This window comes from Phyllostomus discolor, chromosome 3 (genome assembly GCF_004126475.2).
Source record: "Phyllostomus discolor isolate MPI-MPIP mPhyDis1 chromosome 3, mPhyDis1.pri.v3, whole genome shotgun sequence".
NCBI lineage: Eukaryota > Metazoa > Chordata > Mammalia > Chiroptera > Phyllostomidae > Phyllostomus > Phyllostomus discolor.
In genome coordinates, this window is record NC_040905.2 from 133451516 (window position 1) to 133584926 (window position 133411).

General features: G+C 40.0%; 2 protein-coding genes and 1 pseudogene across 3 annotated transcripts; 1 reads left to right on the forward strand and 2 right to left on the reverse strand.

The window, feature by feature from the left end:
• Positions 1-9443: 9443 nt before the first annotated feature.
• On the forward strand, positions 9444-22679 carry LOC114512568 (cathepsin L1-like). Of its 2 annotated transcripts, XM_028531498.2 has the most exons (8): positions 9444-9801; positions 10018-10154; positions 10470-10592; positions 10692-10838; positions 11011-11235; positions 18358-18520; positions 19776-19893; positions 22294-22679. In XM_028531498.2, the coding sequence occupies exons 2-8, from the start codon at positions 10029-10031 to the stop codon at positions 22391-22393; spliced, it is 1002 nt and encodes a 333-aa protein (XP_028387299.1). In that variant the 5' UTR covers positions 9444-9801; positions 10018-10028; the 3' UTR covers positions 22394-22679. The 2 variants fall into 2 exon arrangements, with proteins under 2 accessions (XP_028387299.1, XP_035877360.1); XM_036021467.1 differs by lacking the exons at positions 9444-9801; positions 10018-10154 and adding an exon at positions 10172-10357.
• Positions 22680-33236: 10557 nt separating this feature from the next.
• Positions 33237-89422, reverse strand: FBP2 (fructose-bisphosphatase 2). Its single transcript, XM_028531513.2, has 7 exons — positions 89152-89422; positions 84943-85105; positions 82724-82816; positions 64128-64268; positions 48832-48969; positions 37569-37688; positions 33237-33578 (listed from the first exon to the last, which is right to left on the reverse strand). Exons 1-7 carry the CDS (start codon positions 89319-89321, stop codon positions 33384-33386), a joined length of 1020 nt encoding a protein of 339 aa, XP_028387314.1. The 5' UTR covers positions 89322-89422; the 3' UTR covers positions 33237-33383.
• Positions 89423-105033: 15611 nt separating this feature from the next.
• LOC114512521 lies at positions 105034-106934 on the reverse strand (annotated as a pseudogene).
• Between the last annotated feature and the right edge of the window lie 26477 nt (positions 106935-133411).

The window sequence follows — 133411 nt, forward strand, 5'->3', positions numbered from 1 at the left end:
ATTTAGGAGTAAGGAGACATTGGAGGAGGAAATAGACTGCAAAGGGGCAGGAGAGAACTGTGTGAAGTGATGGAAATGTTTCATACCCTTAGTGTGCTGGTGGTGGTGGCACAGAACTATTGACCTGTACACTTAGTGAATTTTATTTTATCTAAATAATACTTTAATAAAGTTGACAATTAAAAAGATTTTAAATCCTAATTGCAGCTTTAAACAAACTAATAATTTATAAATGGTTTAACCCTGAAAAGGTTGAGCCCCATCTGGTCCAACTTTTCCCTTTTATATTTGCATTTTTAGAAATGAAGAAAAAGGGCCCAAAGAGAGATTATGTGACTTACTTAAAATCACATAGCTTGCAGTCAAACTGCATCCAAGCACCCATGCCTTGTGTCTTTTTAGTTTTCTTTCTTTCCTTTTATCTTCCCAGAATATTTCAAATGTAAATGCATCATGTCCCATGTTATCACTCAAATAATTAATAGGCATCCTAAAATATCTTGCAGATATATGGTATTTTAATTTTTGGCACATCCCTATGTAGATAAGGGAGACATTCATTTTTCTATTGCAATCTGTCTTTCTTTTCTTTATTGAGATATAACTCACATATCAGAAAGTTTACCATATTAAAATGTACAATTCAGTGGTTGTTATTATATTCACAGAAACTAGAATAATCCTTGCCAGTAGCTGGGGGCAGAGAGGAATGAAGGTATTATTTAAGGGATACAAAGTTTCAATTTGGCAAGATGAGAATAATTCTAAAGATGGATGGTGATAATGGGTGCACAAAACATTAGTGTAATTAATGACACTGAACTGTACATTTAAAATGGTTAAAATGGTCAATTTTATATTATGCATATTTCAACATGATTTATAAAATAACACTACCAAGAGAGTAAAAAATCCAATCGAGTGGGGAAAAATGCAAATCATATATCTCATAAATATAAAACACCCAGAATATATAAAGAACTCTTACAACTCAACAATAAAAGGACAAATAACCCAATTGACAAATATTGGCAAATGATTTGAATAGTTATGTCTCCAAAGAATATGTACACATAGCCAATAAACCCATTAAAATTTAGTCGAAAATCACCACTCATTAGGAAAACCCAAATAAAATCCACAATGAGGTGTCACTTTTGCCTGCTGGCATGGAGGTAATTTAAAAATGGAAAATAAGATGTATTAGAGAGGATGTGCAGAAATCAGAACCCTCATAGTGTGCTGATGGGAATGTAAAATGTTGTAGCCATTTTGGAAAATGGTCTGGCACTTCCTCAAAAAGTGCTGCATACCAATTCCTATGTCTGTACCCAAGGAAAAGAAAGCATTCTTTCATGCAAAAACTTGTACACAGATGTTCATTGCAACATTATTCATAATAACAAAAAAGTGAAAGCAACGCAAATGTCCATTCATTAATGAATGAATAAAAAATGGTGATTCATGCATTGAAATATTATTCAGAAATAAAGAGGAATGAAATATTAGTATATGCTATAAGAATAAACCTTGAGGAGATTATGCAAAGTCAGAAGTCAGACAGAAAAGGTCACATATATTTTATGACTTCATTTATATGAAATATCAGAATAGACAAATCCATAGAGACAGAAAGTAGATTATGGGAATGGGGGCAGGATAAAACTAAGACTAATGGAAACTAAGGGATAGAAGTTTTCTTTTGAAGACCAAAGCTCTGTACCTTACCTATGGACATGTTCTGGAATTAGATAGTGCTGGTGGTTGCATAAAATACAGAAAAAAATGCCACTGAAATATATGTTTAAAGTGGTGAATTTCATGTTTTGTAAAGCATATATCTATAAAAATAATTCCATATCTATAAATATGTAAGAAACATCATATAAGTAAAATTAGTCTCTGTAACATGATGGTAGGTGGTCAGGACAGAGAAGCTCTTTGTGTTGATTCAGAGAGTCAGCTTGCTCATGGATGTGCCAGGAATTTGTTCTATAGAAAAGGCATCTCCATCTGTGGGTACCTGGTGCTACTGGAAATTACGGCTTTATTAGAAGGAATTCTGTGATGACATGAAAATGATGATGTTAATAGCTAAATAATACTTGGGTGCCTTAGGCACCCAGCACTGTTCCGAGCAGGGTACACATACTTCTTCATTTACTCTTTGTAACAATTCGATGACCACAGTTTTCTCACTTGAGCATGTATCAGAATCACCTGGAGAGTTTGTGAAAGAGATTGCTGACCTCTGCCTTCAGAATGTCTGGTTCAGTGTGTCTGGGATAGGGTTCCTGAACTGGCTTTTCTAACAAGTTTCCAAGAGTTTCTAATGCTACTGGGGGACCCACTTTGAGAACCACAGCTCTAGGAGATGGGTACTTTTGTATACCAATTTTACAAATGAGGATGGTCCCAGCTGTGGGGCATAAAAATATCAAGAGTGGTGCCAGGTTCCTCTCTCCAGTGAAAAAGTCACTGAAATGTGCTTTAAGCCAGCAGGGCTTAATTGGCAAATTGGACTCTGGGTGCCAGGGGCACCAGCGAGAATGCAATGTGGACACTGATGCTGTTGTGAGATACAGCACCAAAAACTCCCCAGAGCCAGGCTCTTGACTTCGGTACTGGCTTACCTGGCAGCATGCTGAAAGGAGGAAAAGACAGGTGAGCCACACAGAAGGCAAACTGCTGGACACAGGGATTGTGCCTCTGCCTCTCCTCCTACCAGCTTCCAGGAGGGCTGTTTGCTCTGGGCCTCCTGGGTGTTTTCTTCCTTGATAATTTTTCACAGGTAAAGTCTTTACACCTTACCTGTGATAATTAAATGTCTCTTTTGTAAGCCTAACACCAATGATTTTGCTTCAGTGACAATGCCAGGTATTTAAAAATGAGGTTCCCTTTTTCACCAATTCTAAAGACACAGATAAAACATTCTTTTAAAAAATCTGAGACCACAAAAAAGGAAATAGAACTATATCATCAAGCATCTCTAGTCACTACATGATCACCTCAAAAACTAAAACAAGGAAATCCTCTCAATACAAACTTTAGAATTTTACTGATTCTGGTGGTTTATGTTTATTTGTTTTTTTCATGTCCTCTGTGTCCCGACAACCCCAGTGGTCGCTGCCTCCCTATTCTGGTTTCATTGTCCTCAGAGCAGACCTGTAGCTGTGGGTCAAGCAGAACTAAACTTTACTCTCAAATCCATAGGATCCACTGAGGATCCCAGCTTCCCCTTTTGAGAACTAACCTACTCTCTGAATAAGGAATCTGACCTTTCTTTTTTGGGGGGAGGGGACTCAAATTTGTATTTAATTTTAATTTAATTTTATTTTAATCGTTGTTCAAGTACAGCTTTCTGTCCTTTACTCCCATCCCAGCCCACCCACCCATCCCTCTCCACTTCCCTCCCATTTCCACCCCCTCCAGTTTTTGTCCATGTGTCCTTTATATTTGTTCCTGTGAACCCTTCCCATTCTCCCCTGAAATTCCCTCTTCTTTCCCCTTTGGTCACTGTCAGCCTGTTCTCTGTTTCAGTGTCTTTGGCTATATTATGCTTGTTTCTTTGTTTTGTTGTTTAGGTTCCAGTTAAAGGTGAGATCATATGGTATTTGTCTTTCACTGCCTGGCTTATTTCACTTAACATAATGCTTTCCATCCTCATTCATGCTGTCACAAAGGCTAGGAGCTCCTTCTTTCTCTCTCCTGTGTAGAATTCCATTGTATAGATGTACCATCATTTTTTGATCCATTCATTTACTGATGGGCACCTAGGTTGTTTCCAGCACTTGGCTATTGTAAATTGTGCTGCTATGAACATTGGGGTGCATAGGTTCTTTTGTATTGATGTTTTAGTGTTCTTAGGATATAATCCCAGCAGTGGGATTGCTGGGTCAAAAGGCAGATCCATTTTAGTTTTCTAAAGAAATTTAAAGGACACGTGGACAAAAACTGGGGGGAGGGTGGTAATGGGAGGGAAGTGGGGAAGGTTGGGAGGGGGAGCTGGATTGGGAGTAAAAGGGAGAAAACTGTACTTGAACAATGATTAAAATAAAATTAAAGAAAGAAAAAAAAAGAAATTCCATAGTGTTTTCCATAGCGGTTGTACCAGTCTGAAATCCCACCAACAGTACACTAGGGTTCCCTTTTCTCCACAATCTCTCCAACACTTGTTGTTTGTTGCTTTGTTTATTTTATGATGGCCATTCTGACTGGTGTGAAGTGATATCTCATTGTGGTTTTAATTTGCATCTCTCTAATAGCTATTGATATTGAGCATCTATTCATGTGTCTCTGGATCCTCTGTATGTCCTCCTTGAAGAAGTGTCTGTTAAGTCCTTTTCCCATTTTTAAATTGAGTTGCTTATCTTCTTAGAGTGGAGTCATGAAAGTTCTTTGTATATTTTGGAGATTAAGCCCTTGTCTGAGGTATCATTGGCAAATATGTTTTTCCATACAATTGGTTCTCTTTTTATTTTAATACTGTTTTCTTTAGCCATGCAGAAGCTTTTTATTTTGATGAGATCCCATTTGTTTATTATTTCCTTTATGTCCCTTGCTCTAGGGGACATATCAGTAAAAATGTGGCTGCATAAAATATCTGAGATTTTCCTGCCTATCTTTCTTTGGGATCCTTGCTAACATAGCCAGATGAAATAGCAGTGAGAGCTCAGCACAGAACTGTTCTGACCCAAGACAGTTCTGATCCAAGAAAGCAGCAAACACTTCACTTAAATGATTTCTTTAGTAACAACATCCAGTGCCCAGCTGGTGGTTAGAGACATCATTGGATGGCAGAGCACACAGGTCAGATTTGCAGAAGACATGCTCTGGCCTCCAAAGGAGAGTTTATGGATTACAGAGGTGGGTGTGGGGATGAGGCATGTGGGGTAAAGTGCCACAGGTCATCTCCTTAATTATCCTGCTCTAAGATGCGTGCCATCATTTTAATGCAGAAATCTATAATGTTATGACTGACTTTCAGTCAAGATGCAGGTGTAGATAGACACATGGTGCCTCCTTGAACAACCAAAAGAAAGACAACAACAATTTAAAAACAAAAAACAACCAGTACTGACAGAAAATTGAACTGTATGGAAGTCAAACAACCAAGGAGTTAAAGCAGACATATTTATCCAGGCCAGTAGGAGGGGTGGAGTTGGGCAGCCAGGACAGAGAGGACTTGCAGCAAAGCCTTGGCTGGTGGACCCCAGGTGCAAGATGGCAGCTGTAAGACCCCAGGTGCACCAGTCAGCGGATTGTGGAGGGCACGGCATGCAGGCGGCTGGCGGATCCAGTAGCCCCACATTCTTGTGCAAATAAGCCAGGTGAAACTGGGGAGCAAGACAGACCCCACAACCCATGGCCTCAGCACAGGGAAACAAAGCCTCAAAACACTGATCGAAAACACCTGTGGGGGTTGAGGTGGCAATGGGAAAAACTCCCAGCCTCACAGGAGAGTTTGTTGGAGAGACCCACAGGGTCCTAGAATGTATGCAAACCCACCAACATGGGAATCAGCACCAGAAGGGCCCAGTTTGCTTGTGGGAAGTGGGGGAAGTGGCTGAAATTCAGCATAGAGTGGAGCAAACACCATTATTCCCTCTCCAACACCTGCCCTGCATACATTGTCACAACCCAGCGACGTGAGTTTCCCTGCCCAGGTGAACACCTAAGACTCCACCCCTTACTACAAAACAGGCCCATCAAGACAAAAAAAAAAGTCCCAAATGAAAGAATAGATCAAAGGTCCAGGAAAAATACAACTTAGTGATGAAGAGGTAGCCCACCTATCAGATGGATAGTTCAAAACACTGGTAATCAGGATGCTCACAGAATTGGTTGAATTTGGTCACAAATTAGATGAAAAAATGAAGGCTATACTAAGTGAAATAAAGGAAAATGTACAAGGAACCAATAGTGATGGGAAGGAAACTGGGACTCAAATCAATGGAGTGGACCAGAAGGAAGAAAAAAACATGCAATCAGAAAAGAATGAAGAAACAAGAATTCAAAAAAATGAAGAGAGGCTTAGGAACTTGCAGGACATCTTTAAATGTTCCAACATCTGAATTATAGGGGTACCAGAAGGAGAAGAAGAAGAGTCAGATATTGAAAAATTTATTTTAACAAATAATGAAGGAGAACTTCCCCAATCTGGCAAAAGAAATAGACTTCCAGGAAGTCCAGGAAGCTCAGAGAGTCCCAAAGAAGTTGGACCCAAGGAGGAACACACCAAGGCACATCATCATTACATTAGCCAAGGTGAAAGATAAGGAGAGAATTTTAAAATCAGCAAGAGAAAAGGAGAGAGTTACCTACCAAGGAGTGCCCATTAGACTGTCAGCTGATTTCTCAAAAGAGACCTTACAGGCAAGAAGGGGCTGGAAAGAAGTATTCCAAGTCATGAAAGGCAAGGACCTACATCCCAGATTGCTCTATCCGGCAAAACTTTCATGTAGAATGGAAGGGCAGATAAAGTGCTTCTCAGATATGGTCAAGTTAAAGGAGTTCATCATCACCAAGTCCTTATTATATGAAATGTTAAAGGGACTTATCTAAGAAAAAGAAGATAAAAAACATGTACAGTAAAATGACAGCAAACTCATATTTATTAACAACCACACCTCAAACAAAAACAAAAACAAACTAAGCAAACAACTAGAACAGGAACAGAACCACAGAAATGGAGATCACATGGAGGGTTAGCAACAGGGAAGTGGGAGGAGAAGGAGGGGGAAGGTACAGAGAATAAGTAGCATAGATGGTAGGTAGAAAATAGACGAGAAGGGTAAGAATAGTATGGGAAATGTAGAAGCCAAAGAACTTATATGTATGACACATGGACATGACTAAAGGAGGGGAATATGGATGGGAGGGGGCGTGCATGGTGGAGGGGAGAGAAGGGGGGAAGTGGGACAACTATAATGGCATAATCAATAAAATATATTTTTAAAAATCTGTAATGTTCTATACCCACTGCCATAAAGCCAAAATTGGATTTGCTGGATGTCGTAATTCTGTTTAATTTTTTCTGTGTTTTCCACAGTAGCTGCACCATTTTACATTTCTACCACAATGGTACAAGGAGGATCCCAATCTGATACTATTTGCAAACATTTTCTGAATTCTGTGAGTTATTTTTTATTAAGCTGAGAGTGTCCTTTGGTAAAGTTTTTAATTTTGATGAAGTTTGATTTATCTATTTTTTCTTTGGTTGCCTGTTCTTCTGGTGTTATAACCAAAAAGTTGTTACTAATTTCAATACCATAATACTATTCTTTTGTGTTTTCACCTAAAGTTTTATAGTTTTAGTTCTTATGATTGGGTCTTTGATTTATTTTTGTGTTAACATTTGCATATAGTATAAGGTAAGGGTCCAACTTCATTCTTTTTCATGTGGATATCTCATTTCTCCAACATTATTTGTTGAAATCAACATCCTTTCCTTTTGAATGGTCCTGGGAATCCCATGCAATTTTAAAGTTCAATTCACTAAAATTTTTATTTTAAGGTCTTTGAGGAAACAGAAGTTCAAACATATCTGGAGGCTGAAGCTCTTAGATGATTACAAAATTATGTTGTACTGTAAATGACTGAAGCTTACAATTTTTTTATTATACCATGGAGTTCAACACAATCAATCATTCAAGAAATATAAGTACATATTCTAATATATGGTTCTACAGTTTCCCTTGGGTCACAGCTAGAGAAGATGGCTGGAGTAGTAGGAAAATCTGACTTGCACCTTAGCCTCACAGCAGGCTGCGTGACAGGTAGTGCTCCAAAGAATGCCATCCCTTTAGTTTCTGGAATGTGATGCAATGCACTGGAGAAAGCATGGATTCTTTTTATGCCAAATGTGTCCCAAATCTAGAAGGAAACCAAGAAATACCTAAATGTCAGAGAAATATGGGAGAATGTTATTTAAGCAAGAAATTATATCATCTAATTATACAAAATCTGTTAAGTAATACATTACAGAAAGATGCATCATACTAACCATTTTGTTCTTATTCCTACTCTTCTATCTCCATTTCTTTGTTAGATAACTTAAATGAGTACTATTATTAAAATGGTCACATTTTAGTCACATGACCAATCCTTAGCTCTGCCTTTGATAAAATGCAGTTGATAGGCTGTCCTGATTCCTATTTAAAATGCAGCATCTGTGAAAGCATATTTTTGCATGCATATATCTAGATTTCTTTAGCTCACTAGGAAAATGAGACATAATTCTTTACCCTAACTTTAGAAGTTTTAAACTATAGGGGAATGAACAAATCTGGTGTGATGGTATTTGAGAGCCCAAGGCCACTTAATACCTTTTCCCAATATAATAACCCCAATTTGTTTAAGTTCAATGAACCAAGAATTACTTTTAAAAGTTACCTATTTATGAAGTGGTTTACTACCAGTTACAGTTTCATGGAAAAGAGTTTTGATATTTGTATGAAGACACTTATAAAATAGTGGACTTTTCTGAGTTATTTACAGAAACATATGGTTTAATAAAAGAAGGAAAGTAGAAACTGTTTACCTCCCTACTCTCTATGTTTTGGATTTATCATCTTACTCAATAAGCTTTTCTTGAGATTTAATGTAAGAAATTTGCTTTAGTAACTTTTGCTTCAATGATTTCTACTTTACGCAATGTCAGGATTTAAGTGACAGTTTGTGAAAATATTTTAAATGGAGGAAAATACACTTACATATTAAATATTAAAGTACATAATTAAGAATTTAAGGAACAAAAATCAGAAACATGGTATGTTTGTCCTTTTTTATTTACAGAAATAAAACAGTGCTTTTCCTGTAGAGTTGAACAGTCAACCCATTCATTAAGTAAATCAATCAACAAGATTGATTTTGTGCTTATTATCCCCTGCATGATGTTCTTTCGGCATTTTTTAAGAAACAATCTACATGTCCCTTTTCTAACAGTTTCTTAGTCTCAGCCTTTCCATTTAATATTTAAACCTACCACAGTAATCTTGCAGCCTGCCCCACAGTTTGCTGCGGAATAAACAGGAACCACTAGACTAGATTTTACTGTCCTCCGCGCTCGGGAGATTTTAACCAGAACTCTAAAGGACGCAGGGCTACACTGAAAATCCACTTGGAGCGTCCTGTACACATTTTTTCCGTAAACGGCTCGCTGAGAGCGTAAATTCGGAGTGTTTGGTTGATCCAGGTCCCTAGGGAGGAGCGAGACCCTCCTTAGCGCGGTCCCAAGGCCCACAGCTCCTAGCCCTGAGTTGTCCACTGTGGTAGGTGCGTACCTCTGCCCTGGGGCTTGTTGGGACCAAGCCTTGTCACGCAACCCGAGTCCCGGCACCTGAAGGCTCCGCCCACATACCAGCTCAGCCAATCTTAGCGCGGGCTGGCGCGGGGGAGGGGCTGGGGCGGGATGGAATCCCGGGCCTTAAATGGAAAGCCTGAGGGCCACAGTCTAGCCAGGAAGATCCCTGGACCAGCCTTTGCTGGTGTGTTTTGGCAGCCCCTGCCTCCGCAGATGAGCACCCCCCTGACCTGGGCCTGGTGCGGCTGGGCCACTCCGGGAATTGGGGCGGCCGCCAGCCTTTGGGGTCGAGGGTTCAGGATTCCAGAAGTGGATGTCCGTAGGTCTGACGCAGCGGACCTCTGGGCAGTGGGAGCTGCCACTCCCTGCACCGCTTCAACATCCTCTGGAAGCGGCTGGCGGACGCGAAGGGCTGGGAGCGGGGCGGCACGCCTCTTGCAGTGTTTGGCCCGCAGCAAACTGTGTTTCGGGATCCTGAACTGTTTTTCAGACCCCTGGTGACCCTTACCCTGTCTGGTCGTGGGAATGGGAGTCTCCGGGCTGCTTTTTTCCTCTCATGTCTTTAGCCTTCCTCCACAGACCTTGTGTAAATACTTGCGAGGATAAATGAAATGTTTTCACTCCATTGTAGAGGCTGTAACATCTCAGAAGAAAATAGGGTAGCTTTTTAGAAGATGGGACTAATCAGAGACTCATTTCTTTTTCCTTCTTAGGTTTCTGAAACATGAATCCTTCACTCTTCCTGGCTGCCCTTTGCTTGGGAATAGCCTCGGCTGCTCCAAAACTTGATCACAGATTAGCTGTACGATGGAACCAGTGGAAGACAACACACAAGAAACTATATGACGAGGTTGATAATATCTGTAACTGTTCGTAGGGAACCCGCAGAAAATGGCCCTTGCTGTGGAGAGTTTAAAGCAGAGTAGTTGAGACCAGCCCTTACCGAGGCCATAACTTCATAACACCCCATCACTGACACAACACAGACATACATCCTTGCTGTGTGGGTGCTGGAGAACAGCTCCCAGAAGTATAAAACCTTCCCTGACAGTGGTTTGTCTTCCTCTCTGCTGTAAATCCATTTGATGAATAAACAGGAACCACTAGTGGAGGTGAGTTGGTTTAAATAAAAATAAATGTCATAGCCTATTTGTTTTGTCTCTAGAATGAAGAAGGATGGAGGAGAGCAGTGTGGGAGAAGAATATGAAAATGATCGAAATGCACAATCAGGAACACAGCCAAGGGAAACATAGCTTCACCATGGCAATGAATGCCTTTGGTGACATGGTGAGTGTGGCACGGGAGACTTCAGTTTTTGTGCTCCCTGTCCTAGTACTTTTCCAAATGATCTCTTCTTTATAACATTCTATTATCTTTCCCTTGAAGACTAATGAAGAATTTAGGCAGGTGATGAATGGTTTTCAATACCAAAAGTACAGGAAGAGGAAAGTGTTTCAGGAATCTCCCTCTGCTGAGATCCCCCCATCTTTGGATTGGAGAGAGAAAGGCTATGTCACTCCTGTGAAGGATCAGGTATGACAGCATTCACCAGGTCTCTCTCTAAGAGTCGAGTCATAAAGGAGTTGCTTTCCATGAAATGTAGACCATGGAACAGTGTGCAGTTTCTATTTTTTAAATATACCAGATGTTGCCAAAGTCTTGCTATTTGTTTTGTAGACTAAGCACTTTTGAATTTTGTTTTCAGGGTCAGTGTGGTTCTTGTTGGGCTTTCAGTGCAACTGGTACCCTTGAAGGACAGATGTTCCGGAAAACTGGCAAACTTATTTCCCTGAGTGAGCAGAACCTGGTGGACTGCTCTCAGCCTCAAGGCAATTATGGCTGTAATGGAGGCCTAGTACATAATGCCTTCCAGTATGTCAAGGACAACAAAGGCTTGGACTCAGAAGAATCTTATCCATATCATGCAAGGGTAAAATACACTTCTTATATTTTAAAAAATTACAGTTATTCTATTATAGTTTTCCCAATTTTCCCCTCTTTGTCCCCCTCTGCCCAGCCCATCACCTGCTCCCTCAGTCATTCCCTACACTATTGTCCATGTCCATCAGTCACCCATACATGTTCTTTGACTAGTCCCATCCCCTTCTTTCCACCATTATCCTCCTCTCCTCTGGCCACTGTCAGCCCATTCCATGTTTCTATGTCTCTGGTTCTATTTTGCTTGTTGGTTTATTTTGTTCTTCACATCCCTCTTAAAAGTGAGATCATATGGTATTTGTCTTTCGCTGCCTGGCTTATTTCAGTTAGAATATTCTCCAGTCCCATCCATGCTGTCGTGAAAGGTAGGAGCTCCTTCTTTCTTTCTGCTGCGACATAGTATTCCATTGTGTAAATATACCAGTTTTTTGATCCACTCATCTACTCATGGGCATTTATGCTGTTTCCAGCACATGGTTATTGTAAATAGTGCTGCTACGAACATAGAGATGCATAAGTTCCTTTGAATTGGTGTTTTGGGATTCTTAGGGTATATTCCCAGCAATTCCATTGCTGGGTCAAAAGGCAGTTCCATTTTTAATTTTTTGAGGAAGCTCCATACTGTTTTCCACAGTGGCTGTACCAATTTGCATTCCCACCAACAGTACACTAAGGTTCCCCTTTCCCTACATCCTCACCAGCACTTGTTAGTTGATTTATTAATGATAGCCATTCTAACAGGTGTGAGGTGATATCTCATTGTGGTTTTAATTTTCATCTCTTTGATAGCTAGTGATATTGAGCATCTTTTCATATGTTTATATGTCCTCCTTGGAGAAGTGTCTATTCAGGTCCTTTGCCTATTTTTTAAATGGATTGTTTGTCTTCCTGGTGAGAGTCATATGAGTTCTTTTTAAAAAATTGTTGTTCAAGTACAATTGTCTCCATTTGCACCCCCCTATGCCCCCCATTCCACCTATTCCTGCCTCCTACACTCAAACCTACCCCCTTTGGCTTTGTCCATGTGTCCTTTATACATGTTCCTTGATGGCCCTTGCCCTGTTTTCCCCCATTATCCCTCTTCCTCCTCCACTCTGGTTACTGTCAGCTTATTCTTTATTTCAATGTCTCTGGTTATATTTTGCATGCTTGTTTGTTTTTTTTATTAGATTCCACTTATAGATGAGATTATACAGTATTTGATTTTCACCACCTGGCATATGAATTCTTTATATATTTTGGAGATCAACCCTTGTCCAATATATCATTAGTAGATATATTTTTCCATAGAATCAGGTCCTTTTTCATTTTGATGATGGTTTCTTTTGCTATGTGGAAACTTTTTAATTTTATGTAGTCCCATTTATTTATTTTTTCCTTTATTTCCCTTGCCCTAGGAGATATAGCAGCAAAAATATTGCTATGTGGCATATCTGAAATTTTACTGCCTATGTTTTTCAGTAAGACTTTTATGGTACCATAGCTTATATTTAAGTCTTTTATCCATTTTGAGTTTATTCTGGTGTATGGTATAAGTTGGTGGTTGAGTTTCATTGTTTTGCATGGACATGTCCAGTTCTCCCAACACCATTTATTGAAAAGACTATTTTTACTCCATTGTGTGCTTGTGCCTTTTTTGGCAAATATTAATTGACCATAGAGACATGGGATTATTTCAGGGTTCTCTATTCTGTTCCATTGATCTATGTGTCTATTCTCATACCAGGACCAGGCTATTTTGATCTGTTAGTTTTATGAGATATTATAATCCCTCCAACTTTATTCTTCTCTCTCAAGGTTGCTGAGGCTATTTGGGGTCTTTTTGGATTCCATATAAATTCCATGTACACTATCATGTTGCCTGCAAATAATGACAGTGTTACTTCCTCCTTCCCAACTGAGATGCTTTTTATTTCTTTTTATTGTCTGATCACTGTGGCTAGTATTTCCAGTACTATGTTGAATATGAATGGTGAGAGTGGACAGCTTTGTCATTTTCCTGATCATAAAAGAAAAGCTTTTAGTTTTTGCCCTTGGAGTATGATGTTGGCAGTAGATTTCTCATATGTGGCCTTTATTATGTGGAGGAATGCTCCCCATACTCCCACTTTTCTGAATGTTTTTTACCATAAATGGGTGCTGTACTTTATCAAATGCTTTTTCAGCATTTATTGATATGATCGTGTGGTTTTGTCTTTCCTTTTGTTTAGGTGATGTATTATGTTTATTGATTTGCTAATACTGTAGCATCCTTGCATCCCTGGGATGAATCCCACATGATCATGATGTATGATACTTTTAATATATGGTTGGATGAGGTTTGCCAATATTTTCTTGAGGATTTTAGCATCTATGTTCATCAGCAATATTGGCCTGTAGCTTTCTTTCTTTGATGTGCATTTATCTGGTTTTGATATTAGGATGATGCTGGCCTCATAAAAAAGTTTGGGAGTCTTTCCTCTTCTTGAATTTTTTGAAATAGTTTGAGACAAAGAGGAGTTAGTTCTCTTTTGAATGTTTGATAAAATTCACCTGTGAAGTCATCCAGCCAGGGCTTTTGTATGCTGAGAGGTTTTTGATCACTGCTTCAATTTTGCTAGTTTTTATCAGTCTACTCAGGGTTTCTGCTTCTTGATACAGTTTTGGATGATTGTATGTTTCTAGAAATATATTCATTTGCCCAGGTTTTCTAATTTCCGGGCATATAGTTGTTCATAGTAATTTCTTACAATCCTTTGTTTTTCTGTGGTATTAATTATTACCTCTCTTTCATTTCAGATTTTATTTATTTGGGTCCTCTCTCTTTTTTTCTTGATGATTCTGGTTAAAGGTTTGTCAATTTTGTTTATCTTTTCAAAGAATCAGCTCCTAGATTTATCGATCCTTTGAATTGTCCTTTTAGTTTCTATGTTATTTTATTTTGCTCTGATCTTGATTATTTCCTTCTTTCTACACACTCTTGGCTTTGTTTGTTGTTGTTCCTCTAGACATTAGATGTAGGGTTAGGTTGTTTATTTGAGATTTTTCTATCTCTTTAGTTAGGAGTATATTGCTATGAATTTCCCTCTCAGGACTGCCTTTGCTGTGACCCATAGGTTTTGGGTTGTTGTGTGTTCATTTTCATTTGTTTTTATGTAATTTTTATTTCTTCCTTGATTTCTGTGCCTATGTTTATCTATCTATCTATCTATCTTAAAGAAGTCCTTCATCTTCTTAAAGCAATCCTTTTAGCATCTCTTGCAATGCTGATTTCATAGAAATGTATTCTTTTAGCCCTTTTTTTTTTTTTGTCTGGGAAGCTCCTTATTTCACCTTTCATGTTAAATGTGAGCCTTGCTGGGTAGAGTAGTATTGGTTGTAGGCCTTTGCTTTTCATTACTTGGAATATTTCATTCCATTCCCTTCTGGCTTGTAATGTTTCTGTTGAGAAATCTGATAGCCTTATCAGAGCTCACATGTATGTTACTAGCTGTTTCTCTATTCTTGCCTTTAAGATTCTCTCTTTGTCTTTGAATTTTGACATTTTAATTATGATGTGTCTTGGTGTAGGCATCTTAAATTCGACTTGATTGGGATCCTCTGTGCTTCCTGAACCTGTATGACTTTTTCCCCTCAACTAGTTAGGGAAGCTTTCTGTCATTATGTTTTCAAACAGGTTTTCTATCTCTTGCTCTTTTTCTTCTCCTTCTGGAATCTCTATGATGTGAATAGTTATGTTTCATATTGTCCTGCTGTTCCCCTAAATCTCTGTGGTAGTAATCCTGTGGTACTCAGTGGTATGATCTCCCAAACTCCTGAGCTGGATACTCTAGTGATGTCCTTTATGCACTTTATGTGGGCTCTTTTTTGTAATTGGGTTTTGGTTGGCTTATTCATTGTTGGGCTCTCCCCCCTGACTGGCTGACTGAGAGTGACAACCCCCACAACATCTGCTGTATGCTGTTGTACAGGAGCTGCCAGAACATAACAAAACACCCCAGCAAACAAAACCCACAGTAGTAAAAATATCCCCCAACCACTACCATGATATCAACAACAAATGAGCTAATATTTATGAAGATGGAAAGAGAATAAGAATATTATATGAAAGGAGAAAAGAATATAAAGTAAGCAATGGAAAGAAAAATGATTTTGAGACAGTAGAGGGAGGAAAAATAATAAGAGTAAGGAATAGAAATAAGGTGAAGAAAAGGAGAAAATACAATTTACCACATAAATAAAATAGGAAGGGAATAGGGCAAACTGGAATAAGACAAGGAAAAAGTACAATATGAAGATTTGTAGAAAAAAATCATGAAAAAATAAGAACCAAATTGAAGAAAAACAACCATAGCAGTGATATCCACCACAAAGGAGCAAAGATTGATAAAGGTGGAAAGATAATATTATAAGAAGGAAAAAAAGAAATAAAAGGGAAAAAAGATTGTGAGATATCTAAAGTAAAGAAAACTGATTTTGAGAGGATGGGCAGGAGAAGTAATAAGCATAAGCATTAGAAACAAGGCTAAGAAAGAGAGAAAATAAAGTTTAAAATGAAAATAAGACAGGGCAGGAAGAAAGTGAAATAAAGTAGGATGGGAAACAGTAAAATATAAGATTTAAAATAAAAAATAGCGAACACCTAGGGATAGAATTGAAGAATGTAACAACAACCCCAACATCAATGACAACTGAACAAATATTAATAAATGTAGAATGACAATAAGGATTTTATAAAAAAGGGAAAAATAATGTGAGATCACTAATGAAAGCAAAGATGATTTTGAGAGGATGAAGGAAGAAGAAATAGTAAGAGTGAGGAATAGAAACAAGGAGTAGAAAGGGAAAAAATATTTAATACAAAAATAAGAAAGAGAAGGATGAAAGCAAAATGGAGTAAGAGAAAAGAAGAGTATAATTTGAGTTTGGAATTAAAACTCAAATAATAAAATTAAGAAATATGTAAAAATAAAATACAAAATAGTGAGATAATAAGAACAAATTGAAAACAAAGAAACAATGTCAAAAAGCTATGCAGAAGAACAAAATAGCACCAATAATGAAAACTAATAAGGTGGAATTTTTTCAGCAGAGTCTAGTATTTGTTCATTGTCTTCTCCTTCAGGATCTGTCCCTGATGTCAGTTGCAGTCCCAGTCTAGCTTTAGGCAGCCTGTTCAAAGATAGTGATCCATAATCTGTGGCTGTCTCCTTCAGGCTTGGCCGGTCTCCACTGTTCTGCCCTGCTCACTTTTTATCAGCACAAGGCCAAGGGGTGGTTCATTTAATGTCCAACAGCACCACATGTACCATCTCCACCTGCCTCCTGTGGGGGCCTCTGGTGCAATCAGGAGGGTGAGATCCCTGGATCATTCCCCAGGAGGTACTGTTCAGCCTTCAGGGAAGATGGTGGGTTTGTTCTTTGCCCCTGTGCCACACATCTTGGTCTGTCCCAGATTATTTTTACTAATCTATAGCTTCTGATGAATTATTTGTCTGTTTCATGTGAGGGACCAATCTGTGTAAAAGGGTCCACTCTTTCTTGCTTGGTGCTGATGATAGTTCTGTGTGAGAGCCAAAGCTGGGTGGGGCCCTGAGTAACTCTTGCTGTGCCAATTTCTAATCTCTCTGCTTTGCTGTTCAATGGATAGGTCCTGAGGAGGAACCAGCACAGTGTCTGATAAAAGTTCATAAAGGGCCCCTTTAGAGATTCTTTTTCTTACCCCTGAGGATACACACCAGGCACAGGACTCTTGAGCCTGGTCTTACAGAGATTGCAATCCTGCAGGTGGGGGATGGGCATTTTCCCCCTTTCCATAGGTTTATATTCTGAGGTTTGGGTGTCCCTGCCTGACTGCAAAGAATCTCAGGTACTCAGCTCCAGCCCATCCAGTTCCTAGCTCATTGCTCCTGCAGGAGACTCAGACCCCAAGCCTTTGTTCTACATACAGCCCCCTGCATATCAGTTGGACTTGGGGCTCCACAATCCCTTTGCTGTTCAGCCTTCTGCTCTTCCTGCCCAGCTAGGTTCAGTGGACATGAACTGTGCTTTGAATCTGGCCTCTTTGCTGGCAGGACAGCTGCGTGTGTGTGCGGGTTCCCTGCTCAGCCATACCTCCACTCCCCTCTTTAAAAAAGTCCCGGTGTAGCACCCACACTGAAGCTCTGAGCCACTGTGAGGCTCTCCACACACTTCACTACCCCAAAGGCAAAAGGTCTTTCTTGGTCAGGGCTGGCCACAGCCTGTCAGTACCTCTGATAGCCAGAATTTGTCACCTGGACTCTTCCAGTTGGTGCTGCAGCCATGGATATTCTGCTTGCTGTGTGTGCAGCCCAAGTCTCCCAGACTCCATATATTCTCCCAAGTCTCTCCCAATTAGGGTTGGGAGTTCCCTGTGCAGGACCAAGCCCCCCCCCACTCTGAGAGAGATGGGAACCCCCGAGCTGCATTGTGTCTCCTCTGCTCTCTCCTTTGCTTCAGTCACTTCATGCAGGATATTTCCCCTTCAACTTGTAAAATCTTTTACTGGGTGGAACAAAGCCTCCTTTGCACTCCTTGGCTTCAAAAATTCCTATCACTAAGATTTTGTTGATTGTTCAGGTCACTTTTTAGAAGATCAGTTGAAAATCAGTTGAAGATTAGCTGGGGACACAAGCAAATGGGCTCAGCTTCCACCTACTTGGCCACATCTTCCAAACTCCACACTTCTTATCTTACTATTTTATCTCTGTTTTTTGAGAGTTGAACCCCTCAGAGACAGCAAATGCCATATTTAGAATTCACATTTTTGTCTGTAGAACCTACATCTGCAAACTGTCAGAACTACCCAATTCTCCATTTAGATGGTTACCATATAGCTGTTCCTACTTCTATGCTACATGGAGATTTATACACTATTTTGTATATAGTACAGATTTCTCCAGAGGAAAAATTTCTCATGGACAGGTAGACCAAAAGTATCTCATTGAATAGACACACCAGTTAGTTCTTCGATTTCAAAGCAACCAATAGCACTTCACCTCCTGGGATGCTTTACTACAAACTTGATTTGGAAATCATTAAACTGTACACTGTCTTGAACTCATTCTCTAGGAAGTAGGTTGTAATCAGGTCCCTCCCCTTTTGCCTTTAAAAGGATGAATCTTGCAAATACAAACCTGAGTTTTCTGTTGCCAATGACACTGGTTATGTGAACATCCATAAGCAAGAGACATCTCTTATGAAAGCAGTGGCAAGTGTGGGGCCCATTTCTGTTGGTATAGATGCAAGCCTTATATCCTTCCAGTTCTATAAAAGAGGTAAGCATTTGTCTTTATATAAATTTAGGCATAAAATTATAAAACCACCCTGACATACCAGAAGACTCTCTCTTCTTTATGTAGAATTCGATATAGAATTTCTGAGTGTGTGGATTTAACATAGGTGGGCATCCTATATATGTAATATTTGTGCCAGATGTTGTCCATTTGACAATACTTAAACCATATCCCCATGATTTTAAGTGCTTTGTAAATATATCAAGTGACTACATATTTGATCAATACAGCTTAATTTACTTTATTTTTTTAAATTGGTAGACCTTTAAAATGTTCAAAGAATTTGCCCTGGATAGTGTGGCTCAGTTGGTGGGAGCATCAACCCACAAATCACATGGTGACAGGTTCAATCCCTGGTCAGGGTACATGTCCAGGTTGTGGGTTCAATCCCCAGTTGGGGCATGTACAAGAAAGCAACCAATCGATGTTTCTCACATCTATGTTTCTCTCTCTTTTTTTTCTCTTCCTTCCTTTCTAAAGGCAACAAAAAAATGTCCTTGGGTGAGGATAAAAAGTTTTTTTAATTTTCAAAGAATTTTACTACTGAAATTAAAACTGGAAAAACCCTTGGTTCAACTAATTTTGTGTTCTGTGCTGTTTTCTTAGACTGACATCCTAAAACTAGAATAAAGTTTCAATGAGTGGTCTTTTATGTCTTTTGACAAGTTGTTTTTAAAAGTGATAGTGGTTGTCCTGGCCAGGTGGCTCAATTGGTTGGAACATTGTCCCATATATGAAAATGTTGTGGATTTGGTCCCTGGTCAGGGCACATACAATACCTAGTGGCAATTTGCATTTCTATTAATATTACAGAAGGGCCTAGCACCCTAGCCTAGATTTTTTTAAATCTTTTTTTTAATACTCACCCGAGGGTATGTCTATTGGCTTCAGAGAGAGGAAGTTCGGGGTAGGGGGAGAAAGAAACATCAATGTGAGAGAGAAACAGAAAAACACTGATCAGTTGCCTCCAGTACATACCCTGACCAGGGATCAAACCCACAACCTAAGTTTGCGTCCTAACTGGGAATTGAGTCTGCAAACTTTTGGTGTATGGAACAATGTTCCAATTAACTGAACCAACTGGCAAGGGCAAAAAAAACCTTGTTTTTAAATCTTACCTAGATTTATGTTATTTGAGTGAATTTGGGGATGCTTCCCTTATGGTGGTTGATAGGCTGAATTACTATCATGTCTCACTAGGAGGTTCTCACCCCAACATTGACTTTTACTTTCTCAGGTATTTATTATGACCCAAAATGCAGCCCCAAGAACCTGAATCATGGTGTTCTGGTTGTTGGCTATGGCTTTGAAGGAGCACTACTGGATAACAATAAATATTGGATTGTCAAGAACAGGTAAAAAATGCCACAAATAATTATGTTTGATATTGGGAAGGGAATCCTTTTTGGAAACAGTATTTGGATATAGGTACTCAACCTTGAACACACTTCTGAAATCCCAGAAGTCTTTATCCCACATAGGGTGAACACAGACATGAATATTTACATATAACATGAAGATATTATCTCAAGCATGCCAAAGCATTTTTTAAAACATATTTTATGGATTATGCTATTACAGTTATCCCATTTCCCCCCTTTATTCTCCTTCACCCTGAACCCTCTCTCCCACCCGCATCCCCTCCACCCCGCACCCTTAGTTCATGTCCATAGGTCATACATAAAAGTTCTTTTGCTTCTACATTTCCTATGCTATTCTTAATCTCCTCCTGTCTATTTTTCTACCTACCATTTATGTTACTTATTCACTGTATCTTTTCCCCCATCTTCCCTCATCCCCCTTCACACTGATAACCCTGCATGTGATCTCCATTTCTATGGTTCTGTTCCTGTTCTAGTTGCTTGCTTAGTTTTTTTTAGGTTTGGTTGTTAATAGTTGTGAGTCTGTTGTCATTTTACTGTTCATATTTTGCTTCTTCTTTTCCTTAGATAAATCCCTTTAACATTTTATATAATAAGGGCTTGGTGATGATGAACTCCTTGAACTTGACCTTGTCTGGGAAGCACTTTATCTGCCCTTCCATTCTAAATGATAGCTTTCCTGGATAAAGGAATCTTGGATGTAGGTCCTTGCCTTTCATGACTTGGAATACTTATTTCCAGTGACTTCTTGCCTGTAAGGTCACTTTTGAGAAATCAACTGACAGTCATAGGGGAACTCCTTTGTAGGTAACTGTCACCTTTTCTCTTGCTGCTTTTAAGATTCTTTCCTTATCTGGAATCTTGGGTAATGTCATTATAATGTTCCTTGGTGTGTGCTTCTTTGGGTCCAAATTCTTTGGGACTTTCTGAGCTTCTTAGACTTCCTGGAAGTCTATTTCCTTTGCCAGATTGAGGAAGTTCTCCATTATGTTTTCGAATAAGTTTTCCATTTCTTACTCTTCCTTTGCTACCTCTGGCCCCCATGTGATTTGGATGCTGGAATGTTTAAGGTTGTCCCAGATGTCCCTAAACCTGCCTTCATGTTTTTTAATTCTTGTTTCTTCATTCTGTTCTGGTTGAATGTTTATTTCTTCCTTCTGTTCCAAGTTGTTGATTTGAGTCCTGGTTTCCTTCTCTTCACTGTTGATTCCCTGTACATTTTCATTTATTTCACTTTTCATAGCCTTCACTCTTTCCTCTGTGTTGTGACTATACTCATCCAATTCTGTGAACATCCTGATCACCAGTGTTTTGAAGTGTGTATCTGATAGGTTGGCTATCTTTTCATCATTTAGTTGTATTTTTTCTGGAGCTTCATTCTGTTCTTTCATTTGGGCTTTTTTTTTTTTTGTCTCAGCATACCTACTATGTAGTAAGGGGCAGAGCCTTAGATATTCACCACAGCAGGGCCACCCACATTGCCACATTGTGGCTCTGTATCTGGGGGAGGGGTCCAAGAGGGAATAATTTCACTTGCTGGGCTCTCAGCTGGCTTTCAGTAACTTCCTCCACTACCCACAAACAAATTGGGCCCTTCTGGTGCTAATTCCCAGGTGGTGGTTTTGTGTACATTCTAGGACTCTGTAGGTCTTTCCAACAAATGTTCCTGTGAGGCTGGGAGTTTCTCCTGCTGCCACAACTCCCACAGGTTTTTTCAGTCATAGGTTTTGAGGCTTTCTTTCCCCTCACTGGAAGCCTGGATTGTGGGGTCTGTCTCATTTTCCAGTTATTCCTCCTGGTTTATCCACATGCAAACGTTGGAGCCCCCAGTCTGCCAGCTGCCACCAGCTGCTACTACTCTCCATCTCAGCTGCCCATCTCTGCCCCTCCTACTGGTCTGGATGAATGTTTCTTCTTTAACTCTTTGGTTGTCAGACTTTCATGTAGTTCAATTTGCAGGCAGTTCTGGTTGTATTTTGTTTTTAAATTTGTTGTCCTTCTTTTGGTTGTGTGATGAGGCATAGTGTGTGTGCATATGCCTCCATTTTGGCCAGAAGTCCTCAAGCTTGCCAGTGCATTGATACAGTTTTATTACCATTGCATTTCTAAATTTGAATTTTTTTTAAAATTATGAAACACATCTTGCTCCAAGAATTTTCTTTCTCAATCTAATTTTGTACTTCTGTGAAAAGTTTTTGGATAGAAGTCATGTGTAGGTTTTGAACTCAGCCATGAAAAAGAACAGCTGACTCTCTTGCTACTTTCTGAATCTGTGTGGGCTTCAGGTGCACTGTTTAAGTGTCAGGCATTATTGTTGACAAGATAAATGTGTCTGATTCTTTGTATAAGATGGAAAACCCTCTCTACTTTCAGCTGGGGTACAGTTTGGGGTATGAATGGCTACATAAAGATGGCCAGAGACCGGGACAACCACTGTGGAATCGCCACTGAGGCCAGCTATCCTACAGTGTGAGATGCTGGTGGTAAAGAGAAACTTAATTGAGCCAGAATGTCCAAAGGAGGAATTTTATCTGAAAACTGACCAGACCATATTGTGTGGGATAAAACCCTTGAGTCTTGAAGATCTAAGCTGTGATCTGAATTGTGTGACATTTTATACTGCTAAAATGTTACCACTTCTTTAATTATTGTATAAAGAGTTTGGTATGATTGACTTGCCTAATAACTTTTGCACTTTTATGTTTTAAAAGGATGTATACATTTTTATCTTTTAAAATAAAACTCAATTTCAAAGGAAAGTTGGGGCTTCTTTTTGTTTTTAAAACATTAACTTTTGTATGGTAAAACGTGTAATTAGGCTCTAGAGACATAACTAAAGGTGCCAGTGGCCCATTGGAAGGGGTGCAAGGGGCCTTCTGGCTCTTCTAGTGATAAATATGCAGCTCTTAAGTCAGCTGCCCATTAGTTGTGCCTGACCCAACCCTTAGATGAAACAAAATTTGACAAGTGATCCATAAGACAAAGGTAAATTATTTTAATAAGGAAAAATTCACATATTAAATAAGTGGCTACACATATATAAGATTTCCAGACTAGAAAGAGGCCTAAGAGGTCATGGTCATTTGACTAAAGATGGTTACAATCCAGCTGAATTACAAGACAAATTTCACAGTGTCAGTTTCTGAGACATCTTCTCCAACTGCTTGTAAAAATCATGTGGCTACTTTGCAGTGGAAGAAGCACCAAAGAGTGGAGTGCTGAAAATGTGTGTTTTGGGGGCTGAAAGGAATGAAGAATAAGCTCCTGGATTTAGAGCTGAAATCGAATAGTGCTGTGGCTTCAGGGGTAGGAGATAAGTGAGGGCATCAGAAGTGAGAGTCTGAGGCCTGATTTCCATCTAGCTACCTCATTCCTGAATTTATTTATTTATTTATTTTTATTTCTTTCTTTTCAGAGAGAGGGAAAGGGAAGGAAAAAGAGAGGGAGGAAAAAATCAATTGTTTGCCTCCTACACACCCCAACCTGCCACATGCCTTGACCAGGAATCAAACTGGCAACTCCTTGGTTTTTACAATGACACCCAACCCACTGAGCCACACCAGCCAGGGCCAGGATTTACTTTTTAAAAAGAAAAATTTCCTATTTTCTACAGTCTAAAGAAGTATATAGTTCCGTTTGTTGTCTTTGTGTTTAAAGTTCTCATGTTGCCACTCAAAGAAATGTAAATAGATGAAAGTATTTATTTAATGGATCCCATAAATCCTTATGAGGACATGAAGTGGAGGACAGCTAGGGTCTTAGATCCCAAGACCTCCAGCAGCCACTGTTCAAGTGTATCTGTACTGGACCATGTGCCCAGCTGGACCCTCGCTGTGGGCTTCCCTCATAGGTCCTTCAATTTATAACTTTTTTACCTAAAATGGCAAAAGTGTTTAGAGTGAAAGTCTACAGGTTCTGTGATAATACTAACAAGTGTGGTCACAAAAAGATTTGAGGGTTTTCGAACTGAATCCCTTTTGCTGATTGGAACCTATATTAAAACATCTGGATTGATGTAACCCCCAACTGTATCCCAGTCATTGCCTTGTGGAAGAGACATTCCCAACCTCAAATAGGAGCAGGTGTAATTAAGGAGGTCCTGGGAACACCAGGAGGAAGAGAAATCTGATGTGAACCCAGAGGAGCCAGTCAATCAGACAGGATAAAAAGGTGAGTCTCTGAGCAGAGATTTACCATCAGAATCCTTAAGAAAAGAGAAACCAAATTTAGAGAAAGTGGGAAGTGAGTGAGCCAAGGTGTAGAAGATGAGGCTGGGTTCACATGTGGGATTTTAGGATACAGGGGAACCACTGGAGAGTGCAGAGTAAAAACTGTTCTGCTTATCTCTTACTGTAAAACAAACACCTGGAACTATACCAACTTGGAAAAAACAGTCTTTCCCATTTCCTAACTGGGCTTACCTATGTGGTTTTCCACTGGAAGTCTCTAATGCATGCTGCAATCTGTGAGTTTTACTGGGCTCATATATGCAAGCAAACTCATTCACATGACTCTCCTAGATGCTGGTGTGGGCTGGGCATTCAGCCTGGGCTGCTGACCAGAGCACCTACATGGGCCTCTCCCTGGCTTGGGATCCCACAGCATGAAGATCCACTCTGAGAAGAATGTACCTAGAGACAGTGTGCCCAATGAGGACCTGCAAGGCATCTTATGACTTTGTCTCAGTCCCAAGTGAAGTCTCTGCTGCTGTGTCATATTTAGAGGATGTCACTGGAGGGCCCAGGTTCTAGGGAAGGGGGCTGAGATGTGACTACCTGATTGGAAGAGGTAAGGTCACTTAGCAGAAGAGCATGTGACATGGAAGATATGGTTGTGACCATCTTTGGAAAATATAAACTTTTACATTTTGTCTTTGAAAATCCACTAGAAAGGATTTCTTTGTGACTGTCATCCTGCTTCACAATAACAGGCCAGCTCAGGTGCTGTCCATGGAATCCTGGAATCCAGACTCAGACTGAGAAATTGCCTAGGTGCTGATATGAACAAAAGAAAGAGTGAAGACCTCTCAGATGTCTAAATGATTAAACACATAAGTTTTTGTACTTTTAAAAGACATGTTTAAACTTGGAAATAGTTTCAAACTAAATGATGTCTAAATAATTAAACACATATTAGAAGTTTCTGTAACTTTCAAACACATAGTATTAACTTAAACTTGTGAAAAGTTCCAGGCTATACCTATAATATTTTTAAAATAAGCCAATGAGCATAAATTGAATAAGCTGAAAACAGTTCAATTACATGAAAGTCTTATCTGAAACATAAATTTAATATCCAAAGCTGGAAGAGGCAACAAAAGATTCAGGCCTGGCAGCCCTCAGAGGGAATATTGCCTAGCAGGCACTCTGGTTTGGAATTCTAGCCTCTAGACTATCATAATTAAGCATACAAGTTTGTGGTAATATGGAATGTCAGCCCTGGGATAGTAATGTACCTATTTCTTTTCTTTTTTTTTATTTTTAGAGAGGGAAGGGAGGGAGGGAGAGAGAGAGAGAGAGAAACATCAATGTGTGGTTGCTGGGGGTTATGGCTTGCAACCCAGGCATGTACCCTGGCTGGGAATCGAACCTGCGACAGCTTGGTTCACAGCCCATGCTCAATCCACTGAGCTACGCCAGCCAGGGCTCATGTACCTATTTCTATACAGCTAGCCTCATGTTCTACTCAGCAAACCAGAGGGCACAACTGGACTCATCTGGTCAAGACCAGATGGACAAATCAGACTTGGTGAACACTCACGCAGGACAAGAAATCTGTCATCTATAAATGGTTTTCAGCCACTCATTACATGCATCAAGACCTACTTTTATTGTCACAAGTTTGCTTTTAGTTTCTTAGAATTCATTGAGCTCAACAAAATGCTGTAGTCCACAAGGGAATCAACTGAGATAGAAGAAATCTAAGTGATAGGAGAACTCAACATGGCTTAGCTTGGGTATCATTGGTAGCAGTGAGTTTAGAAATGTGCCAAATAGAAAAAGTCACAAGAAGGTTTGGGAATCTTTTGCCTCCTCACATGTCCTCTCTCGTCTAAGTCTAGCACAGCTGGGGTCAGTACCAGAAATCATACCTTACAGAAAGGCATTTTCACACATCAAAATGCACTTAAAACATGTGTTGCTTCTTTCTGTTTTAACTTGGTGATAATTAATGTGTTCTTTACTCTCGGGTACCACTTTCATGGGATGACATCAATCATTTTCTGTTTTTCTTTGTGAAGGAGAAAAAATCATAAGAAAGATATGAAGGAAACATAGGGAATAATGTAAATAAGACTGAATATTACACATGCTCCTCAAAAAGTAGTTATGACCCAAGATGGCCTACCTCGCAACAGGGAATATTGCTGCTCTTTTGGACACTGAATTTCTGATCTCTGACAATAAGTCCTCTGCTGAGATCACTGCCTCTGAGGTTTTGTGCTCATTCCCCTGGGCTTCTTTTGGTTTGTTTTTTTTTTTTTTTGGAGCTCAGCTGCACTGAGGTAGTAATGCCAGTCCGCACTTCCTCCCATACCACCATCATTCTCTCTGGAAGTCTTGGGAGCCTTTGTCACATGGTTATCATGCTGTCCTGGGTTTCAGTCTAACTTCCAAAAGTAGCTGCCTGGGATGAGCTTCATTTCCCAACAGAAATCTCCTGTGCCTGAGAATTCCCTTTGTTAAGGAATAGACCCAAAAAACACAGTCTCTGGTAGAGTTCACCATTTCCCTGCTGGGAACCTTCCTTTATCTTCTTCCCATTCACTTTCTGAGCTATCAAATACAGACCAGGTCATTCCTGAGAGGTGGTGAGAGTGACATTATGGAGGAAGGATGCCAAAACCCTTGAATACAGTGCTTTTTTAATGTTTGAAATACTATTTTACTTATATAGTCTTTCTATGTGTTTTCTGTCCCCTTCCCTATAAGCTTTCCCCCAGGTGTGTACAAGGCTCATCCCCTCCATTTAAAGTGGCTGAAATGCCACCCTCTCCATGAACTAAAATTAGAATAACTTCCCCCAGCATTGTTATCCCATCTCCTGATTTATTTTTACCATAGTATTCATACCATCTGACATACTATTTCATTTTATTTTTTGGTTTTGTTTATTGTGTCTCTGTACACATCAGCATCGAATCTATACAGAGATCAAGGAGTTTTGTTTTGTTCACCTTTCCATCCTCAGCACTAAGAACAGTGCTAAGGACCTGGCAAACAGTAGATACACAATAAAATCTGCTGTCCAAATGAAATGACACACCTGAGTTAAATATGAATATATTTCATAGTTTTGAGTCAAGCATAGAGGTAAAGCAAAAAGACCCCTTTCAGTACTCTACCTCCCCAAAACATCCCCCTTTCTCAGGGGAATAACCATAACTATTAACTCAGAATGTTAATAGTCCTCTTTAATTTGTCTTTACCCAAAAAACACATGTAGTTTTGTTGTGTGCTTTTAAAATTTTTTACAAAGATGGCATTCTATCATATCTATTTACAAAATGCCCTTTTCACCTACCATGATAGCTTGGTCATCATCCTTGTTTGTACTTCAGAGTAGGCTATGGTGCCTAGTTCTTTGGTCAGACACTATTCTAGAGGTTGCTGTGAAGTTATTGTGTAGAAATTATCAACATTTATAATCAGTTGAATTTAAGTAAAGAAGGAAACTGGATACCCAAATGAAAAAGAATGAAACTTCACCTCTATTTTTCACCACACACAAAAATTAACTCAAATGAATAACCAAGGAGGATACCATCTTTTCAGATGTTTATTGACTCTTTGTGTTTTCTCTTCTGCAAGTTTCAGTCTTCTATCTTTAGTGTATTTCTCTACAGATAGTTCATCTTTTCCCTCTTAATATATGATTGTTGATATTGATTTTTTGTTATATATGTTACAAATATTTCTCCTAAGCTATCAGCTGTCTTTTAACTTTGTGGAGTGTTGTTTTTATTTTGGTGTAACCACATCTGTCTTTCTTTTATACCCTTTGCTTTGTGTCTTTTGGTCCAATTTAAGGTCATAAATATAGCCCCCATTATATTTCTGTAATACCTTTATATTTTTATGCTTTATATTCAATTCTGGAATTCATCTGCAGTTAATCTTTGGGGATCTAATCTTATTTTTTCTCAAATGACTAGGTAATTATTCATACACCAGACATTCTTTCCCCACTACTTTGAAAGAGCATGTTTCCTTCTTATTTTTTCAAGTAATCTACTAAAATTATGACATGGTTTTTATTTTTTGAAGTGTTAATGAGTCTGCCTTCCAGTTACTAAATCCTATCTGCCCAAAATATAATGGAAACCAGTGAATAGTCCCATCTTCCCCAAGTGAGAATGTATACCTGTACAGTGTACATTTGCAAAATGATTGAAATGGAAAGAACAATGGGTTCTTTACACACTGAGAAGCTGATCAGGAGGAAATGAGAAACCTAGAGAAAAAGGATTCTCAGCTCACGTTGGCCAGAGAGCACAATCACCGGTCTTTCTGAACCCTGCCTGTGGAAGCACTGGTCCCTTAGGCACCATTGCCCCCCATCTGTTGGCATGTTTGATATGTAGCCTTTGAAAATGGAATGAGAGTCCCATGCTCTTCCCTAGTTCCCTGTTCTTGAATTTGATGTGAAGAAACCCAGAGTCTCAGCTTGAAGAAGAATGCATATGAATGGTGAATAGATCTTTCTTGAGCATCCACTACCATTCTTCAAAGCAACATACGCCATGATTGAAAGTTCTGTCTCTCAGCTCCAAGAAAACCTCCTCCTGGCTCTGTAGTCTTTAAACTATGTGCTGTAAACTCAGCAAATCAAGGTATTCATAAGAGATCTTGAACTGAAGATTTCAGTTTGAATCTTTGAGATATACATTTCAAATGGAGTATCTAATAAAGTATCTAATCAATATCCCATTGATTAGAATAAGAATTCTGCACTGGCTGGTGTGGCTCAGTAGATTGAGCATGGGTCTGAGAACCAAAGGGTCACCAGTTCAATTCCCAGTCAGGGCACATGCCTGGGTTGTGGGCCAGGTCTCCAATAGGGGGCACATGAGAAGCAACCACACATTGAAGTCTCTCCCTCTCTTTCTCCCACCTTCCTCTCTGTCTAAAAAATAAATAAAATATTTTTTAAAAAAGAATAAGAATTCTTTCTATGAAAAGAAATTCTTTTTTTAAGACTTTATTTTTTTATTTTTAGAGAGAGAGGGAGGGAGGGAAGGAGAAGGAGAGGAAGAGAAACATCAACATGTGGTTGCCTCTCCTATGCCCCCCACCAGGGACCTGGCCTGCAACCCAGGCATGTGCCTTGACTGGGAGTCAAACCAGTGACCCTTTGATTCACAGGCCTGTGCTCAATCCACTGAGCTACACCAGCCAGAGCTGGGGAAAAAAATTCTTTGTTCCTTTTTGCAAACATAAAAATTTTTTTGATTTATGTATTTTTTATTTATGTATTAAAAGTTGGCTACCTCTGTTACTGCAGCCAAGCCATAGTGGACTGAAGAACAATGTTGAGTCCTGAATTAGAATCAAGTGGAATCTCCTTTAGGTTGTATGAACTACCCTGCCCAAAGCTAAAATGGAAAAGGAGAGCCTTACTTTCTCCCATAGCTTCTCCTAGCTCTCCACCTCCACACTGCTGCCTTTTGCCTTAACCTAATGCATTATTTTAAAGGATTTTCTAATGTGAATCATTTTTAACTCTAAGTTATATTTTATTGTTTGTACTATTACCGTTGTTCCAATTTTTTCCCCCTTTGACCCTGTCCACCCAGACCATCCCCATGCTCTTAAGTAATCTCCACACAGTTGTCCATGCCCATGGGTCTTGCATATATATTCTTTGGCTGCTAAATTTTCTATACTGTACTTTACATCCCCATGACTATCCTGTGTCAACCAACTTATATTTCTTAATCCCAACACATTTTTTGCCCCTCCTTCTGGCCCCCCTCCCCTCTGGCAACCATTAACATATCCTCTGTATCTATAAGTCTGTTTCTGTTCTGCATGTCCCTTTATTCCTTTATTTTGGTTTTAGATTCAACTATTGATAGATATGTTTTTATTGTCATTTTATTGTTCATATTTTTTGTCTTCTTAAAGAAGACCCTTTAACATTTCATATAATACTGGTTTAGTGGTGATAAACTCCCTTAGCTTTTTCTTGTCTAAGAAGCTCTTTATCTGTCCTTACTCTAAATGGTAGCCTTGCTGGGTAATCTTGGTTGTAGGTCCTTGCTTTTCATCACTTTGAATATTTCATACCAATCTCTTCTGGCCTGCAAAGTTTCTGTTGAGAAATAAGCTGAAAGTCTTAGGGGAGCTCCTTGTAGGTAACTAACTACTTTTTCTTGCTGCTTTTAAGATTCTCTCTTTGTCTTTAAGTTTTGGCATTTTAATTATGAGGTGTCATTGTGTGGATGTCTTTGGATTCATCTTGTTTGGGACTCTCTGCATTTCCTGGACTTGTATGTGTATTTCCTCTGCCAAGATAAGGAAGTTTTCTGTTATTATTTTTTCAAACAGATTTTCAAGTTCTTGCTCTCTTTTATCCTTCTGGCACTCCCACATTGTGGTGAATGTTTGTACATTTGAAGTTATTCGGGAGGCTCCTTACACTATCCTCATTTTTGGACTCTTTCTCCTTCTTACTGTTCTGATTGGGTGTTTTTTACTTTCTTGTATTCCAAATCACTGATTTGATCCTGGGCTTCATCTGCTCTACTGTTGATTCCCTGTAAATTGTTCTTCATTTCAGTTAGTGTATTTTTCATTTTTGACTAATTCTTTTTTATGGTTTCCATGTCCCTTTTAATGCTGTTGAAGTTCTGAGTTCATCTACTCTTCTCCTAAGTTCATTGAGTATCTTTATAACCAGTATTTTGAACTTTGTATCTAACAGATTGCTTGTCTCCATTTTGTTTAGTTGTTTTTCCTGGAGGGTTTTTTTTCTGTTCTTTCATTTGAGCTATGTTTCTTTGTCTCCTCATTTTGGCAGACTCCCTATGTTTGTTTCTATGTATTTTATTGAGCTGCTACAACTCCCTAGCATGGTAGAGTGGCCTAATGTAGTAGATGTTCTGTAGGATCCAGTGGCACAGACTCCCCTATCATCCAAGCTGGGTACTTGAGGTGTGCTCATTGTGTGGGCTGTATACATGCTCCTCTTGTAGTTGACCTTTGACTGCTGTTGACAGGTCAATGGGAGGGATTTACCCAGGCTGATCAGCTGCAAGGACTGTCTGTGACCACTGACCACCAACCTCTGACCACCGTGGAAGATCAGTTACACAAGGGCCACTTCACAGAGCAGAATTTATTTCAGCATAACTTTGGTGCTCACTGAGTCTGTCCTTTGAGTGTGTTGCTTGTAGAGGTAGTTGGATGGTGGTGCTCTGACATGGTCTGTAGCTGTCCATGGGGTGTGCAGGCTCTGGGTCCACCAGGGAGGTGCAGGCCAAGGTCAGCCAATACCTGTGAGCCCCTGGCATAAGCTACAAAGTGATCTGCAGTTGGCTGCTACTTATGCTGGGCCTGGAATACCTAAGTGAGGCCACACTGTGAACCAAAGTCAACTGCTGCTAGTGCTGGGCTTGTGGCCACTTACAGAGAGTTATTGGTCTCCCTGAGGCCAGATGTTGCTTGTTTGAGACAATTTAGGAAAATCTGAAGATGAGGCAAGATAAGACTTTCATATAGAAAAAACACTGAAAACAGCTTGAGTGGACCCAAAAGATGGGTGGAGAAGATCGTCAGGGAATCACCGGGATGGGGCAAACTGTGTCATCCAGGTTGATGGAGTCTCAGCTATGGTGCCTGCCTACTGACTCTGTGGATCTGTGAGGGGAGGACTCAGGAAAGGAAAAATGGCCTCTTCCAGCACTTCTGTCTTGGAGAAAGCTGTCCTGCAGGTCTCGCCTTGATACCAGACACTTCAGCTACTCCCTGTATGCCTCTAGTGCCTTTCAAGCTGCTGCCTCATTGCTAAAGCTCAGAGGGAGTGAGTCTGAGTAAGCCCATACATGGGCTCTGTAAGAGGAACTGCCTGCAAATCCAGAAGGTTTTGTCTTTCATGGCCTCAATCCTCACTGGTTTTTACAGCTAGACATTATAGGGACTTATTTTCCTGGCACTGGAACCCTCGGCTGGGGGGCCTGGTATGGAGCCAGGACCCCTCACTCCAGAAATACCCCTCCCATTTTTTATTTGTCATGTGTGGTTGTGGGACCAGTTTGTTCTGTATCTCTGCCCCTCCTACCAGTCTTGATATGGTTTTTTCTTCAACTTATTGCTTCTTGATAGAAGTTGTGGTACTTCTATCCAGCTCAATTTGTGGCAGTTCTGAATAATCATTGGTTTGTAGCTTAGTTGTAATTTTGATGTGGTCATGCTGTATTTACATGCATGATGTAAATGCATGGAGGTGGGCTATATTTACCTATGCTGCCATCTTGCAAAAAATTCTCTAATATGAATCATTCTTGATTTTCTAGTTAAGCTTATTGTTATCCTGATGCATCTTTGTTTTAAATACTTCTGGATTTGATTCACCAATATTTCATTGATATTTTTTTACCTCAAAGTTCATATACACATATAGCAACTCTTGTTAACGCAAGCTGAGATTTCTAATGCATATACCACACCATCCCAATTTTGACATAATATGGACAAATGAAGAGTCGTTCAACCAGTGCACTCTGGTCAAGCCCTAGGATTGATTAAAATATCTCTCCCCAAAACAAAAATACAAAGTCAATGGGCTGAGAAAAGTAGGTGTTAATTTTTAAATATTAACTTTGTTTAGCATGTTGCTTTCTCAATAGGTGACCTCATTTTTCCATTCCAACTTTTACCGGTCATTCAACTTATTGCTCCCAAAAAAAGGTCAATCTGAAATTTTAGAATTCAAAAGCCATGAGATTTTTAACTTTAACTTATCCAAAATAAGACAAGAACTCTGCTAAGAAATTAAGGAAACCATTTAAATATATACATAAAGCATGCATATATTCAGTATACATACTTATTTTAAGGAAAAAATGAATCACTACAGGATAAGACACTAAGTTTAAATTTTAAGTCAAGCAAGACAAATTCATAATTGATCTCTATACTTTTTGACCCAAGTAGATAGCTACTGATTACTTGAGCTGACAGACTTAGAATTACAACTTTTTTTGCCACTGTTCATGACAAAAGGCAAATCAAAATTATTCTTTTCACATGTAGATTTTTGTTTTTAGCCATTTACATTGACCACAGAGTTGCCTCTGGCCTTTAGACCTGTCATGAGTGGTTTGCTGCTGCTTTTCTGTTTGTGATTGGGTGGATGGGCCCTTTGTCACTCATCACCACTGTTTCTGCTTATCATTCATTTAGGGTCCTTAACACACAGGGTACAAGACAAAAAGAATAGGATTTGCACAGTCTGATTCACTACCTGCCTGCCTGGTTTTTTTGTACACAGGTGAGATATTCCTGCACATCATCCGGGGACCCCAGAATTAGGGGAACTCGTTGGTGAATAGCCTCAGGCTTCACATCCAGCACAGGCTGGGTGCCTGTGGTTGCCAAGCCTCCCGCCTGCTCAATGATATAGGCCACAGGATTGCACTCATACAGGAGCCGGAGCTGCAGAGAAAGAGTCAGGCAGACACACTTTGTAAGTTGCCAAAAATCTCAAGCCATGCCCCTGAAGCTTGATGAGGAATTCCTGCTGAACTTCTGTCTTATTAGTCAAATAAGCTCATGCACCTCAGCAGAGAGGGCTGACCTTGATCTAGGCCTTCTAGGAGGCTGGGTATATCAGCTGCTGAGCACCTCTAGTCAGTAAGCTGCTTGACTTATTACTTCAATGATACACCTGCCTCTTCACTTGGGAGAATGAAATCTTGGTACCCTTTTCTCGATGGTTTCATAATGAGGTAAATGATTCTGTAGGCCTGGTTAGGAGACACCGTATGAGAGAAGTCAAGCTTGGATGGGACTGGAAGATCACCTCAGATCTAGGTTGTCTCTCAGGATGACAACAGTGTCCTGGATAGTGGAAAGGAACTCCACATCTCAAGTAAGTGTCAAGTTGCCTACATAGTTTGGCGGTATTGACATTACCTATTTTTTGGCCCTTTTAGACTAAGTTAACTCCCATTGCATAGCATCCTGCACTTTCACTTTCCTAAGAGTTGTGGCAGTGAGGTTCATTTGATATCTGACTTCCTCCTTAGATGCCCTCCCTTGTGGGCATCTATCTTGATTGGTCACTGTGGCATCTCCATTCCCTGATACAAAGAAACTGTCCAAACAAGGCTACCACATACCTTGAACAAGGGCTCCCAATGGAGGGCAGAAATAGGGAGTAAAATCAGCTAATGTCCTGCTTGCCAAACTGTGCACATGGACCTCGGGCTTAGCTGCTTCTGAGCATAGTACTTGTTACCTTTTGTAATAGGCACTATAAAAACTATGAAATGGGTGGGAATAAATGTCTTTTTTGGGGGGTCTATTTCTGTGATTATGTTGTGACTTCTTCCCCAGACTGCCCCCCACCACACACATCACATCACATCACATCACATCACATCACATTCAAGGTTACATTCTAGCTTCACTCTCTGACTAAATTATCACACTATTTTCTCATTCCTTCATAGGTGCAAAATCTGTATTTTTTTAAAAAATTCTCTAATCAGTTTAGAAAGTGATTTACTTGGATCTGTACAGACTTTTCCTTTCTTTTCTCCAGATCCATTTTGAATACATGTTGAAACTACTTGGAGAAACAGTCATATGTGGTGCTGATTTTTAATTTTTTGATATTGCATGGAGAAGAATAAAGTATCTCTAGTCTAAGTTGGAGAGCCAGGCACTCAGGAAAAAGTAAGTTAAGACTCCAGGGCATTTACTTGCCATTCTGGTAAAACAGTGTTCAATGCCCTAACCCTAGACCTCCTGACTTTAGAATTGTGGGCGGCCTGGCAGGGGCATAGAGAAGCCCCAATGCATGTGGACACACTTGAGTCTAGTTTGGTCCCTGATCATCCACAGGAGGGACACTGGAGGCCATGCTGTCCTGGACTGGCCACCAGAAATACTCTGACCTAGCAACTTGTAGAGCTTGGCTCTTTCTTCCCCTTTCCCTGATCCTGGAGGTATGAGGGCAGGGGTTTTGTGGTGTCAAGCAATCAATGAAGTCTCAGGTTGTAACCAATCAAACTTTCTTTGTACCATGTTGATTCAGACACTTCAAAAAGTCATTTAAAAAATAAACACAGCATTCTCACATAGCTTGTCTTGGAGCCAAGGTTTGATCTGACCTTAAAATCTCATTGTTGTGGTAAACTCATCTTAAAACACAATATCAAGGTGTTATGGTGCCTTGGCTTGTAGGCTGTGTGATCTATTTTTTCCCCTGTGGTTAAAATCTACATGGCTCTCCAGAGACAAGCACATACAGGAAAAGAGTCGAACAACCCCTCCCTTTCCCCCTGCTCCCTCATGCAGATGTAGTCACAGAAACCATGATAGTTAAAACATGGAGGTCAGGAACCAATGGTACTTCAAATATTTGTAGTGGTTACAATGTAGTGAATATAGGTCTATATATGGAATTGTACCTCCTTATGAAAATGATTATGTAATTATTTGTGGGTATTTTCTGACAAATTTTAAATCATTTTAATAATTAGTAATAATTTGTCTTAATGTCCTTTCTGTTGGAACTGAATAGTTGGTAAGAATGGTTCTATTTAAGAGTTTCCTCATCTTTTTATGCATACTTTTCTGTACAATAGGTTCATATACATGAGCTTAACACTCACATGAAGAGAAATGCCTGATACACTAATCTACATATTAAAACTCTTCTCTCTCTTCTCATGTGCTGTTAGATTTCTCATCATGGCTTTGAATCAGCCATTCCAATAATTCAAATCTCCCACCCCAATACACACACACACACACACACACACACACGCGTGCAGAGGTGGGGGGCTAGTGGTTAGTGTATTAAATAGAAAATATGGCAATTTTTTATTTTGACTTGCCTACTTATCTATGATTTCTGTGAGTGGCTAAAAATCAGACACCTTTCTAAGGAAGGGTGTATTCAAGATTGATACATTTGAATCATAAGATTCCTACTTGATAATATGAGTATTTTCAGTTTTGTGTCATAAAATTGCTCAAAATCTTTCAGAATCTACCATTCGAGAAATACTGAATGAGTTCAGAGCTGAAGTTCTTTTATTTTGTATCTATATATGTTTTTTACTTTCACCACCCCTGGATCTCTCTAATAATCTCTGCTATTTGTTTAGTTTTAAGATTTTTATCCTTTATTCAAAACACTTCATACATAGCTCATATGTATTCTGTATCTGACATTCTTAATATCTGAAATTCTTGCAATTTAAGTGTATTATTTGTTGTTTTCTCTGTCACTCATGTTATCTTGCTTCCATATGTATTTGTGATTTTTCATAGAAACTAATTGTTGCTTGCTCTTTAATTTTGAGAATCCTGTCAGCTGAAGTTGGGGATATTTTTCTATAAAAAAGATTTGTTTCTGCTTCTGCCAAAAGTTGGAGAGAACCACTAACCCTTACTCTCTTGAGCTTACTTTGAGGGTCTCAGCTTAATGTGAGAGTCTCAGGTTTAGCTCCCTCATCTTTCTAGCAGTCCAAGGCTTGCCATTCTGATCACACAATTAAAATGCTTGGGGAATTGGCCTACAAGGAACCCTGGTCCTCACCTTGCTTACTCTGCAGCTAGTTCATGATTTCTTTCCCACTTTTTGGGAGTCAGGGAATAGACTCAGAAATTTTTCCTATTTACTGTGAGTCCTGAAATGTTTTTTACAGTATATGTTATACAGGATTTAGTTTTTTGCAGTAGAAGGGAGTCCCTTAATATCTTGTTTACTGTAATGCAAGTACCAAAAGTCTATATAACTTGATATCATGTTTTTTAAGTTCTCTTTTAAGCCTTTATCTATGCTAGTAAACATTTATTATTAACATAATATCTATGGTTCCAAAATATTCTATTGCTTTGTTAGACCACTTTTTAATTATCCATTTTTCTATTGGATATTTAGAATATTCCTTTCTTTCTTTCTTTCTTTCTTTCTTTCTTTCTTTCTTTCTTTCTTTCTTTCTTTCTTTCTTTCTTTTTTTCGAAACCTTCTAGGGGATGGTGGACGGACTTCAGGATATCTGTGAATCCCCTGAACACATGTATGATGTATATGTTTACACACATTTTTCTGGGAAGTGGGCCCATAAGTTTCATTAGATTCTCAAAGAGATCTATGACACAATCAGTTGGTGCTGAAACTAAAAGTCATGTGGAAAGTGGGAGATAAACACAGCTGACTCATGGAGAATGATGGGCATGAGGCCAAAGGAAGGAAAGGCCAGAGAAATCACCAATGACAGCTTCAGCCTTCCCCTCCAAACCTACAACAGCTCAAAATTTACTAATGGGAAATATATTTCTTTTCTCCTGCCCAATCACAGAGAGACATACCGAGGACAAGGCAGTAGCTGAAAATCAGGTGTGAACAGAAAGGAAACTCCAACTGGCTCCCTGACCAAATGCAGCCAGTGGACAAAGGAGGATTACCTTGCCCTTTGGATTTTTCTGGTTCGCTGGGTATAGGAAAATCCCTCCATAGACCAGGGTTCGGTGCACATCGGCCACCATGGAGCCCACGTACCTGGCCCCATAGGGAGTACTGCCATCCTAGAAAGCAAAGAAGGAAGAGACAAGATGTAGTGAGTTCTACAATTAGCCAGCACCAGCTCAGGGTTACATGTCCAGTTGTTATGGCCTCTAAGTTCCAGGGGCTTCAGAATTGAAAAACATCATATAATTAAGCATTTCATTCATTAGGAGCTCCCATACCATGACCAGTGATTGAACTCATTAAATATAGGACTACTTAGAGTAAGACACTATATCCTGAAACAGTCTCTGAGAGCAACTGTCAAAAAAAAGGGAAGTATATATTAAAGCAGAATATGCCACCTCAAAATATGCCAATTTGGCATATTGATTATTTTCTTTCTAAGTATATTTTATCAATTATGGTATTACAATTTTCCCAATTTTTTTCTCCCCTTTATCCTCCCTCTGCCCTGCACCATCCACTTCCCAGCATTCCCACTGCCCCCTTAGTTCATGTCCATGGATTGTACATGTAAGTTCCTTGGCTTCTGTGTTTTCTATACTATTCTTAACTTTCCCCCATATATTTTATGCCTACTAATTATGCTTCTTATTCCCTGTACCTTTCCCTCCCAATTCTTCCCTTCCCCCTCTCCACTGATAACCCTCCATGTGATCTCCATTGCTATGGTTCTGTTTCTGTTCTAGTTGTTTGCTTAGTTTTTGCTTTTGTATTTTAGGTTCAGTTGTTGATAGTTATGAGTTTGTTATCATTTTAATGTTCATAGTTTTTGATCCTCTTCTGTTTCTTAGATAAGTTCATTTAACATTTCATATAATACGGAGTTGGTGATGATGAACTCCTTGAACTTGACCTTATCTGAGAAGCACTTTATCTGACCTTCTATTCTAAATGATAGCTTGGCTGGATAGAGTAATCTTGGATGTAGGTCCTCGCCTTTCATGACTTGGAATACTTCTTTCCAGCCCCTTCTTGCCTGCAAGGTTTCTTTTGAGAAATCAGCTGATAGTCCGATGGACAGTCTTTTCTAGGTAACTGTCTTTTTTTCTCTTGCTGCTTTTGAGATTCTCTCTTTATCTTTCATCTTGGCTAATGTAATGATGATATGCCTTGGTGTGTTCCTCCTTGGGTCCAATTTCTTTGGGACTCTCTGGGCTTCCTGGACTTCCTAAAAGTCTATTTCCTTTGCCAGATTGGGGAAGTTTTCCTTCATTATTTGTTCAAATAAGTTTTCAACTTCTTGCTCTTGTTCTCCTTCTGGTACCCTTATGATTTGGCTGTTGGAACATTTAAAGTTGTCCTGGAGGTTCCTAAGTCTCTCATCATTTCTTTGAATTCTGTGTCTTCATTCTGTTCTGTTTGGATGTTTATTTCTTCCTTTTGTTCCAAATCATTGATTTGAATCCCTGTTTCCTTCCCTTCACTGTTGGTCCCCTGTATCTTTTGTTTTATTTCATTTTGGGAAGCCTGCATTCCTTCCTTCATTTGGCGACTGAGCTTAATCAATTCTGTGAGCATCCTGATTTCCAGTGTTTGAACCCTGCATCAGATAGGTTGTCTGTCTCCTTGTTGCTTAGCTCTTTTTCTGGAGTTTTGATCTATTCTTTCATTTGGCCATATTTCTTTGTCTTGGTGCACCAGTCTGGATGAATGTTTGTCAGAGATCCATGTAGTTTGATTTTCTGGCACTTCTGGTTGTTTATTGTTTTTAAACTTGTTCTTATCCTTCTTTTGGTTGTGTGAGGAAGCGAAACACTTCTACCTACACCTCCCTCTTGGCCAGAACTCAGAATATTGATTACTTAAATTAAAGTTATTTAAGAAACAGCTAGTGCAAGAAGGACACTTGGACCCTCCTTTGTTCCTCTGAAAGCAGGAAATAAATCTCCAATGTGAAAGGTACCCTCTCTGCACCAGGAGGGAGAGAGACTTCCTTACCACCAGAGATAGGGAATTTAGGGCTGAGAAGGTTGTGTAAATGAAACTTGTTACTTCCTCACTAATTTACCACCCTTAGATCTAACTTCTTTGTTCTGTCAGTTCCTCACACATTTATTGTTTCTTTGTCTAGAAGTATATAAAATCTGTCTTCTTTGGTCACTTCTATGAGTCTCATATTTTTATTGAATACAAAAATTAAGTTGGTTTTCTCTTCTTAACCTGTATTATGTCAATTTAATTGTTTGACTAGCCAAAGAACCTAGGAGGGAAGAAAAGTTTTCCTCCCCTACAATTCAAAGAGTTCTCAGCAACTCCTTGAAACTTCTTGGCATACCATGCTTCAGAGCACATTTTAGCTTTCTGAGAGCCAGAACTTCATGAACCACTTTTGCACTTACTCCAAGCAATATTTACCACTGGCCAAATGTTAAACAGCTTTAGGAATAATTTTTCATTTAAAATAACATATCAAAATGTTATCATTTAAATGTGTAATCCAAAGAAAAGGTGATCTGAGTTATTATGCATTACCTTCTTCCACTAAACTTTCAAAATCCAATGTGTATCTTACAGCACAACTCAGTTCAGACTGGTCACAGTTCACGTGCTCAGTAGCCACATATGGCTATGGGCTGTTGTGCTTTAAGTGCAGATTTAATTGTAACCTTTTTCTTTTCCAATTTCAAAGTTGTTAAAATGCAGAGTATTCTGTATTGTCTTTTTATAACTAAAAGTAAACCAATATACAGGGTCTGGCAGAGGTAAGGCCTGCTTGAGTGTGGTTGGTAGGGTAATAAAATGGGTGTAATAATTTGTACTTTTATTTTGAACATTTCACCTAAAATGTCATATGGTATGCTTGAGTGTGACATTGTTATGTTACAGAATTACATTCATTTGATTAAAAAAAATGTTATAATAAAAAGGGGGCATTACTTCTGCTGGACCCTGTAGTGAAAAAAAAATTGTTTTCAAAGGGAAGAGATAGAAACAGTGTATAAAAACTATTTTTTCAAGAGAGTTTGGAGGCTATGTATCAAAAAAACAATGGTTAACTAAGGTGACACAGGAAGGAAGGGAGTGTTGTTTGTTTTCTTATATTTAATGAGAGACACTTAAGTGTATTTATAAACCAAGGAAAGGAGACAGAAAGGCAGAATGAGAAAGAAAATACAGGAAAGGGATGTTAAAAATTTGGGAGTAGTCCATCCTTACTCATTGGCTTGGCTCTCTCCTTCTCATAAACAACATTCCCATGTATATTATATTTGTTTTCAGACTTCCTATTCTGATCACTGCTCTGATGCTCTGACTGTTCATGTGCCGGTGCCACATTGTTATAGTTATTGAGGCTTTATAATATCTGGTAGTACCACTATTTCCACCTCACTATCTTTACCCCTTAACATTCTCTTGCATTACCTATTTTTGTTTGTTCATTTTTAGTTTAAAATTGAAAATTAGTTTGTCTAGTCCAAAAAAAAACTTCATGATATTTTCTATTGAGAAATACTAACTCTTAATTGATCCATTCAATTCACATGGGTTACTCTCTCCCATTCTCAAACTAAATGACACCTCAAACTTTACTTTTAAATTTCTGTTAACAGTAGGAAGTTAATGATGAAGAAATATCCTCAAGATGAGAGGCAGTAAAATGGGAAGAGTAGAGTCATGGAAGTCAGAGGAGAAGAAAAATCCAACACAATGGCAGTGATCAATAATTCCAAATGCTCAAAGAGAATGAATAATATATAGTCAGAAAAGTTTTAGTGAACTTTACCACAAGGAAGTCATTATTAACTTTGATAAGAACAGTTCCCATGAAGTTGTAGGGGCAAAGGCCCAATTTTAGAGGACTGGATAGTAGAAAAGGAATTGGAAACAATGAATCATTTATGTGTGTGTAAATGTGTGAGTGTGTGCATCTTTGAGTGTGAATGTGTTCATTGCAATGTAATGGAGAGGGTTTTGACATTGGCTGGAGCCACAAAAGTAGGTGGAAGGCAGAATTTTAGGATGAAAAAGATATATATTTACAGGCTGAGAGGAAGTAACTAGTAGAGAACAAAAGGATTAAAATATAGGAGAAGGAAGATGGAGCGAAGATGAAGAGATGGGGCCAAGAGCACAGGCAGGAAGATGAACCCTGGACCTGAGGTCATTTGAAAAGGAAGAGATTGTCATCTGTTTGCAGGTGTGAGATGGAGAGCTGATGGGATATGTTTTCTCTGTCAGATAGAACCAAGGTCAAATACAAGATGCTGAGAGGCACCATCAGACTGGTAAACATGGTGACTGAAATTGTAGTACCACCATCTGCTTGGATGTATTCTTCAGTGCATGCATTGGAATGAAGGGTCAACTGGAGATTAATTCAGGGTCAGAAGAATGTTGAAGGATAAGGAGGTAAGCGAGTAGAAGAAGCAGGTAGATTGATACAATTAGTCGTAAGTTAGGCTATTGGGGTATCACTAAAGTCAGAAGAGGAACAATGGACAGGGATAAAAGAACACTGACAATACATGGGACAAAGAGGAAGAATAAAGGGACATGATAAACTCCACATCATGGCTGGGGACATGGCAGTATACTATGAACCAAACATTTTTGTCCCTCTAAAACTCATGTATTAAAATCCTAACCCCAATGCTATGATTATAGAAAGTGAAGACTGGGAGATGATTAGGTAATGAGGATGGCACCCTCTTGAATGGTGTCAGTGTCTTCTAAAAAATCCCTGAGAGCTCCTTCACCTTTTTTACCACATGAGAATGCAGTATGAAGATGGCCGTCCATGAATCAGGAAGAGAGTTCTCACCAGACACCAAATCTGCCAGCACCTTTATCTTTGGCTTCTAGTCTCCAGAACTGGGAGGAATAAATTTCTGCTGTTTATAAGCTGCCCAGTCTATGGGTATTCTATTATTACAGTCCAAACAGTGAAAATAGAGTGTAAGAAATATGACAAGTTAGGGGGTTGTTTGAAGAGTAAACATGAAAGTCTACAGTTTCATAATTCAGCAGTTCCTAAGAACTAATAATCCCTAGGATTTAGGTATAGAAACAGCTAGATGAATTGAATGGAGATGAATATATCTGGAGCTAAGGCACTATATGAACCAGCTACTGAATGGACCCATGGAATCTGAAATCTCTCCAGATGTTGGCAGAAGTCAGAGTGCAGAGAGATACTAAGTTACATAGTTTTGATGAGAGTCATGAAGAGACCACATTGCATAACAATGCTTTCAAACTTAAAAAAAAAACATGTTATGACAAAATACAGTGTGCAACCAAACACACACACATGGCTGAAATAAAAGAAGTGTTTTTCACAGGTTCTGGCCAAGATGGAGGCATAGGTGGATACTCCATACCTCCATGCACAACCAAGATAGGGACAACAACAGCTTAGGACCAGAATAACATCCAGAAATGAGAGAAAATTGATCTGAATAAAAGTCAGACAACCAAGAAGTTGAATTAGACCTGTGCATCCAGATCGGTAGGAGGGGCGGAGATGAGCAGCCAGGCATGGGTCGTGGTGCTGAGAGCTGAGAGGGGTGGGACCGGGCGAGTAAGGCCCGGGGGTGGGGGCACATAAGTCATCAGGGGCACCCAAGACCACAGCGGGTGGGCCCTGAGTGCACAGGTAGCAGCTGGCAGACCCCAGCCTAGGGGTGGCAACCAGCAACCAGCAGACCCAGTGAGGTAGCGATTGCAAAGCAAGGCAGTGCATGCAACTCAGGATCACAGCACTGGGAAATAGAGCCTCGGGACACTGATTGAGGAAACCTGTGGGAGTTGAGGCACACGGAGGGACACCCAGCCTCACAGGGGAGGTTCTTGGAGGGTCCCTTGGCATGCACAAGCCCACCCACATGGGAATTGGCACCAGAGGGGCCCAGTTTGCTTGGGGGAAGCAGCAGAGGGGACTGAGGTCCCTCAGAGAATGGAGCAACCGCCATTGTTCCCTCTCGACCCCGCCCCCACATACAACATCTCAATCCAGTGACTGGGGTGCCCTGCCCTGGTGAACACCTAAGGCTCTGCCCCTTACTGTAACAGGTGTGACCAGACACCGCCCCCCCCCCCCAAAAAAAAAGAGAGAGAGAGAGAGAGATGGCTCAAACAGAACAAATCAAAGTCCCAGAAACCATCCTTTGGAGCGACCAAGAGATAGCTAACCTATCAGATGCACAGTTCAAAACACTGGTGATCAGGATGCTCACAGAATTGGTTGATTTTGGTCGCAAATTAGATGAACAAATGCAGACTACGATAAGAGAAATGAAGGAAAATGCACAGGGAACCAATAGTGATGGGAAGGAAACTGGGATTCAAATCAATTGAGTGGACCAGAAGGAAGGAAAAAACATACAATCAGAAAAGAATGAAGAAACAAGAATTCAAAAAAAATGAGAAGTTTAGGAACCTCCAGGACATCTTTAAACATTCCAACATCTGAATTATAGGGATACCAGAAGAGAAGAGGAAGAGTCAGAAATTGAAAACTTATCTGAAGAAATAATGAAGGAGAACTTCCCCAATCTGGCAAGGGAAATAGACTTCCAGGAAGTCCAGGAAGCTCAGAGAGTCCCAAAGAAGCTGGACCCAAGGAGGAACACACCAAGGCACATCATCATTACATTAGCCAAGGCAAAAATGAAGGAGAGAATCCTAGAAGCAGCAAGAGATAAGGAGACAGTAACCTACAAAGGAGTTCCCATCAGACCGTCAGCTGATTTCTCAAAAGAGACCTTACAGGCAAGAAGGGGCTGGAGACAAATATTCCAAGTCATGAAAGACAAGGACCTACATCCAAGATTGCTCTATCCAGCAAAGCTTTCATTTAGAATGGAAGGGCAGATAAAGTGCTTCTCAGATAAGGTCAAGTTAAAGGAGTTCATCATCACCAAGCCCTTATTTTATGAAATGTTAAAGGAACTTATCTGAGAAAAGAAGATAAAAAAACATGTATAGTAAAATGACAGCAAACTCACAATTAACAACCACACCTAAAACAAAACCAAAAGAAACTAAGCAAACAACTAGAACAGGAACAGAACCGCAGAAAAGATGACATGGAGGGTTAGCAACAGGGGAGTGGGAGGAGGAGAGAATAGGAAAAGGTACAGAGAATAAGTAGCACAGATGGTAGGTAGAAAATAGACAGGAGGAAGGCAAGAATAATATGGAAAATGTAGAAGCTAAAGAACTTATGACACATGGACATGAACTAAAGGGGGGAATGTGGGTGGGAGAGGGTGTACAGGGTGGAGAGGAGTGAAGGGGGAAATGGGACAACTGTAATAGCACAATCAATAAAATATATTTTAAAATGTAAAAAAATAAAAGAAGTGTTTTTCAAAAATAATTATTTTATTTACTAATTTTTATTCTATTCTTTTCTAGTCATTCCATTCTGTTTCATTCAATTAAGTTCTGTTCTATTTCATTTAAAAATAAATGCTAGTTACAACTGCCTACACTTTCGTGCCCAATAATGTGTTGCACAGCATCCATGGGCTCTGGATCCAGGCCATCTAGATTTTAGTCCTGGGTTTTTCAATTATTAGTAAGATCACCTTAGATAAGTTACTTGACTGTTCACTTGGAACAGCATCTGACACAATATATACTAGCTACAGTTATCAATGTGGAGTAAAAGTGTGCAATCAGCATTAGCAAAAGCTGCTATTGTCAGGAACAAAGATAGCAAAGGAGGATGCTCTCTGTGATGTGGCAGAAAGGAAAGGGATTAGCTGCACCACTTCCCACCTACTGGGGTGTGTGTGGTGTGTGAGAGAATGGCAGCCAGAACACACAGATCCTGAGGGGAAGCAATGGCCTCAGGAGCAAACAGGAATGAGAGGAACACTGTGTCTGCTCACACCAGAGCAGAGCTTCCAGAAGGCAAAGATTTTGGAGAAAAAGGAGGCTTCTTTGTCAAAGTGGAATGATTTCTTTTCTTTTTTGGGTGTAAAAGTGATGATTTATTTTAAAATAGAAAAAATAAATACATAAAATAGAAAAAGAAATCACAACATATTACAAAACTTTTAAAGCTATACTATATTAAATTATGGTAAACAATATAAAATCTCCAAAAAGAAAATGCTATTTTTATTAATTAACTACCCGATAAACTTTTTCCCCTTAACCTTTTCCTGGTCTCATACTCTTTGGCTTCTTCAAAATATGCTTTTGTAATAATTTCTACAAAAAGAATTGCTGTTCAGAAACACAGGATCATTGCACATATTCACACAATGCAGAGAAAATGAGGAACCCTATAACCTCAACTTCCAGAAACCACTATTAAAACAATGGCTCATTCTTTGGAGATATTTTATGCATATATAGATACTATATGCATATATTTGTGTGCATAAATATATACATACATATATATGTATGGTTATTACAGGAAATACTTTATTTCTTTCACTGAATATTTTGTGAACATTTTCACTATCAATATATGAAGAAGGACTTACCTTTCTAATAGATGAGCAGGCATGTAGCACAATAGTCACTGGGACATTGTGAATGCCCACAATATATTAATTCACCCTGATGAACTGATACTTTGGTTATTTCTTTTGTTGTTGTTATAAACAATGTTGCAACGAGATATTCTTGTGCATTTATCTCTTTTCATTTGACCTATTAGTTTCCTAGGACAAATTCCTGGAGTAATTTAGGATAAACTGCTGAGTCAAAAGGTATGGATATTTAAATTTAAAATCATATTGCCAGATTGCTCTCCAAAAAGGTTGTGGTATTTGTTTTCCTTAACAATTTATGAGAGTGCTTATTTTCTCACATCACTGAACACTACTCATCTTTTTAAGGCTTTGCCAATATCCCATATAAAAATGATCTTGCATTTTTAAGTTGCATTTTTATTAGTACCTTCCCACATGCTGATAGGATATCTATGTGTCTTCTGTGACTTGCATGATTTTCTATTTGGGGCTTGCTTATCCTTGTGTCCTTGTGTTATGACTTATAAGGGTCCTCAGGTAGTTACACTAGTCACCTGTTGTTAGTCCTATGTGTGGTGATTACTTTTTTCTTCAGTTTCCAACTTTTCCTTCAAAAAGATTTATGGAGTATTTTTTGGCATAAGAGCTTATTTTTTAGAGATAAACTATACATTTTCCCTTAGGTTCTAAAGAAGGCACTTTTTAGCCTAGAATTGGAACCACTATGAACTAATCTCTATGACTGGGAACTTATAAATCACTTTGAGTTTATCACCCTCACAATTTATATCCTTTAGTTTTGCCCTCAAGACATCTGATCAGTTTGTGTGTTATGGCAAATAGTACCTCACAAAGGAGAAACATAGGAAATTGCACTTCTGAGATTTTCATTTATAAAGCACCCAGAAACATATGAAAGGATGCTCAGCATCACTAGCTATCAGATAGATGCAAATTAAAATCACAATGTCATATCACCTCACACAGGTCAGAATGGCCATCATAAACAAATCAACAAACAACAAGTGCTGGAGAGGTTGTGGAGAAAAGGAAACCCCAGTACATTGTTGGTGGGAATGCAGACTGGTGCAGCCACTGTGAAAAGCAGTATGGAATTTCCTCAGAAAACTAAAAATTGAACAGCTTTTTTGACCTGGGAATCCTGCTGCTGGGATTATACTCCAAGAACCCTGAAACATCAGTTCAAAAGAACCTATGTACCCCAATGTTCATAGCAGCACAATTAACAATAACCAAGTTCTGGAAGCAAACTAAGTGCTCATCAGCAAATGAGTGGATCAAAAACTGTGGTACATTTACACAATGGAATTCTATGCAGCAGAAAGAAAGAAGGAGCTTCTACCCTTCGTGACAACATGGATGGAACTGGAGAGCATTATGATAAGTCAGGGGTGTCAAACTTATTTTCACCAGGGGCCATATCAGCCCGGTGGTTGCCTTTAAAGGGCCAAATGAAATTTTAGCCTGTATAAATGTAACTACTCCTTAACAGTTAAGTGAGAGCTCAGCACAGCCACTGGGTAGAAACAAGGTGCCAGGCTGAATAAAGCAACGTGGAAGGCCAGCGGGCCTTGTGTTTGCCACCTGTATGCTAAGTGAAATAAGCCAGGCAATGAAAGACAAATACCATATGATCTCACCTATAAGTGGAACCTAATCAACAAAACAAGCAAGAAAAATAGAACCAGAGACATTGAAACAAACAACAAACAGACAGTGACCAGAGAGGAAGGTGGGGATAACAGGGGAAAGAAGGGGAAGGGTCATCAAGGAACATGTATAAAGGACCCATGGAGAAAGCCAAAGGAGGGTAGGATTGAGGGTGGGGCAAGGGAAAGTGGTGGTGGGGAAAAGGAGACAACTGTAAGTGAACAACAATAAAAAATATAAAGGGAAAAAAGAAAAAGAGAAGTAAACTCTTCAAAGCTCAGTTTGAGGCAGCAAAGTCAGGTCCCAGCATCCTGTTGAATGAGTGTCGCCTGGTCCCATGCAATCCCACGAGGAGCATCCAGGGGCAGCCAGGTCAGCATCCTATTCCACTGTGTGAAAAGGGGCCTCTTATCACATTCCCCATTTAGTGAGGGGAGGTCCCACTTGGAAACGACCTTTTATTCTACTTCTAGTTTAGGCCAGATCTCACACTTGATCTGGAAATTCTTCAACTATGTTCCCATTCCTGCCTTAAAAGTTCTCTCTGTATGGTGGCTTAATAGATTATTGGGGTTGTATTAATAGCCACATGAAGTCCAGAACTTGGTGATCACATTGAGAATCAAAAAGCTTCTTAAAACTTGGGGTAAAAACAAGGCCTCAACATTAGAGCATATGAATGAGACTTTCCAACATAATTATACCCTCTGAAAAGCAAATATAACTGAGTGAATTATACCCTCTGAAATTATACCCTCTGAAAAGCAAATATAACCTGCTACCAAAATCTGTACAGGTAGCAGCCCAGAAAACAAATGACTTGAGAAAGGTTCTGGCCTGAACCTCTGAATTTTGAAAATATGGGCTCATTATAAACAATTCCTCCTGAAAAAACTCAACTGGGGAATATTATCTTTAATAGATAAACTTTAGCTGTAAAAGGTATTAATTGCTTATAAAGGCAGAGTCTGCCACACCCATACCAAACAGAGCCACAGAGTAGCACCAACCTGTTGTCCAGACCCTTGGAGCCACCATGGAAACAGGAACCCACTGAGATAGCATTCTGCCATAGGTTTTCTTCACTCACCTCAGGAAATTTCTTTTTCTGCACATATTCCATGGTGGCAGCATCAAAATACTTGGCATAGCCTTCATTGAGGCTGTAAATCTTTCCTTTCTTTTTAATTTTGACCTCTTTTTCCACCAGAATGAACTCACCGAGAGCCTAGAAAGTTGAACAAAAATACCAGTAAGAAGAGAGATGCTAGAAGCCAACAGCACACTCCCCAACACTTAGAAAACATTCAAATATGTGGGCACCCTGGAAGGACCCAAGGCATTGCCAGGTCCTCCAGAAGCCTGCCAGTGATATTTTTATGAGTTGTATAAAGAGCAGTGACAATATTGAGTCACCTATACTACTAATTTATAAGGAACCTAGCTGTATTGATCCCCCAAGTTATAACCCTCAGTTAATCCTAATATTTTCAGAAACACCTGGGCCATCAGCAATGAGAGGAAGAAGTTATACAGGTAAGATTGATCATAAATGTATGGATACAGTTCAACCACTATTTTGTGGTCCAGCTATTATATCATAATGATTTAATTTTGGAAGCCATTAAAAGTTCCTAGTATCACAGTGACTCTTTTTTTAATATATTTTACTGATTATGCTATTACAGTTGTTCCATTTTCCCCCCTTTATTCTCCTCTGTCCTGCACACCCCCTCCCATGCACATTCTCCCCCTTTAGTTCATGTCCAGGGGTCATACATATAAGTTCCTTCACTTCTATATTTCCTACACTATTCTTAACCTTCCTGTCTATTTTCTGCCTGCCATTTATGTTACTTAGTCCCTGTACCTTTTCCCTCTCTATGTTCCTCCCACACCCCTGCTGATAACCCTCCATGTGATCTCCATTTCTGTGGTTCTGTTCCTGTTGTAGTTGCTTGCTTACTTCATTTTTGTTTTTGTTTTTTTAGGTCCAGTTGTTGATAGTTGTGAGCTTGTTGTCATTTCACTGTACATATTTTTTATCTTCTTTTTCTCAGGTAAGTTCCTTTAACATTTCATAAAATAAGGGCTTGGTGATGATGAACTCCTTGAACTTGACCTTATCTGAGAAGAACTTTATCTTCCCTTCCATTCTAAATGAAAGCTTTACTGGATAGAACAATCCTGGATGTAGTATGACTTGGAAAACTTCTTTGCAACCCCTTCTTGCCTGTAAGGTTTCTTATGAGAAATCAGCTGACAGTTTTATGGGAACTCCTTTGTAGGTAACTGTCTCCTTTTCTCTTGCTGCTTTTAAGATTCTCTCCTTATCTTTCATCTTGGGCAATGTATTTATGATGTGCCTTGGTGTGTGCTTCCTTGGGTCCAACTCCTTTGGGACTCTAAGCTTCCTGGACTTCCTGGAAGTCTATTTCCTTTGCCAGATTGGGGAGGTTCTCCTTCATTATGTCTTCAAATAAGTTTTCCATTTCTTGTTCTTCCTCTTCTCTTTCTGGCATTACTATGATTCAGATGTTGGAATATTTAAAGTTGTCCTGGAGGTTCCTCAGCCTCTCCTCATTTTTTGTTTGTTTGTTTGTTTGTTTGTTTTGAATTCTTGCTTTTTCATTCTGTTCTGGTTGAATTTCTTTCTTCTGCTCCAAACCATTGATTTGAGTCCTGGTTGCCTTCCCTTCACTGTTGGTTCCCTGTACATTTTCCTTTCTTTCACTTTTCATAGCCTTCATTTTTTCCTCTGTTTTGTGACCAAGCTCAACAAATTCTGTGAGCTTCCTGATTGTCAGTGTTTTGAACTGTGCATCTAATAGGTTGGCTATCTCCTCATTGCTTAGCTGTAATTTTTTCTGGAGCTTTGATGTGTTCTTTCATTGAGGCAATTTTTTTTGTCTTGGTGCACCTGTCATGTAGTAAGGGGTAGAGCCTTAGGTGTTCACCAGGGCAGGGCAACTCAAGTTGCTGTGCTTGACACTTTCAGTGAGGGAGGGTCCTAAGAGGGAACAGTACCACTTGCTCTGCTCTCTGCTGGCTTTCAGTCACTTCTGGGGCTACCCACAAGCAAATTGGCCTTTCTGGTGCTGTTTCCTGGGTGGGTAAGTTTGTGTACATGCTAGGACCCTATGGGTCTCTCCAGCAAACTCTCCTGTGAGTCTGAAAGTTTCTCCCAATGCCACAACCCTCCCAGGTTTTTTTTCAGTCAGAACTTTTTTTTTTAATTTTATTTTAATCATTGTTCAAGTACAGTTTTCTCCCATTTACTCCCATCCCAGCCCACCCACCCAACCCTCCCCACTTCCCTCCCATTACCCCCTACCCCTAGTTTTTGTCCATGTGTCCTTTAAATTTGTTCCTGTAAACCCTACCGATTCCCCCCTGAAATTCCCTCTTCTCTCTCCTCTGGTCACTGTCAGTCTGTCCCCTATTTCAGTGTCTTTGGTTATATTTTGCTTGTTTCTTTGTTTTGTTGTTTAGGTTCCTGTTAAAGATATCATGTGGTATTTGTCTTTCACTGCCTGGCTTGTTTCGCTTAGCATAATGCTTTCCAGCTCCATCCATGCTGTTGCAAAGTATAGGAGCTCCTTCTTTCTTTCTGCAGCATAGAATTCCATTGTGTAAATATACCATAGTCTTTTGATCCATTCATTTACTGATGGGCATCTAGGTTGCTTCCAGCACTTAGCTATTGTAAATCGTGCTGCTATGAACATCGGGGTGCAAAGGTTCTTTTGTATCGGTGTTTTAGGGTTCTTAGGATATAGTCCCAGCAGTGGAATTGCTGGGTCAAAAGGCAGATCCATTTTTAGTTTTCTGAGAAAGTCCCATACTGCTTTCCATAGTGGTTGTACCAGTCTGCAGTCCCACCAACAGTGCACTAGGGTCCCCTTTTCTCCACAGCCTCTCCAACAGTTGCTGTTGGTTGCTTTGTTTATGATGGCCATTCTGACTGGTGTGAAGTGGTATCTCATTGTGGTTTTAATCTGCAACTCTCTGATAGCTAGCGATATTGAACATCTTTTCACGTGTCTTTGGATTTTCTGTATGTCCTCCTTGGAGAAGTGTCTGTTCAAGTCCTTTGCCCATTTTTTAATTGGGTTACTTGTCTTCTTAGAATGGAGTCATGTAAGTTCTTTATATATTTTGGAGATTAAGCCCTTGTCTGAGGTATCATTGGCAAATATGTTTTCCCATACAGTTAGTTCTCTTTTTCTTTTGATACTGTTTTCTTTAGCTGTGCAAAAGCTTTTTATTTTGATGAGGTCCCATTTCTTTATTCTTTCCTTTATGTCCCTTGCTCTAGGAGACATGTCAGTAAAAAAGTTTCTGGGTGAAATATCTGAGATTTTCCTACCTACATTCTCTTCTAGGACTTTAATGGTGTCACGGTTTATATTTAAGTCTTTTATCCACCTTGAATTTATTTTTGTATAAGGTGTAAGTTGGTGCTCGAGTTTCATTTTTTTGCACGTAGCTGTCCAGTTCTCCCAACACCATTTGTTGAAGAGGCTATTTTTATTCCATTTTATGTTGCTGCTTCCTTTGTCAAATATTAATTGACCGTAGAGACTTGGGTTTATTTCTGGGCTCTCTGTTCTGTTCCATTGATCCATGTGCCTGTTTTTATGCCAGTACCAGGCTGTTTTGATTACAGTGGCCTTGTAGTATAGTTTAGTGCCAGGTATTGTGATGCCCCCCTACTTTACTATTCTTTCTCAAAATTGCAGGAGCTATTCGGGGTCATTTATGGTTCCATAAATTGTTGAAGTGTTTGTTCTATGTCTGTGAAATATGTCATTGGTACTTTAATAGGAATTGCATTGAATGTGTAAATTGCTTTTGGTAGTATGGACATTTTGATGATATTAATTCTTCCAATCCATGAACACGGTATATGTTTCCATTTGTTTGTGTCTTCCTTGATTTCTCTCCTCAGTGTTATGTAGTTTTCTGAATACAGGTCTTTTACCTCTTTGGTTAGGTTTCTTCCTAGGTATTTTATTTTTCCTTTTGCTATTTCAAATGAGAGTTTTTTCTTGATTTCTGCTTCTGCTGTTTCATTGTTGGTGTACAGAAATGCCTTTGATTTCTGGATATTGACTTTGCATCCTGCTGTTTTGCCAAATGCATTTATTAGGTCAAGCAGTTTTTTGGTGGAGTCTATAGGATTTTCTATGTACACTATCATGGCATCTGCAAACAGTGACAGTTTTGTTTCCTCCTTTCCGATTTGGATGCCTTTTATTTCTTTTTCTTGTCTGATTGCTGTGGCTAAAACTTCCAGTACTATATTGAATAGAAGTGGTAAAAGTGGACAGCCTTGGCTTGTTCCTGACCTTAGTGGAAAAGATTTTAATTTTTGCCCATTGAGTATAATGTTGGCTGTAGGTCTCTCATATATGGCATTATTATGTTGAGGAATACTCCCTCTATTCCCACTTTGCTGAGTGTTTTTATCATAAATGGTTGCTGTACCTTATCAAATGCTTTTTCTGAATCTATTGATATGATCATGTGGTTTTTGTCTTTGCTTTTGTTTATGAGATGTATTACATTTACTGATTTGCGAATATTGTACCATCCTTGCATACCTGGAATGAATCCCACTTGGTCATGGTGTATGATCTTCTTAATGTACTGTTCGATGCGGTTTGCCAGTATTTTGTTGAGGATTTTAGCGTCTATTTTCATCAGTGATATTGGCCTGAAGTTTTCTTTCTTTGTTTTGTCTTTATCTGGTTTTGGAATTAGGATGATGTTGGCCTCATAAAAAGAGTTTGGGAGTCTTCCAACTTTTTGGATATTTTGAGATAGTCTGTGAAGGATAGGGATTAGCGCTTCCTTAAATACTTTGTAGAATTCTCCTGTGAAACCATCTGGTCAAGGGCTTTTGTGTGTTGGGAGTTTTTTGATTACCGCTTCAATTTCTTTTGCTGTTATTGGTTTGTTCAGGTTTTCTGCTTCTTTTTTATTGAGTTTTGGAAGATTATATTTTTCTAGAAATTTGTCCATTTCATCTAGGTTTTCAAATTTCTTGGCATACAGTTCTTCATAGTAATTTCTTACAATCCTTTGTATTTCTGTGGTATCTGTTGTAATCTCTCCTCTTTCATTTCTGATTGTGTTTATATGGGTCTTCTCTCTTTTTTTCTTGATGAGTCTGCTTAAAGGCTTCTCGATTTTGTTTATCTTTTCAAAGGACCAGCTCTTGGATTCATTGATCTTTAGAATTGTGCTTTTAGTCTCTATGTCATTTAATTCTGCTCTGATCTTGGTTATTTCCTTCCTTCTGCTTGCTCTGGGCTGTCTTTGTTGCTGTTCCTTGAGTTCTTGTAGACATAGCATTAGGTTGTTTGTTTGGAATGTTTCTAACTTTTTTAGGTGGGCCTGTATCGGTATGAACTTCCCTCTCAGGACTGCCTTGGCTGTGTCCCATAAGTTTTGGGTTGTTGTGAGTTCGTTTTCATATGTTTCCAGAAACCTTTTGATTTCTTCCCTAATATCATTCTTGACCCATTCATTGTTTAATAGCATGCTATTTAATCTCCTTGAATTTGAGTGTTTTGGGTTTTTTTCCTTGGGGTTGGTTTCTAGTTTCAGTCCCTTGTGATCCGAGAAAATGCTGGGCATGATTTCAATTTTTTTGAAATTGTTGAGGCTTGTGTTGTGTCCTATCATGTGGTCAATCTTTAAAAATGTTCCATGTACATTTGAAAAAAATGTGTATTTAGCTTCTTTGGGATGGAGGGTTCTGTATATATCAGTAAAGCCCATTTCATCTAGGGTATTGTTCAATGGCACAATATCTTCGTTGATATTTTGTTTGGAAGATCTGTCCATTTTTGATAGTGGGGTGTTAAAATCTCCCATTATAATTGTGTTGCTGTCCATATCTTTCTTGAAGTCCTCTAAGATTTTCTTTATGTATTTGGGTGCTCCTATGTTGGGTCCATATATATTTATGATATTTACGTCTTCGTGGTGGATTCTTCCCTTGAGTACTATGAAGTGACCTTCTGGGTCTCTCTTTACGGACCTTTTTTGGAAGTCTGTTTTGTCAGATATGAGTATTGCTACCCCGGCTTTTTTTTTCCTGTCCATTTTCTTGGAAAATTTGTTTCCAGCCCTTCACTTTCAGCCTGTGCAGATCTTTTATCCTGAGGTGGGTCTCTTGTAGGCAGCATATGTGTGGGTCATGTTTTCTTATCCAATCAGCTATTCTATGTCTTTTGATTGGAGCATTTAATCCATTTACATTTAAGGTTATTATTGATAGGTACTTATTCATTACCTTTTATATACGTGTTACTGTCTCACTCTCTATTTTCCTTTCTCTCCTTAAAGCAGTCCCTTTAGCATCTCTTGCAGAGCTAGTTTAGTGGAGGTGTATTCTTTTAGACTTCTTTTGTCTGAGAAGCTTCTTATTTGGCCTTCTATCTTGATTGAGAGCCTTGCTGAGTAAAGTAGTCGTGGTTGCAGGCCTCTGGTTCTCATTACTTGGATTATTTCTTGCCATTCTCTTCTGGCTTGAAGTGTTTCCATTGAGAAGTCAGCTGTTAGCCTTATTGGGGCTCCCTTGTATGTTACTTCGTGTTTCTCCCTCGCTGCCTTTAAGATTCTCTCTTTGTCTTAAAATTTTGCCATTTTAATTATGATGTGTTTTGAGGTGGGCCACTTTGGGTTCCTCTTGATTGGGACTTTCTGTGTTTCCTGGATTTGTGTGACTTTTTCTCTCATCAAATTAGGGAAGTTTTTCATCATTACTTTTTCAAATAGGTTTTCTATTCCTTGTTCTTCTTCTTCTCCTTCTGGTATCCCTATTATACGGATATTATTGCATTTCATATTGTCTTGCATTTCTCTTAATCCCTCTTCATTCTTTCTGAACCTCTTTTCCTTTTCTTGCTCTCTCTGGATGTTTTCTTCTACTTTGTCCTCTAGCTCGCTGATCCAATCTTCTGCTTCATCGATCCTGCTTTTCATTTCTTCTACTGTGTTCTTCAGTTCAGAAATTGTATTCTTCATTTCCTCTTGGCCCTTGTTGAGAGTTTCTATTTCCTTTTTTATGCTGATGTAGTTTTCAGTGAGTTCATTGTAGCTTCCCTGTAGTTTCTCGTAGCTCATTGTGAGCTCATTGAGCTTCCTGACAATCATCGCTTTGAACTCAATATCTAATAGTTGAATTGCCTCTATTTCATTTAGCATTCTTTCTGAGGCTTCCTCCTTTCCTTTCATTTGGGGATTGTTTCTTTGTCTTCCCATTGTTTGTGAGACTCTTCTTGTTAGCCTCAGCTTCTTATATTGATCTGTTCTGGCTCCCTGAATTTATGTTGTGAACTTCTTTAGTAGAATAGCAGTGAGTTTCAGTGGTGCTGGTTCCTTGATCTCCCAAGCTCACTGGTCTTGGGCTGTCGTTTAAGTTGGCTTTGTGTTTGTTTTTGGATTTTGATTGTTGTTGAGTCTTTCTTTGGTGGTTCCTTCCCACCAGCTGGTTAAATGAGGGTCACTCTGTCCACCACCTCCTGTATTTTGTTGTGCTGGTGAGGGCAGGTTGTATTGAAGCTGGTTCTTCTGTGTGTATAAGGTTTAAAGAATTCTTGTTCAGTTGTTTGTATTGGATACTGTCTCTACTGTTTAGTTGTATTTCCAGATAGGTCCTGGATTGAGGTTTGTGTGGTTACTACTCCCTCCTTCACCTTCTTCTGTTGTTATCTATTAGTGGTTCCTTTGTTGTTGGGTTTCCTCTTCCAGTGGGTATGTTACAGGGTGCAGCCAAGAGGGAGGATCCCAAATAGGCATTTGAAATGGGGTCCAGAACTCAAGGTGTCCAGGAGATTTTAAGGTGTCTTCACCCCTTCCCCCACAGGTGTGAGTTGGGGGAAGGGGCACACAGAGCAAGAGCAGGCAGGGCAGCTTTGCAGCTAATCCATGGCATGGTCATTTAGCATACCTATAGCCTTTGGCTGGTACTTAGATATGCTAAATAGCTATGGCCATGCTCAAGGCCAGGGGGATGGAAAGGGACCTCCCCCCCAAGAAGGGACCTGGGGGGCAGATGCCCTGAGTTACAGCGCCTGCGTGGGAGCTGGGAGAAGATTGGCTCCATGACATGGGGTGACACCTGCCCAGACCCATGATGGCAACCAGAAAAGCTGGAGAAGACAGCAGATTGAGGGCAAGTGTGCCCAAGTGTAGGAGGAATTGGAAATGGGGCTGCAGAAGAAGATTGGTGCGGGGGATTTAAACCCAGACATGGCAGCCATTGAGGGAGAACCATGCGGCCTGGACAGAGTGGAGACTCCTGCAGCCCTGAGAGAGAGAACTACACGGCCTGGACACAGTGGGGACTCCCGTGGCCCTGGAAGAGAGGACCATGTGTCTTTGGCAGAGTGGGGACCCCCGCAGCTTTAGAAGGAGGAACCACCACCTGGTTTTAGCTGAGATCCCGGAGACTCAGCCGAGGGTGCCGGGAACCCAGGGAGGTCTCCCAGTCAAGATGGAGTACTAACTGGAAAGAACCAGAGGACTGCCTGAGCCATGGACTTCTATTTCCTTTCCTGAGATACGGTACTCTGGACTGGGCAAAGGGGGAAGGAAGGAAGGACTGTGTCTGTTTGTGGGTGTTTTTAGGGACTTTAGGATTTTTGATAAAGACATTAGGTCACTACTTGAAGTTTGTATAGCATTAAATAAACATTTCCTTTCCTTTTCACGAATCTCTGGCATTGAGAGACGTCTTTCCTAGGGCGGCGGACATAACGGACCCGGGGCCTTCTTTCAATAATAGTATATCGTCCCAGGCCCCCCTTGTTTGTTCTGTAACAGGTATCCTGGTGTTCACCTCCTTCACTTATTCTTTTTTGTCATCAGTTGGAAGGGGAAAGCAAAATGGTTTAAGACAGCAACAGAGAATTCTATGCTATTTACAGTAGTAGCAAGTAGGGAAGAGATAGGAGATCCTTTGACTATGTATAGTGTTAACTGTGATCTTCCACCCAGCTAGCTGATTTTTAGAAAGGATGGAAAGAAGATAAAACTCTTGTTGGGGAAGGAAGGATTATGAGTTGGATTTATAAAGCAGGGGGGTTGTGGGAGGTCAGATTCTGGGGTAAGGTGAGAATAAAGGATAGTAAATATGTGTAGTGTGTGGGAGAATAGAGTTAACCACTACAGTAATAGAGTTCAGGAAACTTTGAAATGGGCTAAGATCTGGGGGGGGGGGGGGGGGGGTCTGGTGTTGTGAAGTAATTACAATTGCATAGAACAGTAGTTATTTACAATAATATTATGGCAACAATCATATGACAGAATCTATGAGATCTAGGTAACAAGAATAGGGAGTACAGAACCTCGAGTGGTGTGCTAATGGGACACATGTGAGTTAAAGGACAGTAGATTAGCAATACAGTATGGAAAGAGATATCAGGGGAAAGCTGTCAGGTCATACAATATATCCAGCCTAGCAAAGCAGACTATACAAAAAGAAAAGGGATACAAAAATACTATTAACAAAAGATGTAGGAATACTGGAAAAATAATAATAATACAAATATGCAATAACTTGCAGGTTCTCTGTAATAGCAGAGTGAAATTTATCTCACTGTCCCAGCTGTTGTGATGTCCCTTCTTTGGGTTCAACTTTGGTCTTTCCACAGATCCAGGATTTTGTCTCACTTGTAGGTATTTAGAAAAAATTTTAAAAAGTAAAAATAGAAAAAGCAGACGAAGGAAGGAAGAAGAGATAACATTGAAGGACAGGAAGGAGGAAGGAATAAAACAAGAAATCAGGTAAGAGAGGAAAAAGAAATCAAAAGAGAATAAAAACAATAAAAATTAAAAATTGTTTAAAAAAATAGAATCAAATTAAAAAGTCTCCTGGTTTCAAAGTGGCCAAACCGGTTTTTCTGCTCTTGCTGGCTGAGGCAGGCTGAAGGATGATTGGTTTGGCTTTTCTTCCTGGGCCATCAGAGCTCGCACTGGGTTCTCAGCCTTGCGCCCTGGGTGTGGGAATCAGGTCTTTCCCCAGGGTTACTGCTGTGGACTGGGGTGCGGGGATGCCCTCCCTGCAAGCTCGCCTGTGCGCCCATGTGTGCACCTGTGCGCTGGTGCGCTGGCGCACCCATGGCTGGGTAGCAGGGAGGCTGGAGCCACTGATCACTTTAGGAGAATTCCCCAAACAGTGTCTGTGTCTATTCACTCCTTCCTCTTGAGAAATTCCTCCCGTTCAAGCCTGCCGCTCCCCACAGTGGCCTGGCTTCTCCCACCGCCAAACGCTCCAGCCAGACCGGTGACCTTGGGGGCCCAGGTCCACTGAGTGACTCAGCCCCTCCGGTGTCCACAGCCTCCAAAGGTGCTCACAGCCCCCGTGTGTTTGCCAGCACCTGGATTCCTCCCAGAGCCACTCAGACCTTGTTTGGCTGAGGAGGGAGCAGTTGACCCAGCTCTCTCCCAAGGACCCTATGGCAAACCCAGCAGCGGGCCCCGGGCCTGGGGCTGCAGCCCTGGGACCACACACTGGTCCCCAGGACCCTACCTTGTTTCAGCACTCTTCTTAGGATCTAGTCTTTGGTCTTTCGGTTCTGCCACAATCCTTGGTCCCCTATTTTCAAAAATGCTGAAGTATGTTGGTTGCTTGCCTCTCTACTCCATAGATTGGTCAGGATTTTCTCCCCTGAGCAGAGGAGAGTGGAATCTGCTCCTTCCTACTCCGACGCCATGTTAGCCCGCGTCCAGTCAGAACTTTTGAGGCTTTACTTTCCCACACTGGAACCCTGGATTGTGCAGTCTGTTTCGCTCCCCAGTTGTTCCTCCCAGTTTATCAGCATGCAAATGTGGGACCACCCACTCCACCAGCCACCGCCTTGCCACAAATCTTCTCCACACTGGCTTCCCACCCCCACCCCTCCTATTGGTCTGGATGAATTTTCCTTCTTTAACCCCTTGGTTGTCAGACTTCCACACAGTTTGATTTTCTTTCAGTTCTGGTTGTTTTTTATTTTTAAATTTGTTGTTGTACTTCTGGTTGTGCAAGGAGTCCCAGTGTGTCTACCTATGCCTCCATCTTGGCCGGAAGTTCCCAGTGACTGGTAGATGAGGTAAAGAGGAAATCCCTTCAAACAGAAACTACATACACTTGGCATAAGGAATAGTTGATAAAAATTGAAGAAATCCTCAGAAGTATAAATAAAATCATGCCCAGTTCCTGTATAGTCATCATGGTCACTATCAGTTGGACGGCCCCTGTGGATGTGATTAGCTAGCTGTACATATCATCTAAAAGACTGGCTATCTCCCTCAATCACTAAAGGGGAAACCAGGTCCTAAAAATCTAATCAATTTTGATAAATTTTGAAGACTAAGAAAGTGAAAATCCCCCAAGATGACAGCTCACAGCTGGCAGCTAGACTAGAAGGTTCCTAATGAATCTTCCCATAACATAAAGAGACAAGTTCATGCTGACCATGTGTGAAATAAGACTGAACAGTGACAAGGATACTCAGTGACTGCAAAAATAACTAAAGATCCCTCTCTTCTATAGAACTTGAGTGATGACTGCTTCTTTACAAGTGAATCCCCACCCTCACTTTAATCTTCCCACCTCCTAGGTAAAAATTATTGATATATGTAATCATTAATTGTACCCACTTATAGACCACCCAGTGTAGGACTAACTCTTTCTCAAATCCTCCTTAGAATCATCAAGCAAAATATGTGCCGTTATAAGCCCATTTCAACTCTCTCTTATCTTAGCACAACAACCCACAGTTCCTCTAGAGTGCATTCTCCATGCTCAGTAAACCTAACTTACTTCATTATAGGTATGTTCTTGATGGTCTCTAGTTCAAGGTCAGGCACTTGATTTAATGTGGTAAATTAGATAATCCTCCCTGGCATTTGAATGAGAGACAAACCAGGGGTGGTGTTCAGACCAAACTTGCTGTGCTGCCAGACCACTTATGTGATTGCTGTTTTCTGGTCCTCTAGACCTGCCCATTTCTAGCCTGAGGCTTTAGCTTTCCCATGAATGTAGTAGCATCCTTTACTTCATTGAGCCAGAATCCTTTTCTCTCTTGCTTATTAGTAAAGAGCAAGACATATACAAAAATATTGTCTAAATAATGTCATTCTCTTATGTATCCCTCTCTGAAACTGGGGGTGGGGATACTCAGGTGCCTAGAGAGATATTCTGTACTATGGGAAGGAAATGGCTGTGGAGTCTTACCCTAACTTGTAGAATATATTCTCTTGTTTTGACTCTGTGATCACTTACAACCACTGACTATTAAAAAGCTTCCCATGGCTTTGAGGACAAGGTACCTCATTATCAAGCACCATATCTTTATTACCCAGAAATGGTATCTGCCATTTGTAAATGAATGTCTCAACACTGTGGTTTATACCACAGTGGAGAATGGTTAACATGAGATGGTCACTCTGTGCCTGAACAGAATGTGTTCTCTGACAAAATCAAGTTATAATCTCTGCAAACTCACAGGTCAGACAGGCTCTGGCTGACCCACCAAGGAACTTGGTCCCATTAGGCCCTGCCAGAGTAACCTGTTGGCCACTCTCCATGATTTTTTTCTATCTGTGACAATTGTCATAAGCTACTTCAACTTAAAGTCAACCTCCCAAACAAGTCTTAAGCTTCTTACACTGGGTCTTGCTCAAATGTACTTTTTAGTAGGGTGATGTGATCCAAAGTAATTTCATGCTAATAAAGAAGGATCAGCAGAGATTATACAGGGGTTTGTCTCTTCTTTCTGATGTGCAGTTAAGCTGTCAGGCCTACCTATGTTTAGAATCCTTAGTTGCACTCCTAAGCCAAATGTACCTACCTATTCTCTTTAGAACCACTTCAGAATATTCTTGGAGATATTTTGCTTGCAATAAAAAGAATTTTACTCAAAATTGGTAAAATATATAAGTACAAGACTGGCTGTAAATAGGTGTTCTGGGACCAATTCCAATGTGCATGTGTCTCAGACACACCAGAAGGGTGTCTGAGAATTCAGATCAATCCATGTCAATTCTGACATTATCTACCCAAAGACAGCATCAGATTCCAGGGTTTAAGGGCCTACTCCACTCTCCACTTCAGATGCTAGTCCCAAGCCCAGGTTGTTACCTGTGCTTCTGACTGACTGGCTACAAATCAGAGGTTTTTAGAAGACCCAGTTCCTCCTCCTCAGGTTTGATTAATTTGATAGTGTGGCTCAGGACTTAGACAAATGTTTTACTTACTAGATTACCAATTTAGTATAAAGGGATATAATGCAGGAACAGCCATATTGAAGATATGCATAGGGCAGGGTATAAACAAATGACACAGATCTTCCATGCCCTCTCTAGGCACTCTACTCTTCCCAGTCTCCATGTGTTCACTAACCAGAAAGGCCTCTGGACCCCATCTTTTGGGGGTTTTATGGAGGTTTCATTACATAGGCAGGACTGATGAAATCTACTGGCCATTGGTGGTTCAGTCAATCTCCAGGCCCTCTCCCTTCCCTAGTGGTCAGAGAGTAGGATTGAAAATTCCAACCCTTTAATCATACAGTTGACTCCATTGATAACAAGCCCCCATCCTAAGGTGCTTTCTGAAAGCCATCTCAATAATATAACAAAAGATACCTTTATCGCTCCCAACACTTAGGAAATTTCAAGGGTTTGAGGAGCTTTGAGCCAGGAACCATGGATGAAGATTAACTATATATGAGGAATACATTCTGGTCATCTGAATGACCACATATATACATTTCTTATAAATCACAATATCGCAACCTGAGTGTGACTCATGACTCCAGGACTAATAGCATAACTTTGGGCAAATTACTTACCTTCTCTGTGCTTCACTTTCCTTACCTGAAAATGGGAATAATAGTAGGACCTACCTTAGAGAGATGCTATAAAGTTTAAACACATTCATACATGTAAATTACTTGAAACAGATAGCTACCCACCACTTACTAAGTGACATATAACTGTCAGCTATTATTTCAGAAGAGTTTTAGAAAGGTTGTTTTATTGTCTGAGAGTAATGTTTGTGAACTACAGAGTTTCTCCAGTTTTGACTGTTTCTTTGAAAATAATGAAAATTTAGGGGATAAGCACACTTAAACATCAGTGGGTTTTGATCTAATTAGTTTATATATGAAAATTTATATTTGAAAAGATACTGGGTTCTCATTGTATAAAATTCAGTTTAACTCTGTTTTGAAATGTTATTACCCTCTTCCCTCCACATACATGCACCAACATGTAAACTCCACCAGGGCTGGAATGTTTGCCTGCTTCATCAGTGCTATATCTCCACCTAGGATGGTGCTTTGGGACTTTTGGGACATAGTAGATGCTTGATAAACATTTGTAAATTCAAATTAAATTGAAATACTGAACAATTGCTTTTGACTTACTGAATACTAGAAACTTTGAAATGGTTTTGGTCAAAATTATTTGAATTTTCACAAGACCTGACTATATTTGGCAAAATAGTTCACAAGTGACAGGCAAAGCAGCCAGCATTGTAAAGAGAAATTCTATAGGTTGCAAATACTTTACAAATTTTCTGCTGAACATTTTTAATGTACACTTGTCATAAAAATTCAGCTTTATTTTAACTCTTGTGCCTTTATTCAATTATTTCTCCCTTTAGTCTGTGTCATGCTGTCTGATTTTTCATCTGCTCTGAGGATGTGCCTCTTCCCCTTGAGCATTTTCTCAGGGGGAAGAGAAATACTACTGAGCATTTTCTCACCATGAAAAATAAGGAGCATAACACAGAACTTGATAAAGCAGTTTTCTACCAATCTCTCCTCCTACTGGGAAGAACATGTAGATTAGGGGAGGAGGTCCTCCAAACCTGTGCTGTCCAATAGGATAGCCACCAGTCACATACAGTTTTTAAGTTAATTAAAATGAAATAAAACTGCTCCTCAGTCACACTAGCCTCATTGCAAATGTTCAGTAGTCACATGAGGCTAGTGGCTACTATATTACACAGCATAGATCATAAAACATATCTATCACCATACACAGTTCTATTGGAAGGTACTGCTCTAAAAAATTCACGTTTCTGTCTGGAAACCAGCAGCACTGAGATTCTTAAATCATTGTGTTACCATAAACCAAAGAGGAAAAAACTCTTTAAGAACAGGGCCTGAGTTGATATGACTGAACCTGCAGGACCCCTCAAATTTCCTCACTTGGACAGAGGTCCTTAATGTTTTTGGTGATGTCTTGGCTCCCAAACTAGACTCTCTGGCCCCAAAAGCAAGTATTAAGAATGACCAGGAAATTATCCCAAGGGACTAGAATTGAAGTACAGAGCTCCATGGAGTCCCAAGTGCTGATAATGCCATGCTGGATACTTACTGGGTCAAGCATGAAGAGGTCCACTCCTTGCCCAGTGGACAGAGCAACCAGGGTTGCACTGCCATAGAGTGCATAGCCTGCAGCCACAATATCTCGGCCTGGCTGCAGGGCATCCTTTTCAGAAGGCTCATCCTCTGTAGTCTGAGGAAGAAGAGAGAAACATGGTGCATTATTGTCTCTGGAGAGAACACTTGCCAAGGAGTGGACTTCTTAACTCTCCTGAAAAATCACTTTTAAAGGTAAAATAATAATTTGTATTGTTATGGGACTCTATATCTGTCAAAGTGTTTTCACATTATATGTGTGAAACAATGGAAAGGCTCAGAACTGCTCATTTAAAGGAGAGGGGATGGAGGTCATAGAGGTATTCACACAACATCATGAAGCCAGTGAGTGATGAAGCTGGGGCTGGACCCATGTCTTCGGTGGCAAAGCCACCGTCATTCTCAAAAAATTATGGAGCATGGGGCCAGTTTGTCATCTGCTAGTAACATCCTAACAACTTTGTCTTAAAACCAAATCTTATCCTTCTTTAAGGATTTCTTTGAAGCATCATTTTACCTATAATACTTTTATTATTTTAGTACTTTTCTAGAGCTACAAGTTAATTCAATTAAAAATGGCACAACCCAATTAAAAAATGGGCAAATGCCTGAACAGACACTTCTCCAAGGAGAACATACACAGGGCCCAGAGACATATGAAAAGATGCTCAACATCACTAGCCTTCAGAAAGATGCAAATTAAAAACACAATGAGATACCATTTCACATCAGTGAGAATGGGCATAATAAACAAAACAAAAAACAGCAAGTGTTGAAGAGGATGTGAAGAAAAGGGAACCCTAGTGCACTGTTGGTGGGAATGCAGACAGTGAAGCCACTGTGGAAAACAGTATGGAATTTCCTCAGAAAACTAAAAATGGAACTGCCTTTTGACCCAGCAATTCCACTGCTGGGATTATACCCTAAGAATCCTGGAACACCACTCCATAAGAACCTACACACCCCGATGTTCATAGCAGCTCAGTTTACAACAGCCAAGTGCTAAAAGCAACCTAGGTGCCCATCAGTAAATGAATGGATCAAAAAACTATGGTACATTTACACAATGGAATACTACACAGCAGAGAGAAAGGAGCTCCTACCCTTTGCAACAGTATGAATGGAACTGGAGAGCGTTATGCTAAGTGAAATAAGTCAGGCAGTGAAAGACAAATACCATATGATCTCACCTTTAACTGGAACCTAATCAATGAAAGAAAAAAGCAAGCAAAATATAACCAGAGACATTGAAATTAGGAAAAATCTGACAGTAACCAGAGGGGAGATGGGAGGGAATAATGGGAGAAAATGGGGAAGGGTTTTCAGAAATAACTATAAAGGACACAGGGAAAAAAATAAAGAGGTGTTTGGAATCAGGCGAGACAGATGGGGATGGCTGAGGTGCAGGGGGAATGGTGTGGGGAAAGTGCAGACAAATGTAATTGAACAACAATAAAATAAAATAAGGCACATTCCTTTCGGTCTTTTTCCTTACTTACAGTCTTGCACTCTTTCTAACACATTTTTTTACAACTAGGTTATATTGGCATTTGACTTGTGTGTATGCACTCAATAACTGGCTTTATTTCCAGATTCCCAGACCACATACAGAGTCTGAGAAGCAGGCCCCAGAGATTCTAGTAGGATATGCATATTCTTGGGTTATACCCCAGACCTCCAGAATCAGAAATGCTGGGCCTTCAGAATCAGCTCTCCTGGTAATTCTGGTGCACACAAAAATTTTAGAACCACTGCTTTAAAGCATGGTCTTTTTAGAACCTTCAGGGAAGTAGAAGGCAAAGGTAGTATCAGGTTTTTTAATGAAAATCTGTAGTCATCCCCACTGAAGCTTTTAAAACACCTCTGTTCAGCCCTGGCTGGTGTGGCTCAGTGGACTGAGTACTGGCCTGTGAACCAGAGTCACCACTCAGATTCTCCATCAGGGCACATGCCTGGGTTGAGTGCCAGGTCCCTAGTAGGGGGCACATGAGAAGCAACCAGACATTGATGTTTCTCTCCCTCTCTTTCTCCCTCCCTTCCCCTTTGTCTAAAAAATAAATAAGTAAAATTTTTTAAAAAAACATTAAAACACTTTGTTCAGCCATCAAAAGGATTGCATTTTCTGTATAGGAAACCAGAATTCTCCCACATCAGAGATTTTCCTTTCTCTGAGCTATGATTTTGCAGCCTGTGGTGAGCATAGCACCCTCTCCTTGGTTTTTGGGAACTTGCACTGTGGCTTGAAGAGAATCCCTTCTGCCCAACTCCTTCTACTGGCCTTTAATTACTCATAGAATCCCTGGCCTTAAAAAATAACAAGAAATACTTTCTAGATCCCACAACTTCCCTCCAGCTCCTATCTCTCTTCCCTACTGCCCTATCTCTCTCTTCATCAATATCCTGGAGCAGCAGTGGTCTCCAATCATTCTGGCACCAGGCTCAAGTCAGCTGAGCTCGCTCATCCACTGGTGGGGGATGGGGTGGAACCTGGGGACAGGAGGCGGAGCTCAGGCAAGCTTCTTTTAAGGACAGGGGACCCCTCGAGTCTTGGATGCCTGTCTACACTATCTTACTTCTGTCTTCACTGCAGGCTGCCAGATGTGACCCTACTACTAAATCTGGTGCACTTTTGCCAGTCTTCCTCCTACCTGCCCTCTAGGCATTGTTGGATCCCTTCATTGGCTGTTGCTTCCTTCTCAAGATGCATCTCTCCAGAGCTTCTCTCCATTTCACTCTAGTCTGGATTTCTAACTCTCTACATGTGCCTTCTCATTTGCTTTTTTTAGCTCCTCTTCTTAAATGTTGGTGCACTTCCTGATTCCTTCCCAGCCTTTGAGTGTTTACCCAGTGCAAAATGTACCTTCTCCATCACCACTCTACCCATAGCAGGGACTCTCAGCTGCTATGTCTGTGTTATGAGTCCCAAACCCTCCCAACAGTTTAATGGGATCTAGGATGCATTCCTGACCCAAACTGGCCCAGCCAGAGTTTCTGCTCCAGAAATCTATATTTGGGGCTAGAACATTCTGGTTGATGGAAACTTGGGAGCTGTGGGCTGACCATCTTTCTTCTGTCATTGGCCAAAGAATCAGAGGAAAAACCAAACTGGTCTTCAGAGAGGGGAAGGAGTACAGTAGCCACAGGAAGTCAAGATGAGAGACTTGGAGGAAAAAAACTCTCCTTGACCCAGGCCCTCTCTGAGGCTGGCCATATGTCTGTCTTAGGGCTTCCTGATTCATTCCTGCCATTTATACCAGAGTCCTGACCAAGAAAGCTCTCTTCTCTTCTCATTCTACACACTCCTCAGCAATCTCACCCACAACCAAAGTTTCAAACTTTACTCAGGTGTCAATGCCTCCCACACCTCCATCTACATCTCTTCTGATGGTCCAACTCTGGGAGCCACCTGACCACCAGACATCCTTATTCAGGTATCCCACCAATGCCTCAAGCTAAACATGTCAAAGATGGAATTCATCTGCCGTCTTACCTCCCAAATTTTCTGCTCTTCTCACATTGTTCCCCATATGAGCAAACAGCACCATCATCTGACCAGTAGAAACCTAGGAATCACCCTTCCCTTCATTTTCCTAACCACGACCTCCACTCAGTCACTAAGTCCAGTCACTTCTACAACCCACTCTTCCAAGCCCTCCTGTCTATCTTTACCACTACATCTCAGTTCGAGGCACCATCACCTCCTGCCTGGGCCTCCCAGTCTGCCCTTTCCCCACTCAGGTCCATGTCAATGCTCTGTTTAAAACACTTCATTGATTTCCCACAGACTTGATGTCCAATATTCTTAACTCATTTTCCCAGGTGTTCCATAATCTGATCCCCTGCTGATTGTACAAGACTTGTTCAACATCTTTGCCCCCACTGCTAAGCCTTATGTGCCTTATGTTGCAGCTTCAATGAACTTCTTTATCTTTTCTTAAATATTTACCTTGCATCTGAGCTGTAGACCTCTGCTTAAGCCCTTTTTTCTAGCCAGAAGGCTTTCTCCTTTCTCCTCTCACCATTTGCCTGAGGAACTCATAGTTATCTTTCAAGTCTCAAATGAAACATCAGCTTCTGTGTGGCAGCCTTCCCTGACTTTCCAGGTACTCAGTGCTTCTCCTCTGAAGCTCTCAACAGATTTATTAGTGTGTTTAATGTCTGACTTCCTAAATAGACTGTCAGCTCCACGATGGCAAGTGCTGACTGTCTTGTTCATGTCTTCTTTCCTACCACTTACTACAATCTGGCTCATGGTTGCTGCATTCAACTGATATGCACACACATACACATCCTTGTAAATTTATACAAATTTACATACATATATGCATGCATACATACTTGTTCATGAGCATGCTGAATTGTCAATTGCATGGGCCCCCCCAAATTTAATCAACCTCTGTTTTTAAAGTTTAGCTTTTTTTCTACTTTTTAAAACATTTTATTTAAAATATGTAGGGTAGGGCAAAAGGAGGTTTATAGTTGTAAGTACATGAAGCATGAAGTTCATTTTTGTATTATTATTTATTAATTATTGTATTATTTTCCATATGAACAACTATAAACTTATTTTGGCCCTACCTTGCCATATAGATTCAAAGGAAGTAGTGCAGGTATTACAGAGAGAACCCATGCACCTTTCACCCAGTTTCCCCCAATACTTACATCTTCTATACCTTTATGTGTATATATATATGTTATAGTACAATATCAAAACCAAGAAAGTGACATTGTATTAAGTGTGTGTATAGCTCTATGCCATTTTATCATGTGTAGATTTATTTATCCACCAACACTTCAAGATACAGAACTACTCCATCACCACAGGTATCTCCCTAGTGCTACTTCTTTGCAGTCACACCCACCCTTTTTCCCACTACCCCGACCCCTTACAATCACTGATTGTTTGGAGTTTTATACTGTTAAATTTTGAAAGTTTTTTAATATTCCTGATATATGTCCTTTGTTAGACTTGTTACTTGAAAATATTTTTCTCATTTTGTATTTGCAAGCTCATCTTCTTAAAACAGTTCTTTACAGAGCTAAAGTTTTCAATTTTGATGAACTTCAATTCGAATTTTATGTATCATGCTTTTGGTGTCATGTCTAAGAACTCTGCACCAAGCCTTAGCTCCTGGAGACTTTTCTCTTACGCTTTCTTGTAAAAGCTCTAAAGTTTTGTATTTAAACCTAAAATCTACTTTGAGATAGGGAACATATGAATGGGTCTTATTTTTTTTTTATCTACTCAGCCACCTCATGTCTTTTGATTGGAGCATTTAGTCCTTCTCTTGATCTCTTTTCTTTTGGCTTGCTGATCTTCTTCGGTGTTTTGTTTGAGTTCCTTTCTCTTTCTTTGTGTGTGTGTGTGTGTGTGTGTGTGTGTGTGTGTGTGTATTTTTTGTAGATTTTTGGTTTGTGGTTACCATGAGGTTAATATATATTCATCCACATCTGTTGTAGTTAATTTTAAGCTGATAACACATTCTAAAATCACTACCCCCTCAACACTTTATGTTTTTGACACCATATATTTTATATCTTTTTTCCGTGTATCCCTTATTTATGGTCTTTATAGTTAATTTTGCTGCTTTGTCTTAACATTCTTTTAAGTGGTTGATTCACTGTGTTTATTATATATTTGCCTTTACCAGTGAATTTTTTCTTTCCTGTATTTTGTTATTTCTTTTTTTTTTTAAGATTTTATTTATTTATTTTGGGGGGGAGAGAGAGGGGGAAAGAGAGAGAGAGAGAGGGAGAGAGAGAAACATCAATGTGTGGTTGCTGGCGGCCATGGCCTGCAACCTAGGCATATGTGCCCTGATTGGGAATCGAACCTGCGATGCTTGGTTCGCAGCCCACACTCAATCCACTGAGCCACACCAGCCAGGGCTATTTTCTTATTTCTGATAATGACCTTTCTTTTTCTACATAAAGAAGATCCTTTACCATTTCTTGTAAAGCTGATTTAGTGATGCCAAACTCCTTTAGTTTTTGCTTCTCTGGGAAACTCTCTCTTCCCTTCAATTCTAAATGATAACCTTGCCAGATATAGTATTCTACATTTTAGTTCTTTTCTTTCAGCACTTTAAATATTTCCTGCCACTCCTTTCTGGCCTGTAGAGTTGCTGCTGAAAAATCAAGTGATGGCCTTATAGGATTTCCCTTGTTTGTAACTCATTGCTTCTCTCTTGCTGCCTTTGAGATTGTCTCTTTATCCTTAATATTTGCCATTTTAATTACAATATGTCTTGATGTAGGCCTCTTTGAGTTCATCTTTTTTGGAACTCTCCCTGCTTCCTGTATCTGATTGCCTTTTTTACTTCCCCAGAGTTAAGAAGTTTTCAGCCATTTTTTCTTCAAATATACTTTCTGCCCCTTTCTCTCTCTCCTCTTTCTGATATTCCCATAGTGTGAATATTTATGTGCTTAATGTTATCCCATAGTTCCCTTATATTATCCTCTTTTTAAAAATTCTCTTATCTTTTTACTGCTCTGATTGAATGATTTCCATTATTCTGTCTTTCAGGTTGCTAATCTGTTCCTCCATATTAACTAATTTGTAGTTGATTTCTTCTAGTGTGCTTTTCATTTCATTTATTGTATGATTTATTTCTGATTGGTTCTTTATTATATTTTCTAAATCTTTGCTGAAGTTCTCTCTGAGTTCTTCTATTTCTACTTTCAAGTTTGTTGAGCATCCTTATGACCATTTATTTGAATTCTTCAGCAGGGAAATTAGTTATCTCTGTTGTATTAGAGTTTTTTTTCTGTTTTTTTTTTTTGTTGTTGTTGTTTTTTCTTTGGTTCCTTCATTTGGTGCATATTCTTCTGTCTCCCCATTTTGTTTGACCCTATGTGTTTATTCCTATTGAGTTAGATGAAATAGCTCAGTCTCTCAATTTTGAAAAATTGTCCTTGTTTAGAAGTGGCCTCTACAGGCCTGTAGTCTGTGAACTAGGTGGTTTTGATAGTCTGCTTGAAGTCAGGGGAATTGCATGTGATGCCTGAAGTGCCGACTGGCAAGAAGAAATTGGTTTAAGCTAGCGCAGCCTAGTGTGCACACTTGTATGCACCTCCCTATTCTGGCTGCCCGTGGTCAGTTCTGGCTGTTTGTAGCCACACCAGAGATGGGGAGAGCAGCTGAAAGTTTGTGTTCAATTAACTGCTTCAGGAACCTGGGCTGGACTGGGGAACCCTGTGAACATGCATGAGGCAACACTCTGCCACTTTCCTCTTATTCCAGGCAGGGCTCTCTGCTGTGCATATTCGTGGTCTGTTGTTTTAATTGACTCCTGCTTACCTGGGTTGAGGAGCCTTGACAGCACACATACCACTGCTAAGAGTGTTCATTTTAATTCAATGTGCAAATAAATAAATATAAGCTACTATTGTATTTTCAACTTGGCCAATTTAATAGGTTAAAATATGACATCTCTTTTGTTTTAACTTTTATTTTATAATTAACAAGCTAAACTTTTAATGCTTATTGACCATTTTTATTTCTTATTTTATAAATTGCTTCTTTCATGTCTTTGCCTGTTTTCCTATCAAGATATTCACCTTCTTATCATTGATTTAATAGCTCTTTACATGTAAAACATATTAATGCCTTACATATATTACAAATATGTTTCTTGGTTGTTATCTGCCTTTAATGTTATTTATAGCATTTTTAATTAAAGTACAGATTTTTGGTAATTAAAATGATTCATTACAACACTTATTATTCTATTCTGTTGTTTTTGTGTTTAGACAGCATTTCTCCTACATCAAGACAAGGCAAGTAGTCTTCCATTTCTTTCTGGTTTCATCTCCCACTTCTCCACCAAACTCATGAACACATCTGTAATTTATTTCACTGTATGAAAAGAAAGCTAAATTTATGTTTTTCTTCCAATATGGTCCTCAGACATCAAAACTCCACTTCATATTAGTAGTCTCCTTTGCTACAACACTTCTCAGAAAATCTCAGAGTAGTTAGTAAAGAATTTAGTGTTATCTTTCTCAGGTCTTTTTATTTTTTCCCTACACCAATAAAATATCTAAATCTGTCACATGTAAAGGAAGAAGTGCTTCCTATCCACTTATCAAAAAAGTTAGTGATAATTGCCAAGGCTTAATGTGTTTGGTGATAGAGGGTATAGGAAAGTAGACTATTTTACTTTCATTTATGTGTAACTTACATATGGCAACGCACACAAAACTTAATTGTAGAGTTCAATGGATTTTTACATACATATAATATATATTCATGTAGCTATCAACCTCAATTTGTAAAACATTTCCAGAAGGCCAGTAGATTTTCTCATGCCCTCTTTCAGTCACTATCCCCTCCCCCCAAACTAGTCCTCATCTATTCTGGCCTTTATCAACTGTACACCAAAAGGATAAGTAGCTTTGCCTGTTTTGGAACGTCATATAAATGAAATTACAAAGCATGTGTTCTTTTGTCTCTGACTATGTTTTCCAACAATACATGATTGTATTTATATTTTTGCACATAGCACAAGTTTGTTCTTTTTTAAAATTATATTTTATTGTTTATGCTATTATAGTTGTCCCAATGTTACCCTTGGTCCCCCTTCAACCAGGGCCCCCTTCCACCCAGTGTTGCCCATTCCCTCAGCAATACACCTTTGTTCATGTCCATTGGTCATGCATATAAGTTCTTTGGCTACTTTATTTCCTATAGTGTACTTTACATCACCATGGTTATTCTGCAATTACCTATTTGTACTTCTTAACCCCCTCACCTCTTCACTCATTCTGCTATACAACCCTCCTATATGACAAACATCAAAATGCCCTCTGTGATTCGACTCTGTTCTTCTTATTTTCTTAGTTTGTTTTTTTAGATTCATTTGTTGACAGATATGAATTCATTGCCATTTTATTGCTTCTAGTTTTGATCTTTGTTTTTTTAATTAATTACCTTTAACATTTCATATAATAATGATTTGGTGGTGATGAACTCATTAGTTTTTTCTTGTCTGGGAGGTTCTTTATCTGCCCTTTGAAATTACCTTTAACATTTCATATAATAATGATTTGGTGGTGATGAATTCATTAGATTTTTCTTGTCTAGCAAGCTCTTTAACTGGCCTTTGATTCTACCCAGCTCTGCTGGGTAGAGCAATCTTGACTGTAGTTCCCCACCTTTTTTTTTTAGATTTTTATGTATTTTAGTGAAAGGGGAAAGAAAGAAGAAAGAGAGAGAAAGAAATATCAGTGTGTGGTTGCCTCTTGCACACCCATACTGGGGACCTGGCCCGCAACCCAGGCATGAGTCCTGACTGGGAATCAAACCAGCAAATCTACTTCACAGGCCCGTGCTCAATCCACTGAGCTACACCAGCCAGGGCATGTAGGACCCCACTTTCCATGACTTTAAATATGTCTTGCTAATCCCTTTTAGCCTGCAAAGTTTCTTTTGAGAAATCACCTGACAGTCTTATGGAAACTACCCTGTAGGTAATTAATTGCTATTCTCTTGCTGCTTGTAAGGTTCTCTCTTTATTTTAACTTTGGCATTTTAATTATGATGTGTCTTGGACTGGGCCTTCTTGCACCCATCTTGTTTGGGATTCTCTGTGCTTGCTGGACTTGCATGTCTACTTCTTTCCACCAAATTAGGGAAGTTTTCTTTCATTATTTTTCAAATAGGTATCCAATTTCTTGTTCTTTCTCTTCTCCTTCTGGCATCTCTATGATGTAAATTTGGGAATGCTAGAGTTGTCCCAGAGCTTCTTACACTATCATCATTTTTTTTCTATTCTTTTTCCTTTTTGTTCTGATTGGTTGTTTTTTGCTTCCTTATGTTCCATATCATTGATTTGATTCTCAGCTTCATCCATTCTACTGTTGTTTCCCTGTAAATTGTTCTTTATTTCAATTGATGTATCCTTCATTTCTGACTAGATTTTTTCTATGCTGTTGAGGTCCTCACTAAGTTCTTTGAACATTCTTATAATTGTTGTTTTGAACTCTGCATCTAATACATTGTTTATGTCCATTTTCTTTTTCTGGAGTTTTGATCTGATCTTTCACTTGGGCTATGTTTCTTTGTCTTCTCATTTTGGCAGCCTCCTTGTGTTTGTTTCTATGTATTAGGTAGAGTTTCTATGACTCCCTGTCTTAGTGGCATGACCTAATGTAGTGGATGTCTTGTAGGGTCCAATAATACTGCCTCCCCTTTCATCGAAGCTGAGTACTCGAGGTGCACCCTCCATGTGGGTTGAGTACACTCTCCTCTTGTGCTTGAGCCTTGATTGCTGTTGGCAGGCCAATGGGAGGGTTTTACCCAGGCCAGTCAGATACAAAGATGGCCTATGACCATTGACCACCAGCCTCCACCTGCCATGGAGGATCAGCTGTGCAGAAGCAGGGCGGTGGTGCTCTGACGCGGTCTGTAGCTGCCCACTGGGTTTGCAGGCTAAGGTCAGCCCCCACCTGTGTTCTACCCAGAGCCACCATGCATGAGCTACAAAGCAATCTGAAGATGGCTGCTACTTATGCTGGGTTTGGAAATTCCCAGGTGAAGCCAGGCCCAGGGCCACTTAGGAAGAGGTTTGGGGTTGGGGGCTTGCTGATGGTGGTTGTTGCTTGTTTTAGAGAGTTTTGGAATTATGAAGCATGAACCAAGTCCAGCCATTCATATGTAAAAGTCACTGTTCATAGCTTGGGTGGACCCATAAGTTGGGTGAGGCAAAGCCTCAGGAGATCTCTAGGGTTGGGCAAACAATGTTAGGTTGGTGGACTCTCAGATACGGCACCCACCTGATGGCTCTGTGGATCTGTAAGAGGAGAGTTCAGAAAAGGAACCATGGCCTCTGCTCACCTTTCTGTAAGGAGAAAGCTGTTCCCCAGCTCTTGCCTTGATTCCATATATTTCAGTTCCTCCCTGTATGCCACTTGTGCCTTTCATGCCTCCACCCTAGTGCTGGAGCTCAGAGGGAGTATCCCAAGTAAATTTGTGTACAGGTTCCTTAAGAGGAACTTCTTGGGACTCCCAAGAATTCTTCCACAGACACAATCCCCACTGGTTTTTTTATCCAGAAGGTATGGGGACTTATCATAATTTCTGGCACTGGAACCCTTGGCAGAGGGTCCTGGTGTGGGGCTGGGACTCCTCACTCCCAAGATATCTCTCCTGAATTTTTATCCACCACCTGTGAGTGTGGGACCAGTCTATTCAGCATCTCTACCCTTCCTACCAGTCTGGATGAAAGAGGTATTTTTAATTCCAGAGTCTGAATTTCCATTCAACTTTATTTCAGATGGTTCTGACTGATGTTTTTCTATAGTTTAGTTGTAATTTTGATGTGGTTGTTCGAGGAGACAAGCCATATTTACCTACACCTCCATCTTGACTGGAAGTCAGAGGCCTCTCTTTGGAGTTTGTTCTTTTGCATTGCTATGTAGTTTTCTCTTGGATGAATATATCACAATTTATTGAGTCATTTTAATGTTGATATGCATTTGAATTTTTAAGTTTGAGGCTATTATGAATAACTTGTACACATCTTTTGACAGACAAGCATGCATCTATCCTGGGTGCCTACTTGCTGGGCCACAGTGTATAAATATATGCCTAGCACTAGCAGGTGCTATCAAAAGTTTTTAAAAGTGCTTGTATCATATTCTACTCCCACTAACATATATAATAATTCCAGTTTCTTCATCAGCACTTGGCATTGTTAGTCTTCTGGCCATTCTGGAGGAATGAATGATGTTTCACTGTCATTTTACTGTCCATTTCCCTGATGAACAGTGATGTTGAGTCTTTCTCATGTGATTATTAACTAGGTGTGGGGAAAATCTCTTTTTTGAAGTGCCTGTTAAAGTATTCAGCCCATTCCTTTAATTAAATTAACAGTACTTTTTATTGAATTATACAAGTTCTTCATTTATTCTGCATCCATGTGTCTGCACCTTTTTTGGATGTATGTATTACAAATATTTTCTACAAGCCTGTGGTTGCCTTTTCATTATCTTTTTTTATAAGACATTTTATTGATTATACTATTACAGTTTTCCCATCTTTCCTCCCTTTTATTCTTCTCTGCCCTGTACCCCCCTCCCACTATCATTCCCCTACCTTAGTTAATGTCCATGGGTCATACATATAAGTTCTTTGGCTCCTACATTTCCCACACTATTCTTAACCTCCTCCTGTCTATTTTGTACCTACCATTTATGCTACTTATTCTGTGTATCTTTTCCCCCATTCTCCCCGCTCTACCTCCCTGCTGATAACTCTCCATATGATCTCTATTCCTGTGAATCTGTTCCTGTTCTACTTGTTTGCTTAGTTCATTTTTGTTTTTGTTTTCTTTAGGTTTGGTTTTTGATAGTTCTGAGTTTGTTGTCATTTTACTATTCATATTTTTATCTTCTTTTTCTTAGATAAGTCCCTTTAACATTTCATATAATAAGGACTTAGTGATGATGAACTCCTTGAACTTGACCTTGTCTGGGAAGCACTTTATCTGACCTTCTATTCTAAATGATAGCTTTGCTGATAGAGTAATCTTGGATGTAGGTGGTTGCTTTTAATGACTTGGACTTCTTCTTCTAGCCCCGTCTTGCCTGTAAAGATTTTTTTTTTTTGAGTAATCAGCTGACAGTCTTGTGAGAACTCCTTTGTAGGTGACTCTCTCCTTTTCTCTTGTTGCTTTTAAGATTCTCTCCATGTATTCAATCTTGGGTAATGTAATTATGATGTGCCTTAGTGTGTGCTTCCTTGGATCCAACTTTTTTGTGACTCTCTGAGATTCCTGGACTTCCTAAAAGTCTGTTTCTTTTGCTAGATTAGGGACGTTCTCCATCATGTTTTCAAATAAGTTTTCCATTTCTTGCTCTTCCTCTTCTCCTTCTGGCACCCCTATGATTAAGATGTTGGAATGTTTAAAGTTGTCCCAAAAGTTCCTAAGTCTCTCCTCATTTTTTTGAATACTTGTTTCTTTATTCTGTTCTGGTTGAATGTTTGTTTCTTCCTTCTGCCCCAAACCGTTGATTTGAGTTCCAGTTGACTTCCCTTCACTGTACAGTTTCCCTGTACAGTTTCCTTTATTTCACTTTTCATAGCCTTCACTTTTTCCTCTATTTTGTGACCATACTCAGCCGTATCTGTGAGCATCCTGATTACCAGTGTTTTGAACTGTGTATCTGATAGGTTGGCTATCTGTTCATCACTTACTTGTATTTCTTCTGGAGCTTTGATCTGTTCTTTCATTTGGGCCATATATTTTGTCTCCTCTCATATATTTTTGTCTCATATATTCTGTTACGTAGTAAGGGGCAGAGCCTCAGGTATTTTCCAGGGTGGGGCAACCCAGGTGTTGCGTGTGGCTCTCTATGTGGAGGAGTGGTCTGAGAGGGAACAATGCCACTCACTCAGCTCTCAGCAGGCTTTCAGTCCCTTCCTCCTCTTCCTATAAGCAAATTGAGCCCTTCTGGTGCTGATTCCCAAGTGGGTGGGTTTGTGTATGTTCTAGAACCCTGTGGGTATCTCCAACAAACCCTCCTGTGAGGCTGGGAGTTTCTCCCACTGCAGCAACCCCCACAGGTTTCTTCAGTCACAGGATTTGAGGCTTTATTTCCCCACACTGGAATGCTCAGTTGCTGAGCTGTCTCACTCCCCAGTTGTTCCTCCTGGTTTATCTGCATGCAAATGTGGACTGCCCACTCCACCAGTTGCCACCTTGCCCGCCCTGGTCCTCTAGCCACTGCCTTGTCACAGGTCCTTTCCATCCCAGCTGTTTGTCTCCACCCCTCCTATTGGTTTGGATGAATGTTTCTTCATTAACTCCTTTGTTGTCAGACTTCCATACAGTTTGATTTCTGGCAGGTCTGGTTATTTTTTGTTTTTAAATTTGTTGTTTTCCTTCCTTTGGTTGTGTGAGGTAGCAAAGTGTATATACCTATGCCTCCATCTTGTCTGGAAGTCACCTTTCCACTCTCTTAACCTTTTCTTTTGATGAACAAAAATTCTTAAGTCCAGTTCATTAGCCTTTGCTTTCATGGCTAGTGATTTTTTTATCCTATTTAAGAAATCTAATTTCTCCAATGGCATGAAGATATTCTCCTGTTTTTTCCTAAGAGTTTTACATTTTACAATTAAGTCTCTGATATTTCTTTAATGAATCTTTGTATGTGGTACAAGGTAGGGCTCAAGTTAATTTTTTTCTCATACATATATACAGTTGGAATGGCATCATTTATTGAAAATATCATCCTGTACAAATTGAACTTCAGTGTTATCTTTTCATAAGTCATGTGGCCATACATGTGTGGGTTTATTTCTGGACTCTCTTTTGTGTATCATTTGTCTGTCTACCCTTATGTCAACAAAAGAGTAGAATTTAGGGGAAAAGTTAACCATGATACAGAGGAAAGAGGTCCCCTGACTCTGTAAGGGTGTTAAAACACACACCCTTAGCTAATCAGCTTAAAATGCCCACTCTTCCCGTCAGGACAACTCCAGCATTAGTATTCTCCTTAGCACTCTGGTTTTGTTTCCTGTGATTCTGGTTCTTGACCCTTATCTTGTGTTTATTGCTTGTTCATTTCAATGAGCTCTGCTATGCATGTAAAGGCATGGATGATATATTTTATTCAGCACTTATGGATGTTTTGTAGCAAGAGAGTTTTCATTTTACATAATTCTTGGCTTTGCTGGAAACAGAAAACGTCAATTTCAAGAAAAAAGGTAATTACATGGCAGAGGGCTGAAAACAGTATGTGATGTCCTATTTGGTGTTCAGCATTTCTCCTTAGAGAAAAAGGGAAGAGGATAACTCTGACAATACTCTGGCTATCCTGAAACTTCTATCTTGGTGCTTATCAGAGAATCCCAGAAGCCCTTGTCAGAAATGTGCATCACCCTGGTGCTGACAGATTTCTAAGATGCTGTGACAGCCCCATGCAATCTCTAAAGCAAGCTGCTCTCTTACTACGCATTGCTGAAGCCTCACAAAATTGTCTGTTCATTTCTTGTTTTCATAATTTCCATCTTAAAAAGATTTATTATTTTCTTAAATTTTCTCCTCTTCTTTAGAAATACTTTCAGAGATAGTCTATGGTTATTTGGACTAGCCTTCAAAGCCTATACTTAACTTTAAGACAAAATGTCTGTGTTCAAAATCATCTAAATTCAAGTGTGAATATCCTATAATATGTATAATAATATTCCACCTTTTTTTAAATACTGTATATCTTTAGAACAGTTTTAGAGTCACAGAAAAATTTAGATGAAGATACAGAGGTATCCCATATACTCCCCTGCCCCTGCACATGCACAGCTTTCCTCATTATTTCTCTTTGTTTTTAAAACAGTTGGCCTTAAGAAGCTATTAAGACACCATACATAAGATAAGACTTTAATGTTCAAAATATAAAAAGAACTCATATAACTCAGTAGCAAAAAACCCAATATGATTAAAAAATGGACAAAGGAATTGTATAGACATTTTCCAAAGAAGATATATAAAGCACTAACAAGTAAATGAAAAGATGCTCAAAATACCAATTATCAGTGAAATGTAAATCAAAACCACAATGAAATATCATCTCATATTTGTTAGAATGGATATCATCAACAAGACAAGAGATAGCGAGTGTTGGCAAGGATGTGGAGAAAAGGAAATCTTTGTGCACCATTGATGGGAATGTAAGTTGGTACAGTCACTATGGAAATAGTATGGAGGTTCTTCAAAAAAATTAAAAATAGAATTATTATATAATCTAGCAATTCCCCTTCTGGGTATTTATCTAAAGGAAATTAAATCACTATCATGAAGATATATCTGCACCCCCATGTTCATTGCAGCATTATTCACAGGAGTCAAGATATGGAACAATCTAAGTTTCTATAGATAGATGAATTGACAAAGAAATATGGTGTATATATACAATGGAATGTTATTCAGCCATAAAAAAGAAAGAAAATTCTACCATTTGCAGCAACATGGATGAACCTTGAAGGCATTGTGCTAAGTGAAATAAGTCAGTAAGAGGAAGACAAATACCATATGAACTCACTTACATGTTGATTCTATATATAAAAAAAGAACTCATAAAAACAGATAGCAGGTTGGTGGTTGCCAGAGGCAAGAGATTGGTGGGGGGGGGGGGGGACAAAAGTGAGTAAAGTTGATCAAAAGGTACAAACTTACAGTTATAAGTAAATTCTGAGGATGTAATGTACAGCATGGTGACCATAGTTAATAATGTACTATTGTGTATTTGAAAGTTGCTAATGAGAGTATATCTTAAAAATATTCATCACAAGAAAAAAATTGTGACTATATAAGGTGACAGATGTGAAATAAACTTATTGCGTTTATCATTTCACAATAATACATATACCAAATCATTATGTTATACACCTATACTAATACAATGTGATATGTCAATTATAATTCAATAAAACCAGGGGAGGGAGCTATTAAAAGCTGTGATGGTGAAGTTAAGATGTCCCTTTGAATTCCTGGCCTGACTGATGACTTTAGTCAAGTTAGTTACCTACTCTGTGTTTCCATTTGTTCACTATTTTTAAAAACATCAGTACAATAATATGTGTAGCTGCCTCTGGGGCTGAGGTGAGAACTGACCGAGGAGCACTGTGCTTATAGGTGGGAGAGCAGTGGCTGACTCAGGCTCAGCAGTCAAGAGCAATAACCATAATAAAAACACCAATATTAACTACTTCAAAGACACACTGGTTGTCTTTTTTCACAATCCCATAAATATCACATCAGCTATCTCTTTATTTTTATCTGTAAGTTGTACCTCAAAGGGAGAAGCAAAGCTCTTTTACTCACTTAACTCATTTTTGCTTAAATTTGAAACCTCATCTCACCTTTAACTTTCTCAGATACCACAGAAAATATGTTATATCTTTCTCTCCTAATCCCCCAACCAAAGCCTCCTTGTCTCTCTTCAAGAAAGAAAGAAAAGAAGAGAGAGATGAGAGGGAGAGGGAGAGGGAGAGAGAGAGAGAGAGAGAGAGAGGGAGAGAGAGAGAGAGAGAAGACATACCAACTGGGAAAGCAACATCTTCGTCTAGCCCAAGTCGGTTTGGCTTCCATTTTGTTCTGTAACACAGGAGGAATAGACCACTTATCTGCTCCTTATTTTTCTTCTCAGAAAGAAAGTTTAGGCTAATTCAAACATTCTGCTAAGGTTTGTTTTCTGCTAAGTTTCTGCCCTGAAAGATCAAATTACTCGCCCCCCCCCCCCCCGCTACCTTTTTTGGACAACAATCAGACAAGCAGAATTATCTATTGCATTATCAACATGTAGATAACATGAAGCATACCCAATCCTCCCTCATATTTGTTTGAGCACAAGTAGTTCAGTGGAAATAATGCATACTGTAGAGCCAGAGAGATGGGCCTCAAAAACCAGTCAGAGGGCAAATTACCCAAATGACAAATCCTGGCCTCTTTCTGCCCTAAAGCGGCAAGGGCCTTTCTGACTGGAGCAAGGCCTGATCCTCAAGTTGAGGAAGAGTGTGGATTATGTGTTTGGTCGTGAAGTTCCTGAATAGTCACAAACCAACCCACATGATCCTGTGTATATTGTTAGGTATGTGGGATAAATGGAATGGCCCCAAAGATGTCCTAATTCCCAGAATCTGTGACTATCTTGCATTACATGGCAAGAGGGACTTGGCTAATATAACTAGTTACCTATTTAAGAGAGGCGGTTTATTCTGGATTATTCAGTGAGCCCAAATCTAGTGAGGTGGACAAACACTTGGAAGCAGATAACTCTTTATGTGGCTTGAGGCAAAGCAATGAGGCAAAGTGGGGGTGTCAAAGAGACTGTACATGTGAAAAAGACTTATTTTGCCTTTGCTGGACTTAATATAGCAGTCACAAGCCAGAGAATGCAGGAAGCCTCTAGAAACTGAGAATGACCCCCAGTGTCAGCCAACCAGGAAACAAGGACTTCCATCCTACAACAGACTAGAACTGAAATCTGCCAACAACCTAAATAAGCCTGGAAGTTAATTCTACACACATAGCACCACCTCTCAATAGGTGGCAAGGCTGGCTGACACCCAGATTTTGGTCTTAAGAGACTCTGAGCAGAGAACCTAGCCACTCCTGCCAGACTTCTGACCTATAGAACTAAATCATCAGTGGATATCATTTTCAGCTCTAAATGTGTGGAAATTGTTATGGCAGTGATAGAAAGGTAATGCAGCCAGATCTGAGATCCATAAAGAAGAAACAGATGCCACCTGGACCTTATACCATGTCTGACATTTTGTCTCATCCAGGTTCTCAATACAATGCCCCATCTGTCCTCTCACTTTACCTTCCCATGAATGCAGTGAAGAGGGCAGAGGGAAATTTATCAATTCACTTCCTCCAGCAAGGAGTCTGAGGCAAAGTGAGATTCACAATTTGCCTATGGTGGCCTGCCTGCTTAGTGGGAAGATAGAGGTTAGAACTCCAGACTTGTGGCTCCCAGGCCAGGAACTTTCTCCAAAATCTCTGGTTTTGGAGAAACAAAGCATTAGAAATCAGATTGTCTACTCACTTTTCTGTAGATGGCAAATATGGTTCCAATGGAGGCCAGGCAGTCGATGTTGGAAGATCCATCCAGTGGGTCAAAGCAGACCACATATTTCCCCTAAATGCACAGAAGGAAGACCCACTTCAGATCAACACAGTCTATGTAACTGTGAGGAGCAGACAATGCAACACCAAAAAGTGACTGAGGAAAAAGGGATATTCTTATTTTAAAAGTACGATTACTTAAGGAGGGTGAAGTGTATCAGCATATATGAATTGCGCAGGTCAGGGCCTATCTGCTAACAACAGATTATTTATGGCTATAGAGGGCAATGGACCTCACTCCACCTCCAAAAAGCTTTCCTTCTACCTCCTCTGGCTCCACCATCCCCTCCTACTTGGGTCCATGGGCACTTAGAGCTGCTGAGGGGGTGAAAAGTAACAAGGTCTGAAAAGGGCATTTTGTAGGGAAGAGGTGGGAAAACTGAAGATAAACTCAGACTCACTCCACCCACATTCATAGTAATGTCAGTTGTGGACTTATTGATAATTCTTTCTGACCCTTTTCCTAGATAGGCTTTTTTTTCTCATTTTGGAGCATTCTGAAAAAAAAAAAAAGAAAATTTCAGAGCAATATCCCAGGGCCTTTGGGTCCATCCTATTAAGACAGCTAGTATATATAAATAGCTGATATGCATAGATAAAATAAAAATAATCTTCTGCATTTTGCTGTATCCAACCCACATGTCTGACATGAAGACAAGAAGACAGAGCAGGTGCCCCCACATTGCTGTGGGTTGGCTGTCACAGACAACTCCAGCCAACACTTCATGGGGAGAAATCACCAGATACTTTTATGGGCCTCCTTTATGCAAGGCCCTATGAAAGCCTTAGTAATAGGGATTGGAGTATCCTAGCTAATTAAATATGGTAAAAAAAAAAAACCTTGAAGTAAAATGGGAGTCGCTTCTACTGTCACTAAAATTACTTTTCCCTAGATTAAGTTGAATTTTATTTACTTTTTCATCACTGTGTTCAACTGGGGTGGGCAAGGATGGGAGGGAAAGGGCACAAATGAGTGGGGTAACTCATAAACTTGGATATTTCCCATTCTCCTTGCTGATAATCCAACTTAGCCTGTCATTTCATTCATGTATTCATTCAACAGATTTGTTGGGCATCTAGCATATGTTGGAAAGTGTTTAAGAAATTTATATGGGAGTGGGCATGGAGTATTCAAGAACTAGCATGAAGACCTGTGTAGCTCAGGCCAGCTGGGAAAGAAAATGGTAGATCATATTGGAGAGAGACTTAAGGGTCATATCAGTGGAAATTGAAAGTTGAAAAGAATAGGTATGATTTAGCTTCAGTTATGTGAGGCAAGAGGAGTAAAGTGCTTTGCACAGTCCCTGACATATAGTAGGTGCTTAGTAAATTTGGCTTTACCTTTCCCGTACTACCAGTTAATCATAGAGAAATGGCACTTTGTCTCCAACATCCAAAATATAAATCAAGGGACAATAGTCCCAGTATGTATTTTATATTACTGTATAAGCAGAAGAACATGACTGAATGTTTCGGCCACCAAAAAAAACCTCTTTCTTTAGTAAACTGTTCACAAAACCAGAGTGAATATGGACCCTCCCAGCCATGCCCTGCACTAACCAAGTTGACTATTGTACTAATGGAAGAGAGCCACCATCTTTATGTTTTCTTTTCTGTATTAGTCTGACAATGTGTTGGGAATATAGAAACCTCTGCTGAAACCATGTTCTCCTTGAGAGGAAGTGTGTGGGGGTGTGGGTTGTGAATAGAAGTGGGGAGGGAAAAAGTAAGAGGCTATATAGTACGACTCTTCCCAGGAACTCAACTCTTTACTGAACTTACTGCTTTTCAAGTTTCCCCAAAATGCCAGCACTTGTTCCAGACCGGCAAGTTAGAAAATCCAAGTACCCTACTCACTGAGGTATTTTGGTAAATCAGTCTGATTTATTTCCTGAATGAATCACTGCCCTGCTAGCTATGGAGTTTTGTTGTTTTGTTTTGTTTTGTTTTGTTTTGTTTTGTTTTTACCAGGCAGCGTAAGACTTCTAAGTAAAGAAGTATGCATTTGTCTCTGGAAAACAAAATTAAGCAGTGGAGGAAAATCACAGAAACAAAAGAAATGCAAGGCAACAGTCTTCTCAACTCAGTATCACCATCTAGTGGTGATGACCGGAACTGCACCCAGCCTCCCTTACGCACCCTCTTGTCCTTGGCGGTGATAATCGCCTCTTTATTTTCTTCTGAGACCAGTACACAGGTGCTGTAGGAGGACTGGAGCATGTTGATTACCAGGGAATTGGATAACACGTCCAGTTTCTTCACCTCATCCCCCGTCACGTTCACGCTTCCCGCAATCCCATACCTAAGAAGATAAAAAAAAAAAAAATGTTTTCAGTGATATCACTAGACATCACCAAAAGATCCTGAACTCCAACAAATAAGTCCAGACACTAACACACCACCAGCGTATCTCCTTTCCCTTCATGGCTCCTGAGTCTCTAAGTTATAATCACAGACCAAGTATGTCCTGTCCCAGAGCAGTGATTCTCATCCTTGCTTCTTTTACACCTCCGGGATATTATCCTAGTCCGCTATTCTCCCAACGTGCTAACCAGAATTCAGTCTTACTATTGTAAATTACAAACCTGCCTGAAGCACAGTGCTATGATTAATGACTCCAAAAAAAAATAAAGAACCGAGACTTTCCAGCCCTAGAGTTTCAATATTTGCTGTTCATCCTCAAATAGTGGCCTGCTTGGCTGAATTAAAAATTGCCCTGCTTTAGGGTGGTGTTACTTGAATAAAAAGGAAATTTGGAGACAGACTTAACTAATTTAATATAGTTTTTCACTCCCTTTTCAAGCAACATCAGAAAGAGCATTACTATAAAGTTCTATCTAGAGTCTTTGTGTTTTAGAGCATTAATATGCACAGGTTTCACACCTTCCATCCTGATAGAAGATCACTTATCCACCCAGTGCTCCCAAGTCCCCACAATAGGAGGGGACCACACAGGATCCACTGTCAATACCTGTTTCTACACCAGCACTGTCTCAGCTTCCAGACTCATCCACCCACTGGGCACACATCTGCCTTAGGATCAACCCCTGGGTTTACTGCCCCCCCCCATGCTCTTCTCTCCAAGAACCACATGACCACCACCCACTTAAGCCTTCTGCAGTCCAACAGCTGCAAAGGTCCTGTGGCCACTGACATCCAGCAAGCTGCTCCTCTCCTTTTTATCTTCACACATGGCTTTCTCCCCACAGAAATACTCCCTGCACACCATCAGCTTTTCCCTACTGGGCCCCCTAACCCACTCTGGAAGCTTCCCTGGTCCCTCTTCATGTTCCCACCACACACCAGGCACAGCCCTGCTATCCCATCCACATTGGCTCACAATGTGTTCATGGGAATGTTTCTTCTGCCAGGTTATCTGCCCACTGAGGCAAGAAGTGGAGCTACTATATTTATTTCCATAGTATCCAGAGACATAGGAGGCGCTTAATATATGTTCATTGAATGACAAAAAAGAGGGAGAGTGGAACAGTAATCTTCTCCCTTTTTAACACCTTATTTGTTGAAGGAATCCTCAGGTGGTCTAACAGGTGGCCCAGGTTGAGAACCTCAGATTTACGCTCAGGGGGAACAAGTCATTTCCCACTCTCTTCCCTGACTGACAGCCTCTTCCCTCCCCCACAGCCCTGCTCCATGACTTGGTGTCTGCTGAGATGTGATGTACTGAGGCAGCTGCCTTGTAAAACAATACTGGTAGCCTGGCCCCAAAGAGTGTAGTTTCTGGTTCAAAACCAAAGCAAATAAACAAACAATAGCAACAACAAAGCTGGGTTATTTTGCATTGGAGTTTAAAGGCACCAAAGCAAATAAACAAATAATAGCAACAACAAAGCTGGGTTATTTTGCATTGGAGTTTAAACCCAACCTCTTGTTTAATGTGGATTCTAGAAGCAGATGCCACTGGAGAATGAAGAACTGGAGTTCCCAAGCCCTGCGGTGGGCAGAGTTGAGAAATAAGTCTATCTTGTGCTTGCAAACTGCCCCCCACCACCCCACAAACCACACCCTTACCTCCCCTTCAACAGGCCCCCTCACCCTCCCTCAAGGTACTGGGCATCCTGCTGTGAAAAATTCACAGCCACACCCAACCTTCCAGAAAGAATGAAGGCACACTCCCAAGGAGGTCTGATTGCCTACCCTCCAAGTTAGAGTATGGGTAAGGGGCATTTTACCCAAGGACAATACCTTCTAGCATTTTAACTACACTAAATAAAGCTTTCCTGACCATTTTCAAGCAAACATTTTGACAATAAAAGCCATGGAGAAGTTTTCAGGGGAGGCATTATAACATTCCCTTCAGCAAAGAGTGGAGGAAGAAGAAGGAAAACATGAAAATTTCGCATCACTTTTAAGTTGCATTAATAGAGAGTGTGCCTAAAAATGTCTTTGCAAAAAGAAGATGCAAAGAGTGAGGGACTTGAGGCTCCCTAACTGGGAAGTGGCAGGTACACATGAAAATCTCATTCTCCTGAGCAGAATTCCCCTGGGACAGAGTGCTACCATTTTGATCTCTGAAAAGCAATACCAGGGGCCTCTTAAAACAATCTCAGCATCTTGCTAGAAAGGATTCCCAACCAATGGGCTTCTCCTGCTGCTAGGGTGTCTTTTAGAGGGGAGACGGGGAAGAAGGCTGTCTGAACCGGCAGAATGTAGAGCCCCTGCCAGACCCAGGGAAATTCAGCTCCCTGAAAAATGTGGAATCCTGACGTCTTGTTTCCACAGGCTGCGCCTGCCACCTTATGGTCAGTCTGTAGCATCGACCGGCCAACTGGCAAATTTCCCTGGAAAAGGGCTTTAAACTGTGGAAATAAAGAGCATTTACTGAACTTTTAGGTTGCCACTGTCGAAATCATCATCACATGGAATTGCTAACACAACAACCCTACAAGTGAGGGACTCTTAGGATCTTCTCCATTTTACAAACTGAGGTCCTAGAGAGAATAGATCATTGCCCTTGATCACATGGAAGGAAAAGTGGAGTCAGACAAGCACTTTAATTATCCAATTCTTGACTGAGTCCACTTCATCTGGACAATGAATTACCATAGAGTCTGTTCCACAGCTGATTGATACAACCCTACCACAGCAACTGCTGCCCAGCCAAGCATCCTACCCAGAGCAGGAGCCCAAAGCACGGGTCAGTAATACTGAGATGTCAGCAGGAAAGAGCACTAAGCAAAACAGGGCCCACATACAGGCAGAGACCAAGTCACTATTTAGTGTCACTCAGCAGGCCTCATCGTCTGGCAGAAACAGGACAGACACAAATGGCTGCACCTCACATTCATGAACGTCCTTAAGTGCAGAGCTGGGCCATTATCTCCAAATGATAGCAGTACACAAAGTGGGAAGAAGCTGATCGTAAGGCATCTTAACCTGGATCCCATTACTGGGTCACAAACCTTGTAGAAATAATTCTGTAATTATCCTGTGATAATTATATCTTGTCATATAATGCTATCACATTTTTATGTTAAAAGCACTAAACTGTTAATAATAAATATTTTAAATATTTGTCTTCGTTATTTCTTCATTTTGGAGTAATAATAATAATAATAATAATAATAAAGTCCTTTAAACTTCTGAAAGGAACTCCACTGGAATTACTGCAATAAAAAGGGAAGCCCAAAGAAGTCTGCCTTTTTTATTACAAACTTAAACTGGACACTTGCCTTGTTGATCAGCAGCCATAGCCTGAACTTGGCCTCCTGTGCTTGTATAAGGCACCAAAGAGAACAAAGCACAGAACAGAACGCTGTGCATTTTGTTCTCCCAGCTTCCTGACCACCAAGTGGAGAAGATAAAAAAACGAGTTCACAGAGGAGAAATTAAAGAGCTGTTTTGTAGGCTGGGGCCTACATTTCTAAATGGTTCCTAGCTCCTAATGTATTGGCAAAGGTCAGGACAATAAAATGCTCCTTCCTGCAAAAGGCATAAAGAGACCTTGCTAGTCTCCTGGCTCTTTCTTTGTTCCAGTGAGAATGAAAATACAAAACTCACCATCATTCAATATGTGTTAATGTAACAAACCATTGAGTTTGTTATCATTATAATATATGGCAACTGGAAAAATTATATATATATATATTTTTCTCTATAGCATGTCTCCATATAGCATGTATTTTGTTCTTTCTTGAAACAATTCAAAGTCCCCTTTATCAAAGCATATGTGACAGAAACTTAAAAGGCAACTTCTGTCCAAGGCACCTAGGCAAAGAGCTTTGACCAGATTTTCTGACAGGTGCCTACAGCTTTGCCCACACCCCACCTGGACCCTATCCCCACGTGTCAGGGCAGCTCTGTGCACCCACACCTGCTCCCGGGACTCACAGGTTGGCCAGGCCCGCCTTGCGCACAGCTGAGGAAATGGCTTTGATGGCTGTCAGCATGGAGTTTAGCAGCTGTGTGAGCTCTCCAGTCCCTTTCGCCTGTCGCCCCTTTTCCATAACATAGCGGGTCAGTGTGACCATGTCCGTTTCGAAGGGGCTTCTGTCTGTCATTGTGGCAGGTAATTTTTCAAATCCTTTTCTCCCTGCAGAAAGTCTTGTTTATCTCTTAAGAGCTGTAGCTCTCTGATATCAGAGCTGGCCCAGGACCTTTAAGGAAAATTACCCAGCTCACGTGATTGAGGTAACTGGGCAAGCCACAAGGATCTCTCTCTGGAACACTCTTCTGAAGGCTGTCAAGGCACAGTGCAAGCTGTAAATAGAACTGGGAAGCCCAGAGACACAGATCTATTTTCTCTTCATGAGCTGCTTTCTTTAAAGATCCTAAGAAGCAACCGTCTAGTAATAAGTGGGAGATGAGAAATGGAGCCACTATGAAATGATCCATAAAATCTTCTTATTCAAGGACTGGAAAGGATTCTTTGCATCTATCTAGTGCAGAATCCAATTCCTCTGCGGTTTATAGAAAGCATATTGGCAGTTATCTTATCTGGGGTATAGGTGACAAGATAAAGTAATGGCAATCCTGGGACCTCTTAGCAAGGAAGGGCTCTTTCATACATGTTGAAAGATGCTTTTTATTCCCCCCCCAAAAAAAAACATGTAGAACTAATAGGTATAATCCATAATAGATAACCAAATCTGGAAGAAATAAATTATATTCCTAGCACAGCACTATGGTTATTTTATCAGTTTCTCTAGATTTGCACTTTTATGACAAAATAATTGTCAGGAAACAGCTTATTGAAAAGGAAACATTGCAGAAGTATATAAAGAAAAAGCAAAAAGTCCTCATCACCAGCCCATTCCCCAACCTGTTCCCTGGAAATAATTGCTGTTACTGCAGGTGGGTGTCTGCATTAATAGCAGGCACTGGTGGGGTCTGCACAAGGTGGTCCAAGCTGTTTCTCTAGGAGACAGACCTGGCTCAGAGTCCCCAGTTAGTTATCTGCTAGTTGTATAAGGCCTCAGTTTCCTCACTTTTAAAATAGGATAATAATAAAACATCTATTTGTCTTATATAGTAGTTGTGAAGATTAAACTGATAAGATGTGCCTGGTACACAATAGGTGCTCAATACTTGTTAGCTATTATTGCCCTTCCAACTTCTTAATGTATATGTAATTATTATGTATACATATATAATTTCATTTTACAAAATAGAAAAAGCACATTGCTCTGCAATTTGATATTTTCCTTTGATAGTTATTTCAATTAGAATATGTTTAGCTGCAAGTAATAGAAAACTTGGAGTGATTTAAATGTGTGGCAATTCATTTTTCTCCTATTTTCTCAAGTTCAGTTGGAGGTGGCTGCTGGCATTCATTTAGCCATTCAAAAGTTCCACTAGGGACCTCTGTCTCTCTTCTGCAATCCTTTGTGCTAACTTTTGCCCCATGCTTGTCATTTCATTGGCACAACATAGCCACCACAGCTATAAACATCTAGCCTATATTGAAGAACTGTACAAGAGAGAAAGGGCAGCTGTAACTACATCAGTTTCCTTTTATTAGAAAAGAGTAGGTAGATACACTGTGCTTCCTCACACAACCAAAAGAAGAACAACAACAAATTTAAAACCTCAAAACAATCAGAACTGACAGAAAATCAAACTGTGTGGAAGTCCAACAATCAAGGAGATAAAGAACAAACATTCCTCCATACCACTAGGAGAGGCAAAGATGGGAAGCTGGGCAGAGAGGTGTTATGGCAAGGCAGCAACTGTCAGACAGGGCCAGGTGACGGCTGGCAGAGCAGGTCCCACATTTGTGTGCAGACAAGCTGGGAGGAACAACTGGGGAGTGGGACCGACTGTGCAACCCAGGGTTCTAGTGCAGGGAATAAAGCCTCAAAACCTGGAAAAATCCTGTGAGGGTTAATGTGGTAGGAGAAATTCCCAGCCTCACAGGAGAGTTCATTGGAGATACCCACAGGGTCCTAGCATATACACAAAACCACCCACCTGGGAATCCACACCAGAAGGGCCCGATTTGCTTGTGGGTAGCAGAGGAAGTGACTGAAAGGCGGCCAAGAACTGAGCAAGTGGCATCTACTCCTTCTCTGACCCCCGCTTCACATACAGCAACACAATGCAGTGCTGTGGGTTGCCCCACCCTGGTGAATACCTAAGGCTCTGCCCCTTACTGTGTAACAGGTGTGCCAAGACAAAAAAAATGGCCCAAATGAAAGAACAGATCAAAGCTTCAGAAAATAATACAATTAAGGGATGAAGAAATAGCCAACCTATCAGATACACAGTTCAAAACACTGGTAATCAGAATGTTCACAGATTTGGTTGAGTATGGTTGCAAAATAGAGGAAAAAGTGAAGGGTACGCAAAGTGAAATAAAGGAAAATGTACATGGAACTAACAGTGAAGGGAAGGAAACCAGGACTCGAATCAATGATTTGGAGCAGAAGGAAGAAACACATTCAACCAGAACAGAATGAAGAAACAAGAATTCAAAAAAATTAGGGGAGGGTTGGGGGGGTGGGCTGGAATGGGAGTAAGTGGGAGAAAACTGTACTTGAACAATGATTAAAATAAAATTTAAAAAAAAGAATTCAAAAAAATGAGGAGAGGCTTAGGAACCTCCAGGACAACTTTAAATGTTCCAACATCTTAATCATATGGGTGCCAGAAGGAGAAGAGGAAGAGCAAGAAATTGGAAACTTATTTGAAAAAAATAATGAAGGAGAACTTCCCCAATCTGGCAAAGCAAATAGACTTCCAGGAAGCCTAGGAAACTCAGAGAGTCCCAAAGAAGTTGGACCCAAGGAAACACACACCAAGGCACATCATAATTACATTACCTAAGATTGATACATGGAGAGAATTTAAAAGCAGCAAGAGAAAAGGAGAGGGTTACCTACAAAAGAGTTCCCATAAGACCATCAGCTGATTTCTTCTAAGAAACCTTACAGGCAAGAAGGGGCTGGAAAGTATTCCAAGTCATGAAAGGCAAGGACCTATATCCAAGATTACTCTATCAGCAAAACTATCATTTAGATGCAAGGGCACATAAAATGCTTCCCAGATAAGGTCAAGTTCAAGGAGTTCATCATCACTAAGTCCTTATTATATGAAATGTTAAAGGAACTTATCTAAGAAAAAGAAGATAAAAAATATGAACTTGTAATATGAACTTGTTTGTTGTCATTGTAAAATGACAACAAACTCACAACTATTAACAACCAAACCTAAAAGAGCAAAAATTTTTTTAAAAACTAAGCAAACAACTAGAACAGGAACAGAACCACAGAAATGGAGATAGCATGGAGGATTATCAGTGGGAGAGTGGGAGGGGGAGAAAAGGGGAAAAGGTACAGGGAATAAGTAGCATAAATGGTAGGTACAAAATAGACAGGGGGAGGTTAAGAATAGCATAGGAAATGTAGAAGCCAAAGAACTTATGTGTATGACCCATGTACATGAACTAAAAGGGTCAGTGGGCAGAATGCAGGTGGAAGGGGGTATGCAGGGCAGAGGGGAATAAAGGGGGGGAATGGGACAACTGTAATAGCATCATGAATAAAATATATTTTAAAAATTTTTAAAAGAAAAGAAAATTTTCCCAGAACACACCCTTGTCCCTATTCTGGTAGACTTCTACTTTGTACAATTGGCCAGATTTGTATCATAGTGTGATCCTTTGTTGCAAGAGCTGAGTGTTGATTCTAGTGTCTAGTGTCTGCCATAGCAAAACATCTGAAAATACGTCCATGTTGGTACACGAAGACTTACTGCATCCCAATGTGTGTGCACAGTTGAGTTGTTTGGGAAATGTTTACTCTTCAGACAATGCTGCAATAAGCTTCCTCATGTTTGTGCTTGGACTTGTGTGAGGGCTTTAGAAAGATACAGCTCGAGAGGGGGAACTGCTATGTCAGAACATTTAAAGTTTCATATCACCAGGATCTATCTGGAAAAAGTCCAGTCATTGTTGATATAACAAAACTGGTTTGTGTGACATCAGTGTAATCTGGCAGCCAAGGAGCATGGACTGGAATGTGCATGTGTGAACAATGATGACTTCACTGCACTAGTCAGTGGGGGTGGTAGATGCCATTGAGTGAGCATGTATACTGTGTGACCATCACATTCAAAATGACTGGGCAAGTAGAGCAACGAATCTGCATCAAATTTTGCATTAAGCTTGAACATTTCTTTGCAGAAATTATTCAAATGATTCAGGAGGCTTTCGGGAACAATGCAATGAGTGCAGCACAAATAAAAGTGTGGCACAAACACTTCAAGGATAGTCAAGAATCTGTTGAAAGTGATCCACATTCTGGAAGGCGTGTAACAGGCAGAACACCTGAGACTGTTGAACGTGTACGGGCTGCAATCAACAAAGATCATCAACTGACTGTGTGAGAACTAGAAGCTGATCTGGGGATTCAAAAAACTACTGTGTTCGAGATTTTGCTGCAGGATCTTGGCATGAACTGTGTTGTGGCAAAATTTGTTCTGCAGCTTCTGCTACCAGAGCAGACGGAACATCATAGTGCAGTTGCTAATGACTTGACTCAAACCACTACCAATGAACCAGATTTCCTCAAGGTCATAACTGGAGATGAATCATCGGCCTACAGCTATGATCTGGAAATGAAGGCCCAGTCGTCCCAATGGAAGTTACCTTGTTCTCCACACCCAAAGAAGGCACAGCAAAGTCTCAGCAAGATCAAGACCATGTTAACTGTATTTTTGATTGGGAAGGAGTTGTCCATCATGAGTACACCCCCTCAGGCCAAACAATTAATAAGGAGTACTACCTTATGTTCTTGTAGGCTGAGGGATTCAATATGATGAGAATAGCTGCAGCTATGGGCAATTGGTGATTGGCCGCTTCATCACACAATGCACCCGCTCATGCATCATGTCTCATGAGATTTTTTGTGAAATACCAAATCACCCAGGTGACTCAGTGCCTCCACACCCAGATTTGGTGCCCTGTGACTTCTAGCTTTTCCCAAAACTAAAATCACCTTTGAAAGAGAAGAGTTTTCAAACTGTCAATGAGATTCAGGAAAATACAAAGGGGCAGCTGATGATGATTCCAACAAAGGGTTTTGCAGAGTGTTTTGAATAGTGGAAGAGATGCTCGGAGAACTGTGTGAGGTCCCAAGGTGCCTACTTTGAAAGGGACTCATTGTCCTATGTACAATGTTTCTTGTATCTTCTTCAATAAATGTCTGTTTTTCATAGCACATGGCTGGATACTTTCTAGAAAGACCTCATAAACCAGAAAACTCTCTTTTTCCCCTCCCCTAGAGATTCAGGGAATTTTGATTACTGTAGAATGGAACTTTCTTTGATCCTGATGAGTCATATTGCCACTAACAAATAACTAAGTTTTGTCTTTCACATAAGCAATCGACTATGATTCTTCAGACATAATTACAGAATGAGCTAGCAATTAGTTCTGAGCCAGTAAATGACTGCCAGATGAAGAGAGTGGCCTGATGTGTTTGTTTTAAGGTTCCCTTTGAAATCTAACATCATCATCTGATGAAGGGTTTCCTGCATGATTGGCACAAATCAATATCACCCCAAATGGATGTCACATCTTCCTTAGATATGAACATGTACATCCACACAAAAACCCAGTCACAAATATTTATAGCAGCTCTATTTATACTTGTCAGAAACTGCAGGCACACAAATGCTCTTCAAGGGTGAATGGATAAACCATTGTAGATCTGTAAAATAGAATACTACTCAGCAATGAAAAGGAACAAGCTATTGTTACATGTAGCACTGGGATGAATCTCAAAGGTACTGTGCTAGTGAAAGAAGCCAGCCTCAAAAGACTATATGCTATATGATTCCATTTGTATGATATTCTCAAGAAAACAAAATTGTAAATACAGAACAAGTCCATGGTTGCCAGGGTGTAAGAGTGAAGGGAGGACACAGAGAACAGGAGTATTTTGCCCAGTGGAACTGTTCTATATCTTGGTTATAGTGATGGTAACTTCAATCTATGTGTTCTGGAATCTATGTGTTAAAATTCATAGAGCTGTACATTTTTTAAAAGTCACTTTATGGTAAAGCAAAATTCAAGTGGATCACAGGTAGTCTGCAAACTGTGTTGGCCCATTACCAGGTAGGTAAAAATGTTCAAAATATTTAAAAATTTCCATAGCACTTTCATATATTTTTTATTCTGATCATATATATTAAAATATAATTTAAATTTAATAGTAAAATGTAATTTAATTTTAAATGACATTACAATCTAACACTAAACAATCAGGACCTATACTTGTATTTTATAACTATTTTTAATTTCATTTTTCCAGTAACTTTTTTTACCATTTTAACCATTTTTAAGTGTATAGTACAGTGGCATTAAGTACATTTGCATTATTTTGCAACCACCATACATCTCCAGAACTTTTTTATCTTCCCAATAAAACACTGTGCCCAGTAAAAAATAATTCCCACTCAGTCCTTAGCCCCTGGTAATCACCATTCTACTTTCTGTCTTTATAAATTTAACAATTCTAGGTAATTTGTATAAGCAGAATTATGTAATATTTGTCTTTTTGTGACTGGCTTATTTCACTTAGCATAATGTCTTCAATGTTTATCCACATTGTAGCAGCTGTCTGAGTTTCCTTCCTTTTTAAGACTGAGTAATATTCCATTATATTAATAGACCACATTTTGCTTATCCATTCATCAGTGGGCATTTAGGTTGCTTCTACCTTTTGGCTATTGTGAATAATGCTGCTATGAACATGGTTGGAGAAATATCTCTTTGAGTCCCTGCTTTCATTTCTTTTCATACCCAAAAATAGAATTGCTAGCTCATATGGTAATTCTATATTTAATTTTTTTGAGAAACCACTGTACCTCTTTCTACAGAAGCTGCACCATTTGTACTCCCACCAGTAGTGCACAAGAGTTCTAATGTCCCCAGAACCTCACCAACTATTGTTATTTTCTGTTTTTTGATAAGAGCTATTCTGATGAGTTCAATAAAATTATATCTCATTGTGGCTTTGATTGGCATTTCCCTAATAATTAGTGATGTTGTACATCTTTTCATGTATTCAGTGACCTTTCCAGTAATTCTTTTAATTATGTTTTATAAAAGTATTTGTTCACAACAGATTGGAAGTGAAACTAACAAACCAGTGGTTTAAAACAACTGCAGGGAGAAGCACTAGTGCCCAGCACACTGTGGGTGTGAAGAATGAGTAAAAGACTGGATAACTTAGGCATTAGGAGGAAGAAGTATTCATCAGAGTCATTTATAAGGAGTCAACTGCTCTCCCATAAAAGGAGCCAAGGAAGGGTCTGCTGTTTCTGCTACCATCTAGCCCAAGCTGACAGATGACTACACAATCATCCTTCTTGCAGCTACATTTAAATGTTATTAGTTCAAGTTACCCAGTGATCTAAAATTGCAGCTAATGACCTTTCAGTAAATGCCAAAGTTCTTTCAGGGCACACAACGGGATGGAAACTAGTAGAGCAGCTGTGGTGAAAGCTGGAAGGCAGAAGAGCTTCCAGCTCACAGTTGCTTCAATGTTACTGATACACTGGCAACCACAAAGCTATCTATGGCCTTGCTCTGCTTAGTGAAAGGTGCTCAAAAATCTGAGTCTAAGTTAGTAAAAACAAGCAGACTCTCCTGACAGTTGAGGCAATCTCGCTCATGTGTCAGGGCCTTCCATCCAAAGACAAGGACCTGGAAGGTGACTCTGGAGTATAAACAGAGGGACCGTTCTTTGTTAGCAACTCTGCTAATATGTTTTAAACACACTCTCTCATGTAATCCCAGTATCTGTTTGGGGGGGGGGTGTTATTTCTTAGTTTACAATCAGGAAAGGTTTCATTAGAAGAAACAATGTCATCAGGTACAAATGGAAAAAATATTACACAATTATATCAAAATGTTTTTAAAAATCTGCATATTGGCCCCCATTGGACTATAGTACTCACCTCACATTTGAGCAATGAACATAAGATGCCATTTTGCACTGCTTCACATGGGGAATTTGATTTCCTGCAGGTTCCACCTACTTTTCTCATGCTCAGTTTGATGCTTAAGCATCAACTTTGTAGGATAACAGAAAAGAAAGAAAAAAATAAACAATACAATTTTGGGAGCTTCCAGTCAAGATGTAGGCATAGGTAAAAATGGCTCACTTCCTCTCACAACCACATCAAAATTACAACTAAAACATAAAATAAACATCACTCAGAACCATCAGAAACTGAGCTAAATGTAAGCCTGAAACTACAGAATTAAGGAAAGCACATCAGTTCCGGTGGTAAGAGGGACAAAGATGCAGAACAAGCTGGTCATATACCCATATGTAGTAGACAAAAATTCCAGAGGGATATCTTGTGAGCATGGGGTCTCAGCCCCACACCAGGCCCCCCAGCACAAGTTTCCTATGCCAGGGAGATAATTCCCCCTAACTTCTGGCTATAAAAACCAGTGGGCATTGAATTAGTAGAAGAAATTGCTGGATTCCCAAACAATTTCTCTTAAAGAAGCTGCACATGGATATAGTCAGACTTACTCCCTCTGAGCTCCAGCACCAGGTTAGCAGCTAGGTAGGCACCAGTGGGATATTGGGAGGAAATGAAGTGTCAGCATCAAGGTGAGAGCTGGGGGACAGCTTTCTTCCAGACAGAAAGGCAGGCAGAGGCCATTGTCCCATTTTTTAATCCTACCCCCACACCTAGAGCCACAGAACCATCAGGTGGGTGCCGTATGTGGGACTCTGTCAACCTGGCTAACACTATTAGCCCTTCCCTAGAGATATCCTGAAGCTCCACCCCTCTGGGCCCAACCAAGCTGTGATCAGTGGCTTTTCCATATGAATGGTTGGTCTTGGCTCATGCTTCACAACTTCCTAAATACTCTCAAATAAGCAAGAGCCAGCCTCAGTGAGTCCCCAGCCCCTGTACATCTTGCTAAGTGACCTGAGGCCCAGCACTAGCAGCAGCCAGCCTAGGTTCACAGCTTGGCTTCACCTGGGAACCTCCAAGCCCTGCACAAGTAGCAGTCATCTGCAGATCACTTTGTAGTTCCTGCAGGTGGCCTTGGGCAGAACACAGCAAGGGGGCTAATCTTGGCCTGCACCACCCAGGAAACCCCAGAGCCGGCACACCCAGTGGACAGCTACAGACCACACTGGAGCACTATCACCCTCTTCCTGCATAGCTGATCCTCCACAGAGAGCAGATATTGGTGGTCAGTGGTCACAGCCAGTCCTTGCATCTGACTAGCCTGCATAAATCCCTTCCACTGACTGGCCAATAGCAATCAAGTCTCAACTAAAAAAAGAAGATGTACTCAGCCCATATGGAGGATGTACCTCAAACACCCAGTTGGGGTGAAAGGGGAGGCTGTGCCACTGGACTACAGGACACCTACTAACATTAGACCATGCTACCAACACAGGGAGTCATAACAGCACAACTTAATACAAAGAAACAAACACAGGAAGGCTTCCAAAATGAGAAGACAAAGAAACATCGTCCAAATGAAAGAATAAATCAAGAATCCAGCAAGAACTAAACAAAATGGAGATAAGCAATCTATCAGATGTAGAATTCAAAACACTGATTATAAGGATGTTCAAAGAACTTAGTGAGGATCGCAACAGCATAAAACAGTTCTAGTTAGAAATGAAGGGTATACTAATTGAAATAAAAAGAATTTACAGAGAAACAACAGCAGAATGGATGAAGACAAGAATCAAATCAATGATCTGGTACATAAGGAAGCAAAAAAAAAACAATAAGAACAAGAAGGGAAAAGAATAGGAAAAAATGAGGATAGTATAAGGAGTTCTGTGACAGCTCAAGCATTTCAAAATTCACATCATATGGGGTGCCAGAATGATAAGAGAAAGAGCAAGAAATTGGATGCCTATTTGAAAAAAGAATGAAAGAAAACTTTCCTAATTTGGTGAAGGAAATAGACATACAAATCCAGGAAGCACAGAGAGTCCCAAACAAGATGGGTGCAAGAAGGCCCAGGCCAAGACATATCATAATTAAAATGCCAAAGGTTAAAGATAAAGAGAGAATCTTAAGAATAGCCAGAGAAAAGTAGTTAATTACCTACAGGGGAGTGCCCATAAGACTGTCAGCTGATTTCTCAAAAGAAACTTTGCAGGCCAGAAGGGATTGCCAAGAATATTCAAAGTCATGAAAAGCAAAGACCTACAGCCAAGACTGCTCTATCCAGCAAACTATCATTTAGAATCAAAAGACATATAGCTTTCCAAATAAGAAAAAACTAAAATATTTCATCACCAAAACATTATTATATGAAATGTTAAAAGGACTTATTTAAGAAAAAGAATATCAAAACTATGAACAATTAAATGGCAATAAATACTTATCTATAAAAAATTGAATCTAAAAGGTGAACTATGCAGACAAGAAGGACAGAGACAGAATCAAAGATATGGAGAGCATCCTGATGGTTGCCAGATGGGAGGAGATTGTGGGGGAATAGGTGAAGAGGTGAGGGGATTAAGAAGTGCATATAGGTAGTTACAGAATAGCTATGGGGATGTAAAGTACAGTATAGGAACTAGAGTAACCAAAGAATTTATACACATGACCAATGGACATGAAAAAAGGGGTAGGAATTGCTTGAGGGAGTGGGGTTTCTGGGTAAGCAGTGCAAAGGGGGACTAATTGGGATAACTCTAATAGCATAATCAATAAAATATAATTTAAAAAAGAATATAAAGAATACAATTTCTACTTTCCTATAGCATAGTTATATCAAGTCCAGTTTTCAATGTGTAAAAAATATATAAGTAAGTGTTACATTCATTCTTCAAATGCAAAAAAAGTTAAAGCAGGACGGGAACATGTTAAACCTATATTTTAATTTTGTAGTGCCCATTGTGCCTCTTACTTATATTCTCATCCTACTCTGTTTCTTGCTTTTTCATTTTAAGAATATTTTCTTAGAACATTTTAGGTTAACAACAAAATTGAAAAGAGGTATATGGACTGCCCATTTTCTCTGTACCCATAAATGCATATCCTCCCATTATCAATACCATTATATATGTGTGTATGTATGTATATACATATATACATATGTGTGTATATATATACATGTATGTGTGTGTATATAACCAAGGATGGACCTACATTAAAACATCACTATCATCCAAAGTCCATACTTTACATTAGTGTGCACTCTTGGTGTTGTACATTCTATAGGTTTGGACAAATATACAATGACATATGTCTATCTTTATTGTATCATACAAGTTTTTCACTGTCCTAAAAACCCTCTGTGCTCTGCCCATTCATCTCTTCCCTTCCAAACCTTACCCCTGTAAACCACTAACCATTTTATTGTCTTAATAGTTTTGCCTTTTCCAGATGTCATATAGTTGGAATTATATAATATGTAGCCTTTTAAGATTATCTCTTCACTTAGTAATATTCATTTAAGTTTCCTCCCTGTTTTTTTTTATGGCTTGATAGCTTATCTCTTTTTAGCACTTAATACTGGTATTATCCCATTGTCCTGACAACCAACAGTTTATTTGTGTCCTTCACCTACTGAAGAACATCTTGGTTGCTTCAAAGTTTTGACAATTATGAATAGAACTACTATAAACATCCTTCTGCATGGTTTTGTTAGGAGATACATTTTCAGCTTCTTTGGGTAAGTATCAAGGAGTGCAATCACCAGATCATATGGTAAGACTGTACTGAGTTTTGTTAAAAATTGCCAACTGTTCTGTGTTTCAAAGTGGTTGTACCATTTTGCATTCCTAACAGCAATGAATGAGAGTTCCTATTGCTCTAGATTCTCACCAGCATTTATTTGGTTGTGTCAGGGTTTTAGACTCACATCATTCTAATAGGCATGTAGTAGTACCTCAGTGGTGTTTTAATTTGCATTTTTGTGATGACATGACATGGAGGATGTTTTCATATGCTTACTTGCTATCTGTACATCTTCTTGGGTGAGGTGACTGGGAAGGTTGTTGGCCCATTTTTTAAATCAGGTTTGTTTTCTTATTGTTGAATTTTTAAGAGTTCTTTTTGTATTTTGGATTATAGTTCTTTACCAGATGTGTCTTTTGAAAATATTTCTTTCCACCTATGGCTTGTCTTCTCATTCTCTTGATATTGTCTTTCCCAGAGCAGAAGTTTTGAATTTTAATAAAGTTCAGCTTATCATTCTTTTTTTTCATGGATTGTATTTTTAGTATTGTATCTGAAAAGGCATCACCATACCCAAGGTCATCCAGTTTTTTTCCTATGTTATCTCCTATAAGTTTTATAGTTTTACATTTTACATTTTGGTATATGATCCATTTTGTGTTAATTTTCATGAAGGACATAAGGTCTATGTTGAAATTCACTTTGTGTGTGTGTGTGTGTGTGTGTGTATGTGTCCTCTTGTTTCAGGGCCATTTTTCAAGAGACTATCTTTTTTCCATTGTATTACATTTGCTCCTTTGTCAAAGATAAGCTGACTGTATTTATGAGGGTCTTTTTCTGGGTGCTCTATTCTGTTCTATTGATCTATTTTTCTACTCATTTGCCAATACCACACTGTAGTAATTACCACAGCTTTGTAGAAAATCTTGAAAATGGGTAGCATCATCCACCAACTTTTTACCTCTTCTTCAATATTGTTTTGACTATTCTGGGTCTCTTGCCTCTCCAATATAAACTTTAGATTCAGTTCCGTTTGTTGATATCCATAAAATAACCTGCTGGAATTTTGATTGGGAATGCACTATATCTATAATATAATATTTAATATAATATATATCTAATGCATTTTATATCTATAAATTTATATCAAGTTGGGAAGAACTGGCATCTTGACAATATTGAGTCTTCCTATCCATGAACATAAAATTGATGTAGTTTTTCTTTAATTCATAAGAGTTTTGTAGTTTTCCTTATATAAATCTTGTATATATTTTGTTAGATTTATACCTAAGTATTTCATTTTGTTGAATGCTAATGTAAATAATATTTGTTTTTAATTTCAAATTCCACTTGTTCATTTTTGGCATATAGAACAGCAATCGACTTTTGTATATTAACCTTGAATCCTGCAATTTTGCTGCAGTCTCATTAGTTCTAAAGGTTTTTTTTTTTTTTTTTGTCAATCCTTTTGGATTTTCTACATAGGTGATCATGGCATGTATGAACAAAGGCAGTTTTATTTCTTCCTTCCCAATCTGTATACCTTTTGTTTCCTTTTCTTGCCTTGTTGCCTTAGCAAGGACTTCCAGTATGACACTGAAAAGGAGTGGTAAGTGGGAGTCATGCTTATCTTGCACCTGATTTTAGTGGGAAAATTTTGAGTTTCTTACCATTAAAAATAATAGTATTTGTATGCTTTTGGAGATAGTTCTTATCAAGTTGAAAAAGTTTCCCTCTGTTCCTAGTTTACTGAGAGTTAGCATCATGACTGGATTTTGTCAAATGTACTTTGCTCATTTCTTGATATGATCATTGATTTTTTAATCTGTTAATATGATGGATTACATTAATTGATTTTCAAATATTGAACTAGACTTGCACACCTGGATAAATCCCACTTATTTGCGATGTATAATTCTTTTTTGTACTTTAACTGATTTGATTTGTTAATATTTTGTTGAGGGTTTTCACATCTATGTTCATGAGATATTGGTCAGTAGGTTATTTTCCCTTTTTGTAATGTTTTTGTATGGGTTTAGAATTAGGGTGATACTTTATTGAATGAGCTAGGCAGTATTCCCTCTACTTCTATCCTCTGAAAGAGATTTTAGAGAATTGATATTATTTCTTCCTTATATGTTTGGTAAAATTCACCAGAACTCATCTTGACCTTATATTTCTGTTTTGGAAAGTTAATAATTATTGATCAATTTCTTTAATAGATAGAAGCCTATTCATAGTGTCTGTTTCTCATATATGTAAGTTTTGTAGATTATTTTTCAAGGAATTGATCCCTTTCATCCAGGTTATCAAAATTTGTGGGCATGAAGTTATTCATAGTATTCTTTTGTTATCCTTTTAATGTCCATGGAATCTGTAGTGATGTCCTCTTTATTTCTTCTTACTTTTTCCTTTTTATTTTTTAATTTTTATTGAATTAATTATGGGTGACATTGGTTAATAAAATTATATGGGTTTCAAGTATATAATTCTATAACACATCATCTGTATATTGTATTGTATGTTTACCACCCCAAATCAAGCCTTGTTCTGTGATCATTTATCCCCCTTTACCCTCTTCTACCCGCCCCTACCTGTTTCCCTCTGGTAATTATCTTACTCTTATCTATGCTTATGAGTTGTTTTCTGGTGAGTTTGTTTATTTGTTTGTTTTGCTTAAATCCTTCACCTGTCTCACCTAGCTCCCCAATCCTGCACCCCTCTGACGGCTGTTAGTTTGTTCTCTATAAGTCTGTTTCTATTGTGTTTGTTTATTTTGTTCATTAGATTCCATGTATAAGTGAGATCATATGGTATTTGTCTATGTTTGGCTTATTTCATTTAGCATAATACTCTCCATGTTCACCCATGTTGTTACAAAAGGTAAGATTTCCTTCTCTTTTACGGCTGAGCAGTAGTTATTTCATTGTGCAAATGTACCACAGCTTTTTTATCCATTCATCTAGTGATGGGCACTTGCACTGCTTCCAAATCTTGGCTATTGTAAATAGTACTGCAATGAACATAGGGGTGCACATATTCTTTCTAATTAGTGTTTCAATTTCCTTCTGATGTATTCCTAGAAGTGGAATCACAGGGTCATAAGACAGATACATTTTTAATTTTCTGAGGTAAGTTCATACTGTTTTCCACAGTAGCTGCACCAATGTGCATTCCCACCAATAGGCCTTAAGTGTTCTCTTTTCTTACATCCTCGCCAACACTTGCTGTTTGTTGATGTATTGATGATAGCCATTCTGACATGTGTGAAGTGACATGTCATCGTGGTTTTAATTTGCATTACTCTGATGATTAGTGACATTAAACATCCTTTCATATGTCTATTGGCCATCTGTATGTCCTCTTTAGAGAAGTGTCTATTTAGGTCTTTTGTCCATTTTTTAATTAGATTGTTTGGGTTTTCTTGGTGTTCAATTATATGAGTTCTTTATAAATTTTGGGTATTTGTGTCCTCTCCTTTTTATTCAGTTAGCCTGACTAGAAGCTTATGATTTTAGTGATCTTTTTAAAGGACCAGCTTTGTTTTCTTTATTTTCTCTGTTGATTTCTTGTTTTCACTTTCATTGATTTCAACTCTAATTTTTATTATTTCTTTTCTTATGTTTACTTTGGACTTAATTTGCTCTCCTTTTTCTAGTTTTTTAATACAGATTAATTTTAGATTTCTAATATGTATTCAATGCATAAATTTCCCTTTAAGCACTGCTTTCACTGTATCCCACAAAGTTGATAAGTTTTTTTTAATCAGCTCAAAATATTTTAAAATTCCTGTTGAGATTATTTCTTCTATATGTTATTTAGACATATATTGTTGACTCTCCATATATTTTGGTGCTTTCTAGTTAGCTTCCAGTTATTAATTTCTAATTTATTTCCATTTTGGTCTGAGAGCAGAAATTGTATGATTTCTATTCTTGTAAATTTGTCAGAGTGCGTTTTATGGCCAGAGTGCATAAATGAGGTATATCTTGGTAAATGTCTGCTGTTGTTGAATGAAGTAGTCCAATTATATCTTTTATTGTTTAATATAGTTTGTTTTCCAAATGTATTCCTGGTGGGACTTGTTCATGTATCTTCACCAGAAGCTGGGGCAACCTTACCTTTGGTATTTCGTACATAAATTACTTTAGCTCTGTGCTTTGAAACTAGCTTAATACATCCTTTACTAAGGAGCTCCTGAATGCCTGCCCTGGACAAGGAGCCATGGATCTTCAGTCTCTCAGGAACAGCAGGTGGGATTATAAACTTGTAGCTGGGAACTTCCTGACAGAGTTTGTCATATGTTGTTTTGTCAAGATAGGTTATTGAGCTTGTCTTAAACTTTGCCTTTGTTCACTGGGTCTTTGTCTTTCTCAGCTGAATATCTAGCATCCCTCTTCTTGTCATCCAGGGGAAGCACAGCAACACTCAAAGAACAGCTGTTACCACCACAGCCTTGATAAGATGTCACAATAACAAAATAAGACCACAATAACGAAAAAAGCCCTATTTTATCTTATTGATTAATGGTATTGTTAAGTTCAACTATCTTCTTACTGATTTTCTGCCCGATGGATCTGTCCACTTCTCAAAGAGGATTGTTGAAGTCTCCAAATATTATAATGGGTTTATCTATTTCTCCTCACAATTCCATCAGTTTTGACTAATGTAGTTTGACTCTGTTGTTAGGTGCATACATGTTCAGGCTTTTTTATATCATCTGGGAGAGCTGAACCCTTTCTCACTATGTAATGCCCTTGTTTCTTCCTAGTAATTTTCTTTACTTTAAAGTCTGTTCTGTCTGAAATCAATAAAGCTATCCCTTCTTTTTTTCTTTTGGATTAGTATTAGTGTGGTGTATTTTTCTTCATCACTTTACTTTTAGTCTTGTGTCTATATATTTAAAGTGGGTTTCTTATAAACAACATTTAGTTGGGTCATGAGTTGGGTCACCCTAACAACCTGCCTTTTAAGAGATAAATTTAGACCATTGAAATTCAAAGTGATTATTGATATAGTTGGATTAATACTTACCATATTCATTACTGTTTTCTATTTGTTGCCCTTGTTCTTTGTTCTTATTTTAGTCTTCCACCCTTTTCCTGCATTTTGTTGTTTTATTAGTTGAGGACATGTTATGATTCAATTTTCCTCCCTAGCCTATCACTTACTTTCTTATTTTTTTAAAGTGGTTGCCTTAGAGTTTGCAGTATCATTTACAACAAATCCAAGTCCACTTTTAAATGACACTATTCTGTTTACAGGTAAAGTAAATACCTTATATAAACAAATAATCCCAACTTCTTCCTTCTATCCCTGTATCAATGTTATCATTCATTATAGTTTTATGTAAGTATATATGAGGTCTATCCAGAAAGTATCCAGCCACCTAATATGAAAAATACAGGCATTTATTGAAGAAGATACAAGATACAAGAACATTCATTGTACATAGGATAATGATGCTTTCATCTCCTACAAAGTAGGCACCTTGGGGCTTCACACAGTTCTCCCAATCACCATCAACTGACCCAACATATTTTCCTGAATCTCACTAACAGTCTGAAATCTCTTCCCTTTAAAAGGTGATTTTAGCCCTGGCTGGTGTGGCTCAGTGGATTGAGTGCCAGACTGTGAAGCAGAGGGTCGCTGGTTCAATTCCCAGTAAGGGCACATGTCTGGGTTGTGGGCCAGGTCCCCAGTTAGGGGTGTGCAAAGGGCAACCACACATTGATGTTTCTCTCTCTCTGTTTCTCCCTCTCTTCCCCTCTGTCTAAAAATAAATAAATAAAATCTTTTTTTTTAAAAAGTGATTTTAGTTTTGGGAAAAGCCAAAAGTTGTTAAATCTGGGCTGTAGGGGCACTGAGTCACCTGGATGACTTGGTATTTCATCTAAAAACTGCACAAGATGTGATGCATGAGGAGGCACGTTTTTGTGATGAAACTGCCAATACCAGCTGTCCACAGCTACAGCCTTCTGAATCATCTGAATACTTTCCAAGGAGGAATGTTCAGGTTTCAAGCAAAATGTGATGCAGATTTGTTGGTCAACTCATTCAGTCATTTTGAATGCCATGGTCACATAGTACACATGTTCACTCAACAACATCTACTGCCCCAACTCACTAGTACAGTAAATTCATCATTGGTCATGCATTCCAGTCCACTCTCCTTGGCTGCCAGGTCACATCAATGTTGTGCAAGTCCCTCTCGTTGTATTAATAATGGCTGGACATTTTCTGGACACAGGTTGTGTATGCATGTATACATAAGACACATACATAAACACATATAATCAAGTATATTGTTGCTATTATTACTTTGAACAAACTGTTATATGTTAGATCATCTAAAAGTATGAGAAACAGAAGTTTTTATTTTACCTACACTTATTCCTTCTTCATTGTTTTCCTTTTCTTTATATAGATCAAAGTTTCTGGTCTATATTATGTTCATTCTCTCTAAAGACTTTTTTAAATTTTATTTTAATCATTGTTCAAGCACAGTTTTCTTCCCTTTACTCCCATTCCAGCCCACCCACCCATCCCTTCCCACTTCCCTCCCATTATCACCCTCCCACTAGGTTTTGTCCATGTCCTTTAAGTTTGTTCCTGTAAACCCTCCCCATTCTCCCCTAAAATTCCCTCTTCTCTCCCCTCTGGTCACTGTCAGCCTGTCCTCTATTTCAGTGCCTTTGATTGTATTTTGCTTGTTTCTTTGTTTTGTTGTTTAGGTTCCTGATAAAGGTGAGATCATATGGTATTTGTCTTTCACTGCCTGGTTTATTTCGCTTAGCATAATGCTTTCCAGCTCCATCCATGCTGTTGCAAAGTATAGGAGCTCCTTCTTTCTTTCTGCTGCATAGAATTCCATTGTGTAAATGTACCATAGTTTTTTGATCCATTCATTTACTGATGGGCATCTAGGTTGCTTCTAGCACTTAGCTATTGTAAATTGTGCTGCTATGAACATCGGGGTGTGTAGGTTCTTTTGGATTGGTGTTTTAGGGTTCTTAGGATATAGTCCCAGCAGTGGAATTGCTGGGTCAAAAGGCAGATCCATTTTTAGTTTTCTGAGGAGGTTCCATAGTGTTTTCCATAGTGGTTGTACCAGTCTGCAGTCCCACCAACAGTGCACTAGGGTCCCCTTTTCTGCAAAACCTCTCCAACACTTGTTGTTGGTTGCTTTGTTTATGATAGCCATTCTAACTGGTGTGAAGTGGTATCTCATTCTGGTTTTAATTTGCAACTCTCTGATAGCTAGCGATATTGAACATCTTTTCACGTGTCTTTGGATTTTCTGTATGTCCTTCTTGGAGAAGTGTCTGTTCAAGTCCTTTGCCCATTTTTTAATTGGGTTACTTGTCTTCTTAGAGTGGAGTCATGTAAGTTCTTTATGTATTTTGGAGATTAAACCCTTGTCTGAGGTATCATTGGCAAATATGTTTTCCCATACAGTTGGTTCTCTTTTTATTTTGATACTGTTTTCTTTAGCTGTGCAAACGCTTTTTATTTTGATGAAATCCCATTTGTTTATTCTTTCCTTTATGTCCCTTGCTCTAGGGGACATGTCAGTAAAAAAGTTTCTTCATGAAATATCTGAGATTTTCCTACCTACATTCTCCTCTAGAACTTTAATGGTGTCACAGTTTATATTTAAGTCTTTTATCCACCTTGAATTTATTTTTGTATAAGGTGTAAGTTGCTGCTCGAGTTTCATTTTTTTGCACGTAGCTGCCTAGCTCTCCCAACACCATTTGTTGAAGAGGCTATTTTTACTCCATTTTATGTTGCTGCCTCCTTTGTCAAATATCAATTGACCATAGAGACTTGGGTTTATTTTTGGGCTCTCTGTTCTGTTCCATTGGTCCATGTGCCTGTTTTTATGCCAGTACCAGGCTGTTTTGATTACAGTGGCCTTGTAGTATAGTTTAGTGTCAGGTATTGTGATGCCCCCCTACTTTACTCTTCTTTCTCAAAATTGCAGCAGCTATTCAGGATTGTTTATGGTTCCATATAAATTTTTGACGTGTTTGTTCTATGTCTGTGAAATAAGCCATTGGTACTTTAATAGGTATTCTATTGAATGTGTAAATTGCTTTGGGTAGTATGGACATTTTGATGATATTAATTCTTCCAATTCATGAACACGGTATATGTTTCCATTTGTTTGTGTCTTCCTTGATTTCTTTCTTCAGTGTTGTGTAGTTTTCTGAATACAGGTCTTTTACTTCTTGGTTAGATTTATTCCTAGATATTTTATTTTTCTTTTTGCTATTTCAAATGGGATTTTTTTTCTTGATTTCTGCTTCTGCTGTTTCATTGTTGGTATACAGAAATGCCTTTGATTTCTGGATATTGACTTTGTATCCCTCTGTTTTGCCAAATGCATTTATTAGGTCAAGCAGTTTTTTGGTGGAGTCTATAGAATTTTCTATGTATACCATCATGTCATCTGCAAACAGTGACAGATTGCTTCCTCCTTTCCGATTTGAATGCCTTTTATTTCTTTTTCTTGTCTGATCGCTGTGGCTAAAACTTTCAGTACTATATTGAATAGAAGTGGTGAAAGTGGACATCCTTGGCTTGTTCCTGATCTTAGTGGAAAAGATTTTAGTTTTTGCCCATTGAGTATGATGTTGGCTGTAGGTCTCTCATATATGGCTTTTATTATGTTGAGGAATGCTCCCTCTATTCCCAGTTTGCAGAGTGTTTTTATCATAAATGGGTGCTGTATCTTATCAAATGCTTTTTCCTTATCTATTGATATGATCATGTGGTTTTTGTCTTTGCTTTTGTTTATGAGATGTATTATGTTTACTGATTTGTGAATATTGTACCATCCTTGCACCCCTGGAATGAATCCCACTTGGTCATGGTGTATGATCTTTTTAATGTATTGTTGGATATGGCTTGCCAATGTTTTGTTGAGGATTTTAGCGTCAATGTTCATCAGTGATATTGGCCTGAAGTTTTCTTTCTTTGTTGTGTCTTTATCTGGTTTTGGAATTAGGATGATGTTGGCCTCATAAAAAGAGTTTGGGAGTCTCCCATCTTTTTAGACTTTTTGGAATAGTCTGTGAAGGATAGGGGTTAGCTCTTCCTTAAATGCTTTGTAGAATTCTCCTGTGAAACCATCTGGTCCAGGGCTTTTGTGCGTTGGGAATTTTTTTTTTTACTGCTTCAATTTATTTTGCTGTTATTGGTCTTTCAGGCTTTCTGCTTCTTTTTCATTGAGTTTTGGAAGATTATATTTTTCTAGAAATTTGTCCATTTCATCTAGGTTTTCAAATTTCTTGGCATACAGTTCTTCATAGTAATTTCTTACAATCCTTTGTATTTCTGTGGTATCTGTTGTAATCTCTCCTCTTTCATTTCTTATTGTGTTTATTTGGGTTTTCTCTCTTTTTTTCTTGATGAGTCTGCTTAAAGGATTGTCGATTTTGTTTACCTTTTCAAAGAACCAGCTCTTGGATTCATTGATCCTTAGAATTGTGCTTTTAGTCTCTATGTCATTTAATTCTGCTCTGATCTTGGTTATTTCCTTCCTTCTACTTGCTCTGGGCAGTATTCGTTGTTGTTCCTCGAGTTCTTCTAGATGTAGAATTAGGTTGTTGGTTTGAAAAATTTCTATCTTTTTTAGGTGGGCCTGTATTGCTATGAACTTCCCTCTCAGGGCTGCCTTGGCTGTGTCCCATAAGTTTTGGGTTGTTGTGAGTTCATTTTCATTTGTTTCCAGAAAACTTTTGATTTATTCCCTAATTTCATTCTTGACCCATTCAGTTTTCAATAGCGTGCTATTTAATCTCCATGATTTTGAGTGTTTTGGGATTTTTTTCCTTGGGATTGGCTTCTAGATTCAGTCCCTTGTGATCCGAGAAAATGCTTGTTATGATTTCAATTTTCTTGAAATTGTTGAGGCTTCTTTTGTGTCCTATTATGTGGTCTATCTTTGAAAATGTTCCATGTACATTTGAAAAGAATGTGTATTTAGCTTCTTTGGTATGGAGGGCTCAGTATATATCAGTTAAGTCCATTTTATCTAGGGCATTGTTCAATGCCACAATATCTTTGTTGACATTTTGTTTGGAAGATCTGTCCATTTTTGACAGTGGGGTGTTAAAATCCCCCACTATAATTGTGTTGCTATTAATATCTTTCTTGAAGTCCTCTAAGATTTTCTTTATGTATTTGGGTGCTCCTATGTTGGGTGCATATATAGTTACAATATTTATGTCTTCTTGGTGGATTCTTCCCTTGAGTATTTTGAAGTGACCTTCTGGGTCTCTCTTTATGGCCCTTTTTTGGAAGTCTATTTTGTCTGATATGAGTATTACTTCCTCAACTTTTTTTTTCCTGTCCATTTGCTTGGAAGATTTGTTTCCAGTCCTTCACTTTCAGCCTGTGCAGGTCTTTTATCCATAGGCAGCATATGTGTGGGTCATGCTTTCTTATCCACTCATCTATTCTATGTCTTTTGATTGGAGCATTTAATTCATTTACATTTAAGGTTTTTATTGATAGGTACACATTCACTGGCATTTTTTCATACCTGTGTTCCTCTTTCTTAAAGCAGTCCCTTTAGCATTTCTTGCAGAGCTACTTTGGTAGTGGTGTATTTTTTAGACCTCTTTTGTCTGGGAAGCTCCTTATTTGGCCTTCTATCTTGATTGAGAACCTTGCTGGATAAAGTAGTCTTGGTTGCAGGCCTCTGGTTCTCATTACTTGGAATATTTCTTGCCATTCTCTTCTGGCTTGGAGTGTTTTCATTGAGAAGTTAGCTGCTAACCTTATCAGGGCTCCCTTGTATGTTACTTCGTGTTTCTCCCTTGCTGCCTTTAAGATTCTCTCTTTGTCTTGGAATTTTGCCATTTTAATTATGATGCGTTTTGAGGTGGGCCTCTTTGGGTTCCTCTTGATTGGGACTCTCTGTGTTTCGTCAATTTGTGTGAACTTTTCTCTCATCAAATTAGGGAAGTTTTCCTTCATTACTTTTTCAAATGGGTTTTCTATCCCTTGCTCCTCTTCTTCTCCTTCTGATGTCCCTATTATACAGATATTATTGCATTTCATATTGTCTTGCATTTCTCTTAATCCCTCTTCATTCTTTCTGAGCCTCTTTTCCTTTTCTTGCTCTTTCTGGGTGTTTTCTTCTACTTTGTCCTCCAATTTGCTAATCCAATCTTCTGCTTAATCGATCCTGCTTTTCATTCTTTCTACTGTGTTATTCAGTTCAGAAATTATATTCTTCATTTTCTCTTGGCCCTTGTTGATAGTTTCTATTTCCTTTTTCATGTTCATATAGTTTGCAGTGAGATTGTTGTAGCTTCCCTGAAGTTTCTGGTAGCTCATTGTGAATTCATTGAGCTTCCTGATAATCATTTCTTTGAACTCAATATCTGATAGTTGAGTCGCCTCTACTTCATTTAGCATTCTTTCTGAGGCTTCCTCCTTTCCTTTCATTTGGGTATTGTTTATCTTCTCATTGTTTCGTGAGACTCTTGTTGTTAGCCTCTGTTTCTTAAATTGATCTGTTCTGGTTCCCTGTGATTATGGTGTGAACTTCTGTGGTAGAATACCTGTGAGATTCTGTGGTGCAGTCTCCTTCATGTATCCTGGTGTTCACAGCTTGCCCCTACTCTTTTTTGTGATCAGTTGGAGGAGTAAGGCAAAATGGTTTAAGACAGCAAGACAGTATTCTATGATATTCACAGTAGCAGCCAGTAGAGAAGAGATGGGATATCCTTTGGCTACTTATAGTGTTAACGTGATCTTCCTCCTCACTAGCCTCATTTTAGAAAGGATGGAAAGAAGGTAAGACTCTTATTGGGGACAAAAGGATTGTTCATTGGATCTAGAAAGCAGTGAGGCTGTGGGAGGTCAGATTCTGAGGTAGGGTGGGAATAAAGAATAGTAAATAGGAGTAGCGTGTAAAAGAATAGACAACCCTCACAATAATAGAGTTCAGGAAATTGCGAAGTGGGCTGAGATCTGGGAGGGGTGTTGTGTAATATTTACAGTTGTATGAACTAGGTCTTAATTACAGTAATATTAAAGCAACAATCACGTGGCAGAATCTATGGGATCTAGATAACAAGAATAAGAAGTGTAGAACCTTGAGTGGTGTAATAATGGAACACCAATGAAGGACAGTAAATTATCAACACTCTGTGAATGAGATAACATGGGGAACCTATCAAATGACAATATAACCAGCCAAGGAAAGAAGATTATACAGAAAGAAAAAGAATGGCAAAATGCTATTAAAATAAAAAATGTCAGAAAAGTGAGAAAAAGATAATACAAATTTGCAGTAAGTTTCAGGGTCAAAAAAAAAGGGGGGGAGCAGAAGATGAAATGCAGGAGAGATAAATTTGGAGTGGAAGGAATAATACTGGGGTGAAAGGAAGAGAAACATAAGGAATTGAGAGATATAAAAATAATAATAATTAAAAAATAAAAAGTCACTTTAAAAAAACAAGATAAAATCAAACAATCAAACAGCAACAACAGCCAAAGGGGAAAAAAAACAAAACCTCTGGTTGGTTTCTAACTGGCCAAACCAGGTTTTCTGGTTTTGCTGGCTTCAGCAGGCTGAGGGGCATCTGGAATGCTTTTCACTCTTCCTAGTTAGAACTCAGTCAGTCTCTTCTATACTGTCCCCAGGGCTAGCAGCGTGCTCTTTCCAGAGCGATCCCATGCCTTCCCGCAGGACCCTGGGTGTGGGTATGGGCACTCCCAAGCACGCTGTCCAGAGCTCACAGCCGTGGACTCCCAGTCTCCAGGCCCCAAAGAGCGCCCGTGTCTTTTCCAGGTTCACAGTGCAAGCTCTGGCTATGGCAAGGGGTTGCGCCCTTCCCCCAATTCCCCTGCTGCGGGCTCCAGGAACATACGAAGCACTGCATCCTTTCTGGGTTCATAGCTCAAGAGTCGGGAATCCCGAAGGGGCGTGCGCTCTCCGGAGTTCACCACCGCAGGCTCCAGAAACCCGAGAATACTAGTGCCCTTTCCTTGTTCAGGGTTGCAAGGTCTGGGTCTTCCACAGAGCCACACTCTCACTGGGTTGGGGGCGGGCACAGGTGCATAGCCAGGCCACCCTTGGTCACGCAGGCTGGGGCACCCACCCTTCCCAGGGCTATGGTGGGTGCTCACAGCCCCTATGTGACTGTCTCCCAGTCTCACTCCCCTTTCTGTGCCTTAGGGCAACAAGGCCTCCCGTGGTGCTGCTCAATCCTTGTTGTCGGAGGAGGGAGCGGTGACTCCGCTCCCCCAGGTGCCCTGAGGCAGACCCTGGAGCACCGGGCCTGGGGGCTGCAACCTCCCTGGTCACAGCACTAATCCCTGGGTCCTTATTATCCTGAAGCAGTCTCCTTACCATCTGGTTTGTCAATGTCCGCTATAATTTTTGATGTCCTGTTTTCATAAATGTTGCTATATCCTAGGCCCCTTGCTCTGTTCCTCCGAGATCCACGGGTTTCTCTCCCCTGCATAGAGGAAGGGGATTACGCTCCCTCCAACAAAGCCACCATTTCCCCCCAACTCTCTAAAGATCTTTTTAAAAGCAGGTTGACTAGCAACAAATTTCTTCAATTTTTTTTTCAGTCTGAGAAAGTATTCTTCTTCATTCTTTCTGTTGTTGGTGGTTTAGTATATATTTTAGCTGTGAAAGCTATAGAAATCAATTATTCCAGGTTTTCATATAAAAGATTCATTTTTTCTAACCATTATGCACAATTTTAACATAATGATAGAATGATATTCTGTAATTTTTCAATATAAAATGAAGTCAATGACTCAAAAAAGTTAACTGATGCAGTGAGTTTAAGGAAAATTTCATAATCTATATCATTACAGATATCAAGTATAATGGTTCAAATTTTTAGTGCTTGACAGGGAGGAATGATGATTAAAAAGGTCAATATGAAATCATTTGGCCATAGTAGCAATATCTAACATTTGAAATGCATCCATGCTCTTTTGTATAATTGTAACAGAAGGGATCTGGACATATCCCTGGAATAATTGATTATTCCGCATGATGGAAAGGGCATGACCCATTGCCCCAGGTGAGGGTAAACAAATCAGCCTGATATGGCCTGCCCCAGGGCAGAGACATTGTGCCCCTTGCATGTGGCTAGAAACCCTCCTACCCACATCTGGATCCTGGTAGCAGGAGGAGGAGCAGAGTTGCTGTGTGGGCTGATGGATGAGATGGATGTTAGCCTGGATTTGACTGGTAAGTTGGACAATCTTATAGCACACAGGACTTGGGGGCAGAAGATTTAAATGGAGGGCATGTGGAAAATTTCCTTCACCTCTGTCAGGTAGGGGACCTGAGCGTTCCTGGGCCAACTGGCCCTGGAGACTCCCTGAACAGGCTATAAGCCTCATGCCCCGCCCTGTGCGAGAAGCAATGGCAACACTGGTGACAGGCACTCTGCTGCATGGTCCAGCCTGGTCAGGTACACAGACGCACTGGCAAGGCCATAGGGATGGGTCACAGGCACTGGGCTGGCAGGCAGAGGCTGCACCAGCTGGACAAAAGGGCAGCACACAAGTAAGACTCTGGTGAGTGCACAGACTCCAAAAGACACATGAAACTGAACTGTGACTGGGAACAAGCTAAACTGTCTGGGTGGTCATTCTACAGCCAACTGCACATCCCAAAGGACTGTATTTTTAAGTGTGAGAAGGAATTCCAGGTGCAGCCTGGAACTGATCTGGCAAAGGGTGAAGTGGCAAAGGGTATTTTAAAGGGAATGGGCTTTGAGGCAGAATCCCATTATTCTTCCAAAATTGTATAGATAAGCAGCCCTTTAAATAAAAGACTCCTTTCCTTTTCCACCAAAATCTCTGCCTCCAGAATTTATGGGCAGTAGGCAGCAGAACCCCCATGTGGCTGTTTGGTAGTGCAGTCATATTAGAGTCAAGTATACTTATTTTTTACATTTGTTATCATTGCTATTGCAAAGGAGAAATACTATTGTCTATTTTTCCAAGAGATATACACAGAGCATTTTTTTCTCCAGAAAACTTGTGCAAACCAATATAAGATCTAAATTCTTTACATATTATGTAAAACAGAAGAGGTCTCTTCAGATCTATTTTGTGAAGTCTGGAATGCTGGCACTTTCCAGTTAGGCAACAGTGTTTCACTCGGGTAATGTGGCTCAGAGCTGCTGTTTACTCTGGGTCTAAAGCAGCAGACCTGATTTATTTATTTTTAATGTTTCTTTTCTATTAGTTTTTTTCTCTTTATCTGTCTGACCAGGTCATAAAATACCTGATTAGTGTTGATCTTAGACTTTGTAGAAGACTCTTTTTCTAAAAGGATTTTTATGAGTTTATTTGAGCCAAACTGACAATTGCCAGTAAGCAGAGCCTCAACAAACTGAGAAAATGCTCCAGAAAATAGCAGTTTCACACCTTATTTTATACATTACAATCGAAAGAGGAGGCATAAGGGGGTTACAAAAAATCCACTGGTGATAGATTAGGGAGGAAAAAGCAAAGCTGGGAAACCTTTGGGATTGGATAAAAAGATAAAATGATAGATACTTCTTTTGCATAAGTGAGCACAAGATAGTTAACAGTCAACAAATAACACAACAATGACAATGAAGGGATTTGTTGTCTCTGCTTAAATGTGGCGGTGTGTCTCAGGGGTTTGGAAAAATAGGAACTTATCTGACACTCCAAAGGTATGTTATTATAGATACAAAAAGACAATAGACAAGCTGAATTAAGATAAAGATTGACATTTTGTCATGAAAGATTCTAGCCTATGGCAATAACTGCCCACCAAAACCTGCTCTTAGTTAATACGTTTTAGTTTCAGACCATTCTTGTGGTTAGTTTTGGTCTCTCTTTGAGTTTGCAGGGCTGTCATGCAAGCCTCTGCTGAACTTGTCAGGTTTCATGTGTGGCCCATTTTCCCCCCTTTTGGTCATAAACCCATCCAAAGACTGCACTGGTGACCAACCTTCTGGTTAGATAATGAGGTCCCACTGTGCTAGGAAGGTTCATTCCCAGAAAGTCTCAGTGTCAGTATTTTGTCTTGCTGAACATTCAGGATGGAACAAGATGGTAACCTTGGATGGAAGTCTAGGCCAAATATTTTTTCCAAGTGAAAGGCAGGTAAATGGGAGTCAGTCTGGTCTTATGGGCCTTTATTTAAAAAAAAAAAAAGGCACTCTGGATCATTTCTAACCTATGAGCTATCACTGCAACAGAACATCAGACTATACAGTTCTGGAACAGATGAGTGGCTCTATTGCCCATTGTTAAAAAACATAAATCCCAGTACCAGAGTTAGGCAAAATGGAAAAGGAGTATTTATTAAAAGTTATACAGATTTAGAACAATGGCAGAATTCTGTTTCTAAATCCCAAAGTCCCTTAAAACCAAATACCCATAAACACACAGTCCTGCCTCCCCTTGCCAAACCAGGCCAGTCAGAGGTACAGTCTCTCAGGAAAAAAAAAATAGAAGTTTGAAGTTTAGCTAGGCAGGTTCCCATTCAGCATTCCAGCTTCTCCCAGTCATCCTTCCTTGTCTAGGCTGCTGCAGTTTCCACCACCATCAGCTGTGTCTCTGTTTCTCCAGCTCTTAATCCAGATCCATGATTCCAAGTGCAACCAGCTGAGAATACTCTCACCAAGTCTTCTATATCTCACAGTATTGCTTGCATGTCTCATGAGAGTTCCCTGCTTTCTCAGGTGGATTCAGTAAACCTTGCACAGCAATTAGCATTTCCAAAGTACTAGCCAGCTGTTATTTACATACAAAGTAACCATTAATCCCTGTGCTGCCACTCTTCCTGGCCCCCAGCCAAGTTTGGAGGTTTTGGGGCTTCTCTGCCTCCATACCATTCTTAACTTCATTCCACACCTGTTACAGTTCCCCCTTTCAGATTTTAGGGCCCTTTGTATTCTTACAAAGGACAATGGGTGAAGATCTCATTATCTTCTATGGCTACTTCCTGCTGGACTTGACCATCAACCTACCTATTCTTGGGGCCAGGGATCCTTAAAAGAGTAGGAGATGTGGAGCAGAGGGGGGCCTTCATGCATTGGGAAAGACCTTGCAGAGCCTAGGTTGATGGGCTAGGTTGATGGGCTGTTCCCAAGGAACAGTGGGCTTGATGTCCAAAGGCTGGCATTACTGGACATGTTGGCATCCTTATTGTATTCTGGAGGCAACAGATTTGGCAAGAGGGTTGGAAGGCACAATTAAAAGTATAACCACTAAATGGCAAAGGCAGGGATCAATTCTTCAATGTCCCATATTAGGAAGAGAGTATATCTAGAGGAAGGTATACAAGGCATGTCACACCTATCCAAAACCCACTACACTTAGCTTGGGCTGAGGGGAATATTTTGGGGATTTCCCCTTTTTCAGACTCCTGGATTTTCCTGTCCAAGCCATTAGGGCAGAAAAGCGAACCAGTTTTAAAGTGAAGCCCAAAGACTGAGCCATACTTCACTACTTAGTTCAGTCAAACTGCTGAGTTTCAGGAGGTGGTGATATACATGGGCTTAAGTGAGACCTTTGTTGCAAACAATCAGTCAGGTGATGAGATCATAGGCTTATGCCCTATGAAAACAGAAGAACACACAGGTTAATTCACACAACAACCCACAAACCCATCTCTGAGTCCATGAGACTGCCTTTTGGGAAGACATCCAGTTGCAAGGCCTTTACATGACATTTAACAATGACAATTTGACAAACTTTTCTTACCTGTATATTGAGCATTTTTGATGATTTTACAAACCGAATTTCAACTTTCAAATGAAAATTTTGAATACAGCTGCACTAGTCTAATGTCCAACACTGAGCATTGTGATTTTCCTTAAATCATAATTTTTCTCCTTAAGACCACCTTCATTGTCCTCAAAGGATTATATTAAGTCCAATTTTAATGTTTCTTGTTCATTTGCATAAACACAATAAGAGCAGCAGTTGATCACACATGATCTTCAAGTCTTCTTTCCCAGAACTCACATAAGGAACATTTAGACTGACTCTTTAGCCTGTCCTTCGGGGCACAGAAGCTGAGCTACATATCTGCCATCTGACTTCACCTGTACCAGTTGTTTCTTTCAAGTCCTCCAGGCCTTCATTGTCTTAGTTTCCTTTTTAGCCATCTTTCAGGAAAGCAGCCTTTGTTCCTTCCCTGGAAAGACATTCATGAACCATATGACCAACCAAGGTAACAGGCTATTTTCCTCATGAGCTTTTATTGGCTTCACAAGTCAATCCCAGTTCCTTGGGGCTTTCTGGTGACATCCAGAACCTAGATATACCTCCTTCAGGTGCAACATTCAAGTCAATACCTTGGTTAACAAAACCACCATTAATGACTGGTCTATTGGTCTTATACAAAGAAATCTTATGTCATCACTCACTCCTTCATAATGCCAAATTCTGGAGGGATGAGGTAGGGAGAAAACTACAACCTGTGAGGGAAAATACTTGTCCTTCCAATATCCACTAAAATTGCATTTCCATGTCTTATACTTTCCTTCTTCATTTATTACATAGTGTGAAGTTTCAACTTTACCTGGCAAACCTCAATTTCCTTCTAGTACAGAAACAAAACAAAATTCTAAACACAGACAGAGTTTCTAAACAGAAAAATAGAGAGATGAGCTTTCCCATGTCCTTGCTGATAGAGGGACTCCCACCCTAGCCAGAGCATCTACTGACCTCCTGGCAGAGACGTGCCCTTTCAGGCTGAGTTTCTTCATAGAGACACATTCTTTGGCTCAGGCAAAAATACTCATCAGCCCTGAATGACCCTTCCTTGGTCCTGAGTAGCAAAGGCATTCTCCCCAACCAGTTACACCTTTCTTAGGTCTTACTGACTACACACATACAAAGGATTTCTGATCAGAAACAGAGCAAAATTCAACCACATTTTCCATAAAATCAGAAAACAAGTAATTGAGGTTTCCTTTTCTCCAGGTTTGAAAATTTCACAACCTTAATACATATTTTACCCATTCAGATTTAACCATAATTCACTTTCCATTCTTGTTCTTTTTACACTGGGAAGGACTATACTCAAACTCAGTATCTGGCATTTAAAAGCCCCTAGTTTTTCAAGCACATTTATAAAGTGACAGAAACATTGTCACCCCATGTTAAGGTTCACTGTCAAAAGAGGCTCACTTCAAAAGAGGAATTTTAAACCTTCTTCTGGAGTTCAAGTCCAGCTTCCCTTTTCAGCATCAACCATAACAACAGGGTCTGCATGCTTCTCTGGTGGTGCCCATTTTACCCAGGTGTGGTGCATTCCCATCACCTTCAGGGAAGAATGCATTGTCAACAGGACATCATAGGGACTAGTCCATTTTTCAGCCAGCTGCTATTCAGGGCCTTGAGTCTTCCAGGTCTTCAGTAAGACTCGGTCCCCTAGCTGGAATGGGTACAGGGGCTCATCAGGCAGAGACACAGACCTATAATGTGCAAACTTATGAAAAAATGGTTAGTGTTTGCCCTAAATGTTGTACATATTGCTTAACTCTTACCTCATGCTCCAAATCTAGAGGGGACATTTCCTAAACCAGAGATTTAGAGGGGTCTCCCATAAACTATTTCAAGAGGGCTCGATTTGAGCCTACTTTTGGTGCTACCTAATTTGGAGCAAAGCAATGGGGAGAGCCTGATCCCATTTTAATTGAATTTCCTGGCATATTTTTGTCAGGATCTTCTTTATTGTGTGATTTATTTTTTCAGTCTTTCTCATAGACTGAGGACTCTAAGACACATGTAATTTCCACTGTATTTCCAATACTTGTCCAACCTTTTGGGAGTTCTCCAAAGTAAGCAATGAATGCTTTGAATGAATGAAGTCACCTTGAATGCTTCAAGGAGGCCCAATCCTAGGAATTACTCCTTTAAGTAATAGTTTTGCCACCCCAGTTGCCTTTTCAGTTCTAGTGGGGTATGCCATTATGCATCCAGGAAAAAGAATCCACAAAGACCAACAAAAACTTGAAATTCTCTCTGGTTTTAGGCATGTGAAGTCCACGTGCCAGTCCTCAAATGATCACATCCCTTTATATTGTATCCCCTTCTCCATGTGGATATGCTCTGTCTTAGAATTGTTCTTGGCACGTATATGACAGATGTGGCTGATCCTCTAGACAGCCCTTCGCAAACAAAATCCTTTTAAATGTGACCTAATGAAGTCCACCAAAGCATCTCTTCTATAATGGGCCCCGATGTAGATGTTTGAGGATGAGATTTACTTGAGCCTCAGGGAGAAAGATCATTCCATGGGTGTTGACCTTCCATATAGAATTAGGATCAATGTTGGTGAATCCCCATTCATGGGCCCATTCCTCATCCTGTTCTGTGTAATGAGGTTCAAACTCTGACAAATCCAGGTGAGGGACCAGAGCCCCTAGGCAAGGTGGCTCCCTGGCTGCCTGTCTTGCTGCTTTATTAGCCATTTGGTTTCCCTGACTGCTTTGGGAACCATCCCTCCAGTGTTCTGGGCAGTGCATTATGGCCATCTGGTCTGGTACATTGACTGCCTTTAGCAATTGTAAAATATCCTCTGCATGTTTAACATTCTCGTTCCCCGAGGTTAAGTCTTCTCTCCCTCCATATTGCTCCATGGGCATGGACTACCCTGCCGTGGTCCAGCCGCAGCTGGGTCCAGGGGTTCCTGAAAGGTGGGTAAGGCGTCAGCGATGGGAGACAGACGACAACATGCCTCAAAGGATGGTGATGCTCTGTTCCATTTATTGCAAGTACAAGCAGGTTTTTATACTTTCATTTTTGGTAGTGATTAACATTTGTGATTAGGTGAAGCAGGAAGAAATTAATACAAAGGTTACCAGGAAAAATACAAAAGTTTCCATGGATTCAATTATATTAAACAAGGATTATTTTGACCAGGAGAGCCATAAATCAGACAATTAGAAATAGCTGTATGTACAAAGTTTGAATGTCTTATTGTTTATTAAAGTTCTCAGAATTTGTCATCTGACTCCCTGGTAATTGTTTTTACGTGCTTAGTTTGTAATAGCTAACCAGCTTTTCTTATTTCTTTGCCTGTCTAATTCTACTTGATATATATATTCTTATTCAAGGTAGAGGCAGGGCTGTTACTCCAACAACTTTTAGACATTCAGGGGCTATTTTATTAGAGGGGATTTTGTTCTCTGGAAAAGAAATTATTTTGTACAACTTCATTGAAATTATGCAAATTAATAAACCTGAAATACAGGTGCCTAACAATCCCACCACCTTTTGATCACCAAAACAAACATGTAAGGAGAGATAAACAGGAAATCCAGCTACAGTAAACCTTTTTTGTTCCTTAATTAATAAACACCAGGGAGGTCTGCTTCAAGCTAGCCTTTCTATGAAATTCAGACCATTATAAGGCACTTGGACTCCATCCTTATTGACCATTCTAATGCCATTCTCATTATATGCTTCTGTATAAGGCAATGGGGGATCTGGAACCCTCTGGAGACTATTAGCTCTTCTTGGGGGATACCATAATTTGCCATTAATCTAATATGCTACCCAGGGGTATCCCTGGGCTGTGGGTAGGGGTCTAATATAGTTTTTTCTTGTTTTCTTGAAAGACTCTTTGTATCTATGGGTAAGGAACAAGCATGAGAAAGTCTGCCAATAATTCAGCCTGTTGTAACTGATTCATGAATTCTTTTATGGGAACAACCGGGGATACTTTCTTACTCAGGTTTATAAACCCCTTGTTTAAACAATTTGAGCATGATTCAATATTCTAGGGAGAACTAGTTGTCCCTTCAGAATTTCCCTCAAAGTTAATTGTTGACTCACTTCGAGGCTTTTTCTCCTCATGGCCTGTTCTTATGGGAATCAGGGTACAAAGTAAGACCATGATCAATATTAGCAAGGAAATTATTAAGAGCAATCCCCAGGAAAATTACCGCCCCCCCCCCTTTGTATGCCACGCTCTCTTCCAGGAAGATGGATTCCTTGAATTCCCTCTTTCCACGTTCAGACCTTGTCAGAAAACATGGTTGGAAGAGGGCGTGGCACTACCCTGAAGGCATATTTGGAGTCTGTATATATGTTAATCTTCTTTCCTTGGGGCAGCATAAGGGTCTTGTAAGGGCTGTTAGTTTAGCCTTTTGTGCTGAGGTTCCCATCAAGGGCTTGGGCTTCTATTACTTTGTCTGTGGTGACTACCACATACCCAGCTCATCACTGGCCATTGTCCATGTAGCTACTCCTGTCTGTATACAACTCCCAGCCTGGTGATGCCAGTAGCTGGTCCACCAGATATGGCCTGCTGGGATAAACTTAGTCAATAATTTCCAAACACTCATGCTGGAGGGTCGAGTTCCTCTCCATATCTGGGAGTAGGGTAGCTGGGTTCAGGGTTGTGGTGGTCTGCAAGGTGACATTTGGATTGTCCAGAAGAATGGCCTGGTATTTCCTCATACACCCTGCTGTCAGCCAATACCCTCCTTTTTTTCCAATAGAGTCAGGACCTGGCGTGGTACCAATACTGTAGTGGGCTACCCCAAAGTAAACTTCTCAGCTTCCTGTAAGATGTCACAGGTAGCTACTACTGTCCAGAGACATGGTGGCCATCCCTTTATTGTGTGATCCAACTTCTTTTTTTTTTTAAAGGAGAGGTAGGTACATACGAAATGTTTACTTTCTCCCTTTCTTTTTTTTAAAGATTTTATTTATTTATTTTTAGAGAGGGAAGGGAGGGAGATGGAGAGAGAGAGAGAGAAACATCAATGTGCGGTTGCTGGGGGTCATGGCCGGCAACCCAGGCATGTGCCCTGGCTGGGAATCGAACCTGCAACACTTTGGTTCACAGCCTGCGCTCAATCCACTGAGCTACACCAGCCAGGGCTGTGATCCAACTTCTTTGAGAGATAGGCTATGGGTCAGAATATATTTCCTAGAGTCTGGATTAGTATCTTCAGTCCAATCCCCTGCCTTTCATGAACATATAATTTGAAAGGCTTCTGTAAATCAGGCAGTCCTAGTGCAGAAGCTGAAACCAGCTTTTCCTTTAAAGTACCAAATGCTACCTGACAATCCCCTGTCCATTCCAGGTGTTCAGAGTCCAGTCCTTTTAAGGAATTGTACAGTGGCTTTGCTATGAGTCCAAAGTTTAGAATCCAAAGCCAACAATACCCTGTAATTTCTAAGAACCCATGAAGCTGCCTTCAATTTTCTGGGATTTTTAATGCAGCAACTGCTTGCTTTCTGTCTGTCATCAGTCTCCCAATACCCTGCTTCCATTGAAATCTCAGATATGCCACTTCCTGTTTGCAAATTTGGGCCTTATGAAGTGACACTTTATATCCCCTTTTTACCAAGTGATTTAGGACTGTGATGGTGTTGTGCAAACAGTCCCAACAGTTACTGCTGGATATTAACAGGTCAAACACATATTGCAAAAGAACTGCTGATTTCAATTGAACATCCCTTAGGTCTTTTGCAGGCACTTCCCCAAATGTAGTTGGGGTTCTTCAATCCTTGTGGCAGCACAATCCAGCAGTATAGGAGCATGGCTTTAGTCTCTGGGTTCTGTCACTCAAAGACAAACAGTTGCTGAGCCTGTTCATCTATTGGGATGCAGAAAAGGCATCCTTCAAGTCCAGAACTGAAAACCATTTGCTATCTCCAGGCACCACAGTCAGCAGGGTTAGGCACTGGAGGGTGAATGTCCTGAACAAAGTCATTTATGGCCCTAAGATCCTGTATGAACCAATATTTATCAGAGTGCAGCTTTTTGACTGGCAAAATGGGAGTGTTGTAGGGGGACTGGCATGGCCAAATTAATCCCAATTTTAAAAACTTTTGCAACACTGGCTGGATCCCCTCTAAAGCTTCTTTCAGGGGATGCTGCTTCTTTTGTGGGACCCATGCCCCTTCTTTTAGATTTAACTTTATGGGCTTCACATTAACCAATTTATCTGGGGTTCTATCAGCCCAAACAGTTCAATCAACCTGTTCACAGATCTCAGGTGGGAAGAGTTCACCTCCGGGACCTTCTGGACAGGTCAGGAATGGCTGCAGTTGGAGGGCATGTTCCAGCAGGACTTCCACACATAAATGCTATTTCTTGGGAGAAAAGGTTATTTGTGCTGCTGTTTACAAAGTAAATCTCAGCCCAGCGTAGAATGGGACAATCTGGCATATAGAGAAAACTATGCTTAAGCTTTTGATCACCAAGCTGGCATTCTAGAGGTTGCAGGAATGCTTGTTTTTATAACTGGCCAGTCACTCTAGTAACCCTTACTTCTTTGAACTTTTCTTAGTTAGTTTTGTGTTCAATGCTGACTATGTATCTCCTATATCTATAAGAAATCAATGGGCTTGTTCCCCACAGTCAACTGTACCTGGGGTTCCCATGGGGAAATAGTAATAGGTCAGAACATGTCCAATGGAGCCCTTGGGCCTCTTTATTCATCATCCTCCCTTCTCATTTTTAGCATTGTTCAGTGAGGATTCTCATCTCTGTTTTCCCTATTGTGATTTGGGTACTCATTCCTCCAAAGACCCTCCACCTTGCAATAGGCACATTGACAGGCCTATAGAGTCTTTCCTCTCCTCTTTAGGGCCCTCCTTGCAACAGAGCACAGTGGTGGGTGCCTAATAAGTCTCTCTTCTTTACTTTAGGGTCCTGCCTCTTCTTTTGGCCTCCCCCACCTGCTCTTACAAACAATCAAGGCCTGTTTTGTCTTGCCTGTTTCCCAGGCATTGTAAACTTTAAATACAATGTCCACCAGCCAGGAAGAAGTCATTCCCAATACCCCATCTACATGCTACAGTTTCTTTCTAACACCCAGGACACTTTGCCCAATAAAAGTCATGTTGATCATTCTCACATTTTCTGGTGCCTCTGGGTCAGCATCAGTGTGATTCCTGTAAGCCTAATAGATCCTCTCTAAAAATTCAGAAGGGTCCTCATCTGGCCTTTGCTAAAAAGTCTGTATCAAATTTAGGCTCTTCTGCTTGGGTACTCCTTTTCTAAGCCCTTCCGTTACATACCTTTTGTAACGTTTCGAGGAAGCTTGGCCCCCACTGTTATTTGGGTCCCATTTAGGCTCCACTATAGGAATTGCCCAACAGGGTCAGGGGCCCCAGTGGGATCTTTATTGTGGAGATACTGGTCCTCTTCCCTTGTCTTATTTATAACCAGTCCTTTCTCATCTGTAGTTAGCAAAATATTTAGGAGCGCCCGTACATCTGCCCAGTTTGGATGATAAGTGGCAAAAATAGAAGCAACAAGATCTGCCATTCTCTGAGGATCATCTCTATGGGGAGGGGGCAGGGTTGGAACTCCTCCAGTTCAGTAAGTTTGAAGTGGAGAACAAAGCATGGGCCCCATAGTAGCCAGCAGGCTGGCTTTCCTGGTTTACTCCACCTCTAGGGTATTGCCTCGAAGGGAACTGTTCTGCTCTGAATCAGGAAGCCCCTGGTCAGGGGTGCCCTGACCAATCCAGGTGGGTAAAACCCATTCCATGTCCTGCAGGGGTGGGGCTGTGGCTCTGTGGTCTCCACTTCAGGGGCAGTTCCTAAGGGGCTGCCTTTGGGCAAGCACCTGATGGCAAGAAAGCCCCTCCTGTGTGTAAAGGGGGAGGTGCCCTGGTGGCCACTCCCACCTGCAGGGGGGAGGTGCCGTGGAGGCCCCTCCTGCTTCCAAGCCTCTACCCCTGGGTTTAGAGCATTAATGAGGTTTATTTCCTCATTATCTCTTTCTTCCTCCATTTTACTATTAGGGAGGGGTTTTGAGGCCACCTTCCTTCTCTGTACCATCAAGTGATTCTCCCTGTCTCTGGCCAAATGCTATTATGCAATGATATAAACACACTGAGATAGCAGAGTTCCTCCCAGTTTTCTGACTGTTGGCAATGTTGTTTCAATTGCTTAATGATGTAGTAATTCAGGGAACCATCCACAGGCCACCTTTCCTCACCATTCAAAACATACTTAGGACAAAGAGTGTTAAAGTAATAAATCAATGTCTCCTTAGACGTGGGATTCTTAGACATCAGATTACTGCAGTAAATCTTCCAATCCTCTAAATTCTACTCAGCAGGCTCCCCCTAGGGGCCAGCCCAGAACTGCTTTTATTGTTCCATCAGCACATGCAAAAAATGCCATAACAAGAAAAATACAGACTACGTGAAAGTCACATATACCCCAAACTATTGTCCAAAACTCCAATTCCATTATTCCAAAACGGTGCTCAGAAAACAAATTTCAACCAAACAGTCTCACTTCTCTGATCCTTTCCCAGATCTGTGATTCATTTCCTTTTCACCTTCCAGGCGTGTTTAGACAGCCAGTGCCCTCAGGAGGTGTGCGGGAAATTTTCGGAGACTGTGGAAGTCCATAGTCTCGCTCTCCGACTCCCAAGGGCATTGACTTGCCACAGGCAATTCTCAGACACTCGTTGGACACCAAGAACTGTAACAGAATGCCAGGTTATAAGGTTCTGGAACAGATTTGGGGTTCTAATGCCGATCACCAAAAAACATAACTCCTGGTGCCAGAGTTAGGTGAAAAGGAGAAGGAATATTCATTAAAAATTATACAGATTTAGAATGATGGCAGAATTCTGTTTTTAAGTTCCAAGTCTTAACCAAATACCCATAAACACACACAGTCCTGCCTCTCCTTGCCAAACCAGGCTAGTCAGAGGTACCATATCTTGGGGCAATGGGGGCAGGGAATAGAAGTTTGCAGCTTAGCTAGGCAGGTTCCCTTTCAGCATTCCAGCTTGTCCCAGTTGTCCATGCTTGGCTAGGCTCCCAAAATTTCCAGCACCATCAGCTGTGTCTCTATGCTCTCTAGCTCTTAATCTGGAACTGTAGGAGGGCGCAGCCAGGGGACCCCCAAAAGAAGGATTTGTAATGGGGTCCAGAACTCAGGATGTCCAGGAAATATTAGAAAGATATATAGCATGTTCTCACTCCCTCACACACTGGTGTGAGTTGGGGGAAGGCACACATGGAGCAGGGCTATTAAGAGCTGTATTGCATAGCAACAGCTTTGCAGCTAACCTCTAGCATGGTCATTTAACATATCTATAACCTTTAACTGGTTGCATAGATATGTTAAATAGCTGTGGCCATGCTTTGAGCCAGGGAGAAGGGATTGACTTCCACCCAAGATGTAACTGGGAGGTGACTCCCCCTGGTTACAGTGCCTGTGTGAGAGCTTGAAGATGGTTGGCTTCACGCCTTGGGGCCATGCCTGCTCAGACTCACTATGGCAGCCCAGTAAAGCTAGAAAGATATGGGAGTGCTGGCAAGTGTAGCTGATTGTGGGAGGAGTCGGAAATGGGGCTGCAGAGGAAGATTGGCTTGGGGATTTAAACCTGGACATGGCAGCCATTGAAGGGAGGTTGTGGCAGTGACCCACTCAGCTTTGGCCAGAGTCAGGACCCCTGGAGCCATGGGAAGATTGCCACACGGCTTTAGCAGAGAACTGACACTTGGCTTTGGCAAAGAACCATGTGGTTTTGGCAGAGTGGCAATGCCCCACCCCCACAACTTTGATGGGGGGATCCCCATGGCCTTGGCAAGAGTGAGGATACCAGGGCTTTGGGGTTCTCCCTTTGGCCACATGGCTTAGGAAGCAAGAGAGACATTGCCTGGAAGAAAAAGGAGAAAGGACTTTTACCAATGGGCCATGAGAAGGTGCCACATGACTTTGGACTAATTGGAGATCCCGGCAACACAGCTGATGGTGCTGAGAACCAAGGGAGGCCTACCAGCTGAGCACAGATTACTGGGAAGAACCTGGGGCTGCCTGAGCCATGGACTTTTCTTTTCCTGAGATGCAGTATCCCAAACCAAGCAAAGGGGGGAAGGAAGTATTGTGTGTGTTTGTGGATGTTTTAAGGGACTTTGGGATTTTGATGAAGACATTAAGTCATTACTCTTAAGTCTGTATAAGTTGAGTAAATAATTCCTTTCCTTTTCACCAATCTCTAACATGGAGAGATAACTCTCTGGCGAAGGGAAAGGTGAACCTAGTACATGCGGACCCCAGGAAAAGGGGGGATCAATTAGGTAGCATTGTGGGACGCCCTTCCCTGGTGGCCAGTCAGGGAAAATCATGGGAGACCACATGTGCAGTAGCTTTAAAGTAATACAACTACTTGTACATGCTCAGTAAAAGCCCACCAAAACTAGCCAGGAAGGATCCACCCTATAAGAATAGAGTCCATCCAGCCCATGAGGTCAATCTCTGCTTGTAGTTGGCCTGCTCCCATGTTCTCTGCTATTAACTCTGGGTGTTCGGTTCAATTCTTTGTCTCAATCACCAAGAACCCGGTTACCTGTGCCCACCTGTGATAGAACCACACATCCAAGTTCAAGAAGTTGTGCATGTAACCAATTCAAATACTCTCACCGAGTCTTCTATGTATCACAGGATTTCTTGCATGTCGGGAGAGTTCCTTGCTTTCTTGGGCAGGTGCAGCAAAGCTTGCACAGAAATTAGCATTTCTATAATGCCAGCCAGCTATTTATATGCAAAGTAACCATTAATCACTGTGCTGCCACTCTTCCTGGCCCCCAGGTAGGTTTGGAGGTTTGGGGCTTCTCTGCTTCCACCCTGTTCTGAGCCTCATTCCACATCCATTACATCATAATCCAGGTTTTGTTGCCTGCCTCACTTTTCTATATTTTGCATCTAATATAACATTCACTTATAGTCTGAGGGCTAATCATACACCTTTTCAGTATTCATAATCTGACCATCAGATGGGATTCTATTTTCTATAGCCCATTTACTTCCCATTGGAAGCACACAGGTGCTCTTGTTAGTTTGATTTCTGGTAGTGTAGCACCCAGCAAACGCGAGAACAAATATCAGAGACTTTCAGGGTATCGAAGATGTTACTTTATTGGCCAAGTTTAACCTGCGCAGGGGCGAACTCTCAAAGTGTCCAGCGACACAGTGCCCACAAGGAGCTGCAAACGAGAGATGCGCCGAACGCTTACAACTATGTCCTTATATAGGGGCAGGCAAGCAAGCGTTATACAGAAGCAGACGTGGCAGTTAGCAATTCGCTTACAAAGACCTCGTGTGGGAATTTCAAGCCAAGCATTCTTGCATAAGGCGGGAAGGCAGGATGTTTGTTCATTAACCTAGTAATCTCCTGGCTCTAGCTAGCTAGGTTCCTATTTTCTCATGAAAAACTACAAAGCATTGCTTATCTAGCCTACCCAGGGGAGAGCATCTGCTCAACACAGGATGTTTGCTTAACTGCACTATGTCTCCCTTACCATTTCCTTTTAACTACAATGTGGTTCTTGTTTACTAAGGTGAAATTTAGTTCTTAATTTCCTTATTCCCAACATTCCCCCATTTTCTCTTTGGAGTTTGTCAAACCTTTGACTCTTCATCATTAGGAATCATAGTATAGGGTTGAGATAGAACCATTAGCTTTACTACTTCTATTCTTTCTTTAATAAAGGCTATGACCCCATTTAAAATGTAGGGCCCTATAGTGATTGCTAGCAGGAGTATATCCCAAGGTCCAGTCTACTTTTCTTCTAATTGATTTTCTGGGGATTTTGTCCTCCAAATCTCTATTTGGGGACCCTTTGGCTGCACCCCCCTTTTAGATATACCCACTTTAAATTCTTCTAAAGGACAATGGACGAAGGTCTCATCTTCTTATAACTGCTTCCGGCTGGAAATGGACATTGTTTTAGCCACCCATGGGTCAGGGGTGCCCTGAAAGGGGGGTGCAGCACGGAGGGAGTCCTTCCTGTAAGGGGAAGGACCTTACAGAATCCTGGTCAGTTGGCTATTACCAGAAAGTCACAGGGTCAGTGTCCAAAGGCTGGCATTACTGGACCGTTGGCATCCTGATTATATTCTGGAGGTGACAGATTTGGAAAGAGTTGGAAGGCACAATTAAATCATAACCATTAAATGACAAAGTCAGGGACTTAAGTAAGGAATGGCTTATCAGGAGGAAGGTGTACAAGGCATACTACACCTATCCGAAACTTGTGGCCCACTATACTTCACTCGGGCTGAGGGGAATATGTTAGGATTTCCCTCCTTTCGGATACCTGGGCCCTTTCTGTCCAAGCCATCAAGACAGAAAAGGCAAAATTAGTTCTAAAGTGAAGCCCACAGACCACCCAAACCATTCATCAACCCAACCACTCAGTTCAGCCAAACTGTTGAGTCTCAGGGGGTGATGATGAAAATGGGCTCCTTAAGCGAGGTTTATATTCACTCACTCATTCAACCAATTACTCAGGTAATGAAGTCATAGGCATATGCCCTATGAAAACAGAAGAACATACAGGTTAATTCACACAACAATACCCAAACCAGTCTCTGTGCCTGAGACTGTCTTTTGGGAAGACATTCAATTGCAAGGTCCTTCCTGCAATAACATTTAGCAATGGCAATTTCACAGGTCCTCCATACCTGTAAATTGTACATCTTTGGTGATATTACAAACCCAGGGTGATATTACAAACCCAGTTTCAACTTTCAAATGAAAACAAACTTTTAAGACAGTTAGCTGCACCATTCTGATGTCCAATACTAAGCATTGTGATTTTCCTTGAACCACAATTTTTCTCCTTAAGATCACCCTCACTTATTACAGGGACTACTTTGAGTCCCGCTTTTAATTTTGACTATTTGTTTGCATAAACACACCAAGAGCAGCCTGGATCACTTATGATCCTTGAGTCTACCTTGCTGGAACTCACACAGGGAGCCTTTAGATTGACCTCTCAGTCCGCTCCTCGGGTACAGAAGCAGAGCCACACGTCTGCCATCTGGTGTCACCTGTACCAGTTGTCTCACTCAGATCCTTGAGGTTTCCATTGTGCTTGTAGGTTCCTTTTTGGCCATCTTTCAGGAAAGCAACCTTCGTTCCTTCCCTGGAAAGGCTGCCATGAACCATACAACCAAAGTACCAGGATTTTTCGTGGGCTTACTCTAGCTTCACAAGTCAATCCCAGTTCCTCAGGGCTTTCTGGTGACGACCAGAACCCATACACGCCTCCTGCAGGCGTGACATTCCAGTCAAAGTCTTGGTTAACAAAACCACTATTCACAACCAGTCTTATTGTTTTTATGCAAAGAAACCTTATATTATCACTCACTCCTTCAGAATGCCAAATTCTGGAGGGATCAGGTAGGGAGAAAAATAAAAGGTGTGAAGAAAAATCCTTTTCCTTCTGATATCCACCAGGCTTCTCAAAACCTTCACTTCCACAGACCTTCTGCAACATTCACAAACGCTCTCATCTTTCTTTCATATGCCTTCTTCATTTACACACCTTACCCTTTCCCCTGTGCACTTTCCTACAGAGTGTACAGTTTCAACCTTACCTGGGATCCTCAATTTCCTTTGCAGAGCAGATACAGAGCAAAATCCAAACAGAGTTCCAGAATAATACACAGGTGGAAGCATTCTCTTGCACCAATGCATTCATTGGTGCCTCGCAGAGACATGCTCCTTCAGGTCTGGTCTCTTGGCAGAGACATGCCCCCTTTGCCTCTGGCTGAAGCACTCAGCCCCAAATGACCCTTCCTGGGTCCTGACTGGCAAAGGCATTCTCCCCAACCGGTTACAGACAACCTTTCCCTAGGTCTTAAAGTACAGAAGGTTTCTGATCAGAAACAAAACCAATGTGAGAAATTTGCTCTTTTCCCATGAAACCAGCAATGGGTAGTTCAGGTTTCCTTTACTCCAGGTTTAAAACTTTCACAACCTTTACACATAATTTCACTTACTCAGATTTAACCATCAATCTCTTTTAACCCTGGTTCCTTTCCCACACTGGGAAGGACTATACTTAAACTCAGTATTAGACTCAGCATGTGGCACTAATAGTTTGAAAGGTGGCATTTAAAGCTTTCACCATAGCGCAGGCTAACTTGCTTATTTCTATATTTAAATAAGTTACCATGGTTGGCATCACAAATATAGTTAAAGACACGTATTCAGCAGGGATAAAGAGGCTTAAATCACTGATTCAATCAGGTGCAAGGGAGACATCCCGTTGAACCCGGGTTAAGTGGGGCTTCTGAGGCAAAAACACCATCTGTCTTCCCACCCAGAGAACACGCGGTCCCCCAGAGCTGTTTATTGGAACATAAGAATAAACTGTTATTCCACATATTAGGAGCCATCCTATTGGCAGCTTAACATGGGCATAAGCATAAGATACATCAGTGGTGGTGGTGCAATTCATCTTCACACCTGCTGAGAGCACAAGACAGTTTTTAGTGCAATTGACAAAAATTACATATTCTCTAACTGGGGTTACATTAGCAACCTTCAATGAAAACATTTCCCTGTCTTTTATATTTACCACTGGTCCCCAATTATAAATGTCAGAGCAGGCCATTTTCTTTACAATACACACACTGATCCTTGTCAACTCGCCACTTCTGGCCTTTCTGCATTCCCCCTTTTCCCTTT

Bases quoted from the DNA above. Each gene is read 5' to 3' on its own strand.
- LOC114512568 (XM_028531498.2), top strand. From the start codon at position 10,029: ATGAATCCTTCACTCTTCCTGGCTGCCCTTTGCTTGGGAATAGCCTCG. The intron at 10,839-11,010 runs GTATGACAGCAT...TTTTGTTTTCAG, and splicing joins TCACTCCTGTGAAGGATCAG to GGTCAGTGTGGTTCTTGTTG. The intron at 18,521-19,775 runs GTAAGCATTTGT...TTACTTTCTCAG, and splicing joins CTTCCAGTTCTATAAAAGAG to GTATTTATTATGACCCAAAA.
- FBP2 (XM_028531513.2), bottom strand. From the start codon at position 89,321: ATGACAGACAGAAGCCCCTTCGAAACGGACATGGTCACACTGACCCGC. The intron at 85,106-89,151 runs GTGAGTCCCGGG...TTATCTTCTTAG, and splicing joins AAGGCGGGCCTGGCCAACCT to GTATGGGATTGCGGGAAGCG. The intron at 33,579-37,568 runs GTAATCCTCCTT...CTTTCTCTGCAG, and splicing joins AGAAAAATCCAAAGGGCAAG to CTCCGGCTCCTGTATGAGTG.